The following is a 121,896-nucleotide window of genomic DNA, read 5'->3' on the forward strand; positions in this document are numbered from 1 at the left end:
CGACAGCACACAGGATGGGTTTTTGTCGCTTGCACGATTTCACTATGGTTCTAATAATAATAATAATAATAATAAAAGTCCTGTGATGGGCCGACCGACCCAATCAGAGGTTACTCAAATTGGGACGTTCAGTCAAAATCAAGCACGTCACCTTCAAACGGGATCTTTGTTTGAAGGGTTCAGGCTGTACCGGACCCTCCCGGTGATCATGCTGCACTGGGGGACCGGGAATTGTTACCTGCCACCAGAATTTTGTGATTTCCTTGCCATAAATATAAACGTTTTTACCATAAATTGGTGCCTAAAAATGTATCAGAATGCAGGAGAATGCAAGTCTTTTACCCTCAAAACTTTATGTGTTCCCCCAAAGGCCAATTCTGAGCAAGGAAAAACCCTGGAGAATAATCACAGCCATAAAAACATATTTAATTTGCAGAATTAGAGAGTTAAAACTGATGAAAAGATGGAGAACCAGACAGACAATATATACAGTGTCAACAGAGAGAAACACGGACAATCGAACAGACAGTGACAACAAAGAACAACATACTGTAGAGAATGACAGTATACAAATGGCATAAACAGGCAGTATGTGTAAAATGTGTACTGCTTATATTATTTCACCATCTGTGCACAAATGAATTAGTGTCTGTGGGTGGGGCTGCATGGGCGTGGTGATGTGGGCTGGTGTGGCTACAGTGCCAGGGCTGAATTTCTGTCCCAGTCCGCCCCTCCAGCATCGAAGTTTACAGGAGTTGTCAGATTGAGAACCCTAAACCCACCGTCACACAATGTCTTTCTGTTGGCTATGCCCGCTGAACAGAAGTAGGGGAACAATTTCTGCAGGGGGGAGATTGTCAGTACTACTACTTCCAGACCCGTTATACAGCTTGTCTATACACTGTACAGTCAGTACATTACACATTATGGTTGCATGCCCATTTGTAATAAAGTGGGAATCATACTGTCCAACATATCATAACCTTGAAGCTGGCGATGGTAACGTTAGCCACAATAACATAACATAACGTTACATACATTGCAAAGCGACCTGTAGAAAACACTGTGACCCAAAACAACTCAGGTTACGGGGTGTTTTGCAAAAGTTAAATTGCATGCAATTTAACTTTGGCAAAACACCCCGTAGCCTGAGTTGGAACCAAATTGGAAACCCATTATGAGGAAGTCAAACTTGAGGTTTCTGGCATATGTCATGGATCCTACGTTAGCAGTTAGCGTGTATTAGCATGGCGGCGTTAGCACCAGTCAGGATCACTTCACCGACTGTGTCTTAATTTTTTTGTGAGTAACTAACTGGAGTTCTCTATACAATTTAATGTGAGCACATGAATGTTGAAATGAATGAAAATGACTATCCCTACGTTAGCCGTGATATAAATGAATGAAGCTCAATGCGGAAATTAGTCAATGCGGTGTTTTAGGCTCTAAGCTGTCTCCATCTTTTAAATGCATCTCCTATATTTACCCAGGTTTTGTTACGTCTCTGGTCTTGCAACTGTTTAGAAACACTGAGGTTTTTTAGGTTGAGTAGAATCCATATCCGTTGATCCCGTTTGTTTGCTGCTTCCATGTCTGTACTACAGCTGTAGCGCGCTGGGTTTGTGTTTTTACAGGTATATCTGGCAACTAACACACAGGCCAAAACACAAACAGACATTCCGTCATGGAACGGAAATTTCAAAAGGAGAAAATACTTTGCATTGTTGTCAGAAATTGAAAGTATTTCAACTTAACATGGTTCCTTAATACCTGATGACACATTGTGGTAATTATTTGATTAAATACAGTACATATATTACATATTGCACCTTTAATAATCTGAATCTGCAGAGTAATTTACTAAAGTTAAGTCAGAGGAATGTAGTAGAGTAAAATGTAAAATATTTCCCTCTGAAATATAGTAGAGTAGAAAATAGCAGAAAATGGAAATACTCAAATAGTACTGTACTGTACTGTAAATGTATTCAGTTAAAAAAGTAAACATGGCATAACTTCTCTTTTAATCACACCGTGTACTCAATGAAAATATTAATCGATAAGAACAACAATAATATTAAGAAGAAAAAGAAGGCAATCACATACAGAACATTTTATAAATACAGGGATTTAGATTTCATGTACTCAGTCTTCACATCTCTATCAAGGTATACACACTCTCCACAACGCTGTGAGTAGTCCAAGATGATTGTGATTGGTTTAAATAAATGCAAAAAAAGTGTTTTTTCTCCTATCCAGGATGCATCTGTGGTGTAGCCAGACCTTACTCCACAGTGATGTGGAGATAGAGCTAGCAGTGTGAGACTGCTGTGATGACATCAACTGGTGAAATCGGACTCTATACCTTAGGTATCTACGGAAGGACTCACAGTAACCCCTTGCGTCAAGTATGAATCCAGTTTAAGTGATTGCAAAGTGATCTAATATTTTATCATGGCTTCAGTCTGTTCTCTACCCAGAGGAAGTATTTTCATGTGCCATTAACTGTACCACCTCCACTGGAACACCAGGTTGTTACTATATTAGATTTGGACAAAGAGGGTGTAAAGTTATAGACACAGACTTGCTTCGTAAACCATTCTGCGTGCCACAATGACAGTGAGCAGGGGAGATTTGGGGTTTTAACCATTTTTTGTCCATAACAGCTGTGTCCCCCTGCAGACCCTCAGAGTTAAAAGCTTGCAGGCGTGCGGTTGTTGAGGTTTAGCTTTCTGCTGTAACAGCACTGAGGCTTTGCCAAACGTAACACACACTATACTGAGTCATACTTGCACCATTACAGACCATTGTGGTGTATTTAACATATTTATGTTTGGTTATCTGAGTACTCAGAGGATCATAACCAGGCCAATATAATAATAAATCAACTTTAAGAAATGTCAACTATAAATCATTACAGAAAGAGAGCTAGCAGAAAGGCTCCTGTTTAATCTCATATATATATATATATATATATATATATATATATATATATATGAGATGTCAGTGTTTGACAGACCCCCAGTGTCAATGACCTGCAGTGCACAACTGCCCCTGCAGGCTACAACCTGCCTTAAGTGTCTTTTACAAATGTAATCTTTCTGTCTCCATATGACAGTAACTCTTTGCACAATACATCCAATCATTTTCTGTGATACTCTTTATAGTGAAAGTCATATATATCATATTTAGACTTGAAGTGACGGGCAAATTGATAGATAATGAATCAATGACTAGGGCATCAATAAAGAATTATTTGATTGCAGCTACTTCTTAGTTTTGAGGACTCCGGTACCTTTTAATATCTTTTAAATACTATATATATTTTTCAGATGAAATCATTTGAAGATGGCCGGAGGTTGAGGATGGCTGCAGAGCTGGTCTCACCTAGCGAGTCCTTTCAGCTGGGACAGTGAGGCTGAGACATCTAGTGGATACTACGGGTCCAGGTCTTCATTATACAGAGGCAGCAACCTCCATACTTAGTCTGAGGTCAAATCGCCACACCAGGGACATTTTAAACACACAGATTAAAGACTGACTACTGAGGAACTGGAGATGCTGCAGGAGTACACCACTGACACAGAGACTCCTGAGGAAGGGGATCTTTTATATTCATATAGGTGTGATTTCCCCCTTTAGGGTCTACAGACTGCCTCTGCTGAATTATTTTTTATCCCCGGTGGAGACAAAATGTATCCCCTCCCCCCTCAAAGTGATCAATGCTACTTCACCAATAGAACATATATTATATACCTAAAATAGAGGTATTTTAAACTGAAGCGCTGTAACATGAACAGTCTATAGTGCCATAGAACGATAAAATCTGAGCAGCAGCTGCTGGTTGTATTTAGCTGCTACAGAGCTCCGGGACGCCGGCTACCAGTGGTAGTTGTTTAGCTGCCAGATGATGGTCCTTTCAGGGGCTGTGGTAGTGGAGTTTAGCCAGAAAAAGTGAGCGTCATGTAAGTAAGTAAGTTTAGGCACCAAAACGACTCGTTAAGTTTAGGAAAAAGATCGTGGTTTGGATTAAAACACTCCTGAGGAACGAACGAGCGAAGTGAAAGAATGGGGTTTTCTGAACTCTGTTCTCTGCCTTGAAAGTTGTGTGTTTTATGTTGACACCATGTTGTGCTATTTCATTCTAAGATTATTTTCCATTGGATATTGAAGTTCATAAATAAGTGTTTTAGTGGCTCTATCTCTATGGTATTGGAAGGGGAATTTAATTCTTGCATGCTTTGTTTTGTTGCGCATGATCAAAAAACATCCCCCCCCCCCCCTTCTGCTTTTTTCACAAATCGTACCCTATATATATACTGGATATATTGGATTAGTGGTTGGAAACCAGAGCTGGTGTGAGGCCATCCACTTTTCAAAATGATTTGAAGTTTGCTAAAAACATTCATGCGAATGTGTTTCCATCCGGCTTTAAGGCCAATACAAACCTGTGTGTCACATGCTATTTTGTGGTCAAATTGGTATATTGAATAGATTTAAGACATTTTATGGTGTTTACATTCATTTTCGCACTGAATCGCCCAACATTCAAGCTAACATTTGCAAACAAAGTTTTGCTAGCCAAAATGGATTGCCCCGTCTACCTAAAACAAATGATTCATATTGCACAAGTTGTAATATTGCTTATGTGCCTGCTGATAGCGACAAATCAAGCTAACAAAAAACAACAAAACAATCAAAACATCGCAATGATGATGCAGATAAATTATGGTATTTCTTAGAGTTTTGCTATCTAAAACAGCCGTTATATTTCGCTCGAAAATCAAATTTAAAAAGTCTCTTGTCTCCTCGTTCGTCCACTGATCTGTCTTTGTTGACACCCGCTGTGTCTGCAAGGAAAACGGAAATACATGGCAGAAATGAATAAAACTTCTTCTTCTTCGTTTTATGGTGGGGTGCAACCATAAAATGCCTTAAAACATAATCACACTTCATTATTTATTCGGCAAATACCATTTCAATTTCAATTTCAATTATCACATAAGCCATTTACTGATTAAGAGAAAATCTTTGTGTCAATTCATGAAATTCAATTTTACTGTTTCCATAAGGGATTTTTCATTCAATATTACTTAATTTGCTTAAAAAACATGTGGATGGAAACATGGTTACTATTGGATCAAGTCTCAGGACCAGCTCTTTGGGGGTTCAGTTCTTGGGTTGGTAGTGACTGAAATCTCAGTGTGTCTTAGGGGCACAATTAGATTTTTTTTTTTTTAAATGTTAATAACCAGTGTGTAGCTCTCCCAACCTGTCTGCTAGGCTGACTGCTGCTGTTTCCTTAACTTCATTGTCTGTCTTACATGTAGCCCAGCGGCTCATCGTGAAGCTTAAGTCAAAAGTATAACTTCCGCTCCGACCTCTCTCAATAAAACTACACTAGGACAAAGCATAAGCTATAGGTCGAAACAAATGTTTGTGAGTAGGCTAAATGTAGATAACATTGCCCCCTCTCCCACAAAATAGGCACAAATGAATAATTAAGTGACATGTGGTGTCATTTCCTTTAATCACTGGCCCGACAGGTGAATTTAGCTCTCTGAGCTAACGTTAGTGTGTGACAAATGAAAGCATCAAACATGCATTTTAGATGATTGAGAGGAGAGTATATCCAGATGTTCCTCTTCTCCTTATCCAGCGCTGTTAGACTGTCTATGCGGGACACAGGAGGTTTCTACCCACAAGTTATTGGAAACAAACATCGTGATTGGCTCAATACGAGTTATTGACATCAGCAGGATGAATGCCAACCTCACCAGGGGGTTGTACTCTCCATTACACATTGGCTGCCCTGAGATTCACCTCTCTGGGTATTTTTTTTAATAAAGGTATTAAACTATAGCTGAATTTTAGCCCCAGAATCCCCCAAACAACAAGGTGAAATGAGGCTGGAATCAAATCATTCCTCATTTCTGGATAGAAAGAACTACAGTCCCTCCGTCACAAGTCTATATCCACGATGTTTCACTGCTGGGATTGCTCCGGTGCCATCGAAAAAAAAAAACGTTCACAGTTCCACCAAAACAAGTTCCTTCCCGAGACTATTTAGCAGAGGCACCGTTGCTCCGTCTGGCACTTAGTAACGCCCAAGACGATTGTGATTGGTTTAAAGAAATGCCAACAAACCAGAGCACGTTTTTTCTCCCATCCCAGAATGCTGTGTGGACTAGCCAGACTGGCAAAGCGAGAGTAGAGTTACTGTGATGAGCACTGATTGCTTGTTATTGTGTCAAACGATATGTGGGAATGATCGTCTGAAAAAGTAAATAAATAAGTAAATATATAACATTTCCACCCTTCCCATTTGTTGTCTATGTAAGCAGTCGGGCAATACATTCTTAGGGGCGTAGAGTTCGATCTAGGTTACTTTATGCAAATCAGGGGCATCCAGCTCGACTCCCTGCTTCTCAAAAACTCACTGAAATCTTTTAATCTGACCTGATCTATTGTCCATCTGAAATGAAGACAGATTCAGCAACTGCATACTGCAACTATTTCTCGCATAAAATGTTTTCAGAAACACATTTCGGTGAACTATTGTTACAAAATAAACTGCTAGTGGCGGGCTAGTCTATATCCTCGACCTTCCACGTCCGGGATTGCCCCGTTGTCGCCGAAAATTCCTCCATATGTCCTTATTTTCGGCTGGATTTCCTTCCTCTGTTACTTTCCTCTTTCTTTGTGTTGGCGTTCTAAACTCCGGTGGATTCATGAGGACTATGGTTAACTGCTCCTCAGATCTCTGCAGGGTAAATCCAGACAGCTATCTGTCTGTCCAATCTGAGTTTTCTGTTGCACAGCTAAAACAACTTTTGAACCTACACGTTCCACCAAAACAAGGTCCTTCCCGAGGCTATTTTGCTGCCGCACTGTTGCTCCGTGTAGCTCTTAGACAATAACGATTGATGATAGACAATTGTGATTGGTTTAAAGAAATGCCAATAAACCAGAGCATGTTTTCCTCCTATCCCGGAATTCTGTGTGGACTAGCCAGACCTTCCTCCGCAGCGCTAGTGAAGGAAGGTCTGGCAATGCGAGACTAGTGGCGGGCCCATCAAGCGTCCAATGCTGGAAAGAGGGGCCATCCCTGCCGTCAAAAAAAGGCCACAGTGGACATGTACCATAAAGTCTGATTTATGGGACTGCAGAGGCTCGAGGCAGAGATCACCCACACCGGCCCTGCTATTCTCTTGAAGAGATCGATGCACACACCAATGCACAAGTATAAACTTCAGGCCACTTACGTAGGCTACGGTGAAAGCTGGAGAGGTGCACGTCAGGCTACGGCGTAGGGTTGGTATCTCCACGTACCTACGTAGCCATGGCTTTGATTTAACACAGACTCATGAATTGGCCTTAAGGCGTTTCAGTAAAAAAATAGAGCAAAAATTAGTTTGTTTGTTGTTATTGTAGGGCTGCAGCTATCGATTATTTTAGTAATCGAGTATTCTACCGATTATTCCATTGATTAATCGAGTAATCGGATAAGAAATACTTAGTAAGAAATACTTAATAAACAGCAATAGTAAATATTTATTATTGCTGTTTACTAAAAAAAAAAGGAAACCTGTTTTTGAAAAACATTTTTTATTGCCAAATTCCAAGACCCTTAAAAAAAAGTAAATTTTTGGTGGCCCAAATTTTACACACAAATCAAACACAATCATGTTATGGATACAAAACGTTGTGACGTGTATGTTTTCTACATTCTATTGATCAAAAATCATCAGTGATGTTGAATATAGCCTACAGTGTAAAGGACCACCACAGTTTATGCATACATGTGAACCGCGGATTAATTGCAGAGTTTAACCTACATAGTGTAAAACTAAACATTACGTGAATGGGGCACAGCAGAAAGACGGAGCAGAACGACGAGCTCGGCGCCCGTCAGCAGCGGCTTCTGGCTGTGCAGCCGGTCCCCCAGAGCAGCATGATTACCGGGAGGGTCCGGTATAGCCTGGACACTGCAAACGGAGATCCCGTTTGAAGATGACGTGCTTGATTTTGACTGAACGTCCCAATTTGAGTAACCTCTGATTTGGTTGGTAGGCCCATCACGGGACCAGGCCGCCCGTTGCCGGCTGGCCAAATGCTTAATATTTATTATTAGGGGTCCAAGCCCAAGTCTGCAAGAACCGGCAGTAGCAAGGGTTCGCACAGCAGGGCTGTGGAACCCTATTGTTTTTCTACTGATTATTCATCATCATTATTCTTCTCCGCCTAAAACTCTGACTACAGCCTTAAACTGTACATGGTGGGGGGGTTGCCATTTTCAGGACTGGTCCCAAACTCCGCAAGGACCTCAGGCGCAACAATTGACCTACTTCCACCACTAGATGGCGCTATAGCAGAAAAAAACATGTTTGGTCCTATAACCCCCGGACATTCAAAAACCATACATCCACTCGTTTGCTGGATCCAACTGAATCACGTGATATAGGCCACGTCCATTTCCGCCTAGACCTTTATGCGTGAAAAATCGCAATTTATCAAAAACCTACTTTTTCGAACTCCTCCTGTGACCGATTGGCACGAAATTTTGCAGGTAGCATTTCCAGATGGGCCTGACAAAAGGTTAAAAGGAATTTTGATAGGATAAAAATTGCGCATATTACGCACAAACAAATTTGTGTAGCTAACTATGAAAACACCAACTTTGCCATATCTCAGCCAAAATAAATGCTATCAACGCCAAACTTTAGATTCTTGTTTGTCGTGACCCTCTGGAGGTCGCTCACGCGTTTTACGAATATTGGTCACTAGGGGGGCGCTACAAGTACAAAAAGTTTATATCTCATGAACCGCTCATCCGATTTTTACAAAATTTGTTGGGTACCATCTAGGACCACTCCTGAGGCCAACCCTCGAGTGGGGTATTGAGGGGTCAAAGTGAGCGTGGCCTATGGGACCCAAGTCTAGATTCACCACTTACACTACTTACACTAATGTGAACAACGTTAAATTTACAGGGTAGATAGACAATGGGTCATGGACCACACCTACCAAAAATTACACATGTGGACGACTAGGTGGCGCTATAATGTTTTTTTGCCTTTTACTTCCACATTACACATCGCACATTAGAAATCCTTACATCCACGTGTTCCTTGAATCAAGCTGAAACACATGTTATAGGCCATGCCCATTTCTGCTTAACATGTTTTTCACAATATCGCGCAATGCGCAAAACCAACTTTTTCGAACTCGTCCTAGGCCATGTGACGGATCAGCACGAAACCTGGTACGTAGCATCTCCAGATGGACGTGACCAAAAGTTACTCAAGGAATTTTGCTACGTTGCTACGGCCATTTGACGACCAAACTAATTTTCATAGCTAGCTACCACACACGTATCATATCATATCTCGGCCAAATTAAATGTTATCAGCAAAGAACTTGAGACCATTGTTCAACATCCTGCTGTGATGCTCTGTACAAAGTTTGGTGAAGATCGGCCTTAAGGGGGCGCTATAAGCAACGTTTATTTGTTTTGGCCAATAAGTCAATGCATTTTAATGGAAAATTTGCAATTGCAATATCTCTGCCACAGTAAATGCAATCAACACGAAACTTGTGATGCTAGTTTGGCATGCCGCTCTGAGGCTCGCTACCAAATTTGGTGAAGGGGCGCTATAATCAACGTAGACGAGTTTTGGCCCTTTTACTCAATGTTAATGACATATTTGCAATGGGAATGTACCACAGACCTTGCAGCTCACACTTCTCAATATTTACTGACGTTTAGTTCGGAACGTTTTGGTTTTCGCTTTTGCGTGCTCCTTTGGTTTTTTACAATAAACAAACTTCTTAAGCCACCTGACAAAGTTTTCCACAACCTTCACGGTTCACACATTTAAAAAACATGGTCAGGCCCCTCTGGCATTTGCCAGAATTGCCAGATGGCCAATCCGCCCCTGGGCCTATATGGGAATGGCTGTCTGAAAAATACAACATAATATTTGATATATTGAGAAAAAGTCACCAGATTGTCTTAGTGAACACCAAATAATAGATAAGATACAATTACTATCAATAGTATCGATTACTCTATCGGCACACCTTTTGTAGCTGGTGCTTCGAAAAAAAAAGTGGTCAGTTGTAGGCTTTTATTTTGAAGGCCAGTCCTCCGTTTTCCTGTCATGTTGCTCCTTAACGGTCCGCGACAAGCTCCCCTGACCCTCCGCACTGATCCGCTGCCATATGACCGGGCTTTCACTCACAGCGGGGCTCAGACACATGCTGCGGAACAAGTACTAGACCTTGACAGAGAGACAAAGAAAAGAGAGAGAGAGAGAGAGAGAGAGAGAGAGAGAGAGAGAGAGAGAGGGGCCAAATGAAAGAGAGTTATCAGCGGCAGAAGGAGAGGGGAGCGCAGACACAAGGGAGGGTTTTTTAAATTTTTCCCTTTTTATGGTTCTCGGATCATAAACTCTTGAGGACTTTATAAACATGCACCTACTGGGAATATCTCTTTTACTGGCATATCTTCTCTACAGCAACCTGGCCAGCGACTTCAGCCACAGCGACTACTATGATTACTACGAGCAGGAGCAGATGGACGAGCCGGTAAGTTTCTGTGTGTGTGTGTGTGTGTGTGTGTGTGTGTGTGTGTGTGTGTGTGTGTGTGTGTGTGGGTGGGTGTGGGTGTGTGTGTGTCTGGATCTCCCAGCAGCAGCAACATGTGCTGGGGTATTTCACCTGATTGTGTGAGGAAGGACCACCGCGGGGGGGGGGGGGCAGAATCACTGGAGAGATAAAAGTTGAACTGCTGAATCCCAGAGGAACACCTAATTACTATTTCAGTATTATGGTAAAGAAGGCACTAGGGCTGAGCCATTTGGGGAAAATCGGATTGCGGATTTTTTTTAAGTTTAGCTAAAGTTCAATATTCACTGTGTAACAGATAAGACACGCCATGGAGCATTATAACATGAGACACCATCAAAAGATATGAATTGCCAGCAATACCAGCAATAAGTGTTTTTCTTTTAATAAGCATGGAACATTGAACAGCCAAACACAGAACATTTAAAGTATCAACAAACATGTAAAAGTTATAATAATAATAAAAACGTTCCAATTAAAAAACATATCAGTACTTTCCTGTAAACTGAAATGTCTGATATGCCTCAGTTCAACAGCAGCATCTACATATTACACCTTCTACGATTATGTTAAATAAAATAAAAAATAAATCCACTGAAAATAGGACATTTCTGAAAACAATCTGTGATATGTAACATTATTTCAGCATGATCTTATAACATAATAATAAAAAAGGAATGAAAAATATTAATCCAAATGTTACACCAAACATTCAATTAAATATTCACATTTCATTCATTACAGTCTTCACCATTAGCTAATCGCATTCTTTCAAATCTCGATTTCAGCCCTTGGAGGGACCCTTGATGGACATATTTTATTTTTTATTTCTTACCTTAATGTCACTTTTATCTAGGGCTGCAGCTACCGATTATATTCATGGTGGATTAATCTGTTGATTATTTCCTGGATGAATGGATTAGTTGTTTGGTGAAAAATGTGGATCAGTGTTTCCCAAAGCCCAAGATGATGTCCTCGAATGTCTTGTTTTGTCCACAACTCAAAAGATATTCAGTTTACTGTCCCAGAGGAGAGAAGAAACTAGAAAATATTCACATTTAACTAGCTGACATCACACAAGTTTGACTGTTTTTCACAAAAAATGACTCAAACTGATTCATCGATTATCAAAATAGTTGGCGATTAATTTAATAGTTGATTAGTCTTTGCAGCTGTAGTTGTTAGGTAATGTTTTTAAGTAAAGAGGGAAGGAAAGAAGAAATGAAATATGTAGGGGAGAAAAGAGGAGGGATAGAAGAGAATGATGGCAGGAAAGTAAAGGAAGAATAAATAATGGAGGGTGGAAAAAGGGAAGGAAGGAAAGAAGACTGAAGAAAGGAAGTGTGTATAAAAGGAGGTAGAGAAGGAAAGAAATTCAGAGAAGGAAGGATTCAGTTTCCTGTCACAGAGGAGAGAAGAAACTAGAAAATATTCACATTTAACAAGCTGACATCACACAAGTTTGACTTTTGTTTTTCATAAAAAAGCCTCAAACTGATTAATCGATTATCAAAATAGTTGGAGATTAATCTTTGCAGCTCTACTCTTATTAGGCTAGTGGTGGTGTGCAGCTTGGGATCAATGTGCTGTCAGGGACAGGGAGATGATCCCGCTGAAGTCCATCACAGCAGAGTCAAGTAAAAAGTCAAGGTGTTGGTGACGGAGTAGTCTCGCATTGCCAGACCTTCCTCCACAGTGCTGCGGAAGAAGGTCTGGCTAGTCCACACAGCATTCTGGGACGGGAGAAAAACGTGCTCTGGTTTATTGGCATTTCTTTAAACCAATCACAACCATCTTGGGCCAGACGGAGCAATGGTGCCTCTGCAAAATAGCCTCGGGAAGGAACTTGTTTTGGTGGAACATAGACGTGCAACAGAAAACTCAGATTGGACAGATAGTCTAGCTAGCTGTCTGTATTTACCCTGCAGAGATCTGAGGAGCAGTTAACCATAGTCCTCAAAAATCCACCAGAGTTTAAAATTCAAACACTAAGAAAGAGGAAGGTAACGGGCGGTGACATCCGGCGGAATTTGTATGAAATGGAATGTCGTGGATATAGACTAGTGACGGAGGGACTGTGGCTCTTTCTATCCAGAAATGAGGAATGATTGGATTCCAGCCTCATTTCACCTTGTTGTTTGGGGGTTTCTGGGGCTAACATCCAGCAATAGTTTAATACCTTTATTAAAAACAAACCCAGAGAGGTGAATCTTAGGGCAGCCAATGTGTAATGGAGAGTACAACCACCTGCTGAGTTTGGTATTCATCCTGCTGATGCCAATTCAAAGTGTACCGTATGATTGAAATAGCATGTTACATGAGTTGACTGGTCATGAGAAGCAATTGGTTACATTACCAACAAACAGTGTATAGAAACTGGAGGTGTGGGCTTTGTGAGAAGACAGATGGGTGTAATCACAGATGCTTTTAAGTTGCATAATGGTATCAGTTTTGACCATCCTTTTTTAAAATCTTTGTGAGTCTCCCATCTTTAAAGAAGTGAAACACTTAGGGGGCTTTCACACCTGAAAGTCCAAACCAAGGTCCGGACTATGGTTCATGTTTTTGCATTTGCTCCGGTAAGATTTGGTTTCACACTGCAGTTATTCAAGCGCACTAAAGATCTATACCTGAGAAAACTATGTCGTATTGTCAATACGTGATGACAATATGTATCATATGTGGCTTCCCCGTCCTCTTGTATCCTCTCTCTGTGTCAGAGTTTTTCCAACTGACTGCTGCTCTCCCCTACTGCCGCGGCTCTTTTTGTTGCGTTGTTGAGAAGCAAGACACGGGAACTTTACTTTGGGTTTGAGGAGCTGCAGCATTTATTCAGAGACTAAATTTGGACTAAATTTCAGCTGTTCGGTCCGGGGGAGGTTATTTAGCCTTTTAAAGCCTATAATATAATAAGCCCGATAATGCAGACAAATAACCCTGTGAAAGGAAATTAACAACATGTCACCAAACTGTTCAGACATGGCCAGACAACAGTCGGTTTACTCACTCAGTTTTATCTTCAAAGTTTTATTCCCCTGGAGTGTGTGTGTCTGTGTGGTGTATGTGTGTGTGCGTGTGTGTGTGTCTGTGTGTGTGTATGTGTGTGAGTGTGTGTGTGTGTGTGTGCTCAAATGCTATGTTATTAATATGTACACTATTGTCAATGCACTATGCAAAGCCAAATAGTAATCCCTGTTTGGTCTAATGTGGAGCATGGGACACACACACACACACACACACACACACACACACACACACACACACACACACACACACACACACACACACACATTTCTGATACCTAGCAGCCCTAAGGTAATACAAATAAAAATTGCACACAAATATGCACATGTAAGACCATTTCCATATTTGTCTCAGTCATAAATCTAATTCTTTTAAAAACAAACAAAATAATTCAGTGTCTCTGAACGACCCCAGCTTACTATTGTTTCTGCTAACTCGCTCTGTTAAATCTAAAACCTAATATACCCCAAGGAAACGAGAACATTCAGGTTGTTGTGTGTGTGTGTGTGTGTGTGTGTGTGTGTGTGTGTGTGTGTGTGTGTGTGTGTGTGTGTGTTTCAGTGGAAAACAAAAGGTGTGTTAGTAACGGTCAGTGCTCATCTGTTTGAGTGTATTTTCCTAACTGATTGTAATCTTCGGTTCGGTTTGACAGGACATCAAAGGTTTACCCAGAGTTTTTTCTGCTCAGCCTCTGGATCTGAGAGTTCAGGGACAGAGAGACACACTTAACACTGAGTTTGTGTATCACATTATACGCTTTATTGTCTTACACACAGAAGGAAACACTGATACTTGCTAGCTTTCATGAAATGGTTATTATCCATCTGTCTACTTTTTATAATACAAGTTGGATTGATATTCCATTGAAACATACTTTTCTTTAATGTCATGCCAGCGCAGCAGATTTGAACTGAGCTGAACTGCTATAGAAACTGGATGAGAGAGGAAGGGAAGCAGTGAGAGAGAGCAGTGGACATTTACCAGGGGGGAGGATTAGGAAGGAGTGTTTTCAAATTATACACCGAAAAGAGCCAATGAAGGCAGGTGTCACAGGGGTCAAGTGTGTGTGTGTGTGTGTGTGTGTGTGTGTGTGTGTGTGTGTGTGTGTGTGAGGGGGGGGATAAGTGCTAAGCAGCAACATGCAGCCATTTGATCTCAGCAGACTCTTCATTGGGATGATGAGTTTTTCTCCCGGTTCCTGTCTTCCACCTTTAAAGTCCTCGCAGTGAGGAATTTAAGTAATAACTGATACCAACTTTGGAGATAATACTGTAGGAATGAGACAATCACACAACTTTCATCTGAATCACTTGTTTTATGCTTCAAATGTGTGGTTCAGTTTTTCAGTATTGGGTTTCATGCCCCCCCAAAGTTAAAGATAAAGCCCCCCCAATCCTGATGCAAAGCAGGAAAAAACAGGCTGTATTTTTCCTAATGTTGAAGTTACATGATGAGTGCACCTGTGGCACACTTGGATCAGACAGAACACATTATTAGTGCATCCCAAGGTGTGACATTAATGGTCATCGCATTCACCACTCTCACCCCCTTTAATCCCAGAGCACTGTCAGTTTGGGAATCCTGTAGAGAGTTTTCCTCAGAGGAAACTTACTGTTGTCTGGGACTTGGGATGGAAATAATTTTTTTGACTTTTTAGTTTTGAACCCAAACAATCTCTAGCACATCCTGTACAGCCACTCATCTACCTGTATTAGAATAAAAAATGTGGAGCTCCAGGACAGCTTTATTTAAAAAAGATGATGTGGTAGTCTTTCCCCTGGTTAACCTGTGTTTAGGATGCAGAAGCCAGGTGAAAGACTGACATGAGCAGCCGGTCCTGAGGGAGTTAGAAGCCAAATGACACGTTTTAAGTGACTCACAACTTTTTCGTGGAGCCGTGTGAACTGTTTTCAATGTTCGTAGCCAAAGTGAAGAAACTGTGCAGAATAATTCATTAAAACTAATAACAATTATTTTCATTGTTGATTAATCTGCTGATTATTTCCAATTAGTTGTTTGGTTTCTAAAATGTCAGAAAATTGTAAAAAATGTGGATCAGTGCAACTCAGATCAACTCCACGCCATATTGGCGCTACATTTGCCATTTTGTACCTCATATCTGCCAATTCTTAAGCTTCAAAGAGTCAGAACACTGCTGTGAAAAGCTCCCGAACGTCATTTATCAGAGTCTGGTTGTTCACCCTCTCCGCGGCAGTGTGTTCCACTTGAGCTGATCTACTGTATATTTGAAGCTAACTGCAGCTTACTAATTGCTAATAGTTGCTAATCGAGCCTTCAGTTCCCGTTCTCTCCGTAACCATACCCATCAACCGTAACATTATTTATGCACTCAAGCCCGAATAAAACCCAGCATTTTATTGTTTGCTGTAAACGTTTTAAACTACAATCCAGAGTTGTTTGAATGACAGAAATTTGTTCAGGTGAGATCTTAATGAGTGCATGAGTGTAACATTATAGTAGGCTACAAAACAGCCTGTTTAATGTTAAGGATCCCCAAAACACGGATTAAAGCACTATTCGCACAGTATTAATATCATCTGTTGACCTCGTGTAATTTAGAAATTACCCTCCCACATCTGAGTTTTGTGTTTGTGTTTTCCGTTTTTACTTGAATTTACTGACATATCTGTACCCCGAAAGTTGGCTACCCGGAGGAGGATGGCCAGGATGAGGCCACTGCACTGCACTTGGGTCAGGGTTCTGTATCGAATTGTGCTATGTCCGGTAGAGGTTACCAAAGGCGCATCCCCTATCCCTGCCGCGGCAGCACCCACACAGCATCACTGTCAGCCCTCGGACGAAGCCGCGGGGAGCACATTGACTCGGGGACGGAGGTCTCTGGTCGGGCAGTGGTCCAGACTACATTGGCCATGAAAGGTGGCGTCCGCAGCCCCCCACCAACCGTCCCATATTAATTTTTGCTAGAGGGATAAAAAGGCACATAGGAAACAAAAACCTTGAAAAATGATAAAGGACCCGCCAAATCACAGACAGGTCAATTCGCATGGGACTAATATTATCACAGGACCTAATATGGTAGGTCATTTGTGGGGGAATTTTTACTTGACAAATTACAGACATGGCCGATTCGCACCGTCGTAATTATTATAAATAAATATCACCTGGTAATACTAATCCCGTGCAAATAGGGCTTAAAACATTTTAAAAAATGAACAATGATCTATAACAAACCAAATGAACTGAAATGAAGTGTTAAGATTTATAATAACGTGTAACTTTCTGTATGGATCATAGTATAGTTTTAACGTTGAGTTGAACCATAAAATGTATTTGACAAACAACTAGATGTAATTGATAAAGCACATCATAGGCTACACTTCATCTGTATCATCTTCTAGTCTGGTTTGTTTCATATGTAAATAGTTATTTCTTTATAAATTATCTTACGTAGTCATTTGAAAAAGAAAAAGTTCATAAACCTTTGTTTGACTAGTTTATAACTGAACCCAGCCACCACACGCCGTGCCGTCACATTCTGCACCACCCACCACCAAAAGTAAATTCTCACGAAACACTAGAAACCCACACACACAAAAACACACAAACACACACACACACACACACACACACACACACACACACACACACACACACACACACACACACACACACACACACACCAAGGTTATTATAGTTTTGCATTTTTCATTAGTTTTTATTTTTATTTCGTTTTGACTTTTTGTTTTCAAATTCAGTTTAGTTTTAATTTGTTTTTAAAGCGGGTTTGCTAGTTTAGTTTAGTTTTTATTTTTTGAAAATGCTTAGTTTTAGTTTAGTTTTTATTAGTTTTAGTCTTAGTTTTAGTATTTTTTTGTAATATGGGTTATTTGTTGGGGGATTCAAAAAGATCAGAAAAAGTATTGTGTAATAATAACTCAACAAAAACATCATACAATTTTAGAAATATGTACTCACAGTGTATTCAACAATAACACCAGTACATAAAATGTAGCCTACATATGGTCATAAATATGTAAACAGTCTACACAAGACGCAGTATGTGCAAAATGTGTAAGTGACGTAGGAAAAAAACCTAAATAACCAACAGACTAAAGAAGACATGAACAGGTGTTTTCAACTTTGGTTCGAGTAAAGCGGCGAACTTTTTGAAGTCAATCGAGTCACACAGTTGTATAGACATCCCAGTATCAATCCACATATTAACCCACGCTTCCTCCCGCTTTTGGTGTTCCTGCGTATTTACTAACCAGCAGCTGTCAGGTCGCCGGTGAAAGCCCTCCTGTAGTGTTCTCTGTCCTGCTGTTGTCTCTGTCATGCTGCCTGGCCCTGTATCCATACATCCATGCCCGTAACATTACCGGGGTTAGCTTCTGTTTCGGGGAAAGTGGGTTTTGCGTTCTCCTTTACCTTGTTAAGGTAAGCTAGGTTAGCCTCCTAGCTTGTGTGCGCTTCTCAAATTCGTGGGATTTTTCCCTGTAATAAATTGACCACATATTTTACCACCCTCCACTGCCAGGACTGCCGCTTTCTTCCGACTTTCGGTACCGCTATGATGCCAGGCGAGAGGGACGGAGCCACGGACATGTTGTGTTCAATTTGACGTGGAATGTCAGAATTTCTGGATTGATTGATTGAAGGGTTGAAAATTGGTGACTTCCCCTCTTTAGTGTTTAGCTTAGTGCAGGTACATTAAAACTATTCACAACTTGCTTAGACGCATCTACCTTCCTAGCTCTGCCCTTTTGTCCAAATATTCCAAGATGGCAATGGCCAAAATGCAAACCTGAGGCTTCAAAAGAGCAGTCCACAACCCATTGGGTGACATCACCGATGCTACGTCTGTTATTTTTACAGTCTATGGTTGGGATCAAATGTGATCGGGACCTAATTTGTAGGAGACAGGATTAATCATAATGTGGTGTTTTAACCTGCAATCATTGATCTTTGGGTGACTAGGGGCAGGTAACAGGGTTGATGAGAGTGCTGAGACTGAATCAAACAGAAAGTTGCATGACGTAAAACCAAATCAATGAGTGGAAAGATGCAAAAGGCTTGATAGAACTGAGAGGAACTGTAGAGTTGAATGATAATTCTGTGTGGGTTAGTCGCTACAAGTGAGCCTTTTCACATTACATATCTGATTTATTGTTCATATGAAAACATTGTTTAGAGTAGCTTTAAGTTTCCTCTACAATGTATTAGCAAATTAAAAAGTCTTGCACATGAATATATTTCCTACTGAGCTTGTTTAAAAACCATCTTAGTGCTCATGTTTCTACACTTAGAGACACTTCACTTCACATTCATGTTGTGTGTGAGATTTTCCATCTGAGTTCAGAAATGGTTTGTGTCTCAGGGATGAATTCTTACATTTGGATTTCCCTCCAGGACCCTTTAAAGTTTACAACGTACTGGCCAAGCTGGGATGACAAAACCTTGCTCCAAGTGAAATATTACTGTTATCTTTGAAATTCAATGATGATGGGAGTGATGATGGTTTTTAACAGGGAGCTGTAGCTCGCCAGAAAGTTACAACCTTCATGTAATCTGCAGATTCACCCTTCACTCTGTAGACAGATAGATGTGGTGAAATACCCGTCACAATGCCAGCATATCTCCCTCGCTCTCAGCGGTGTTACATTGCTCCATCACTCTTGCTTCATCACAAGGAAGATGACGAGGAATAGAGCAATACCAATGCTCTTTGTCTCTTACTTTAGCCTTAGACCCAGTCACCACATAATCTCTCATTTTAGTTTCTATTTATTCTCTACCCAACTGCTTCACCCCCCTCTCTCTCTCTCTCTCTCTGTCTTTATCTCTTGACCATATTTCGCAACCCCCTGGAGTCTGCAGAAGAATGTATGTGTAATTAGCAATTATTTCGAAGGAATGTTCTGTGATTTCTCTGTGGACCGTCCAGCTCGGTCTCACTGCCCTGCCTGAGTGTTGAGATATGTGTCCATCGGCTCTAAATGCCAACCATGTCAACTATAAATATCACTCTAAAAATGTACAGTGTTTTTTCAGATTCAAAGACAAAGACACAGTATGCTTCTGTTAAGCATCTGTTTGCCTTCCTTATGCTGTGTTCACACCGCCTGTGTTTCGCGGTTTGCTCAGCGTGATTACCGTATTGGTCCGAGGTAGGCTGTTGTTTTTAACATCTTTTAAATAAAATAATATTTTCAATATGTTTTTAGATGAAAGTGTCACATTTAAATTAACGGTTTCCAAGGCCTTTAGCTGAATGACTGCTCTGGTAATGCGCATCCCATCATTCCATTTTTCAGGCACGTAATCACACACTCTCCTGTCAATCTCTTGGAAGCGGCTGCTTTGAGGACCACGATAAGATTTTCTCTGGCTGTTTGCATTTTTATGCCATCTCCATGACAACGCCTCAATGTACTTCCGTTCTAACTTCTGACTTTTAGGCTTTTTTGTAGCTGGATATATAATTTGTTGCGTCTAAATATGAACGTGGATAACGTTAGTGATAGTGAGATGCTTGCTACAGTTACACTTCTAGTGATGAATCGTCGAAAACACGTTTTATTTCGCTGATTCACTGCTTGATTCCAACGCCGCTGGGCGCTCTCTCTCTTCAGTCTCTCTCTTGATCACATAACGTTACTGTGCTTTCGGGCGGTCGTTGAAGCTCCGTCTAAAACTCTGCCATTTCAACCAGCTGTTTGTAACATTAAAATCAAATGGATTATGGCTCATTTAATTTCAGTAGTTTATAGCTGACTTTACCAGCTGACTTCTCTATTGGCTGTTGAAACAGGTGACGTCCCTTACGTTCTAAAACCAGCTTTGAATCCAGCTGAGACTTTGTTCGAGACGATCGCTGTGTCTCTCCATGTTTCAGGCCCTGGCACTAGCTAGCTGTGAGGGATGGTGATTCGCTTCAGTTAGGAGGACAACATGCATTTTACTCATTTCGTGTTGTTGACAACATCTGTTGTTGTGGTTGTATTAACATAAAAAAGTCTAGACCCCAAATATAAGATGACCCCAAAACATCTTACCAATACGTACATACAAAGTCAATGCAAAGACACAAAAAGACGCCTGGCGAAGCGAATGATGGCAATGGTGTCCATTGTGCCATTCTCGTTTCTGCTAGTTCAAATATTTCAACTGGAGTGCGACAAAAATTTTTTTTACGCGGCCGTGTGTGAACACAACATTAAAGTTTCTGGTTCAAAAGAAAATATTAGAATTTCAGCTAGCTATCCAAAAAGATGGACACGGAGATTGACAGGTGAAGGCTTTGGTGGTGGTTTGAGTATGATTTGAGTTTGATGTAAGAGTGTTGTGAATTGGTAAGGGTACAGATTCAATTATTGGCAATTTATCAAAGATGTTTTATCAATATTAATAAAGTTATGAATACGTGTATTTTTACCAAATTGACAAACAATCAAAACGGGGCACCACCATGGAATCAGGGACCAATAACTGAACTGTGAAACAGTCTCATAGGTGGTGTTTCCTTTAAAATACAGATCTTAATTAATTTGATTAATGTATCTGGTATCTTGGAAAGGAACAAAAGAAGGGTGAAATTCGAACACTGACCTGTTCAACCAGCTGTTATTACAATACAATTACAATTGCTCTTTAAAGTATTAGTATAGAATTTAACTTCCAAGTTATTAATTGTCATCAATAGTTCTTCAATCAAACCTATATACTTGTTACAAACTACAACAAAAGCAAAACAACAGACATGTAGCAGACGTGTGTGTGCGTGTGTGTGCGTGTGCGTGCGTGCGTGTGTGTGTGTGTGTGTGTGTGTGTGTGTGTGTGAGGAAGAGGGGGAGGTGAAGAGACCATGTAGGTAGCTAAGCCACGCAGTCAAGAGGCGGATGGAACATTGCGAGAATCAAGATGGCGGATGAGACACCGCGAGATTTGAGCTCTTTGTAGTTCAGTACAAAGACTACAAAAATGGCTACTCCTGGTAGCTGATTATGGCGGGGAACACTGTGATTTTTCAACACGTGTTAAAAAAGGAGATACACAAACAGGCTTTTTAACCCCAAGATGGTGGGTAGTGGAGCTGGGTTGCAGCGCCACGTGGCTATGGGCTAGCCGTTAGCTGTTTAACGCACGTGTATGCGCGTCTGTTAGGTTTGTGTTTAAAATAGGAAAGGAGAGCCCATTTTAGAGAAAGAAAAAAGAGCACTTGGAGTCTTGATTTTCGAGGTTCTGACCATAATCACTCCTTGTTTACTCAGGACTCTGGCCTGACTGACGTCATGGCAGAGGTCTGAGAGTTTGGGTCATAGGTCTAGGGGAATGTTATTTCATGCCTCTGGTGAGCTAAACAGCTGACTCTGTGCAGTGACAACAAACCGTTTGCCTACACAGGGGCACGAGGTGACTGTCTTGTCATGCCGTGGTCCCTGTGGTTGGACTGGCGAACAGAGGATTTATTCTCTCGCTTGTACAATAAATAAGCTCCGCTGCGGGAGCAGTGTAGCATTTTCGGTTTCAACACAACTTCAACAATATTGTGGTCAATGATACATTCACAGCAAAACTTGGACTCGGTGGTCCCAAATCAGATTAATAATCAAACGCGTACCAGTAGCACTTATTAATCAAATCACATTCAATGTTGTAACCAAGTTGCAGCATTAGCATTACTGACATCCAGACATGTATAAAGTACTAGAGACCCAGACTTGAGTAAAAGTACAAGTGCTCTATCACAAAAGTGCCTTGAGTAGAAGTTGAAGTGCTTTTTAAGCACCATACTTAAGTGGAAGTACTAAAGTATTCAACATTTTAATTATTAATAAAAAATAAATTAAGTATTGCATTTAAAATGTACTACTAATCATGTTGGTTATATTATTTCAAATGTTTCGCTTAAAGGACACTCACAATTCCTTTGGCTGTAGCAGCAGTACAAGGACAGGAATGTACAACACCGCGGGTAGCTAGTTAGCTAGCGCTTACTGATAGCTCAAGCTGGTGTGCCATTCGTGTATTATACTTGTAACTTACCTTGATATGTTTCTTCAAATTCAACAGTGAATTTTTGAAGGCCATTATTTTGCAATCTTTCGGGAGGAAGAGTAGGCACTTCATTCTATGTGAATTGTCTTTCACTCCGACAAATGAAAACATGGACTCTAAGTAGGGCCAGGGGTGGTCTCCTTCCTCACCCTCACCGCCAAGATCACTCGAAGTTGAAGGTGTTGAAGGTGGGTGTTTCTGGTTCTTCCATCTCAAAACATGTCTGTGAGTCTGTAGTTGCTGAGGCTCAGACATCCATGGCGCACAAGAGGTTGGACGCACGGATCCATCTCCGTAGGCTATTAAGTGAACAAGGTGTACCCGGTCCACCAAACACTGCGCCATCTTGACTGTCTTAATTCTGCACATATTTCTGTTGCTGTAGTCCTATTTACTATTTCATTACTTCATCCATGCGCACTGTCACCTGCCGTGGAGACGCTGGCCTCACTAACCTCTCCTCCTCTGAGTCGGATCTCCGTCGCGCTGGACTCCGTTTCACTGAGCGTACTAACACAACTGCTTATTGTGCGTAATTTGGACTGACAATGAGATGCATGTTGTTCTGTAACTGGTGTGCCGCTGAGACTATTCTCTTGATTTCCACTTTGACATTGGACTTTTTTTTAAATTTCTGCAATGGTTCGGTGCATTCACTGACCGGTCACCATTTGCTATTCTGGGCATTTTATTTTATTGCTTATCCAAGATGACAAACCTCCAAACAGAACATTTTTGTTCTCGCCTCTACCTCCGCGATCAGCACCTCAACCTCACAGTCGGTGACGTTTTTTTTCCGTCTGCAGCGGGATAACCCGTTGTGATTGGACGAAGAATGACGTCGGGGGCGCATTTATAGTAATTTCCATATTAATTTATGGGAGGAGGCAAGGCGGGGTCGGTGGCTCGTTCATGTGCGCTCAATTTCACGTTGATTGTGATGTATAAAGGAAAGGTGCGCAGGACATGGCGTACGTCTGGTTTTATACATGTGAATATTTCTGTGCGTAGGTACTTTTCAAGTTTTGGCCGTACGCCATCTTCTGGTATGAAAGCTGCGCAATCTTTTATACATGAGGCCCCAGGAGAGTACAGGTACAGCCTTTTAGTACTTAAGTACAGTAGTGAAGTAGTTCTACTTCGTTACTATACATCTCTGCTGACATCAAGGAACACATATTTCTCTGGAAATAAGGCTTTCATGACAACTCTGCCATAACTTCCATCTAAATAGTTAAACTATACAGATATATTTCTCCTGCATGGTGTCACACAACAAACTCCACATGTATGGCATACCCACCCACTGTTGTTGTGTTGTTTGGATCAGGAAGAGCGCGTCCGGGAGACCAGGCAGCGAAGTCTCCATCTCAGAAGGGACAAACAAGCGATTCGGGGGACACCCAACCGGGACAGTTAAATCTTCTACCTTTTACTCTACCTCCCAAGCCCCTACAACACAGGACTCCGACAGAATGTTAGTAGGAACCTCAGGAGACGGATCTGGGTCAAAAAGGCGTGACAAGGCATCGGGTTTTACATTTTTAGAGCCAGGATGGTAGGACAGGGTAAAGTTAAATCTGTTAATGAATAAGGCCCACCTCGCCTGACGTGAGTTGAGTCTCTTGGCAGGTACTCCAAATTCATGTGGTCCCTCCACACCAGAAACAGCTGCTCCGCCCCCTCAAGCCCGTGACGCCACTCCTCCAAAGCCACCTTAACTGCCAGCAGCTCCCTGTTTCCAACGTTGTAGTTCCTCTCTGCACCTTGACAGCTTGCGGGACAGGAAGGCACATGGGTGAAGCCTCTCATCCTGTGAGGCACGTTGAGACAGGATGGCCCCAACACCCACATCGGAGGTGAGTCGACCTCCACCACGAACTGACGTTGCGGGTCCGGAAGGACCAACACTGGAGCAGTAGAGAAACTTTTCTTCAGACGAGCAAAGGCTTGCTCTGCTGACGGAGACCAATTTTCATTTTCCCTTCAGTACTACGTCAGTGGCTAGCACTTCTGCCTCACAGCAAGAAGGTTCTGGGTTCGAATCCAGGTCGTTCCGGGCCTTTCTGTGTGGAGTTTGCATGTTCTCCCCGTGTTTGCGTGGGTTTCTTCCAGGTGCTCCGGTTTCTTCCCACCATAAAGACATGCATGCTAGGTAATTAGGACTACAGTTGAAAATTAGCCGACTGGCTAACACTGGCACATTTACAGAAATGTTGATTAATGTGCATTGTCCTAATCAAATAAACTTACAAACTTAAACTTAAACCAGGAAAAAACGCTGGAGTGTGAGACACACAAGGTACTACAACAATCTGGCAACTGAAAAATTGACACAAGGTGAGTATATATACACTGTGACCACGAAGACGAATACAGGGCTCACGTCTAAATGCATTTATCTCATTATTTGACACTTATTGTTTAACATGACTATACAACCATATAACAACATCTATAGGTCAGAAAAGATCTCTCCGTCGCTACTGACAGCCTCTAAGCACATGCAAATAATTGCGTGATGACGACACTAATATGCAAATGAGTGTATGACGTCATCTGCACCTAGGCGCTATAAAAAGTCAGGGAAATCCCTGCACAAATCCTGGAGGGACTGATAAATAAACATAACAATGTACTCAGTTCTGCATTTCTGCTGATTTTAGTATTCCTTTAAAATACATCAAATTGCTTGTTGAATTTAAAACAAATCACTTCTGACATTCCTTTATTGAACAAATTGAACACTGAAGGAGGTCATACAGTGGTGGGTCTCCTGCTCATTAAACCTGGACAGGAGTGTGTGTGTTCATCTCTAATCGCTGCAGATGGAAACCAGGTGGATGAGATTGCACACATGTGTTAGTTATATCCAGAAGTCACACACACATACACCCTTCTTTCTTTCTTTCTTTCTTTCTTTTGAGCTAAAAACAACAAGACTAACTCTTAGCACCTAACCTGTTATATGTTATGAAACAGTCCATGAATGATGGCAATAGTTTGGGCTGAGATAGAGGAAGAGCAAAGCCTCTATAATCATATCAATAACAGAAAGAGATTAGATTGCACAAGTGTACCTGATAAAGTGGCCAGTGAGTAAGAGGCAGATGTTTTCCCCCCTCTCTATGTAGAGATCAAAATTTGTATTAATCAAAAAATTATTTCTTGCACTATAACTTGTATTCTTGTATTTGTATCTCATTCTTTTTTATTTATTTATTCTCGTTTTATTTTCATGGCCGTTTTTAATTGCTCTTTAATGTTTCATGTAAAGCACTTTAAATTGCCTTTATGCTTTACAACCTCAGCCTGTCAGTCACCAGGGCAATAGAGAACACCTGTCTGTCTCAGAAGTTGAACAGTGCAAGACGATCTCGCTATTATATTTCATTGCAGCAAACGCTGTCTGTGTGAAGTTTTGATAAGTGTAACAACACTGTTGTCCGCTTTACCTGCAGCCTTGATCCCAACCCATCAGCTTTCATTAAGACCTGTCTACCATGCATCGCCTCGCTCATCACTACAATCATCAATTCCTCTCTCAGTTCCGGATCAGTCCCCACAACTTGCATCAGTCACCCCCATCCTTAAGAAACCTGGTCTAAACCCGGACACCATGTCCAACTTCCGACCCATATCCAACCTCCCCTTCCTATCAAAAATCATGGATCGTGTTGTCGCTGCTGAAATTAAAACTCACCTCTCCTCCAATAACCTGTTTGAACCATTTCAATCTGGATTCCGCTCACAACACAGCACTGAAATAGCCCTCCTCAAAGTCACTAATGACCTCCTCCTCTCCTCTGACTCTGGCCACCTCACCATTCTTATCATGCTTGACCTCACTGCAGCCTTCCACACCATCAACCACTCCATCCTCCTGTCCCGACTGGAAACCTACTGCAACATCAGTGGCACCGCACTCTCCTGGCTCCATTCCTATCTCAGCAACAGACAACAGTTCATACACATAAAAAAACTGCACCTCCTCCATTGCTCCTCTGTCACATGGCATCCCCCAAGGTTCGGTGCTTGGTCCTCTCCTTTTCATCCTTTACATCCTGCCACTCGGAAATATAATACGCAAACATGGTCTTCACTTCCACATGCTACGCCGATGATGTCCAGATCTACATCTCTACCAAATCCATCCCCACAGCTATATCCTCCTCCCTGACCATCCCCACACATCCGTAACCTGGGAGTCATCTTCGACAGAAACCTCACTTTTGAAAACCACATCAACCAAATAACCAGAACTGCCTTCTTTCACCTCAAAAACATTGCCCGTCTCTGCCCATCACTCACCTTCTCTGCTGCCGAAACTTTGATTCACGCCTTCATCACTTCCAGAATTGACTACTGCAACAGCATCCTCTATGGTTCACCTGCAAAAGCCTTAAATAAACTCCAATACATCTAAAACTCTGCTGCCCGTCTCCTCACCTCCACTGGCTCCCTGTTTCCCAACGCATCCAGTTTAAAGTCCTCCTCCTCACCCTCAGATCACAGATCTGCTCCACCGCCGTGTCTCACTATGACTTGAATAAACTGGAGAGACTTTCGCTCCATCTACACTGCAGCTCTGCGTATGTGTGTGTGTGTGTTTGTGTGTGTGAAACAGGCAGAGAGGACAGAGAAGTTTGTGCTTACGCACTCTCAGGTACTGACGATTGATTTAACGTGAATTGGTTATCACCAGTAATAACGTAATTCTGCACTTGTGTACTGATATCGCTACAACTTTTAACCATGACAAGAAATACTGTAATGTTTTAATCTCGCGAGATCCTCGTCACACCTCTAGAAGTTTCAAGTTATTTATCATCAAATGCACAACCATTACAAAAGCAGTCGTTGTCAATGAAAATCTTGGGTCTCAGGCTCCTTCTTACAAAAATGGATGGCTAAATGTGATTTCAGTTGGACTTTTAATGCTGGTGTGACCAGGCCTTAGGAGTCCACATTTTCAGCTAATACCATGTCCAGCAACAGTTCGGTTTGTGTAGAGGACACAATACAAATGTCCTCAGAGCATCCAGAATGAGCCAGGTCTCTGTCAGGATGAAGAGTTTTAGATAATCCCAAATTAATGTAACAATGTTCGTTTTGTAATCTAAACATCCATCACAGGACTGACACTCGGATAAAAACCTAATCTAAGCTAATGAAACCTGATAAGACATACTCCCTTTCCCTCCCTTCTCTCTGTCTTTCCCCATCCATCTCTTCTATTCTATACTCACCTCCCTCCCTCTCCTCATCTGTCTGCATCTAAAAATGTGTTTCATTTATAGTCAACCTAGCTGGACCTTAAAAAGTACAAATATATTTTCCTTGCTGAAAGCATTACATTACATTTTCTGGGGGGAGATGCATGGGATTTCCTCTTTCTGGTCTACATATCCCTGCCTCTGCTGAATTATTTTTATCCCCAGTGGGTACAACATGTATCAACCCCCTCAAAGTGATCAATGCTACTTCACCAATAGACCATATATTATATACCTAAAATAGAAGTATTTTAAACTAAGCGCTGTAACATCAACACATAGTGCCATAGAAGGATAAAATCTAAGCAGCAGTTGCTGGTTGTATTTAGCCGTTACAGAGCTCCGGGACGCCGGCTACCAGCAGCAGTTGTTTAGCCGACAATAGGTGACTGTGAGCCGGCTACAGGCATCGCCAGATGACGGTCCTTTCAGGGGCCGTGGTAGTGGAGTTTAGCCAAAAAAGTGAGCATCATGAGGCGATGACAGTTAAGTTTAGGCACCAAAATGACTCGTTAAGTTTAGGACAAGGATCGGATTTGGATTAAAACGCTCCCGAGGAACCACTGAGCGTTTCCTGGGTGCAAAGTATTTTGTTTTTGACTGCAAAGTGAACTCCGCTCTCCACCTTGATAGCGCTGTGTTTTATGTTGACACCACGTGCTATTTCATTCTGAGATTATTTTCCATTGAACATTGAAGTTCATAAATCAGTGTTTTGGTATGGCTGGCTCTATATCCATGGCATTGGAAGGGGGATTTAATTATTACATGTTTTGTTTTGTTGTGCATAGGGCTGGGCAATATGGCAAAAAATATGATCACGATAATTTTTTCATCAATATCGATATTTATCACGATATATGATATGATAATGCTGCCAGTTTGAAGAATATAATAGATAATGACTGAAGCCTGAAAAAACCAGAGGGTTCATTAGTTAAACTGTAGAATATAGTTTATTAAGATAAAAAATAGAATAACACAATGTAACATTTAACTGTGCAAACATGGCTTGGTTTAGAATATATTGTGTGATAAAAGAATATATTGAATAACATCTAAATGTAAACATTTAACTTTGCAATCATGCTTTATCTGCTTTAACAAAACAGTATAAGTTAGTACTGTAAATGCAAATAATTGTAAATAAAACTAAAAGCTGTGACTATATGACATTCACTTTTCATATGGGGCAATGGTCGCAAAAGACCACACGATTGATTGTTGTTTTTCAGCCGCGCTAGAGCTGCTAACAGCAGAATAACCACTAGGACGTTGGACCAAACTTGTAGGCAGACTAACGTTAACATGGGCCCACATTTCTCTCGCTGTGTTCGCTGGGATGGTACCTTTTCAAGTGACAGAAAAGATTGTTTGTGTTTCCCGTCTTGGTCGACACTGACCGACAGCATATTTTGCAGACCGTGCGCTTCGTCACTTTTGAGATATCCAAACCACTTCCTTATAATTGACGTCCCGTTACCTTTTTGTCAACAAGTTCCTCAGCTTTGGATAATGACGCAAGTTCACTTTCACCATCGCTTTTGTGCCCATGCCCCTCGGTTCCACTCATTTCTTCCATTTTCTTCACCGCCGGTAGCTCAAACAATGCTCTGTGTAGGAAATGGGCGTGTACTTTGACGGGCAAGACAAAAACTCTTTCTATTGACGTTTTTTGGCGGTTGGCAACCAACTTTTGGTGTGCATTACCTTCTGAAATGAAATGGCGTTTATTTCTGCTGTGTGATCTATCCAAATCAAGTAAAATAGGTCCAAAGTTAATTATTGTTATCACCTGAATTTTATCGCGATCCCATATCGAGATTGTTTTATCGCCCAGCCCTAGTTGTGCATCAACACAAACCCCCCCCCCCTGCATTTTCCACAAATTGCACACTGATTACATGTATGTACAGATTAGTCTTAAAACTACTCTTAATACCTTCTGTCTGATTCCATCCTCTGGGACTCATTTTGGCAGTCAAGTTTTAGTGCTTTTTGACTCATCTTGATGCTCTTTGAACTCAAAGAATGCGAGGGCTCATTCAGAGTGTTGTGACATCTGAGGGTGAACCTGTTGGTGATGGACTGACCTGCAGGCCTCAGCAGTTGACACACTGTTTTAGGCTGTGTAAGTCTGAATAGGAGGGGGGTGAATGGAAGCGTGAATGGGAGTGACTTGAAGGTGAAAAAGGGTCAATGAGGATAGAATGCATAATGAAGTGAGATGGTCACAGCTGAGAGGCCCAGAGGCAGTCTTTCTACTAAAACCATGCAGATTAGCAAGTTGTTCTACTGAGAACATGACGCACTATCCAGCACTGTGGATCCATTATGTCTTGTGTAGGGGTGTCAAAATGGGCGAGAATGGGGGAAATTGTTGGATCTTTGTCAATTACAGAGTGTACACTCTAAGAAATATCTGTGTATTAACAGAAGTTTGTTGCTTTGTATGATGTTTTTGACGTTTTCAAAGCTTTTTCAGACATTATTGTTATTTTTTTTCGCAGTTTTTTTCTCGCTTTTTTCAACATTTCTGAAGCATTTTCCAATGTTTTTTTTGCTTTTTTTAAACTTTTGTTGCTTTTTCCGACATTTGGAAAGTTTTCTTTAATATTTTCAGAAGTTTATAACTGAGCAGCTTTGTATGAGAGAATTTTAAATAACAGAAAATGTTCAGTATTCTAACTGTGGCTACACACATACTTTCCGTTTTTTTAAATTTCATAAGTAATGAGCTGCCAGAACGTTATATTACTGATTTATTTTTTAGAGTGTACTCTATCTTTAAAGTGTCCTGAGATAACTCCTGTTGTGATTTGACAATATAAATACAATTTAATTAAAGATTGAATTAAAACAAGCTTTTCATTTTGATCTTTGAAAGCAGGATCGGCTAATCTCCCATCATCATCATATGTCCCTTGGTGTTTTGGTGCATACATAAACTTTTTATAAAATAAAGGAAATAAAGAATAAGCAAAGTACTGCAACAGACAAGAACATAAAAAAAAGAATATAACTGTTTTAGAATAACAAAAGAAGGCTTACGGTTTTGTTGCAGGATATGTAAAAATGTTGATGACGGAATATGCTAAATGTTCAGGATATATAATATAATATGTGGTCCAGGATGTGAGTTGATAACGTAACATAACCGGAAAATCCCTTGAATGGTATTAATTTGTTGTATCATACAATTCTTGATAATTACCAGTAGGGGTGCACGATATGAGGAAAATGTGCGATATACGATAACGTTGTTGAATATTGCGATAACGATATTACTTGTGATAAATAAACAGATATTAAAGTGTACTTTAAGATAATATTAATGTACTTTTATACTCCTTTCAGTATTCTTCTAAAATACAAAAAATTGCTTGTTGAATTTAAAACAAACGAAAGGAAATAATTTTCAACATTCTTTTATTGAACAAATTGAACATTGTATTGAATATAAAAGGCAAAACAAAAAAAAGATTGACAGTTTCAATTTAAAAAACTGCTGATATTGTCTTTCTACTGTCACAGTGTGTCTTTCGCGGTGTGGTTATTGCGCCAGTTGATATTGCGATGACGATAAGCCGCCGGTGTGTCCCTGGCGTAATGCATGTGAAGTCTTTCTACTGGTTGTAAATTGAAAATTATAAAATAAATCGTTCACAAACACATGGCAGATAAACGCCCAGTCTCCCAGTCTCTCCAACACGTTGATTTCGTTGCTGGCGGTTGCGCACACATCTCCAGCCATTCTGCGCTCTATGAGCCGCTTCCCCAGCAGGCTGAGCTGGGCTCCCTGCTGACTGATTGAGCCTGTGAACATGTGTTACCGGTTGTGTTTTATAAAAAGAAATTGTAAAAAACACAGAAATTCACAAGGCCCCTTGTCCATTGTCTCTCTGGGTGTTTCTCTAACTGCACCTTGCCCTCTGACATATAACATTTTTAAAAAGTATAAAACATTTTTTTCTATTTCTGTAAGGTGTTGCAGATGTTCTCTCTCTCTCTCTCTCACTCTCTCTCTTTGTGTGTGTGTGTGTGTGTGTGTGTGTGTGTGTGTGTGTGTGTGTGTGTGTGTGTGTGTGTGTGTGTGTGCTGACATATGAACAGCTGGTTTAACACTCAGATTCTTCAACCCCAAAAAAGGTTTGAATCAATAAGCAGTTGAAATGTAACTGAGATTAAAACTGACAGTGTTGCCATGACATGCGTGTGTGTGTGTGTGTGTGCGTGCGTGCGTGCGTGCGTGCAAGTGTGTATCTACTGTAGGTCCTCTTTACTTAAACCTGCATGTGTGTGTGTGTGTGTGTGTGTGTGTAGGCACACGTGTGAACATTTGTGTGTGGATGTATTTCATCAGAGAGCTGTTGACTGTCAGAGTCCTCAGTCAGAGTCCTCTCAGGGCCAGAACTGACCAGCAAGCAGCAATTATCCTTAAATCAACTCCAGACACATTGACCCGTTAATGTCGACCCGCCACCTGACCCATATTCACATCGCCTCAGAGCTGCTGCCAGGTAGTAAGTAAGCTCTAGATCAGGGGATTTCAAAGTCTGACATTGTGGCTAGGGGTGTTGAAATGAATCATTGCATCGATGCATTGCAATGAAGAAAAGAAAAGGAAGATTCACACCCCTAATTGTGGCCCCCCTCAGACAAAAAAAATAAAAATGCACCCCGCCCAATGTAAAGCTGTTGAGGGTTGTGTATCAGAGCCTTATTTGGTCAGAACTGTTATTATTCTTTGTCTTAGTATAATTTGTTGGATAATCATGCTCTAAGTGTCGAAGCAGTTCCCATAATGCTTTTGGGGATCTAATCAGGAAGTATAATGTAGCCCTGCACTCAGTGAGTTAAGCCCAATTTATGGTTCTGCGTTAAATCCACGCCGTAGGTACATACGAAAGTACGTGATGACACAGACCCTACGCCGTAGTCTGACGTAGTATGGTAAGTAAAAGAGTTTTTCACTTTCAGGTAATTTTTGCTAGGGTATCGCGTATCATTTCCCGAGTCGATTTGATTCTGATTCACAAGGTCCCAATCTGATTACATTTCCAATTACATATCAAACAGTGTCATGTTTGTTTCTTTGTCTCAACTTTCTGTCCTGTTTTAGTGTGGGGTGGAGTGGGCAGGGAGAGCGTGATTTACATGTAATCTGGAGAAAATATCAGTCTTCTTGACCTACCGCCTGCTGCTCTGCAGCCTGGCATCACCACACAGCCAGCGTACCGTAACGTCTTCCATGAGTTCATGTGGAACTCCCAGACAGCAAAGCATGTTTAGTTAGTCTGTTTCTCTCTGCCATTGTTGCTTTTTCATAATGAGAGTATGTTTACACGTGGCCGGCTATTTTCATAAACGGACATTTCAACCTCTCCGTTTTCAAAAATAACATCGTGCACAGCTGTCAGTTTTCAGAAAAATTTTTCGTTTACACGTAATCGTGTATATATGCCGTCAATGCCGTCAAGGGCATGTCAAACCTGTAGGTGGCAGTGTAACGAGAAGCTCAAACCCACGTTACCCAATCAGAATCCCGAAAATAGCAACAACAGCAACAAATCACTTCCTCTCTCTTCTCTTCCTCACTTCCTCGGCTGCTTAAACCTCCATTTGTCTCAGTTTACATGCAAACGTGCAAACAAAGTTTTCCAAAATCTCCACTCCGGCCGGAGTTTTTAAAAAGAATCATTTTCAGAGGCGAATTCTCTGTTTGCATGTAAAGGAAGGGCACAAATGAAGGGAAATGTCTCAGTTTTTCAAAATAACCGTGTACGTGTAAACGGGGTCTTAACTGGTCTGGTTAAAGTTAACTTAAAGGGTAACTACAGTTTTTTCAACCTGGAACCTATTTTCCTATGTTTTTGTGTCTAAGTGACTGATGGTGAACAACAATCTTTGACATTGGTCCAGTATTAAGCGAGATCAGCGGCGAAAGAAGCTACAATGTAAGTTAATAGGACAAATGTCCAGCTTGTATTGACCTTCACAAAAGTGCATGTTTGGCCACTGATAGGCTCAGATTAATATTCTAAGTGTCTGACAGCATTATGGAAAGGATTTCTAAGGAGGTCGACCTTTATGTTAAAGAGTAAGATCCTTTTTTTAAACATAAAACATCCACCAGACTCCATGTAAATAAACAGTAATTTTAGCATCGTAAAATAGACTTCATTCAAAGTCGACAGAAACAAAATAAAACTATGACAAGCCGTTTTGGGTCGTTTTTCCACTTTTTCAACCATCACAACTCTATTTTGGTTGAAATAAACACATAGTTTACCGATTTACATGGGAAAATATGTTGGCTCTATACACGCTAAAAGTATTTTTTTTTAAATGGAGTCTGGTAGGTTTAGCACTAGCGACTTCAGAGCTGTTTCTGGTTAAACAGAAAGGTGTTAAAGAGGTTTTAAAGGTCTGTCTCTGTAGGATCCTTTAAATAATGTTGTCAGACACTAATCTGAGCCTGTCAGTGGCAAAAACAGGACTTTTAGTGGACCAAATTGACGATGCACATTTGCCCCACAGGGTTACATTGCAGCCCGGTGTGTGGCTGCCGTTTACGCTTAATACTGGACCAATTACAAAGACTATTGTTCCTATCAGTCACTTAGACACAAAACAAGCTAAACAAGCACTAAAGTTATCTAATGTCAGTAGCTATCGGAGCTAACGTTAGGCTGTGACAGACAACGGCAGAGAGAAACAGACATATTTTCTGTTTGCGAGCTGCAGGTGAAGTAATGAAAGCTGTTGCTGTAGATGTAATGTTACGGTAAAGCCAGAGGCTGACTGCGGTTAAAGCGAGATTATTTGTATTATATGTTTCTCTATGCTGGTCAGCTTTCTTCTTCTCCAGCATTTAGCGGCAGACTAGAACACTTGTAAGCATATATCCAGAAGGTCCGGAAGAATCGCATCCTCCAGTACCTATGGCACTGTAGAAAAACAAGTACTGTCACCTGGTACCGACTTCTTGACATCCCTAGTCCTTGACTACAGAAATTATTATTCGACACACACTCATATGATTTTAATTGATTTAATTGATAGATCTGTGCGCTCTGAGTGGTCGTTAAGACTAGATAAGCAAAATACAAATGCAGTCCATTTACTAACTGTAAAACTGAGTTTCCCCACAAAGAAATCATTCAAACACACCACTTTAAATCTTGTGTTTACCAGAGATGTGCTCATAAGTTTCTTGGAAAGAAGTCATTCAGCATAAAAAATGACTAATGGACTAAAGAAATCCTAATCGACTAAGGCCAAGAGAAAGGGTTAGTCGACTAATGGTCTCAGAGGGGGCAGATTACTGATCATCCACTGGGGACCAGGCTTATCCACACTAACTTCCCCCAAATCCAGCCAGGAGCTTTCTCGTTACGCCAGAGATGAGACACAAGAGTGAAGAACTATTCCCTGGTTCCATACTCCCTTCACACTGATAGCCTGTGTCAATGGGAGTCTCTAATTGTTTTACTGCTTTCAATATGAAGCTGTTTCGGCCTGTAAACATTTCATACAGCAGTGAACGACAGCAGTTGTTGTTCGAGATAGCATGCTGCGGTTACACATTGGCATTCCCTGTGTGTGTGTGTGTGTGTGTGTGTGTGTGTGTGTGTGTGTGTGTGTGTGTGTATAAGAGTTAAAAATTCATCATGGCTGTGTTTGCTTAACAATCAAGTGTTTGATCGTGTGTCTGCCCCTTATGTACACACGCACGCAGGCACGCACGCACGCACGCACACAAACACTATTAAATCAGTATAATACATAAGCATATCCATGAGCATCTGATCTGTTATTTGTGGGCATGAAAATGACACATTTAAAGAAACTAATAAAACTAAGCATCAGCAGGATCAAGCCAAGAACACACTCAACATTTATCAAGTTGCAATTGTATCTGTCAAACCATAAAGATTTCAAAAAGTTTTAAATGTTCTGTCACTTGACATGAATGCAAGAAGTTGTAAACTGGTGGCCTAGGAGGTTAATTAATGGTGAAGTTCAGCAGCATGGACCCACCGAGCAGAGCAGGAAGTACAGAACTGAAACTGTTCAGCATCCAGATGAGGACACGCAGAGATTCAGGAAGTCAAACTATAAACACAACATTGACATATTATCACTGTATGAAGTGAACTTGTTAGCAAACAGTGGTGTATTTACTAGGCCTGCACAATATGAGGAATACTGCCATGTACCATAACATATGTTATATGTTCGATATGACTTGCGACAAATATTATATTAAATATATATAAGTGTGCACATTAGCTATACATTTCATATGTCAGTCTGGTTGTCTTCAAATTCAGAACCGGATTAGAATTTAATATTTTAATTATTAATTAATAATTATTAATTAATAATTATTAATTAATCATTCTTTATTTATTTTATTTTAAATATAACTCCGCTAAATGTTGTTTGTGGAGTAGCATTATTAATGTTTACAACAGAAACGTCAATATAAAAACTCAATAATATCAAACTGGAAACAATCTAAAGTGTCATTAAAATAAATTGTATTCCAGACATCAAAATACTGAGTTTGAAAGGAAGAATGAAATTACAGACATTAGTCAGTATCGGTCCTTCACCCTGTCCTCTGTCCTCGTCCCTCTTCTGGGGGCTGATGATGTCATGGACGTGCATTATAATTAGCCATGTGGATTTACAGGGAGGAGAAACTGGTTCGTCTCAGCCAGCAGCTAACTTTACAAGAAATAACACTTTTTTTTTTAAGATTGTTTTTTTGGGCTTTTCTGCCTTTAATTTGACAGGACAGCTAGGTGAGAAAGGGGGAAGACATGAAGGAATTAGTCACAGGTCAGACTCGAACCCTGGACCTCTGCGTCGAGGAATAAACCTCCAAGTATATGTGCGCCTGCTCTACCAACTGAGCCAATCCGGCCACGAAATAACACATTTTAAGTTGCAATTCAAACTAAAATAGTTAAACTCCATACAGATAGCTTTTGTTTCTCGTCACAATTCGCTATTAGCCGAGCTGCAGTTTGATGATATACACTACCTTGTTAGCTCCGTGGCTCGTTTAAAAATGGGTTGCGGTACTAGTCCCTAAATGAACTTATTTTGTTATTCATCGCATTTCAGGCAGTCTTGCACTACTATTTCAACATCCAGCAGACAGAGCAACAAGATGTGTCCACCTTATGAATTAAGTCCAGTGTACTTTCTCTTTTTGCTGTGTTTGGTCTCCACCACCTTCTGAGTGAAATCTCTTTAGCTGCTAAATGCTTCAGTCTGTTCACCAGTGGGTCTCTGACTGTATCCGTGTGCTGTTAATACTGAGCGGGGATGTGCAGAGGGTTGTCTGCTGCTGCTGCTGGAAACAAGTGAGATGAGAGCAGCGTTCCAAACTAGACCAAAGAGCTTTGTGGAGTGTAGATGAACTGCAGAATTGGTGATAATTATCGGTAGGTATGTTACTTTGAGTTACCCCTTTCACATTGCTTATTGTTATTTGATCGACATTGATATTTGATCAATATCAATTAGTGCTGCTTTCACAAATTAGTAGTAGCAATTTAGTAAGCAGCAACCTCCAGTGCTGAACAATGAAGCCAATGTGGAAGTGCCAAAAAACTACAGTTCATCGAGTGGCCACTTAAGGCAGACTCCAGAGACAGTCAATCCCCATTGAGCCCCATGTTAAAATGCCCAACTTTACAGCGAAATTAAACATGTTAACAGACAAATGGTCTATGGTCTCCATAGTCTCGCATTGTCAAACCTTCCTCCACAGCGCTGCGGAGGAGGGTCTGGCTAGTCCACACAGCATTCCGGGATGGGAGAAAAACATGCTCTGTTTTATTGGCATTTCTTTAAACCAATCACAATCATCTTGGGCATCAGCGCCGGACGGAGCCACGGTGCCTCTGCAAAATAGTCTTGGGAAGGAACTTGTTTTGGTGGAACGTGTACGTTCAAAAGTTGTTTTAGTCATGCAACAGAAAACTCAGATTGGACAGATAGTATAGCTAGCTGTCTGGATTTACCCTGCAGAGATCTGAGGAGCAGTTAACCAGGGTAAACAGAGGCAGCATGTAAAATCTGCCAGTTGTTGGTAGTTGCCATAGTAACGTTACTAGCTTAGTCTCAGAGACCGAGACGTAGTGACCGATAAGACCCAATCAGGCGGCGAAATGTTGGCGTCAGTGTCGGTGTTGCCAAAGGTCTCCGTTTGCGGCCGTTGAAACTGCAACCTGCAGATTCCAAAACGGGTCAGAAGTGTTTCCAAATGTCTCCTGTTTAGGTGCTCGGAAACGCCAGTGCAGGGGGGATGAGAGGGGGAAACGTAGCAGAAGATATTCCTTTTTAAACCAAAACGTAGCAATGTAAATGGAGCCTTATTGTTGAACCCTGTGGTTGGTAGTGAATATCGCCACACAGTAGCTTTTAGGCATTTTCTGTTTGCTAGCAGACTGAACTGACAAGGAGGAAACCTTCATGCAATGCAAATCAATGGAGAGCGGAGAGCTGTCTCTATATAATGTCAAATAAACAGTCTCTTGTCCCAACTATAAAATGTGATAGTTATGTCTCAAGGAACCAAAGTTACAGTAACGCCGCAGTAGACAGAATCATACATGGCTGTGAGCTGCATATAAAACATTTGATATTTTTTATGACAGTGTCCTCGGTGGTTAATATATTAAAGCATGTTGGGTTCGCTCTGTTTGATGTGCTGTGTGTTTGAATATCTGACAGGTCTTTTCCATGTCTGCTCTGTCAGAGTATTTTACCATCTGTGTTCACTGTTCCCCTCTAGTAATGTTTTGCTGGCTCTGCTTCCTCTTAGGAAAACTCTGTTAGTTGGCTATTTGTGTTATGTCTGAAAAAAAAGAATGTTTTCTTTAAAAAATGTTTCTGCAAATGTTGCCAGTGTAGCCAATCAGAAAAAATGTTTATATGTGTGAGACGATGTCAGCTATTTTTCTTCATTGCTCAAAAATTTCTTTTTTTGTGACTATTTTAATCTAATTTTCTACAAGCAAGTGAAGAAACCTGCAAGTGTATTTGAGAAATGAGCATCATTTTCTTGATATGATACCAGTCCGACATTTTCCTTCTTGTTTTGTGATACTGTCACGTATTATTCCAGACAAATGTCAGAAACAGAAAAACTGGGGAGGAAACAATATGAGCATAAGAATTCATTCTTGATCTTGGAAATAGTAGTTTGACAAAAAACACAACTCCAGGTCCATTACGAAGTTTATAAGTTTTTCCCAGAGATTTCCATGTATGATGGACTTTATCAGCAGATGGAAATCATAACTTCCATCTGTTAGAAGCAGTTGAAAGTGCTGGAAAACGCCAGAAAGGGGATTTTCTTTATCATGTACTAAGAGACAAATAAGGTTTCTGTTCGACTCATTAAGCTTTTGAGCTGATTTTGACTTCACATGTATCTGGGTTTTTAGGACAATCTGAACACCGTAAACTTAAAAAACACTCAGCCCTAGTGTACAGTATCTCTTTGATTTTGAGCTCAGTTCTTCAGACCAAAGATTCGTGACGAGACAAAACTGTTTTAGAATGTGGCAGAGAAAAGTTTCAGCGTTCTGAACCGGCCCGTCTAAGCTCGACTCAAACAGCTGATGGTGTCACTGTAGTCACGCTTTGCCAGACCCTCCTCCAAAGCGCACTGGAGGAGAGTCTGGCTACACCACATAGCATTCGTAGATGGGAGGAAAATGTGCTCTGGTTTATTGGCATTTCTTTAAACTAATCACAATCGTCTTGGGCGGTGCTAAGCCCCGGAGAAAAGCCGTGGTGCTGCTGCAAAATAGGCTCAGAAGGAACTTGTTTTGGTGGAACTTGTGTACGTTTAAAAGTTGTTCTAGTCGTGCAACAGAAAACTCAGATTGGACAGATAGTTTAGCTAGCTGTCTGGATTTACCCTGCAGAGATCTGAGGAGCAGTTAACCATAGTCCTCATAAATCCACCAGAGTTTAAAATTACAACACAAGGCAATGGAAATCCGACCTAAATGAGTGAAATCCGGCAGATTTTCCATCTGCAACGGAGCAATCCCAGAAGTGGAACGTCAAGGATATAAACTAGTGTCGCTGTGACTCAGCTGGTCAAGTCTCCAGAGGTTAGTTTTAGAACGTAAGAGACGTCACAACAACAGCCAATAGAGAAGTCATCTTGTAAAGTCAGCTACAATAAAATGATCCATAATCCATTTTATTTCTGTTATTAACTGTTAACGGAGGCTCAACGTGCGCCGCGAGCAAGTATGGTGGAGCGAGCTAGAGAGCGATTGAAGAGAGGGAGCACCTAGGACAAAGCTGTGAATCAGAGAAATAAAATGTGTTTTCGCCAATTCATCACTAGAAATGTAACTGTAGCAAGCAGCTCACTATCACTAACGTTATCCACATTCATACTTAGACGAAACAAATGATGAATTTAGCTAAAAAAAAGCCTGGAAGTCGGAAGTTACAAAGAGTCGTTGCTATGGAGATGATGGTTGGTGTGAACTGGCAGGTTCTAAATGCTGCAGACCGACGCATTGCAAGTAGTTACAAGTTTCAGACCTTAAAAAATAAATTCGACCTCACGTTGTGTCATGTTAAAACACTGCCTCTGAAAATTTTGTCCGTCATAAATAATTCGGAACAGGTTCAGAAGGAGAATGGAAGAGGGGAAGTTGAGAGACAGACACACAAAGACAGAAAAAGGAGCGCAACAGTGTAGTGATGGAGAGTGCAACTCTTTCAGGTAGCTGCGGTGCCAAATGCAAGAAGACGCAGGCAGAGTGGACTGATAGAGAGTTAACTGTCAACAGAGAGAAGCAATGAATGAAATGAGGGAGAAGGAGAGAGAGGCAGAGCAACAGCAGCCTTTCATTTTGTATTGTTTTTTGGACTTGGTGTGAAAAGACCTCAAGTTAATACGGAGCTAGGTTATCAGCCAAGGAGGAACATGAGAAGACTGTGAGAAGAACATGAGGAGATCTGTCTTTTCAATTCAAAACCTGCAAACATCACAGGCAAAGGACCGCTAAAAGTTGGCCACAATCATATTATTCCAACGCATTCTCATGAATGGGTTTGTATGATATCGTACGCAAAGTTGTGCACACTAAATCGTAAGATATTATACGAAAACTAGGAGACCGCCGGCTGGTCATGTGACGGCAGCTACAGAGCTCCATGACGCCGAGCGGCAGTTGCTAGATGTTTAAGGACGCTACAAGGCTTTGTGACACCTTCTACAGACCTCCATCACAGCTCGGTCGTATCAGCAGTAGTTGGTGGTTCAGTTACCCGAGTGAGCATTATGCGGTGATGAAAGTTAAGTTTAGGCACCGAAACGACTAGTTAAGTCTAGAAAAAACACACAGTTTCTGGATGAAAGTCTTTTGTTTTCCCCCAGGAAGTGAACTCCGCTCCTGGTTTGAAAGTCCTGTGTTTTAACGCCCACCCATCCACCCTGATATCTTCCCTACGCCACCAGCTGCGTTCTTATAAAGCGACCGTCAATGTGGTGCATACAGCAAAAAAAACTTAGAAATCATACGAATTACAGTGTTTATCTTATCGTAGCTTTTCGAACGTATGGTTCATGATAACAGGCTGATTATTCATATCAAGTTGTTCCTGAATGGTCTTCCAGCTTTTTGTTTTTGTTCTGTGTATGTTTGCCAATATGGAGTAATATGTGAGTTAATAGAATAAAATGTCCCCTGTGCTGTCCATGGTGCTGATCGTGCACCTGTCATGGCCGCCACTGAGTGCGCTCATCATCACAGCTGTGCACGGGGAAACTCTGACTTCCCCGGCTCAATTTGTTCATGGCGGCGCTGGGGCAATCTATAATATTTTTATTTTTAAGCTCATGTCTCGTGAGGCCCCTGGTACTCAGTCGGAGGCCGGGGGCCCGAGGGAAGCCTGTGCATTAAAGCACAATTGCACATGGTTAAAACTACCAAGCTCATTTTTTATTTACTGTTATATCTTACTGGCTATAATTTATTGTGCACTGTTCAGCTTTAACAGTGCACTGTGACGAACACATCTCTTCTCTATCAGAGCCGACAGAACCTGCAATATTATACTGAGAAGAATCAGTAGACATGTATGTATGTTAAATTAATCAGTGGTGGAGGAAGTATTCAGATCCTTTACTGCAGTAAAAGTACTAATACCACACTGTTACAATACTCTGTTACAAGTAAAAGTCCTGCATTGAAAATGTAACTTCAGTAAAAGTCCGTAAGTATCATCAGGAAAATGTAGTTAAAAGTAAATAAAACTCCTCCCATTTTAGAAACTGGAAACAATCCAAACAGTTGTGTGTTTAATGGTCTAATCATTCAGCTGGACTTGTAGGACATTATATTGTTGGCTGTATTGTTGTATCATATTTTATAAACTACATGTGTTTTGTGTGCAGAAGTCTTAACGTGTAAGTAACTAATAACTAAAGCTGTCAGATGAATATAGTGGAGTAAAAAGTACAATACTTCTCTCTGAAATGTAGCGGAGTAGAAGTAGAAAGTGGCATGAAAAGAAAAGACTCAAGTAAAGTATAAGTATCTCAACATTTGGACTTAAGTACAGTACTGGAGTAAATGTACTTAATTACATTCCACCACTGGCCCACACCTACCGCAGACAGACAGACAGACAGACATAAATATAAACATCTGGCAAAGTACTCCAAACCGTCTCTGTAGTCGCTGCGCTACAGTAGGGTCTCCAGGACCACATTCAGTCTTATGCCCAAATATATTTAGTTATATTCCACTACTGAAATGATAAGATCAAAACAAACATTAAGTTGCATAAAGGCACAAATGACAGAGAAGTATAGTCATTGTAAAAAGGTTTGGAATATTATGTTGTTATGTTAATGCAAATTAAGCTATCTGTAAAGTTACTAAACACTACCACATTTGTTCCAAAAGGAATACATTATACAGGGCTTGACATTAAAAAAGTAGGTTTTATCATATTGTCATAATTGTTTTTATTGATTGAGTAGCCCTACCTATTGGTTCTGTTCCCCAGGCTCTTTGCTTTTTACTTTCTTCATGCAGTCGTTGAAAAGTATGATGCATCGTCTGGCACTTTCATGATACAGAACAGAAGTCAATAACTAGAGGTCTCTCTCTCTTTCTCCATCATATTCAAGCTCCCACTGGGTGAGAGCTTGATGTTGTGCAGGTTTTAGCTTCAGCCTGATTCCTTAACTGCAAGCACGTTGCATGTCTTTGTGCTGCTTTCATTTGCAGTCTATCAGTCTATACACTTCCTGTAAGGCTGGACAATAAAGTCACTAAATTAAGTTTGTTTTGTCCAACAACAGATGATGTGACGTCCATGTGCTGCTGTGACTGCTGCTCCTGTACCTAGAGTGTGAGAGTGTTAGAGAGGACGTGGAACACACAGGGGATTATTTCATGTTCTTGGCTGGGAAATGTGTGTGTAATTGTTGAGTAGAAAAATCCCAAGCTTTTTTTTTTAGAAAATGTATAAATATACCAGGGCTGCACGATATGAGGGAAATATCGCTATATGCAATAACATTGTGGAATATCACGATAACGATATTATGAAGGGAAATCATTTCCAACTTTCTTTTATTGAACAAATTGAACATTGAATAATTGGCTCAATTAAAAAAAAGGGCAGTGCAGTTTTCTACTGATATTTTCTGTCAACTAACAAAAAAATATGTGTGTGTTTTGCGATATGTCGCAGCCTTTTGATATCATGATGACAATCAAGAAATGATATATTGTGCATCTCTAATTAGATACATATTGTATTTCAAAATATAGATACATTTTGTATATCATCACAAAAAAGTTCTTTTTTTTGCTAACCATAGCAGGACCAAAATGGTGAATGTTGACTCCAGTTGATAAAAGTGATCTGATGTCAGTCTGGTGTGCTTTGTGAAGCAGGAAGCTGCAGTTCCTCTGTCAGGTGGCAGCGCAGTCCGTTTCACGGCCGCTCAATTCTACATTGTTTGTTTCAGCTTCTTTGACCCGATGTGACGGCAGAGAAAAGCCTTTTTCCCACGTTAAGGAAAGGTTTGTGTGTGTGTGTGTGTGTGTGTGTGTGTGTGTGTGTGTGTGTGTGTGTGTGTGTGTGTGCAGGCGAAAATACTATTTCTAGACACAAAACACACAAGCAGAAACACAGAATCAGGGGAAATGGAGACAGGACACATACTGAACGATACACACACACACACACACACACACACACACACACACACACACACACACACACACACACACACACCCAGAGGAAACCCAGACAGGACATATTTATGAAGAAAAAAGTCTGTGCAAACAGAACACATACCAGAAAACATGCATATGCATATAGAAGCACATAAATACACACACATTGTTTCCAGTAGGAAATGGAGTGTGTGTGTTATCTCTGCAGTAGCCATAAACAGACTTACAGAGGTACTAAAATACAATGGACAGCTTCACACTGTGCTTGACTGGCCTCTAATACAAAAGCCAATCAGTGTGTGTGTGTGTGTGTGTGTGTGTGTGTGTGTGTGTGTGTGTGTGTGTGTGTGTGTGTGTCTGTGATTTGTGTGTGTGTGTGTGTGTGTGTGTGTGTGTGTGTGTGTGACGGCCTTGCTTGCAGCAAACACTGATTGTTTCTGTCAGAGTAAATGTGTGGATGTTAAATGCTGTTAAACATTGAACAGTAATGCAGCTGGTAAATGTCTTCCGTCTGTCAAATGAAGTATTAATTAGCTCTGGTTCTTGAACCGGTTCTGTTCATGATTCTTGGAACCTACGATCGCAGGTCGAGGATAGAGAAAATCCTGCCAACTAAGAATGCACTAGTGCAGTACCTCAAAAGAGCAGTGTACGGAGGGGAGGTCACGTGAACAACAATCGCAATGGTCGGTCAGGGCTAGAGCTCCTCACCCACCTCCGTATTTTCATTGAAAAACCAGGGCTATTCTTTCTTCTTCGACGTCAATCATTAGGGCCCGAGCGGTGACAGTGGCGAAGGCCCTATTGGAACTGAAGGAATTATTATTAGGGCCCGAGCGCCGACAGCGGCGAAGGCCCTATTGGAACTGAAGGAATTATTAAGGCCCGAGCGCCGACAGCGGTGAAGGCCCTATTGAAACTGAAGGAATTATTATTATTATTATTATTATTATTATTATTATTATTATTATTATTATTATTTTCTGCAAGTCAATTGGCTTTTTGAGGGGCTTAACATATTCAAAAACTCACCAAAATTGGCGGGAGCATCAAGTCTGGTGAAAATTTACGTATTTTAAGGGTTTTGGGAATAGGCGCACAAAAATGGCTCGCTAGCGCCCCCTACAAAACTTTAAAAATTGAGCCCTTGCAGTGCGTTTATCGTAGACTCACGAAACTGAGTACACATATCTAGCATGTCATGTCATGTAGCACGTATACAAAACGTCATTAGAGCCATACCCTAAACCCAACAGGAAGTCCGCCATTCTGAATTCAAAGTTCGAAATTAGTGTGATTTTGGCCATTTCCACGTCGTACGTTAACGAACCCCTCTTAGAGATTTCATCCAATCAACTTCAAATTTGGTTTGTACCATCTTAAGACGTTAAAGATGAAAAGTTATTAAAAGAAAAACTTTTCGTCATAGGGCATGGCTGTGGCGGGGCGGCCATTTTGTGCGTTGCGCCGCCGAAACAGGAAGTGGGTGTACATTGTCCAACTGGCTCGAAACTTTTCATAAGACTAACTCTGAGGACATTTACTGGACAATATTTACTCAAAGTCATAGCTCCCCCTAGTGGCAACAGGAAGTAGGCCTAAAAGTCAAGGTGCTATACTTTAACGAACTCCTCCTAGAGATTTCATCCGATGGACTTCAAACTTGCTCTGTACCATCTCAACACCTTAAAGATGAAAAGTTATCAAAAGAAAAACTTTTTGTCCAACGGTGTGGGTGTGGCGTGGTGGCCATTTTGAGTGTTGAACGATGAACAAAGAAGTTGTTGTAACTTGAGTGTACGTTGTCGTATCTGCCCGAAGTTTCTCACGATTGACAAGGGTCCAGGCGCCCCCTGCTGGCAACAGGAAATGCGCCTTATATGACAAACATCATCTGATTTACATGAAACTTATAATGTGTGGTCTACATGTGACACTGAGCTGGTCCCTATACTTTAACCACGCCCCTTCCTCAGGCCACGCCCCCTATCATTGGTGATGATTTGTAGTGTCTGAGTGCCGCGCAAATGCACGGTCGCAAGGAGCGGAGTCTGCCAGTAACCCCGACATGCGCAGAGGTGCGAGGGCCCGTCCATCACTGCTTGCAGCTTTAATTTTATTTGTTGCCACAGTGACTCAATGAAATGCCTGCAGGCGCAAAAAAGCAGGTCTTTTTGTCGTCTGCCCAGACACAGAAATCTGCTAGCATGGCGGAGGCTAACAGGGCTACTGATGCTAGCGCGGACCTAAACATGGAAAGCGTTATAGCAAGGGTCTTGGAAGGGCAACAAGGTGTGCTTGAATCAGTGGTCCGCAGCGCAATGAAGGAAGCGTTAGCAGAAATTGATACCTCTGACACATCAGGACCGAGCTTGAGAGGCAGGGAGCTACGGTACATGATCTGGTGCAACAAATGGACAAGACGCAGGGGGAGAACAGGCAGATGAGAAACATGGTGAGTGCCTGTGTTGATGACCAGAAGAAATTTGAGTATAAGCTAGTCAAAATGGAAGACAGATCCCGACGCAACAATGTACGCATCATTATCACCTATCTGACTATGCTATCTGGCCGATAGGCAGCCGGGTTAGGTGGTCAGATAGGTGGGCTGCAAATGCTTTGTAGATTTAATGGGTTAAAATACAAAAGTGTCGACCTTCTGATGAATATGTTAATTTCTGCACTCAATACTTTGTTGGTGCCTGTTTTAGAACCAATTACTGTATCAGTGCGGTGTGGTACAGAGGTAATCAGCCTGTGGCATTGCTGATGTGTTCTAGAAGCCCAGGATGCTTTGATAGTGACCAACGCATTGTAAGTTTGTAGAACGGCCATTTTCCGAATACTGTCAGGCTATATTTGATGTCTGTCCCCAAAGGTATAGTAAAACAAATGCACTGGCTATGCATGTGTGAGTGCACACATTCTTGGGCTCAGATATGTTGATAAAAGGAATAAAGTTTCCCCTTTAGATGTGCTTGAGGACTTACAGGCTTATGGTCGATGACGGCCAAGCTGCATTCCTGAATGGTGTGGCGAACCACTTTCGCACCGCGGCCACGGCCAACTTTGTAAGTTGAAGGTGGAAGCAAGGCTGGCAGCTGCCTCAGGGTGACATAGGTGTCAATACGATGTGGAGTTGGATTCAATATCCAACTAAAATAAAACCCATGCTGTTACGCAGAGATGTTCACAAGTAATTTTTTGGAAGTCCAAGTCGAGTCTCAAGTCTTTGAGCTTGTGTCCAAGTCAAGTCTCAAGTCTTTGAGGGGCAAGTTCAAGTCAAGTCTCTAGTCTTTTGCCACGAGTCCAAGTCAAGTCTCAAGTCTCTGGCCATCTGATCTGTCCCTAACCGTAAAGCTGTTGGCTTACTGCCTCTGTTTACCAAGTTATTGAAAGCAAAACTAATGACAAAAGGCACAACTCCGGGAGGACTTGGTGTCGCCATAGTCAATGTATTTTTATGTGTGAGTGTGCGCACATAAGGCATAACGCATGCGTTTCGTTGCACATTATGGCAAAGGGCAGGGGACATGCAGCTCATCATATGTTTCCCTAACGTATATGCACCAATAAAAGAAAATAGAAATACATGAATACATTTAGATTTAAAAAGCAATAATTGCATGAAAACATGTTGTTGACGAGTCTCGAAGCTCGAGTCTGAAGTCTTTTGGATCGAGTCGCAAATCAAGTCTGAAGTCTTTTGGGTCGAGTCCGAGTCAAGTGCGACTCGAGTCTGAGACTCAGACCCCATCTCTGCTGTTACGTGCAGTTAATTCCCGCCCTGCAGCTGGTTAGTTTGTAGTTTAGTTAATCCTCCTATTATTGGGCCGGAAGGCAGCAGAGCTCTAAGTATTTAAAAGAGTACCGAAGTACAGTCACTGTGTTTCTGTGGCAGTAAACGTGTCACACACACCCTTAACTAACCGTGCTATATTCAGAGTTGTACAAGATATTCAAGGCTGACAATGTTAACATGACAGCAGACAGCAGAGCTGCGCACGCACACACACACACACACACACACACACACACACACACACACACACACACACACAAAAACACGCACACACACACCCCGCAACAAGGTCTGTCAGCTGCCACTCTGTCAAAGTGTTAATGAATAGCTGTCCATTGATCTGAAACAAACACAAAAAGAGCTTAAGCAAAAATACAATTGCTATTGTATTAACTATTCAGATGTCACCATGCAAAAGCAATGCAGACTAGCAGCAGAATGTAATCCAATGTGAAGATAACAGCCATTTTATTTAGCAACACAAAATATAGAGAAAACAATCCTCCCTCTCTCCCTATACAATTCATATGACAAATTGCATACATGTAAATGGTGAAGTAAAAAATGTTTTTACTTCACAAGAATATTTGTGGCTGCTCACAGCATAGCCTTCTGGGCACGACTGTCAGTATAACAGTCTACAGCAGTGGTTCCCAAACTTTTTATTATATATTTCTTAACCCTTCACTCAAGTGGCCCTTTAGTTTGCCAGGCCGCCATTTTAAATAAGAATTTGTTCTTATCTATTGTGGGTCACCACATTACTTAAATAACTGCACATAAATGCATTTAGTCATATATATCCAGTTATCTCACTGTTTTTACATACTTTAATCAGTCAAACACTGTGTTATGCCTTCACATTTCACATTAAAAGCTTCAGGAAAAACAAGTGTGTTCATTTATAGCCAGTTAAAATATTATAGTTAGCAAAGCAACTAACTGTTGGCTAGACAGCCTGTTGGCTAGTAAACTAGCTAACTTGCGAATCACCTGGCTAGCTTGAAACTAGCTGGCAAATTAGCCTGGTGAACTCAATAAACATGACCATATGCCCATGGGCATTATGAACTTGTTTCATTAATTCATTAATATAATTCAGACCAAACGGATAAGCTCAACTGCTGTACTACTTTAATAGGTAACGCAACACAGACAATGTGAATTAGACATGTACAGTCATGTGAAAAAATTAGGACACCCATGCTAAAGTTGACTAAAAAGAGGAATAAAAAAAATCATCTTTTGCAAATTGATCTTAATGCCTTAATTAAAAAAATGAGGAAAAATCCAATCTTTAAGGACACCAATTTTCTTTGTGAATGAATAATGTATTGTCAATAAATAAATGTTCTGCCTTAAAATACAGGGGGCATAAGTAAGTACACCCCTTAGTTAAATTCCCATAGAGGCAGGCAGATTTTTATTTTTAAAGGCCAGTTATTTCATGGATCCAGGATACTATGCATCCTGATAAAGTTCCCTTGGCCTTTGGAATTAAAATAGCCCCACATCATCACATACCCTTCACCATACCTAGAGATTGGCATGTGGTACTTTCCATAAAATCATCTCTCAATGCAACTCAAATCAGCTATTAGGCTAACTGAAATGAAACCAAACAAACCAAACAAAACAATCACAGACAACTGCTATTTAAAATATAGTAGAATTCATTTACTTCAAAATCATCAATGTCCGATCAATAATTCTTCATCAATTAAAACCAAGATACCCTTTTTAAACTACAACAAAAAGCAAGACCAAACAACAATGTGGGGAGACACGTCTGTATCTGTATGAGTGTGAGTGTGTGTGAGAGAGTGCGAGGAGGAGGGGGTGTCGAAATGTAGTCTAGCCCAAAGACTACAAAAATGGCTACTCCAGTGAGATGCACAAAACTATTTAGCCTCAAGAGGGTGGTGCTGGGTGCAGCGCTGTGTGGCTAGAGCCAGCTGGTTAGCTTTCAGGCTAATGTCTTCCAGACCAAAAGAACACACTAGCTACTTTGCAATGGGCTAGCGGTTTAGCTATTGACGCACATGTTTGCGTGTGTGTGTGTGTGTGTGTGTGTGTGTGTGTGTGTGTGTGTGTGCGTGAGGTTAGTGAAAGAAGAAAGGGGAAAGAAAGAGATACACTGTACACGGAGTTATCTCGAGACACACACATTGAGTAGGTCTAGACCAGTGGTTCCCAACCTTTTTTCCTTGGCGCCACCCCTACTTATGTCTAAGATAAGCTGAAACCCCCTCCGAAACCGAAGTTGAGGTAACTCGAGATACAGCCTGGAAAGCAAAGATTTAGTGGTGATTGAGGCTTTTGTTCCTTCGGTCAGCTGGTCGGACCCCTGTTTTGTCCAGTGACCATTGACCAATAGAAAATCTCAGTCCAGCAGTTTGAAACCCCATTTCCTCGTGGAGTTCTCATATAGCTGCGACATTCCAGAATGCTACTGCTACATGCAGGCCTTTCATTGTTTAAGAAAGGCACATGTTTCTCAGAGGTCAGAGAGCCTTCAGGCTGTGGCTTTTTACATGTAGCCTTATTGTTTAAGATCATAATGTTTAACTCTTACTTTCTGATGGTCCCAACATAACTATGATCCTTGTTTATGTACCTGGCCCTGACAACTATGATGACTGACAATGAACTTGCATCAGAGCGCATTTCAGAATGCTACAACAATGCTGTCTCCAGGGCATCTGATCAGCCCGTGTTTTTGCTTGGGGACTTCAACAGCTGTGACGTCACCCCATTACTCCCCCAAAGTATGTCACATCAGCAACGCGATTGGATAGGATGCTGGATTTATGTTTTGGAAACATTCCAGGTGCATATGTATCCAAGCCCCGTCCTTCCCTTGGTCTGTCAGATCATAATGTGATATTACTATTGCCTAAATACAGACTGAAATTAAAAACACAGAAGATTCAGACAAAAACCATCCAAGTCTGGAATACTGAATCTGTAGAAAGGCTGAGGGGATGCTTTGAGCTCACAGACTGGTAAATTTTCTTTGAGGCCTGCAATGGTGACTTAAACACACTTAATGAGTCCATCTGCTCTTATATATCATTTTGTGCAGACAGTGTCATTCCATATAAACAAGTCAAGCTATTTGGTAATAAGCTTTGGATTACAAAAGAGCTCAAACACTGTCTAAATTTTACGAAATTAGCTTTTGTTCAAGGAGACAAACAACCAAGTGTCCAAGATCTCAGAAAAGAGCTAAAGCATAAGATCAAGCTTGCCAAGCTTAATTACAAGAACAAAATGAATGAGAGGTTCACCAGGGGAGATGTGAGGGATGCCTGGAAGTGTCTTAACACCATGATGGGCAAGACTCAGAATGCTGGCACGATCCAATGCCCAGATCCTGCTGCCTTTGCAGAGGAACTGAATACTTTCTATGCCAGGTTCAACAATGCAGATCCTGCTGAGGGTTGAATCCCACACAACATGAGCCATTGCTCTGAATTCATCTGTGTGGAGGAAAAGAGGGTTGCCTCCATCTTTACCCGTCTCCTTTCTACCAAAGCTCCTAGCCCGGATGGACTGAAGGGACGCATCTTAAAGGAATGTGCACCTCAGCTAGCTGGTGTGATGACACAACTTTTCCAACTGTTTCTTGATGCCAGCTTTGTACCCAGGGCGTGGAATACATCATACCTGTTCCCAAACGACCCAATGTCAAAGCGATGAACGACTTCAGACCTGTGGCGCTTACCTCCATCCTCTGCAAATGCATGGAGAGAGTTGTTGCAGATGAATTCATCACCATGGTCGGAGAGAGCTTGGATCCACTACAGTTTGCTTATAAATCAAAGTGAGATGTAGAGGATGCCAGCCTGACTCTTCTGGACACTTTAACAATACACCTTGACTCTCCCAACTCCTTTGTCAGGATCTTATTTATGGATTTCTCATCTGCATTCAATACAGTGAACATCTCTCTCTCTGCACCGCCTCCAACAGCTGCAAGTTAACCCAACTCTGACACTCTGGATTGAGAAGTTTTTAAAGGATATACCACAGCATGTGAGGGTAAATGGGTTTAAGTCCACCAACATTATTTTAAACACTGGAGTGCCTCAGGGCTGTGTGTTGTCACGTGTGCTATTCTCCATCTATACAAATGAGATCACCTGCAGCAGCAACGGACTCAAGCTATTTAAGTATGCAGATGACATGGCCTTGGTGGCCACCAGTGGATGATGACTCCCTGTCCACTTACAAGCAGTATGTCAACACAATGGCATGTTGGTTCAAGAGAAGCTCACTGGAGCTTAACACCACCAAGACCAAGGAAATGTGTTGCCATAGGGGCCGACTGCTTGATTCTCCTGATCCACTATCCATACCATTGAGACTGGAAGGGCAAGTAGTGGAGCAGGTTGAAAGTTTCAAGTACCTTGGTACTTTGATTGACCGCCGTCACACCTTCACCCTGCATGTTGACACAATTTACAAAAAGGCCCAACAGCACATGTGTCTCCTCAGAAGGCTTAAAGGATTTGAAGTGAGACAGGACATTCTATCCAGAGTATACCAGTCACTGATAGAGTCTGTTATCGCTTTCAACATTACATCTTGGTACAGCAAATTGCTGGCTCTTAAATTAAAACAAAGCGAGTCCAGAGCTACTATCAACAGCATCCGCACAGACCGAGGTATCTCAACAAATCCTAAAGATATCAACGCCACTTTCTAATCCTTTTATTCAAAGTTGTATGAGTCTTCCTGCAATCGAGATCCGACACAGTGCCAGGAGTTCCTAAAAGAGCTAAATCTGCCTCTTCTTGACCCAGAGGAGGCAGAAGAACTGGGTCAACCTATAACGTTAGAGGAACTTAAATCAGCATTAAAAACAGTTAGAAAAGGGAAAACGCCAGGGTTGGATGGAATTCCATCAGAACTTCTTCTACAGTACTTTGACATATTAGGACCTATCATTTTACAAACTTTAACCTCGGCCAATAGAGATGGGTACTTTTCATTAACAAATCAACACTGCATTCATTTCCGTTATACCCAAAAAGGGCAAAGATCTTACGGAGTGCTCAAATTACAGGCCCATCAGCCTTATTGGGACCGATATCAAGCTCTATTCCAAAGTCTTGGCACTCTGCTTAGAACGCTTTATTGAGAAGCTAGTCCACCCCGACCAAATAGGTTTTGTACCAAAGCGTCACGCTGCAGACAATGTACGCAGATTATTTCATGTAATAGAAGAAGCCAAAGCCCTTCCAACAACGGCAGCAGTTTTATCAGTGGACGCGGAAAAGGCTTTTGACCGCGTAGAATGGAACTACTTGTGGCAAGTAATGGAGAGGCTTGGTTTGGGGGCCAAATTCATTGACATGGTGCGTACTTTATATGTGAATCCCACGGCCATAATCTCAACCAATGGCTTGCATTCTCAGCCATTTCCCATCAAGCGGGGCTCTTGACAGGGATGCCCGCTTTCCCCCATGCTGTTTGCAATCTCTCTTGAACCATTAGCCCAAGCCATAAGGCAAAATAAAATCTGTAATGTCCAGATTAAATCCAATAGCAGCTCAATATCATTATTTGCAGATGATATTTTGTTGTACATCTATGATTTTGAGGACTCTATACCAAAAAAAACCTTGCCTTGCAGGTGTGTGTCCAAAAAAGTGTATGCTAGCCTATGGCCCTATTATCACCAACACATTGACCAACTCTAAACAGGTGGAGGAGCAACTACGCTACACCAATAAGCAGACATGTATAAAGTACTAGAGACCCATACTTGAGTAAAAGTAGAAGTGCTCTATCACAAAAGTGACTTGAGTAGAAGTTGAAGTGCTCTTTAAGCACCATACTTAAGTGGAAGTACTAAAGTATTCAACATTTTTTGTACTTAAGTATTGTAAGTAGTTTATTTTAAAATGTACTACTCAAGTACTGAAAGTAAAAGTACAAGTATTGTGTTATGTAGGAAGCAGTCAAAAGTTTGAATATCATATATTATTTCAAATGTTTAGCCTAAAGGACACTCACAATTCCTTTGGCTGTAGCAACAAGCAAGGAATGATTCTTAACATTTTTATAATTGTAACTGTTGGGATTTTAACCCTGTGAATTCTGGATAATGTGTATTAGCTGCTCCAGGGCTCCTATCAGAGAGCACGAGTCACCAGGTGGAATTCAACTTTTTACTTGGTAGTAAAAATATATCCCAGCAATGTACAGCTTGTGACTGCCTGTAATGGCAGTCACATGCTGTACATTGCTGGATATATGAAGGAAGTTTCTGAAATAAACCCCAAAAAGGTACATTGATGTCACAGCTGTTATAACTATTATTATCTGATATAACAGTGGGCTATTAATCACTTATTAACAAATTCTAAAATAAAATGTACAATTATCACACTGTGCAAGTAAAACGAACATCCTCTCCAGCACAGTAATGATTAAAGCCTCAAAAAACGTATCACACACAAGCTAATAACGTGTGATGAACAGTGGAAAGTTAGCAAGCTAGCAAAATACAGATAATAGCAGCTTCACATTACAGGGTAAAACGGTTAACATTCAGTACTCATTGCAGACTGAAACAACTCAGGAATAGCTTAATCTGCTGCAACAATAGCTAAATAGAAAGAGTACAAACTTACATTGTCTCTGACTTCTGAACAGGCAACCGCCGTAATGAAAAGAAACATGACGCGTAATTACGTAACATACTACGTAATTACGTACGTAACTAACGTAGCCGTAACTACACACACTGTAACCTACACAGTCTTCGTAGCGTGAGGAATTCACAACAGTAATGAGTAACGATGCAGCACACAAAAAATGTGTCAAAGTAAAAGTATTAAACTCATTGAAAATATGTAATGAAGTAAAAGTAGAAGTAGGAGACAAAAATAATACTCCAGTAGAGTACAGATACAGCCTTTTAGTTCTTAAGTACAGTAGTGAAGTAGTTCTACTTCGTTACTATACATCTCTGCCAATAAGTGGCATTTGAATACCCCAATATGGCACAATGCACAGTTAATGTCTGGTAACAAACCCTACGCTTGTAAGCAGTGGAGTGACAGAGGTATTTATACTTTAGACCAGCTATTCAATGAGAAAGGTATGTTGAGTTTTGAAGACCTGAGAGCTAGTTTTAAGGTCCCCAGTACATCCTTCTACTTTTATCAGTCTTTAAGATCAGCCCTTAAATGTTATGGATTACCATGGGGAAACAGTCTTGAGGCGCACCCAGTCATTAAATAGTTTGTTGATTTTCCTGTGAGAGATTAGATTAGTGTCCAAGATTCATGCTAAACTGATGCAAGTATCCATAGGAGAACTCCCAATAGTACAACATTTTCCACTGTTTCAAAAACCCAAATCACCAGTATATCCACTTCAACATATGTCATAGGACATATTGGACTCCTCAGAAGAGATACGTCTCTAAAGTCATTCCCACTCCCTATTGTACTTTCTGTCAACCTGAACTGGAACTTTCCTGCATATGGTCTGGGAGTGTGAACAGGTGCATGAGTTTTGGAATAAAACAACATCAATAATAGCTGATGTGATAGGATGTTGAATTCCTACTGACCCGATTGTTTTGTTACTTAATGACGACTCCAAATTACACCTGCTTGGGAGACAGAGGAAAATTTGGCTAGCCGGCTCAACTGCAACCAAGAAAATGATAGCTCAGCGCTGGCTCCACCCTCACTCGCTTTGTATAAAACAGTGGTTGGTGTATTTTCTGGACAAAGTTATGCTTAAGCTCTCTACAGCAAGGATTAAAAAAGCCATATCATCAACTATCAGCGCAGCAACACAAATATCAGACTTAATGATCTCAGCCCCACAAGAAATAGAGGAGAGTGATTAGGCAAGGTGTGGTTTCTGTTTGTTTGTTTGTTTTGTTTTCCTCGAGACCGCAGAGGGTGGGGGGTGGGAGAGGGTCTTATTTCTTATTCAATGTGTGTTGTGTCAATGTTCTGTGCGCCATCTGACATTACCTGTCACACATAGTGGAATTTGTTTTGTATGTCTGAAGGCCGTTTCACATTGTACGCGGCATGTTCTGTGCGCCATCTGACATTACCTGTCACACATAGTGGAATTTGTTTTGTATGTCTGAAGGCCGTTTCACATTGTACGCGGCATGCGCTGTGCTCCCCGCTAGGTTGTCCTATTCCCAACTATATTTGTTGTGCTTGCCGCCGGGCTCAGCACAAATTTACGTCATACATGCGCCAATATTTGAATGCACGTTACATCTGTGTCCGGTGTTTACATCAGATGTGCAGTACATGCGACATTGTGGATACACAGTAGTGATTTGGTGGAGACGATGTTTCTGTCTTTGAAACAAAAGAAAGCCTTGGCACTTGCCCTGGTTGTGAGGAGAAGACGGAGGAAGGCAGCAGGAAGAAGGGTGTGGGTGCATGAGACCCTCAGGTCCAGAGAGCAGTTGGGGGAATTCCGGCTGGTGAAGGAGCTCCGCATTCACTATGACCGGTTCCAGGGGTACTTTCAGCTCAACAGGGAGCAATTTGACAGTCTGCTGACGAGAGTCGGGCCTACGATTTCCCGGATGCGAACAACATTCCGAAAGCCCATTTCTACAACGGAGCGTCTGGCTATTTGTCTCTCCCTGACGTGTGGCTCCAGACAAGACAGTATGGAAAAGTACTTCCGAGTCTGCCCCTGCACCACTTTTTTGTCTCCTCTCCTTTATGTACCTGTCCCTTAGGTTCTTTCACCTTTTCTTACACTCCTCCTCTAAATAGATGAAGACGTGTGGATTATTTTCATTTCTAAATAAAATGTTGCATTTCAACACTATGTGTCATTGCATGTTTACATACTTAAGTAAGAGGTCTGCAGTCATTGCAGTTGGGTATAATAAAGCTAAGATATGAGACCAAATTCATACATGCATCATTCATTCTCTGGAAAACACTTTGTTTAATGCATATGTGCAATTAATTCCTCCAAAACTGGAGCTTACACATTTGGAAATGGGTAGTTATTCTGTGTAAAGGCCATATACCTACCTATATACCTATATGTGAACTTCAATGAAAACGAACATGACTTGTGTCAATCAGTCCAAACATATTTTACATCATATAAACATACAAATACAATATTATTATTGTGTAATAACAACCGAGTGTAAATTGTAATTTCCCCATTGGGGATCAATAAAGAGTATAAATTATAATTTTTTTAATAAAAAATACAAATATATCCTACAAATACCTGTATGGAGCTGTATAATCAACTTGGTATTTGGTTTTCGCAGCTCACAACAGTAGGCTACAGTTCTTCTCAGTTGCTTTGGCGCATTTCTCAGATCAGAGATGACAATAATGTGTAACTTTGTCACATAGGGAATAGTGCTCCCCTTCATGTGCATTGTTCATTAGACTATACTTACAGAGTAAACTGTTAAATATGGACAACAACACAAAGCAGTTTCACTATATTGGTATAAACAATGGTGTAAGGACTTGTCAGTTTGATTCATAAATACTTGCTTTGGACACAAACAAAAGATTTCCAGCAAGATTTTTCAGGTCAGTCACTATGCGGTGCAGTTTACACCAATTGTTTTAAGAAATGCACTCACTGTTGTGCAAATGCAATTATGATTTGACAAATGCACCAAAGTAACTGAGAAAAAATGTAACATAGGATTGTATTTCAGTGGAGACATATATGTTGATTTCACATAGCTAAAACAAACCTGAATGATTTAAATGAAGAGGCTACAATAATCTACACAGCTGGCATGCCTATTATGGTGAAAATATGCTTCCACAGCATAGTTTTGCGTCCGAGGTCTCTGTATGATCTCGTACTCGAGAGGTTGAACTCGACCAAAATCAACCTCTCGTCCATGTTCCGTTTGTGGATCCACGTGTATTCTGTGTTTTTGTTGTTGTTTTTTTCAGACGCTTGAATGCACGTCACAGCGCACCGCGGCCGCTCTTGCGCGTGCCGTGGTCAAAGTTGAACCATGTTGAACTTTGACCACGGCACGCGCAAGAGCGGCCAGCCGCAAAATTCCGCTTGCGCTGCGCTTTGCTCAGCGCAGCGGCAGACCAGTCCTTGCGTGCGCAAGCCATTGACAATAATGGGTTTTATAGCGCAGCGCTGCCGTTTGCGCGTACAATGTGAAATGGCCCTGAAGGTGCTAATAAAAAATCTATCACAAATAAAAGAGCAGTGTACCAAGGAGGACACTGTTTATCAAGCACACGACCCACGAAAGCACGACTTTTTTTTACTATTGTAAAATACAATAGTTTATTTAACAAATTAAATAAACTCAGCAACAGCGTCCAGAATCTGCAGGCAAAGGGGAAAATCAAGAAAACAGGCAAAGATCAAAATCCAAGGGAATCCAAAAAACACTTAGGCAACAGGAACACAGGGAAAAACGCTCAAAAGCTGTACACATGGGTACAACGTGACGATCTTGCACTGGGGAGAGGGGAAGACAGAACTTACCAGGGGAGACAATGAGACACAGGTGCAGCACATTAGGGCGGGGACAGATAATCACACAAGCGGGAAAAACTATACAACAGGAAGTAGAACAAGAAAACACCAGGGAGAACAGATAACCTTCAAAATAAAACAGGAAGTGGAAAAACAAACTGAATAAAACTCAAAACGATAAGTTGACAAGGAACGAGGCATGACACTGTTGGGGACATAGGTGGCACCATATTTGCCGTCTTCAACAGACGGGCTGGATGGACCCAAGCCGTTAGAGACCATTGTGGTCAACTCTTCCACAGGAAAGCTAGTCTATCATTGATCTCTTAAGTAATGGCTGCAAGATCTTTGATTCTATACTCCAGTAGCACTGGGCTTTCTAATTAACCCTTGCCCATTGGTTGCACTTTTTGGTCTCTCCCCAAAAACTACTAATTTATCAAACCTTCATAGGCTAGACGGTTGAGTCTCCTTTATTGGAAATCAAGCCAACCACCTAGTCATGTAAACTGGGTACATGACTTAAAGGTCCAATGTGTAGGAATTTCTCCCATCTAGTGTTGAGATCATACTGTATATCGTAATCAACTCTCTCGCGCCACGCAATTCAAAGTACGTATTACAGCTACGGTAGCCTTCACGCTTCAAAAAGCCAGTCTCTTGCTCTTTTTAATATTTTTTTTCTTTTTCTGGGCAAAGAAGAAGACTGTTCCTGAAATTTGGATTTTGAATACGTGTGGTCCTACATATTTCCTTCTTCAAACTTGCCAGGGCTGGGAAGCGACGATACCCATTAGCAGCATTAGCAACACCTGTGAGTTTATCATGTGACAGCGAAAACGCGAAAGGCGGAGCAGTATATACTGTATGTCCCTTACCAGTTAACATATTTCAAGATGGCGCATGAATATGGAGTGTCTACCCCAGTTCATGCAAATACAAATGTAAAATTTCAACCCAATTTGTTATATTGATGGTGGTGGTAAATATTCATGAAAAAGGACAAGTTTGTGAACGGGCAACACAGATTTTGATAATGAACAACTAAACACGTTACACACTGGACCTTTAATGAGTTGCATCCATCTTGAAAATATAAGATATCTGAGAGATGGGAAGCAGGAGAAATTTAAGACGTCTTCCCATTCATTTCCTACTTCTTTTCTATCAATGACACTGGGATCACTACTATTCTGCCATCACTGTCTTACCCCTATTTTTCACCGTCTGTTTCGGAGGCGCCGTGACCCCCGCGAGCAATCGCTGCCATTCCAGTCAATGCTTAATATTCCACCAGCGTCCCAGAAGCGTGTCTGAAGCGGCTCTCCGCTCCGCTTAACATACATGTCAGGTCTATTTTCACGTGAGCTTTTTCCACGTTCAGACAGCCGGGCATGAAGTGAAACAGCGAGAGTTTCCAGTGAATTTACCAAAAGACACCCCCCCACAATATTGTATATGTCTCCTTTACAACACCACGGACAATGAGAGATTCATCTTGGAGGTGGAAAAACATAATACCACATCACGGATCTTTTTTATAAAGACCCCAGAAACAATACCAAAAACAAAACACCAGAAAAGAGAAGGCATGGAGTTTAACTGTAGTAGTGCTTGGAGTGGAAGGTAGATACTAGTTTAATAAATATGTGATGAAGTACTTGTAGAGACAATATAATCTGCGAATCGGGCAACAAGACGCTCTGCTTCTGAGATGTTCCTGGTGTTGTCCGTTATGTAGTTTTGTGCTATTTGTATTAGTTTTGTGCTATTTGTATGTCTGTCATATGTTGTCTACTAAATGTGTGATATGTTCTTCAGGTACAACAGAGTGTGTTTCTAGGTCAGCCAGTGGTTGAGTATTCCAGTAGGGCTGGAGCATATGAGGAAAATATCTAACTGCAATAACTTTGACTGATACTGCGATTGCGCGATGATTCACGATATTGAAGGGAATGATCATTTGTGCATCATTGTGTGATTGGAACACAACATGTAAATGATTATAGCGTGATTTATGCGAGGATTTGTACCAATCAAATTTTTTTATTATTTATTTAGGATCTCCATGTAACAACTATTCTTCCTGGGGTCCACACAAAAGATAAAACAAAACAAGACATTTAATGTTCCATTAATACTTCCATATTGTCAATACAATGCTATATAATAAATAATTCCACATTATGAATAAACTATATTTCTTCTCAACAAACGTTTGACGCAAGCAACCAATGGACACATTGTACCAGTGTACACTAGTGTCCGTAAGATATTTTCTTTAGTCTGTAGGATATTTGTAGGCTGGGACGTCTCTGCAGCACCACAATATTGCAATACTAAAATTCTAAATGGTTTGACAAATATTTTGCCTTTCACAAATATTGCCCTCCCCCCGCCCCCCTGCAATTTGTATATTGCACTAGTCCATATTGGGATTTTGATAAAACTAGGGATGCACCGAATCCAGGGTTTGGGTTTGGTTTCGGCCGAATATTGGGCTTTTTGACGTTGTTCGGTTTCGGCCGAACCGTAGAATTTTTTTCCACCGAACCGAACCCTATGCTTACACTGCGCGTGCTACGCTAACGTTAGCTTTCTAATTTCACCCACCCAACATGCCTTCATCATACACTGGTTAGCGAAAATTTGCCAAACTAAATTGTCACTCATCAAGATGTGCTTTCCTACAATATGAAAAGAGTGTGTGAATTCAACATTAAGTTGTTACATTTAAGGTATTTTATTGTGTAACCTCTCGATTGAAGGTTAAGAGGAAGTTACAGTAAACATAGAGCTTTTATTGTCACGGGAAAAACAGAAGTGAATAAAGTGTTGTATTTTCGGACGGTTGACTGTGTTGGGGTGAAATAAAGTGAGACGTGCAGTGCCGTCTTGGTTCCGGCATTGGAAGCCTGTGTCTTTATTTTAAAACCATACATGAGTCTAGACAATAACCCTTGGTTACACATTTGACTATTTTAGAGGCTGTGGACGTTGTTTACTTCATTAATGTGTTTACTGTGTTAATGGGCGTAGGATTCAGTTCGGTTTCGGGTTTGGCAGAATCTTAACCAGTGGATTCAGTATTCGGCTGAACCCCAAAAATCTGGATTCAGTACATCCCTAGATAAAACTGCCCAGCCCTATATTCCAGTTGTGTAATGATGAAGAGTGACGTCAGTATTCTCAGTGAAGATGTCTCCTCTCTCTTTCAGGACTCGTCACCAAAGCTATACATGGAACAGAAGTTGCGTTCAGCCTCCAGTGTGGATGAACTGATGAGTCTGATCTATCCTTCATACTGGGCCGCTCTCAAGTGCCGATCCAAACTCTCTACCGCTGCTGCCTCTTCAGCCACCAGGCTCTCTGAGCGCCCACTGCTTCGCCGCCTCAGGCCGCTGGATGATACAGAAGAGCCAACGTTCGCTGCTGCCTACCTCAACTTGGATCTCCTGAAAAGTATGTTTTCATTTTGTTTTAATATTATTTTTTCCAGACTTAAAGACCAAAAATAAAAGAAATGGGTCATCACAGCAGTGCTGCATGTGCATGTTCTTGTCCGTCTGAGGGCCCTTCATAGATGAGTGGCCTTTGAGATGATAAAGTATGCTTTGTTGCCAAAAAATGTCTTCTTTCTTCTGTTTCTGTATCAGGTAAGAGTCGGTGTAGGCAGGCTATAATTAAGCAATAGATCACGCCAGGCCGTGGTATGTTGCAATTATATCATAGCTAAAGGCCAAGTTATGCTTCTGCGTTAAAGGGCACCTACGGAGAAAGCTCTGAAACAGCTTAACACTGAAGAAAGGCACACCATAACACAAACTAACTAACTGATCGAGGCAGTGGTAGAACAGTTCAGTCGTTTTCTGTTTTTATCAAAAGAGTCTTGTTTCTTTAAAGAGAGCATAGATAACAGCTTCAGTTCCCCATTGGAAAGGGCTGTCTGACAGCAAGGTAAAGAGATGATAATATTCTAAATATAGTGTACACTTAAAAGGATACTTGGCTGATTTAAAAGCAGCTCTGTGTCATGGCAGTGTGTGTGAATGAATGGCTTTCCTCCAGCTATCAGATCTGAAGTTTCTTCTCAGACAGGAAGTGATACTTATTGTGAATTTGAATTTGAATCATATATATGTATATGGTATATGAACCAATAAGGTTGCTTGATTCAAGCTTATAATGACTGCGACGCTCAGAGCAGAATTTGCCAAATTTGCCCACTTTTAGCCTCAGAAATTCCCCAGAAGCAGAGAGTTTTCATATTCAGGCTGTGAAACAGGTTGCTGTGAGGCGGCTGTGTGGTAGCTGCTTTTAAAAACATAATCTTTGTTTTCCTTCATTTGCAAATCATGGCTAAGGGACTTTTTTGCTGACTTTTTAGGTATTTATGTTGACCAAACTATAAGAGACACGCAATAAAACAGTCAAAGATATTTGACTTTTTCGATTAAATAAAGCAGCCCTTGATGGGATTCTTATTTTCCAGTGTGGCCCTTAGAGAAGTTGAGTTTGACACTGCTGCATTAAGCGAACAATATCACTTATCGAGTAAACAATTGCCTGATAAATAGTTTGATGAATTAACTGATTACTGAAATGACCCAATAATAATAATATATCAAATTTTACTAAAGAAACACACAAAACATATTGATCCAACATATTTCTAAATGTTGAAACATGAACAAAATATTCCTTTACACTACAGAAATTATTTGAACTGTTTAAACAAAAAAAACTAAACAATGTAAACAACATTGTTTAGTTTTTGAGATGTACAAAGTTTTACAAGCAGAGTGTAAAGGCATTTTAAAAGTTTCATCTGCAATAGGAATGGTCCGCTTGCTGTTAAACACTAGACGTAACGTGATGACGTCTTCACGAGATGACGGGAAAGACTGAAGCGTTAGCTTTCTTTTGCAAAAAGAATGAATGCTCTAGCTGTTATGTTTTTTATTTTTTTATTTTAGACCGATTTAAACAGGATTATGGAACAATTAACTCCCACAGACCTCTAGCGGCTGTCAGCTGGAGTTCGGTTCTCTAAGGGTGCATCGATTAGCTGTCAACTATTAAATTAATGTCACCTATTTTGATATTCGATTTTGAAACGATTGGAGTCATTTTTTATGAAGCAAAAGTACTGTAAAACACAATGTCTTGACATTTTAGAGACCAAATAACTAATCCATTCATCCAGAAAATAATCCACTGATTAAACAGCTATGAAAATAATCATTTGCAGCCCTACTATACATGCAGGGCATTGGGTAGAGGGTACCGATAACATTGGCTCCACGTTGATGTACTGACGTTTGGTAATTACCTCAGACTTGACCCAAGTTGTACACTTGTGGGTTAAAAATATAATATTCCTGTTAAATACAGTTCTGACTTGACAACATTGGAATATACAAATGTAGAGATCACATTTCTGTGTATAAGTGTATGATATGTGGTTATTTGTGTAAAATTGGTCAATTTGATATGTACTGTATGTGCACTTTTTTGATTTTTATTATTTTATTTTGTCTCTCTTTATCGTACTTCTACGTCTTTATTCTGTTCTTATTTCAAATACCTTTCTTGTTGTAAACTTCTGGATCTTACGGAGCCCCAGACATGACATCCGAAAAAAAATAAAAGAAATTGTGACCACAATATGCTAATTTGTGGTCATGAAATGCTAATTTGTGGCAACGATGTAGCCTAACTATAATGTGGGCATGTTCTGGCTATTATGGCCTACTTCCCAGTAAGCACATTGCCTCGATGTAGGCTTATTGGCGAGGATGTTGCATATGAATCGTTTGCTCACTGGGCCAACATCCGAGACGTTGCTCTGCAGTGTTTCAGCGACATGTAGCCGCTCTTTCCACGACCTAAATTAACAACGTCATGCTGATATTTACAGTAGGCCTATACATCGTCCAGATGTTTGCTTTATGTCCTATATAAATGATATATATATATATATATATATATATCATTTATTTTGTCAATGTGCTACTGCATTTTCTCTTTTTAATTTTATTTGATTACATCACCAATAAGCCTACTTCGAGGCTTACTGGGAAGTAAGCCAAAATATCCAGAAAATGCCCACATTATAGTTAGGCTACGTCTGTAGATTGTAGAAACTGAATTGCCCTCCGGGAATAGATAAAGCTATCTGTAACTGTATCTGTATGATATATGTGTCTTTTTGCCTTTGTGCATTGCAGTCCATGTGTACAGCAGCTGAGACAAACAGACCTGTGACGTGGCTGTGGGGGCGGTCTGACTCTGTGTGTGTGCAGGTATAGAGTCGGAGTGGAGGAAGACTCAGTGCATGCCCAGGGAAGTGTGTGTCGACGTGGGTAGGGAGTTCGGGGCTCCCACCAACATCTTCTATAAACCACCCTGTGTGTCCGTCTACAGATGTGGAGGATGCTGCCACTCGGAAGACAAACAATGCAGGAATATCTCCACTGGTTACCTCAGCAAAACTGTAAGCACATGCTTATTCTTCTTCTCTTCATTTTATTATGTGCTCAACTATGGATCTACGTATATGAGATATTTAATGATTGAACATTGGAACACCCAATATGTCGAAAGAAAAGGTCAAGGCTCAAAGGTTTAGCTGTATTTCATTTTAAACCTATAATATAAAATTCTGTGGCCTGGTCATTGCCGTTTTGCAAATGAATGAATGAAAGATCCACTGTAACCAATACTAGTAATGGTGTAATATATTGCTGTAGACAAGGTTTAACCACATATCCAGCTAATTTAAACACTTACTGTGTTGGGTCAACAGTTAACTTTATTTAATATTGTATGTGGTGTTTTCTTTTGCGGGGTTCCACCACAAGTTCCTTCCCGAGAACATTTTGCAGAGCCACTGTCGCTGTGTCCGGAGCTTAGCGCCACCCAAGTTGATTGTTTAAAGAAATGCAAACAATCCAGAGCGTTTTTTTTCTCCTATCCCAGAATGCATCTGTGGTGTAGCCAGACCTTACTCCACAGCGCTGTGGAGATAGAGCTAGCAATGCAATACTACGCTTTGTGTATACATATTAAATAAATCAATAGAAATCATCATCTTTTGGGAGCAATGAGCAAGCAGCTGGGGGACCTGCCACCCAGGGCACATAAACAAAGATTTGCAGAACTATTATGAAAAGTGTAAGTCCCCCAGCAGAGCACAAACCCTTAAACAGAAGCTGTTGGCGTCTTGAAGGAAATAGCTGAGGCATGCGAGCAGTTGTTTGGTGTTGGTATCTTGGATGAGATGCTGATGTTTACTTTAGTGTACAGTAAGTGCTGTTGACCCCGAGCACTGTGTCATAAAGTCTTGGATGCTGTAGATATCAGAGCATATGTTTTCTTTAAACTAGGGCTGTCAAAATAACGCGTTCATTTCGATTAATTAATCTGAGAAAAAATAACGCGTTAAAAAAAATAACTGTGTTTCACTGTAGAGGATTCAACACCGGTATGTAACAATCTGTAGCTGCCGTCGGAGAAACAACACAGACGGTGCGTTCAATGAAACTGGTAAACTACAGCCTCGTGGTGCATTTGAAGTTATTGTAAATGTCCTTTACCATCTGGTGGTTGTTTTTGTCGTTCAACAGCAATTTACTAGTGAAATAAGTTGTTATGACATATGATTATGACATTATTATTAAACATTTAATTTTGACCATATGGCCTTAGCAATAAACAAGCCGTTCTTTAATGTCACCAACTGTTGTTTAGTACCCCTTTTTTTTTCTTCTTTTTTTACTTTCTTAAAAAGTATCGGTTCAGGCACCATTAATTATGTATGCGATTAATTTCGATTAATTAATCACAGAGTATGTAATTAATTAGATTACATTTTTTTATCGATTGACAGCCCTACTTTAAACATTTCCTGAAGATCACACAGTGACATATGATGTCTCTCTGCAGCTAGATGAGGCATGTAAACCATCAGGACATGGCTTCCAAACACTGCTATGCACACGATGAATAAGCAAAACACTGCGCCATACTTGCATTAAAAATGTCACCTGCACACAACAAAGTGTATGATTTAACTGGCTGATACAGGGTGGGACCAGAAACAATACACCATCATGCATTATAGGTGGGCTGGTTATAGGTGGACCCTCATTGTAAGGATGCCCAGATTGCATTAGGTGAGTAGAAAGCAACACGCACACAACTCGCCTTGTCTCCTCTGTGCTGCAGGGAATTCATTGCCCCGAAGATCCATTTCCAAAGAAAAAAGAAAAGTCCTGCACACTTGTTGTGCGTGCATGCGTGCATGCATGCGTATGTATTTTCCTGTGTATACACTGTGTGTGTGTGTGTGTATGAGTGTTTGTGTGTGAGTGTATGTGTATTAACAATGCATACGCAGAGAGGAGCGCTGAGTGCACATAAAACCTGCATTAATCAATAGTTGAAATCAACATTGAATTAAATTTTTCTGATCAACTATCGCAGTAAGACATTTCTATCCAACAGAATAAGCTAGCTAGCTACACAGCACCAAATGGCAGACAGACAAGGTTAGCAACTAGCTATCAAAGAGAATCAAATAGCCAGCAGCTAAATAGCTATGCTTTGCTAACACATTAACACAAGACTGTCTTTCCCGAAAAGCACCCACATAAGTCGTTTGTTGAAGCAGAAATTATGACTTATATTTTCTTTTTTTAGTGGCGGCACCCTCTAGTGGTCGTAGTATTTATGATGGGAGCAAAGCAGAAAGTAAGGTGAGGAAGTATATATATATATATATATATATATATATATATACAGCTTGCATGGTGGATGGGTCAAGCAAACAGGACTTTCACCCAGGTGACCAGGGTTTGTGTCCAATTTGAAAATAAAAGTAAATGGTGAGTTTTCTTTTTAACTTTACGGAACAAACTTTGCTTATGAGCTATGCCACGTTCTGCTTCACACGCTTAACCGGATGAGAAGTAACATCTGATTTTAACCCCAACCATGATCTTTTAAGAAACCTAACCAAGTAGTCTTTGTGCCTAAACCTAACCAAACTTCAACCGTTTCACAATGTTAACGACGTGTTTAAAACCGCGACTGTTACCTTTTCTGGTTTAGAAATGAGGACGGTAAACATGCTCCTACGGGTCATATTAGCTGCCACCGCTAGGTGACAAAAACGACCGATATCGTCGTATGGTTTGGTTTTCTTGTTGGTTAACACCCTGCACCACGTGGGATTAAGGCTGAGCCAGTCAGAGTGAGTAGTGAGTCCCAGAAGCGTGCGTGAAGCAGTTCTCCGCTCGGCTAAAGATCCACGCCAGGTCTATTTTCACACGAGCCGCAGGTTGTTCGGACAACCAGGCAGGAAGCAAAACAGCGAGAGTATCCAGTAGTATTTACCCCCAAAAAAAAAAAAAAAAGAATATTGTTTATGTCTCCTCTACAACACCATGGACAACGAGAGATTCATATTGGAGGTGGAAAAACATAACAGACACCACAAAAGAGAAGGCATTGAGTTTAACTGTAGGCATGCTTAGAGTGAAAGGTAGATATTAGCTTAATAAACGTGATTATTCTGCAAAGAAAAAAGTAGAGACAATATAATCTGCGAGCCAGGCGCAAGACGCTCCGTTACTGAGACGCTCCCGGTCTGGTATGGAGTGTGACAGAGGACGGAACAAAACTGGAACGCAGCACAGACGCACCCAGTGGAAAATCTGGGTTAGTCCTAAAAATAGGAAATAGGAAAGGAATAGGATTCTTGGTGCTGCCCTTATTGACTTTCAACACCTGAATGAAGCGGGGGTCATCTCAAAGGCTTAGACTATTGTTTGGGACCCTGAAACCTTTTACATGTTGAGTTCCAGATGCTTTCTTCAGGGCGAAGGTTTGGTCTCCCCAAAGGCAGCGCTAATAGACACAGACTGTTCTCTTTTCGCTGTTGGTTTTATAAACAAACTATAACTCCAAAAGTCATGTCATTGTGTCTTCTTTTTCCATGATTCATGGTGACAGTGTAGGAGATATGGATCGTGTGCTGTGTTGTGTATGATGTATGTATTTGTGTTGGACATACTGCAAGCCAAATCATCCCTCGGGGACATTTAAGTTTTATGAATCTTGAATGAATCTTGAATTGGTGGCCAGACATTAATGAAGCTTCACAGGTCTACTCTTGCTCATACATTTTACAATAATCGCTCTACATTATCCCACTTATAGTTTCGCATTGCCAGACCTTCCTTCACAGCACTGCGGAGGAAGGTCTGGCTAGTCCACACAGCATTCCTGGATGGAAGTAAAACATGCTGTGGTTTATTGGCATTTCTTTAAACCAATCACAATCGTCTTGGGCGGACACAATGACGGTGCCTCTGCAAAAAAGCCTTGTGCTCGTTCAAAAGTAGTTTAAGTCGTGCAATAGAAAATTCTGATTGGACAAATAGTCTAGCTAGCTGTTTGGATTTACCCTGCAGTTAACCATAGTCCTCATAAATCCACCGGAGTTCAATATGCCAACACAAAGAAAGAGGAAGCTAATGCTCTGTTTGCCAATGTTGCCATTAGCTATGTTTGCGATCACCGTTTTCTCCACCCTCTCTCTCCTGCTGTGATTGGCTGATCAGCGTTATGAGCTCCATATGAGCACAAATATTGATTTAAAAATGATTTAATTGATTTGAAGTCCATACCAACAGTCTGTTATACTTAGCAACAGTCTGTTATACAGAAATAGCAGACCATAGAATGCCATGAATGACCAATCAGAATCAAGAGTAATAATAGTTGATGTAAGGTTAATTCTAACACAAGAGTAATAGTGTGACTAACATGTGGAATGCATTGTAGGCTATTTGTATCTTTTTGCTAAGTTTGGTAGCTATATGAATGTATCAAGTGCTAGCTAACTGTCATTTGCAGTCTATCTTGTCTTTTCACTGTGAGGAAATTACTTTTAAAAAGTAGTTTTTGCTCGTTACTCGTTACTTCTTAAAAAAGTAATCCGTTACTTTACTTAGTTACCCCCTATGGAAAGTAACTTTTTACTTTACTCGTTACTTTTATGTTACTTTTAAAAGCAGGCGTCTCTGGCAGAGACTGAAGTTAATTATACAAAAACTATCTTTGACCATAAAGCCAATCTCTGGTTTATTAGTGAAGTGTCTGAACTACACTGCAGACTGGATTCGCTACTCACAGAATGACCAGCCGTTATGAATGAGTCCAGCGCAGGTTGAATGCACATCAGCAGGTCATCAAAAAACTTTGAGCCTCTTTTCTGGAAATGCTTGCGTGTCCGTGCAACCGACAAGTCCACAGCAATCTGCTGCGTGTATGTATGAGGCCATCACCACCGCATCCATCTGTGACGTTGTCTGCCTGGCTCAGAGTGCCGTCCAGCAAAAAGCCACAAAGCTTAAAACGCTGTCAAAAGGTAGCTTTGGCTGCTTCTCGCTTGCCATGATTACTCTTCTACCAGCCTCTGTCACGTTTGGAGCTTGTGAGCGCGCAGCCGAGAAGGCAGTGTCGCTGTCAAATCTGTCCCTGGAAAAGTAACGTTGTGCCGAATTGAAAAAGGAGCTACGTTTTGTTACCAAATTTTCAGTAGTACTGCGTTACACTACTTTTTACCCGAAAAAGTAGTTACGTTACTGTAACGCGTTACTTTGTACAGCGGAAGAGAGAGGGTGGAGAAAACGGTGAGGACTGAGAAGGCTGTTAGCACTGTACATTAGATCACGTTTAGATGGTTAGGGTGTTTGACTGGTACATTGGTACCTGAAAACGGTTTTGTACTGCTGGTTTACTCTCCAAAGAAAGCGCATACAATTGTTGGAAAAGCAAACATCTTCAAAAAGTCAGAAAAAACACAGACTAAAAAGTCAGTGTTGTTGGAAATTAGACAAAGGTGCTTGAATGATTCTAGGACCACAGAATAAGAAACTTGATGAAGCATGCCACCCTTAAGTTGAGGTAAGAAAAAAGGAGGCCAAGGTTAAAGCTGCAAGGCTTTGTCATGGCAGCAGGAACAAGCCTGTGGGTGCTGAGCCACGGCCTTTTTGAGGTTTCACAACACATTCTTTCACTCAGCTGCTTTTTCCTAACGGCTGTTTTTGGCTGCAATCTCAGACTACTAGCCAGAGTTTGGAGATTTACATAGGCTACATAGTACGTCATTCGAATGATGGCAGACTAGATAGACAATTTACAGTTCAACTGAATTCTAATAACTTGTTCAATGTAACTGTAAATAATTTGTCTCAAAATGGATGTATGGAACAGGGAGAAATTAAAAGTGGCTGTTTCCTGTAGAGTGTTCCGTGCTTTGTTTCGTCATCCTGAAAGTTTCATTGTGCTGATTTGCTTTGGCAGCGCCTTAAAGCAACTGGCAATCGTTGAGAGGTCTCAACACTTAGCAGGTAATAGAAGTTGTGTTAAAATGCATAATTTACAATTTGACTGACTGTAAGTATCTTTAAGCGTTTAGGTCTGTCTGGTCTCTGCATAACAGTTTAGCTCAACACCTTGTTTTTTCACTCTGCAGTGTGCCACTTTTTCTGTAACACCCAGGTTTATTCTGTCTTTCAGTCTTCTATATTATGACTAATATGTTCTGGTTTTGTCATAGTTGGCTGTGTTACCTTTAGGTTTTAAAGTACTCATATTATGCTTTTTGGCTTTTTCACTTTCCTTTATTGTGTTATATATCTTTTTTTGTGCATGTTATAGGTTTAAAAAGTGAAAAAGCCCAAAGTCCACCCCAAAGGGACTTACCATCTCCAACAGAAAACACTGTTCACAAACTGTTCCAAACTGCTCTATTGTAGTTCAGCCTTCACTTTTGTGACGAACGTGCGTCACTTTGTAACACACGTTATAATGCTTGCCTAGCTGCTAGCATGGCACGCCCTCATACTCTGCTTCTGACCGGCTAGTAGTGCTTACCAAGGTACCGCGCATGTGCAAGTCAAAAGCAATAAGGCTAGAGAAAGTAAAATTAGCATTTAGAGCGGCACACAAGGAGAGATTAATCAAAACAGTAGTTTCCTAGATATGTCACTACACATTTTTCTTGCAATTTTAGTAGATTTGATCTTTTTCAGTGAGGAAAAAACAATTTAAAGTCATTTATATTTATATATATTTATATATTTATATTATTATATATTCCTTTGTTTGGAAGGCTTAGAACATCTCCACTTACTGCAATGAATATGATATTTACCCATAAGAACAATCATATTGACTAAATCTGATACTGATGAATCTATATTATCCATATAAAAGAGGCTGTGTGGCAAGGTGAGAGTAGGGATATTATCAATCTTAAGTGACAGCCAATCACGTAGCTCGGACCAGTAGCTGTTAGACACGTGGCAAAAAAAGAACATGTGTTCCAGAGTCTCATCAGCCCTCTCACAAAAAACACATGGGTCTACATCAAATTTGAATCTTCTTCTAAGAAGAGCAGCATGCATGTCATGACTGTTGGGTCTGTTGGTTTTCTATGACTCTACAACACTTACTAAATTATTTGCCATGTAGAAATATCACTTCTACCAAAAAAAATGATTTATGAGGTTAGTGATGTTGGACTGCTGTTATTTTGAACAGAACTGTATGTGCATTTCTTTACACACTCTTGCATCCTTTGACTTATTCCAAACATCATCCCGCATCGTTCTCATCCCGAACTGAATGATGATTGCTCTCAGTGTGCTATTTGAGGTAGCGGCGTCACCTTTCCTTCCCAGCCGGTGAACGGTGTATACGGTGTCGCGCAGCCGCTCCACAGACATTGGAACAATGCTTGTCAGTATCCCGATGACAACTTCTCTCGTGTCCTCTCCATCCTTTTCAGTGAGACCAATCATCCTCAGATTCCACCTTCTTTTGTACCGGGTGTGCTCTGCACATGCTTCTTTTAACAGGCTGTTTTCTTTCTGAAGGCCTCCTATTTTTTTTCTAAAGCACGCAGATTTCTTCTCGGTTTTCTTTCACTGCGGTTGTGTTAGCTTCAATACGTCTGACAAAACTTTTCAGAAGTTCCGTCTGCTCATCCATTTTTCTGGTCAGAGCTTGTACAGCTTGTAGAATTGCAGCGCCAGTATTCGCGTCCTCACTTTCCTTTTGGTGTCTCGGTTTCTTTGGATTCGGCTGCTTAATTGGCATGTGTTCTTTGTTAATTTGGCCTTCTTTGGATGAGTGTTGCTCCATCTCTTCCTCAATGTCAAAATTGTCACATGCATCGTGGAGAGCAGCGACGTTGTAGTTATGGTTGGACATGATTCCAAAAAACGAAGAAAAACCCCCAGAATGTTGTAATAGCTTACTTTTGTCACTTAATTTTGACACTATGTTGAATAGCTGTTTAGTAGAGGGGTTGTTACACTAGTTAATCATATTTCCAGGACTAAAAATAAACTTTTTACCAGAGCCTGCAAAAGTGCTGCCGCTCACTCCGCCATCTTGAAAACCCCCCTGCTGCTTGATGAACACACTCACTCATCCCAGACGGCAGCTAGCAGCTAACAGGGTAGGTGAATTTAAACAATATCTGAGTTGAAAATGCATCTTGTTGTCATGTAAGGGCCCTGTTCATGTTGCACAGACATTTTAATTGCATTTTGTGTCTGTTAAGAGGCACAAAGGGAATCTTTATGTTATGCCCCCAAAACTGCCGTTTTAGCTAAGTGGGAGCTCTCGGCATTAGCTGCAGCAGCTCCATGTTGCTACCACCGATTCAGCTCGTTGTTTTTGCTATCGACAGTACTCACATATGTATAGCGAGATGCAGATGGTTTTGCCACTTTTGGTACCGGCACTATCAGTGAGGTTTTCCAGGCCTGTTGTGTGTCAAGAGAGATTTGAAAAAAGCTGCACAAATATAGGGCTAAGTTGTTCCCTACACTCCTTTAGAACCCTTCCTCTGATCTTATCAGGACCAACTGCCTCTTTTGGATCAATCTTTTTGAAGATTATATGCACCCCCTCAGCTGTTACAACCAGAGGAGGGCCACAATGAAGTTGTTGTCTGATAGAATTACGCTCTGAGGAGAAATCTGATGTATCAAATCTTGTATAAAAAGTATTTAGTTCATTTGCAAGGGTCAGGTCATCTCCATTTGTGTTAATGTGGCTTCTCCTCACCTCTTTCTCTATCATTGTGTACATACCTTGCCATGCCTGTTTTAAGTCATTACCCCTCATTTTCGCCTCAATCTGTAGTTTATGCTTGCACATATTGGTTAAATGCCTTATCTCCATTTGTACAACCTTCATCTGGGCCATATACCCTTGTTCAAAAGCTTCCCTTTTCCTTTTTAGTGCTACTTTGAGTTCTTTATTTACCCATGGTTTGTCGTTGGGAAATACTTTAATGTGTTTATTTGGAATTACACAGTCCACACAAAACTGATTATAATCTGTCACCACAGAGTTTAATTCCTCCAGGTCCCTGCAGGTGTCAAAGAAGGTGTCCCATATTGTACAGTCAAAACAGCCTTTAAGGCTCTCAATCGCTTCATCGCTCTACTTCTTAATTGTCTTTATCTTGGGCTTGCTAGATTTAAGCTTCTGTTTGTAATACGGAACGAGATGAATCACGTTGTGGTCGGAATCCCCCAGTGGCGGTTTTAAGTAGCCCTTATAAGCCTCTTTGATGTTCCCAAAGCATAGGTCGAGTGTTCTTTCTCCTCTCGTGGGACAGTTGACATATTGGTAGTAATTAGGCAGTACGTTTTTTTATAGAACAACCATTGAAATCTCCAAGTATAAATTTGGACGCATCATATTTTCTAACTTGGCCACTGTGTCATAAACTATGCTTGCCGCGGTCTTGGTGTTAGCACGGGGATGGATATATACAACATATATACAGTGACAAACAAGGCCTAAATGACAGGGATAAAAGTTCAATATCCTCCGAGCAATGAGAGTCTCTGAGTGTGACATTGTTACACCACTCCTGGTTAATGTAAACACACTCACACCCAATTTTTTGCCCGTCACCTGTGGATCACGGTCCAGTCTTATAGGTCGCTAAATCCCGTAATCTTGAGTATAGAATTGTCAATAGACTCCCTGAGCCACGTTTCAGTAAAGCACAGCAAACAACTTTCTCTGTACTCTGAGAGATACCTCAGAATTGTGGTGCCAGATTTGCCAGAATCACCGTGGGTAGAGGTGGCTTGTATCTGCGGGCCTGGACTCGCTGTTGCACCCCTCCACGCCATCCTCTTCTCCTCAGTGTTTTCGTTACTGTCCTGCATTCCTCAGGTAGGTCGAGTGGAAAGTTCCCGCAGTAACACTGCTCCCTCACTTGCCAGAGCTGGTCTCGGCTATAGCAGAGAATTCCATTTATTGAAGCGGTCTGCTCTGCCGCGTAGCCCCGTCAAATTTGTGAATGGATGCCGATAGGCAACAGCAGGATTGCCAGGTAGATAAAGAAAAGTCCTGTTAGACGCATCTTGCATTCAACTCATTCAACTTCTCTCCTCACTCAGCACTTTACCAATCTATGCTGGTGTTGATAACTGGGTTTGTGTAAAGAAAAGAAAGCAACATAGACATCGACAAACTACAAACAAACTAACTTTTCTGACATGCTGCAGGCACCAGTCGCCGCTGTGCAGCGCCGGAAGTGGCTAGCCTACTCTTCAGCTGGGTCTGACACAATAACTGTGTAGCCAATAAAGCCTGATAACGTAAAAACCGAAGTAGCAAAAATGTTTCTTTTAATGGCACAAATCAGCACAAATGTAGCATAAACGATTGAGACCATTTTGGTGAGATTTGGACATTGATGGGTGGCTGGGTGACGTCCTGCGTGTAACAAATAAGCCTGATAACGTAAAAACCGAAGTAGCACAAATGTTTCTTTTAACGGCACAAATCAGCACAAACATAGCACAAACGATTGAGACCATTTTGGGGAGATTTGGACAAGTATGGGGGGCTGAGTGACGTCACTGGCCAGAAAATGTTAAGTTTAATTACTTAAAACACTGACCGTTACCGTTAACAGTACCGTGTTGTTTGACCCATACCTCTTTTCGCAAATTTTTTGTGTTACATACTACTCCCGTTTCTCTTAATACTACGTCATCTTACAGCACCGCGGTCGAGCTGCTGCTGTGCCCGGTGTGTCCCATACAGACGCAAAAGGGGGATTTTTGCGTCAGTATCTCACGCTGAGGGACACTGACCAAGCGTCAGTATTTAACAAGTTGGGAGTGAGAACGGGCTGCTTTACACAGACAGATACCATTCACACACAAATTCATATACTGGTGGCGGAGGCTGCCATACAACGTGCCTCCTGCTCATCAAATTAACATTCACACACCAATGGGGCAGCATCAGGTGGGGGACACTTTAACATCGAACCACCAACCTTCCACTTGGTAGTCAACGCTCTACCACCTGAGCCACAGTCACCCACAGTAGAGTACGCTACTACTACTACGCTACAGTAGTCAGTGACAGGATGCAAGGTATGAAGAATCTTGCACGAGTTTGCAAGCCGAAACATCACCACAAATATAACAAATGTGTGCGGGTGAACTTTCATCGTGATCTCAAAGAGCTCTCCTTACGTGTTTGTGTGTGTGTTCTGTAACCATGGTGAGCTCTCTACCAGGTCAAAAAGACTGAGGTCAGCCATAATGATATCCTCGTTAGGATGAGAGCAAGGGTCTTGAATAGGAGTCATTGAGACTAATTAGTTTCTATTCATGCCATGCTCGGTGATTGAAACAATGAAGTGGCTCTCAGGGTTTCTGTTGTGTGTACAGCAGTCTTGTGTAAGTATCTTAATCAGTGCCATGTGAAAAACCAAGCCCAGCTCCTTATTACCTTATTTGTGTTCTTCAAGTGGTAATCCTTCAAATTCTCACTCATTGTTTTCAGTTTAAAATGTGCTCATTCCCCCAGTGATTCAAGTTTCAGGTTTAAAATCCAAGTTGAGGGTACCTTGTTGAAGGGTCCTTGTTCAAAGAATGTGTAAAATAATGGCTTTTTGTGATGGACTACCTTTATTGACTGAATTCGAAGTCTAGGCCAGATGAATGGGACAAAGTGGGCTGCAGGACTTTCACAAAATATATTTAATTGTGGCACATGTATGTAAAAAACAGCATAGAAATTGCATTGGATTTGTGGCCACTGACTATTAAGATTATCATCTTATCAAGTTTTTATGTCACATCTAGCTGACATGGACATTATTACATGACCAGAGTCCTGGTGAAGACAGCCATCTGGGGGACAGAGACACCATGGGGTGACAGTGTTGCTCTGTGGCTGCTGGATGTGTAATTAGGCTGTTTGATAAAAGGCAGAGATGGGAGTAAGTCACACATGGGCAAGTCACAAGCAAGTCTCAAGTCTTAACCTTCAAGTCTCAAGCAAGTCCAAGTCATTTTTTGTGACAATCAAGCAAGTCACAAGTCAACTCATACAAAAGTTTCCATTTTTAAACAAGCTAAAGACAGTGGTTAAGAACTACTGGAGATTTATTTCCATTTTTTTCCTACTCAATATTCAAAAGACATTGCATCCAAGCCACAGGGGGCGAATACCGGTAACGAGTAATGGAGGTGTAACCACGAATGGCCGCTGTTCTGACTCGGGTGCCTGGGGTCTGTTTCTCGACGGTTCAGTAAACTGCCGTTAGCATCCTTAGCACCGGAGTTAAGTGCTGACCGGGTTTGGATTGCTGCAATGATAGTGGCTGGCTGCTAGCTGGCTGGGGGCTGACTGTGGATATGTCCCCGGGCCTCGGCTATTGTCAGCTCTCATCCCAACTGAAGCCTTGTAGCGCAGAGAGAGTGAGGCAGACAGACAGGGGTGTGCTAGCTGGCTAAATTACCATTAGATTAGTCGTCTATCTATACAGTTAACATTACTGATGAATTTGTGGGTTGCCCAGAGTTGTTAACCATGGTCAAAACAATCATACTAAAATTAACTGAGTGTCTTGAACAATGTCATAATCTTACCCACCAGCACCTTTATAGTAGGCTAACCTTAAAGCAACACCAAAGCACTTTTCCTCTTCGGTCCCCCTACAGGTTGGAAGCGGAATTCACCATTACCATTACCATTATTCTTATGTCTCATTTTTGGAAACATTATTTTAAGGTACAAAAGAATCTTTGGTGTTGGAGCGATTGATACTGAAATCAATCAATATCAATAAATAAGGTCTCTGTTAGGATTTGAAGTGTCTGATGAAATTCGACGTGGTGGTGGCTGTGATGGAAATTTTTGTCCTGCAGACCTTGCAAACTGCCGTTCGTTTCTTCTTTGCCTGGTCAGATGTGTAATCCTTATAGCCAAACCTTATTATTTTTGGTGCAGAGGGATCCATGACGTTAAGTTACTAGCCATAGCCAGTCTCCTTTACTGCAGGTCTGCTGGTAATATTATCAACGGGTTCCCGTGCATGCAACAGCACCCAATCAGATCACCTAATCAGATTTTCTCATCTGTATATGGATTTTCTAAAATTTTAAAGTTAACTCCTCCTCAATATCAGAAGGGAAAAATATATATGTATTAAACAGAAAGTCAAGTCATTTCAAGTCATTTGACTCAAGTCTAAGTCAAGTCTCAAGTCATAAATATCAAGTCAAAGTCAAGTCTTTTATGAATGTTTTCAAGCAAGTCTCAAGTCATAAAATTTGCGACTCGAGTCAAGTCATGTGACTCGAGTCCCATGTCTGATAAAAGGTTAGCCATAGCAACTTGTGATTGTTATGTTTCTGCCTCATATTGGCCAGGAATCTAATAATGCAACTTTAAGGCTATCTACATTACCACGTTTTGCTTTAAAAATGAATATCTTTTGCAACGTTTACGCCTCACGTCCACACTACTGCGGCGTTTCCAAGCCCCTAAAACGGAGACATTTGGAAACAGTGCTGCCCCTGTTTTGGTTTGAAAACTCCAGGGTTGTTTTGTAGTCTTGAAGGACACAAACGGAGACTTTTGGAAACGACGACGCACATCAGTCAGTCTTATCAGTTAGGTAGCTTATATACCTTTCAGTAACAGTTCCACCTCGTCGTCGCTCCATGCTAAAATCTTTCTCCAAAGTATTTTCTGTATTTTCAACTTATACATCCATGATTTTCAAAGAGTAATGATAGACAATCTGCTTCCTGTTTACACTGACATGCATGTGCACTACACTGTCCAGTGTGTGTGAATGGTCATGTGATATGTGTTGTCAGACGTGTTGATATGGACGGAGATTAGTTCGGCTACTGGAGCTAAAACCCTTGTGTACAGAGTTTTTGTCTCAATACACCGCTGTAAAATGAAAACGTAGTAGTGTAGATGTAGCAAATATTAATAATAAGTAAATATTAGTGCCAAAGCAGCTAGTCAGTGTAAATGATCAGCTGGCTGTTACCGATGTCATTGGTCTGTAATGCTGTGGTTAATCACTTGGAACAATGTTCAGTGCCATTCAACTACATAATTATTTCATGCATGCGTTTCAAAACAGACTGCAAAAAGAACTAGCACCATGTTTGTTCTATTTTGTCTAAATGTTTGGTACAAACATTGCTGTGATCAAAAAGAACTAAATGACTGATTTGGGTTTGGCTACTTATTCACGTTGCATTGAGGCATTTTCACATCACCCTACATGTAAATGTAAATGTATCTTCTGTCTGGTGAGGAAGAAAATGGGTATTTCTGCAGCAGCTAAAATGAAATATTACCACTGCTTTTGGGAAACCCCCTTGTAGCGATCCTAGGAGGTATGACAGGTATGAGAAGAAGGCTATTGAATTTGGGATGGTGATTGTGAAGAAATTGATTTTGCGTGTGTAGAAAATGGACTCTATTCCTACATATGACCTGTGGTTGGGAGAAATGTCTAACACACTTCACTTGGAGAGACTGAGATACTACAACGAAGATAGAGGAGATGTGTTCGATAAGATGCAGATGTTATTTAGTGTCCCACTGTGCATTTATGTATATGGGTCCCTTTTTTTTTGGTCCATTTTCTTGCACTCTTCGATGTCCACTTCCTGTCCTTTTGACATGACACCCTTTTTGTTACTTAATTTTCAACCATATTTGACCAAATTCTGATGTGTTCTGTTTGTTGTGTAATTGTATTATTTTTCTATGCACTTTTTTCTAAAAGTAATAAACATAAAAAAAAGAAATATTACCACTGTGGAACTAAAGGGATCATCAAAGTCATCAACCTCCATTGTTTGTTAGTTGTTGGTTACCTCAAAGACAAACTTGGCAACAGTGTCAAGTAGTCCTATACTGCAGCTTACCATCAAAAGTGGACAAGTATGTCTTCATGTTCTGATGGTGCAGATATTTGGACATGCATTACTTCTGAAACACAAACTACTTTGTGTAGTCCAGTAACGGCCATTAAGCTGGTTTTATTTTGTAAAAAATGTGGGGTCTAGAGAGCAATTCATGTTTTGCTTGTCTGGTTCCTTTCATTATACATGATTCAACCAGTAGACAAGTCTTTATCCATACTAAAGTAACGTTTGGTTCAGATTATGTTATGTTAACTTGTTTTAATGTCTGATGTAGAAGGGTGTAACAGAAAACGAGACTTTCTTATCAAAAAGCTTCATCCTAATTAGTTGATGCTGAACTGTAGTAGTGATGGAATAATCGGGCCGGTTAATGCCATTTTGAGATAATGGGCACTGGCCAATGCCTGTGCTCACAGGGTCGATTTACAAAAAGGGTCTGCAGACACATCTGCAGGCAGCCGTGTCAGTATGGCTGCTATAGAACCAAGTAAGCATTCACCCTTGTGTCAATTTCTCCATTCTACCAGCCAGACCTCAGCGTCACAGTAGCAAGCCCTCAACCACCTTACAGGGCTCAAAAACTATTGTATAAGATCCACTTCTCCTGACGGATAAAACATCTAGCAGCTTTCAGGGTGCCCTGGTAGCTCACCTGGTAGAGTGTACCAAGGCTTAGTCCTTACCACAGTGGTCCAGGGTTCGATTCCTACCTGCGGCCCCTCTCTCTCCCAAGAATCTGATAAAGAAACATTTATGAGATTTGTCATGTGGGATGGTTGTAGGCATGGCAAACTCAATTCCTATTAAAGATTCGGGTTATTCTGATTCACTCACTAAACTGATCCGGGTTGTACGAGTCACTTGAGTCACTTCAGTCAGTATTGAGCTATAGGCGAGCTTGCAATGTTTCGGACTGTCTGCTCGACCTATTTAGTGGGAATGCTGATTCAGCAGCATTCCAACTATTGTTATTCTGTTCTTTATTATTTTTATTCCGTACATTTTTTGGCTCTCTGTAACTTCTGCATACATTCAGCTATTAAAACCATTCAACTTTTAAAATGTTCAGCTCTTTCAGCTAATGATGGGACACCTTCAACTTTATTTATACTATTTATACTTTTTAAATATTAAGCTTTTTAACACTTTTTTTTAACATTGAAGTCAATGAGAGCATGCTTCAAATCCTTCAAATCCTCTTCTGCTTCAAAATGTATCTCCTCCTACATTCTTTCACCTACAGACGTGATTCAAACTTTAAACCATTCATGAAAACTTCAGGTATTAGGCTTTTCAGTTTGATATATTTTACAGTTTTTGTGAAAAAGCTGTTTAAGTTTAGTGACCATTTCAGGATTTTTTTTGCGTTTATAATGGCTGTGTATTGCCCGAGCGAGAGTGGATGATGTCATCGCCAGAGCACAGAGCCTTAAAAAAAATATCTTTGTCCCTTCTCTATAAATTGCTCTCATACCCACAATATTTACTTGTCATGCATAATTTATTCATCAGAACGTAGGTATTTTTGTCTAGTTTCAGCCAATTTGCTTAGTTATGCGATGTGACTTATACTTTTGGCTTGGTGAGCTTCCAAATGACAAGAGTTCCACATCTTCCTCCATTCGCTGCCCTGTTTAACATTCTCGCAGAGCGAACCACATTTTTAAATCGCTGATATGCCCACATTTTTAGATTTATCAACATAAATTTTATATGGATACATTCATTACATCGTTTGACTGATACCCCTTATCGTTTTAGCAGTCTGAGCCTTTATTTGAGAGCTTGCTCTCAGTGTCTTTGAATAGCTGCAGTGTGGCACAGGTGACAGTTTCAGCAGGTGACACGGTCGTTAACTGATTAAAGATGAAAGGGATCTCATCACAGAGATCAAAGGGTGTTTGCAAACGTTACCATGACAACACTTTCACAGACAGTTGAATTAAATACTACTGGCAGTAATATGAACATTAGTCTATATCTTTTGCATTCCACTTCTTTCTGTCTGTCTGTCTCTCTCTGTCTGTCTCTGTCTCGGTCTGCCTGTCTCTGTTTGTTTGTCTGTCTCTGTCTGTCTGTCTGTGTCTGTCTGTCTGTCTGTATCTGTCTGTCTGTTTCTGTTTCTCCCTGTCTCGGTCTCTGTCTGTCTGTTTCTGTTTCTCCCTCCTTCTGTCTCTCTCTTTCTCTCGCCCTCCTTCTGTCTCTCTCTCTCTCTCTCTCCCTCCTTCGGTCTCTCTCTCTCCTCCCTCCTTCTGTCTCTCTCTCTCTCTCCCTCCCTCCTTCTGTCTCTCTCCCTCCCTCCTTCTGTCTCTCTCTCTTTCTCTCTCCCTCCCTCCTTCTGTCTCTCTCTCTTTCTCTCTCCCTCCCTCCTCTCTCTCTCTCTTTCTCTCTCCCTCCCTCCTTCTCTCTCTCTCTCTCGCTCTCTCTCTCTCCTCTCTCTCTCTCTCTCTCCCTCCCTCCCTCCTTCTGTCTCTCTCTCTCTCTCTCTCTCTTTCTCTCTGTCTCTCTTTCTCTCTGTTTGTTCTATGCAGTGGATATGGCTGATAATAATATTTATTTATTGGAACTTCCACTTTTGACAGTTTTACAGTTTAGCTTCCAGCTTTTCTAGAAATGTATTTCAGCTCTTTTTCAATTTCCTTCCTTTTTTCTCTTTTTTTCCTCTCTTTCTATTTTTCCTCTCTTTTTCCTCTCCTTCTATCTGTCCTCTTTCTCTCCTTCTCTCTTTCCTCTCTCTCTTTTTCTCTCTTCTCTCCTTCTCTCCTTTCTCTTCTCTCTTCTCTCCTGTCCTTCTCTCTTTCCTCTCTTTATTCTCTTCTCTCTCTTTCTGCTTGTTTGTTCTAATGCAATGGATATGGCTAATAATAAGTCTTTTTACTCAATTTATTTGAACTTTTGACAGTATTACAGTTTAGCTTCCAGCCAACAACTCATGAGTTGAGTCAACATCGCTTGAGTTGACTTGTGGCGTTGTTGTTGCCTATGCAATTATAAGTTATAAAGCTTTTGGCAGATAAGATGGCTAGGACTAGTAGTAGCTAATGTTGCAAGAGGGTTGTGTGTGGCGCTGTTATCATTTTAGATTTAATTGTAGTAGGACTCAATTGATCCGAGTTAATGATACTAGAGACTCGAGACTCGTGAGTTAATTTAAAGAGTCGGGTTAAAGAAACAAGTGAATCCCGACTCAAACAGGTTTAAATGGTTGTGGGACGGTAAGCAAGTGTAACTGTGAAGCCTTTTAGGAGTAGACCACACGGCAATGGAGCAGTTTCAAAACGTTGTTTTTACTTAGCGTTTTTAAAACTATGCTGCAAGTTAAAGCCTACAACTAAACAGAGACAATGCAGACAATAACAGGGTTAAATGATTTAAGTTCAGCAATTTTGTGTCTCATTTGTTATTACTGTTAAATTGTTGTATGTATGTTAGGCTTCATCCCAGCAAAGTACAGTACATCCGTTGAGTAAACTGGAACTTTACGTAACCGTGTCGATCCCTAAGAGACAAAACGTCTTCCCAGTTTGGTAGTAGGGACATCTACTTGGCCACAATCACATCTAATTGAAGGCAACCTAAAATAAATTAAATTATATATTTTCTTTACTATTACTTTCATTTCTTGTACCACACACTGGCATTCCTCACTTCGCTATCCTTGTCTTGTTCACCCTGTCTCTCTCTGACTCTTCTCTTTTTTATTCTTTCTGCAGCTGTTTGAGATCACAGTGCCGATAACCCAAGGCACCAAGCCAGTGACCATCAGTGTGGCCAACCACACCCAGTGCAGCTGTCTGTCCAAACTGGATGTCTACAAACAAGTTCACAGCATCATCAGGAGATCCCTGTCTGAGTAAGTGTTCATTGTCACTGCATCATTCTGTCTCTGTGGACCACACCACCAGGAACCATTCGTACATAAAGCTTAAAGTGCTCATATTATACTTTTTGGCTTTTTCCATTTCCTTTATTGTGTTATACAGTATATCTTTTTTGTGCACGTTATAGGTTTTTAAAGTAAAAAAGCCAAAAGTCCACCCCAAAGGGACTTACCATCTCCAACAGAAAACACTGTTCACCAACTGTTCCAAACTATTGTAGTCCAGGCTTTACTTCCGTCACTTTACTTCCGTCACTCAGTTTTTTTTGTCTTAATATGAATGTGGATAACGTTAGTGATAGTGAGCTGTTTGCTACAATTACATTTCTAGTGATGAATTCACAGCTTTGTCCGAGGCGCTCCCTCACTTCAGTCACTCTCTAGCTCGCTCCACTGTATGTGCTCGCAGGCGCACATTGAGCCTCCATTAAAAGTTTGTAACAGTGTAACAGTTTCTACCAGAAAATTACTTTGGTAGTAGATAAAGGCACTTTTTAGAATATTACAAAAGTAAAAGTCTTAAAGTATTAAAATAGGGTCAACCTCTCACTCACCCAATACAGTGTGCGCCCCATGTAGACTGAGTCCTTGGCAGCGGCGGGGGGTTCAAATACAACCCGCTGCCCTTTACTGCATGTACCCCCCCCCCCACACACACACACACACACCCCCCCCACACCTTTCCTGTCTTCAAGCTGTCCTGTCAATAAAGGCCATAAAAGCCCCAAAAAAATTACCTTAAAAAAGTATTCAAATAATCTATAAAGAAGTAGAGATACATGAAAATTGTCTTAAGTACAGTAACAAAGTATTTGTACATTACAACACTGTACACTTCATATGAATTGTGCATACGATATCATATGAACCCGTTCATGGGAATGTGTTGATCACATACACACCCAACCTGCAGACAGTTCTGTACTTGCCCACAGTATTCTAACCCAAAGGCGTCTGTTTCTTCAGAGCTGTGTGTGTGTTTGCACGTGCGCGTGCGTGCGTGCGTGCGTGTGTGTTCCTATTGGCACACAGGCCCAAAGATTGTTTGAATCTATTGTTCCAGGCGTTGCTTCCTGCGCTGTGTGTATACAGGGGGTGTCACTTTAGGAAACACTCATGTCTTGATTAACTTCACAGAGCCATGCCATGTGTGTATGTTCCTAAAGTGCATACCAAGCTGAAGCATGCTGTGACGTATGACCTCTCCATAATACCAGCTGACAGTCAGGATCCAATGAGGAAATGGTTCATGGTGTATTTTATGGAATGTGTCCTGAAAACAGAAGGATGCAAATCTCTTATATTTGGTGTGCATGTTTTAGTCCAATAATTAACAGTTATGTGTAGTTGACATTGCTGCCAACAATGGGCCCTTTTCACAGCAGCCATGTTGACATGTCATTGCAGGGCAAACACAGGTGTAATAATCACGATAATGATGGCCCTGTTCCAATTAGGTTGGCCAGGGCCGTGGTATGAGCTAGCATGCAGGCGCTGCTCACTGGGATGCCTGTGACACACTAAACAGAATGGGACCATAATTACTGGGATGGATTTCACCTGTGTTTGCCCTGCTATGACATGTCAACACGGCCTATTGGCCGCACATTATTTTCAGGACAAAAGCTGTGTTGGAAACCATTCCCTATCCAAGAAACAGTACACTATATAGTGTTCTCAGCAGTTAATTTCATTCACCATATAGTCCACTATAAAAAACCACAATGCACAGCTAATTTGAGTGTACATATGATACACCTCATCAATAGACGACATCAAACAGCTCCATTTAGGCTTCTTCTTGCACTGTTTTTGCATTTTGCACGTTTGTACGGTCAATGTTTCTTTATGTATCTTCATGTTCTTATATGTATTTTATGTCATTTGAGCCTGCCCTGTCAAAGACAAATTTCTGTCACTCGTGACAGACAACGTTTTTCTTATCTTATCTACCCTACATTTTTCTCCCATATCCCACAATGCAATGCATCGTGTTTTCCCGGAGGAGAAGCAGAAGCAGAAGCACCCGCAAAAACTGGAAAAATGGAGCAGGCTTTTCGTTTTCTATATTAAAACTATATAGGAACTAGTGAGTGAGTGTTTCCAACACAGCTAAAGAGTGTTCTCAGTAGGTGGACTCTGCTGATGCTGTCCCTTGTCTCCTGTCTTAATGGACAGAATGTGTAGCTCAGGAGGGGAGAGGATCCAGTTAGGTGACATCAGGATTGGTTCTGTGTTTCAGCCAATCATGGAGTCCTGCTGGCTTCATTGACCTTTGAACGTCAGCAGGCACCTGGGCAGTTTTGCGAATTGAAAATGTACATAAAAACCGGCAGATGGAAATACACTTATAGTGATATACATAGTTTTTATACACTATAGCTATGTCCCAATTCAGGGGCTGCAGCCTTCAGAGGCTGCCGTCGTTGACCAATTGTGTCACACCAGCGCGATGCAGGCTGTCCCATTTCATTTAATTTCAAAGTCTCCATCAAATGTGGTCCACAAATGCGGCCTCCTTTTACAGAATTTGTGGGATCCAACTGTTGCATCCTTCACAGCCCCAGGATTCCCAGCATTCATTTTGGCATTGATTCAGAGGCACAGGCAAACACAAACGGCCAACTACCAATATTTGTCTTTCTTTTTTACAATTTCCGTCTGCCATTTCATTATTTAATTCACTTCTGAGGATGTTTTAGGCGAGAAAATAACTATGTAAATGTCAATTATAGGCAGTATTACGAAAATATATGGCAAATAAAAAATTTGCTCGGAGTAAAGTAAGGTGACCAGATTTCTGAGACAAAATCCGGGGACATTTTCAGCTCAGAAGCATAAATACCTCCAAAACAGGTAATGTTTATATCTTTGTAAAACTTAAAACGGGGACACTGCCCCAGGGGCGTCACTAGACCTAGAGCTGCACTGGGGCACAAGCCCCCCTAGGGGTTCCCATGGGCATGCTCCCCTGTAAGAAAATGTTGTCTATTTTAACGTTTAAATGCATCAATCTGGTGCACTTTGAAAAGAAATTCAGAGGTTAGACTTGATTATTCTTATCTATGGATGGAAATATTTGTGCTGTAGCCTGAACTATTTTGTACTTCAGAATTTTAACCATGCACACACACACACGTTTTTTTTTCTTCATATTTTTGCATTAATGTCACTAGGAAGCATACCAGTAGAAATATATATTCATATTTGTAAGTGGGATATATATAAGTAAGTGGGATTGTCTGGAATCTGGCAATATAATAACCATTATGGTGGGATACGCTGACTAAGCAATTTACAAAAATGTCTGTGCTGACATAAATAGTTTACATGAGAATACATTATAATTTGTTGGAGACCATGTAGAAATTTTGTTGCAATTTCAAAACCTGATTACCGGGGAACCGCTTGTTGTACCGATTCATGTGTTGAGCGAAGAGTTTGTGAGATATTTCACAGAGAGTAATGGGTGTGCAGAGATTTATGCAGAATGCAAATAAGGTAACATTTCATGTAAGTTCAATGTTAATTTTCTCGCAAACCATTTGTCATAGCAACTGGCGCTAATATCATTAGAAAACTGAGATTCTGGTTGAGGTGGTTGTGCAGATTAACACTTTTACATGCGCTATATCCGCATCACATTCTCATTAGGGGCTGAGCCCCCCTAAAGGTCTGATCCTAGAATCGCCCCTGCTGCTACTTCATGCTTGTACTCCACTACACCTCAGAGGGAAATGTTGTAATGTTTACTGCACTACATTTATCTGACAACAGATTTCTGCGGGGTTAACGTTAGTTAGCTCTGTGGGGGTAGCTAGATAACTGGCCAGCCAGTCATGCTAAAAGACCGTGCTGTGAGCTGACTGGAGCTCTGGGTCTCAGCGACAAGAGATGTTTACAAGTACATGAGGGTTTATTATTTATTCTCCTCTCTCTTAAGAAAAGTTTTACCAATTGATCAAGTGTTTCAACTTGACCAAATGGTAAAATAGAAAGAACAACCCAACCCCATTTCGGTGCTGTTGTTAAGGTTTTGATCACTTATCAGCTGCAGCTGTCGAAGTTGCTAGGCGACAGGAGCGGCGCTTCGACGCAAACAGGAAATGCTCTGCATCAGACCGTCTCATTTCGGAGACCGCTTGGTTCGGCCTTTGTGGGCTTCAAAGCCTCCGAAGGCTACAGATTTACATAGCCAGACTGAAACTGGATTCGTAAGGCTCATTCCAAAATCGATATTTATAATATATCTGCAGATTTATGTCATTTTTTAGACAACATCAACTCACATTTTAGAAATATCTCCTATATTATTTTTTTAAGAATTGTTTACTGAGCAGGACATTTTACGAATAAACTCGTGGTGGACAAACTGTAAGAAACACTGTTTATAAGTCAGCATTTCTGAACTGCAGTATCTTGTATGTTGGTACTGAATTAATATCCGTCAATATATCATCTATATATATATATATATAGTTATATGTAGGAAATGTGGAGGAAATCTCCTGACGCAGAACATTGTACCTTATAGGAGAGGAATCTCCACTGCATGCTCAGCTGTTTTCCTGTTCTTTCATTCAAATCAGGTGAATGTGTGATGTGTGATGATCGACGGTCAGATCCAGCTGCAGAGCAAATCCAAGTAGATGTTGTTGAAAGAAGCCCCTGTGTGTGTGTGTGTGTGTGTGTGTGTGTGTGTGTGTGTGTGTGTGTGTGTGTGTGTCTGTGTCTGTGTTCACAAGTGATATTATTGGAATTTAAGTTGTAGGATGTTAGCTGCTGTTATATGACTGATGTTCTGTTAATGACATGGAAATCTTAAGCATTTAGACAACTTCAGACTTCCGAATGGACTCATTAAACAGATATCATGTGTATGCACTCCTAAATATCTACAGTTTCATTCTTCTCACAGAGTATGCTGGATGTTGTAGTGATTCACACAAACCACTTCATTCTGTGGAGAGTGTGTGTGTGGACCACTTGTGGCATTAGAGGAATGTTGATACGTGCTGGTATTTGACAACACACACACACACACACACACACACACACACACACACACACACACACACACACACACAGTGTCAGATTATGGCTGGAAAAGGAAACGCATCTCAGAGATTGTCACACCGACAAATCATCCAACATGTTTCACATTAGGTGAAGTGAGAGAAACACACCAGCCACACACCAGCCTTTTGTCTCAAAAAAATCTCTCTCTTTTCTTTCTCCTCACTATCTTTTTCTTTCACTCTCCTCTTTCTCCCCTCCGCGCCCCCCATCAGTGAGTATGTGTGTCTGTGTGTGTCCATGCTGCTGCAGCTCTAATTGAAATCACACTGTCTATGGCATCACCAGACTCTTTCACAATGTCAAACAATTTGTCCATCTGCAAACACAAACACCGCCTGCTGTCTCTCTCTGTGTCCAAGTTAACGGCTCCCTGAATGTTGTGTTTAATTTAAGCCAGACCATGGGGTTTTGTGTGTGTGTGTGTGTGTGTGTGTGTGTGTGTGTGTGTGTTGTGTCATATCTCTGTATTGGGCTTTACTGTAATGTTCCTCATGAGATTCAGCAGCTTGTTCCAGGTTCAGCATGTGCTGGCTGTCCTAACTCTTTATTTAGCAGCTCTTTACTCAAAATGAGAATGTGGCTGTACTTTCACCATTTTGTTATGTTTACCATAAAAACGGTATTAACCGACTTTTAATCACAATAACCAACTTTTGCCTTCTTACAGGCTATTTAGAGTCCCTTTGTTTAGATAAAACAGGCTTAAGAACTCTTATACATCTGTCTTTCTTGTTGCTGAAGCAAAATCAGTGTGCTGCCGGTTAAGATCTCATGAAATATGTTTCTTAGCCATGGCTGTTGACATGTCTTTGTTTTTGTACTATATGTGTAGGCTAATTGTTGTCTAGCTCTGTGAGTATTTTAATTTTTTATTTTGAGCGGAGCTGCTTGGGAACGCAAAATGAATTTCGATGTGAACTGATAATAAAGTTGTATCTTATCATATTTGGAGGAGACAAATGGTAAAATTGTTGCCCCTAATCTATTTATTGCAGTTTGCAGGAAGTATTTTTGATCCCTGCTTAGTTTCTGCAGTGAGAGACTATAACATTTTATTTCACCTCCACAGAAGTGGGTTAGATAAAATAAATCAAATAGAGGTTTGTTGGGGCGACCTCTAGCTCAGCCAGTAGAGTGTGCGCCCCATGTAGACTGAGTCCTTGGCAGTGGCCTGGGTTTGAATCCGATCTTTGTTGCGTGTCAGCTCCCCCCCTTCCTGTCTATCTGCTATCACTATCTAATGAAATTAAAAAGCCCAAAACAAAATAGGTTTGTTTATAACTGACCATGTGACTGCACATGTTACTGCCCCTCTTGTAAAAATGTCATCACAAATGATGGCCAATACTACGAGTTTCTAAAACATTGACATGCAAATCTGTTTCTGGAGACCATGAATACCCGACAGGCCAGGTGATATGTGCCGAATATTAAAGATGTTTAAAACTGATTGGGTACACGTTTTTAAAAATGGAGCCACCGCAAAAACGCCTCATCACTTTCCACCATTATCAAATTATGTATATTGCATCATATCTCCTGAACCAAACATGATAATACAGAATAGATGTTTTGATGATCAAGAATTACGACACCATATATAACATCATACACTGTTCATGTGAATAGGTAATGTTGAATTTAGTGACATTGAAGAAGAAAATGACGTCACTTTATAATGTCATGTCTTTTGCATGCATTTTGTGTAAACACCAAATAGAAATCAATACTACATTGCATGCTTTAATGAAAAAGTTAACATAATTTTCACATATCACCTGGACTATGAGGGATCTTTAAATGGTCGATTTGAAAGAGAATGTCACACTCACAACTGCTGATAACTGTCGAATAAGGTCTGGTGACCAGAGACTTGTAGCAAATATGTGGAGGATAATAATCATATTTGTGTGTGTGTGTGTGTGTGTGTGTGTGTGTGTGTGTGTGTGTGTGTGTGTGTGTGTGTCAGATTAGCTACATTAATTCAATTCAGATAGAGTAGGTCTAGACCACACTCTATAATTTACAAAAACCCAACAAGTTTAAAGTACATCCTATCCACTGTAGTGCTTGTTCTAAACATGTGAGACTTTTTGTAGATGAATCTGACGACTATGAAGAGAAGCAGAGAAGAGAATGGGTGCTGTGTCTGCAGCTATCAATACAATCATATTGCAGTCAATACTACAGCAACAGACGACCACTCATCTTATCCAGAGCTACACTCAGCTACATGAGGATCGTAATCCACTGATCTTGTCAGAATACATGAATTCCTGCGATCAACACACAATCATGACTAGCTGTAGGAGTTTTTAAAGCTTCAACAATGGCAACCTGTAGGGTTTTTTTAGGACATGGTGTTCCTGACATGTATAGAGAAGTCAGTGGGGAAAAAATGAGTTGAAATAAATCACTTTTAAATGAACACCCTGCAGCCAGAATCAGAATCAAGTATTTGCCCAGACCATGGTATAAGTTACGGGCCGGCTACATTGCATGCGTAACGTATGCGGAGCGGATGTTCCAACACTACACTTCCACTATAATCAATGAAACTGGTGATACTGGCCTTAGAGCAGCGTATGTCTTCTATTTATATTTTTTATGCAAGAAATAGCGTGAAATATTTACACAGAAATGAATCATAAAAGTCTCTATATTTAGTTTTAAATTAAACTACCGATATACAGGAAACGACTTAATGACCGTCAATGAGCGTATTGGCAGTTTCGTTTTGAGAGTTTGTTTTTATTTCTTGTTCCGTCACCTGCTTCCTCTGCAGCTGACAGTAGATTGATGTTTCACAGTGCTGTGCCAACTCCAAAAACTGATGAAACAACAATCCCAAAGCATGTGTCCATTATCATGACCAGAACTTCTGAAGTCCTTTAATTCCTGATAATGGACACCTCGTTGGGCATTAAAGCCTCTGAACACTTACACAGGTGATTTCAGTTATTCTGGTTGATTAAACTCTGCTCAGTTTGAAGGGGGGCCGGAGCCTAGACGTGAATTTATTAGGTCACAATTTCTTTCTACCAATAAGAATGATAAAGCTGTCATTTGTCCTGCCCTAACAGATGCAAAAACATTAACTGGAGACTCAGTAAGATATCACTCAATCAGTCTAAACACACCCACACAGTCCTGGGAAGAGGTCCGATCAGCCACATTAACTGAAAACACCTGTATGGGTGTTCAGGGCCTTTATCCCTTACATATACCATGGTCACTTTCCAAATAAATTTTTTTTTGTAAGACCATCTATTTTCATGCAATCTAAAGATTTTCTTAAACAATAACTCTGTTTCTCTAGTAACTCCTCCTCTCACTGAGGCCACTCTCACAGACATGAGGCTTTCATTTCCCCAACTACGGATCGCTTGTTTAAATAACACAACACAAATGTCCATTACCAGATTAACGGGAACCTGTGCTTATCTGCCTTTTCCAAGGTAAAAAGCTTCACAAGCGCACGCACACACACACACACACACACACACACACACACACACAACTATACACTTAGTTCAGATGTATAATATTCAATAATAAAGCATTTTATACATTTCTGAAGCTGGATACATGTAGCATTAGAAGGCCTACTACTGTATGTGAGCATTTCTGATTCCAAACACAGTGACATGAGGCAGTAGAATTCTCAGAGACATCTCATCAGAGATAATCCTCTGATACTTCCCTCTCCCTCCTGACCATCTGATTGAAGCTGACCCAGGAAATCTTTCTTTGATCAAGGTGTTTATTTGTCTAAAATCCCTCAAATGGCTTATCATGGGCAGTGGGTTAAGAGAGTTAACATTCACACGCACACAGATCTGAGGAATGCCATTTCTTGAACCAATTAAGTGACCAGTTAGAAAGATAGAAAGAGATAAGGCCTGTTTTGGTGGGGTTTTGGTGGTTTTAGGGTTATAGGATTAGACTGGATTTATTGAAGGAACTTGGATCAATTGGACCTTTGCTGCCACATTTATGAAAGGGATAAGGCCATTATCCTGCATATTTTTATTATTTATTTATTTCATTCATCAAACAAACAAACTGAATGAAAACACAAAATGGCAAGTCCTGAATGAAAAGGAGCAGAAAGAAGATTAATCTTATATAATCGGCCCCCCTTTCACAAAACATGCATTAACAAAACAAATAATTGAATAAACCACCATACCATACCAATAATCACTTGCCAAAGAATAAAAATTAAGACCATTCATTTTATATTTGAATTCATTTTGCAGTCACAATTTAAAGTCATAACTCTGTTTCTGGTAGCACCTGAGGGTTTGACTAAAACCCGAAACAATCATTACCATCTCATAAGGTTCTTATGCAATGGAAAAGTTCACTTCTCTAGTAAATAGGACGAACCTTAGATACGACCTGGCAACAGGAGACATTTCTAGTCTGCTCAGCTCATAGAACCCTTTGGCTCAGCTACGAGCCAGAAAGCTAACGTTATGGTAGCAAGATTCAAAGTCAATAAAAAAAACTTGTTAAAGCTGTAGGCTTGTTAAAGTCTTGCAATAAATAATTGGAGTAAACAGAGGCCCATTTATTTCAAACGGTGAACAGACTCAATGGAACTGCTTAGTAGGTGTCCATTAACACTTTATCAGTGTTACCAGAATCACACAGACCACAGTATAATAAAGAGTAACTTAACACATCCAGCATCAATGCTGCAAGTTAAGTTACTCTTTAAAGATACAACAAATCATTGGCGTATTAGCTTATTAATTAAACAGGTCAATGGCTAATTATGCTCAAATTGGCCAATTGGGCCAATAAAGGGTGTTTATTAGTGGCAATGGTAGCACAAGAGACTTTACTTGGAGGCATTGGATTGGCTTCATATTAAAACCTTGTTTATTAGAGCTATACATTGGATAGAACTAATAAATACTGCTGTCATGAGTTATTTTTCTTTTTCTTTTTGTCTTTTCTCTCTGTCTCCCTCTTTTAAAGGTGTCCAATAGCCAACAGGACGTGTCCTCCTGGTCAGTCTTGGAGCAGCAGGCAGTGTCGGTGTGTCAGCATGACCGCCCATGTGCACCACAACCCCCCTCCTCCACCACTGCCCCCTCCACGGCCCTCCCAACAGCACCTTGGTGAGTGTTTGCACATTAGCACACAGGCAGATTTATGTTTTCATCAGAAATCACTGTAGAGGAAATTGTGTTTGTTTATTTTTATTGCAGTAGCCTAGACAAAAAGACAAACGAGGGGGAAACCAACAATTACAGCTGCTGATAGGTATACTGTAGCTCTACTAGCTGCCAACAAAGTCAAGACTAGTAATAAGCAGAGTAGATGGCAGAGCTATTGCAAGCTGTGTGTGTGTGTGTGTGTGTGTGTGTGTGTGTGTTCATGTGAATTTGTCCTTATTTTTGTAAAACCTAAATAGATGTAATTAAAGATGTCGACAGGAAAATAGCCTTTAATGTGCTAACACTATGATGACATCAGCTGTTGTTTACACAGCACGAGCTGCATTCCTTAAATCCACCTCTCTGCTCAATGCACCACAACTAATGGAAGCCCTCATGTGGGAAATCTTTAACCAGCATGGTGGGGGAGCCAGCTTTATACATGTAGCAAAGCATCTTCTCAGTTGGCAAGTAGCCTTTCTGCAACCAAAATTATAGTTAAATCATTCCACCAACTAGTAACCATGGATTACCAGAACCATGTGGGATGCCATAAACACATGCACTGCAGCCTACACATCAGGATTGCAGTCTGGCAACATGAAAATGTATAAAGCAGCAGCCTCCAATGGGAGAAGAGCAGTAAAGGAGGCAAAACAGGACTACAGGAAGAAAATGGAACTACAATTCCAGAAGAGCAACCCCTGAAGCATGTGGCAAGGTCTAAGAACTATGATGGATTACAAGGATGACAACAACCTACTCATGAATGTCAGCAAGACTAGAGATGATAGTGGACTTTGGGAAGAAGCAGGGAAGGAACTACAGTATGCCCGCTGTATATAAACGGGTCCTCAGTGTAGGGGGTGGACAGCTACAAGTCCCTCGGTGTCCACATCAGCGTGAGACTGACCTAGGTGCTGCATACTGACTCAGTGGTGGGAAGGCAAGGCAGACATGGTTCCCCCTTTACACACCTGAGGAAATTCTGGGTATCCCCTCAAATACTAAAGGAATTTCTACTCCCACACCATCGATAGCGTCCTTACAAAGATCATCACTGCCTGGTACCGAAACAGTACCGAACAGGACCGCAAGGCCTTGCAAAGAGTGGTTAATTTGGTTAAACATCCAATAGGCGGTGCTCTAACCTGCCTAAAGGATATTTACACCAGGCGCTGCAAGAAAAAGAGAAACAATAAAGGTGAAAACCACAGCCTTTTGTCCCTGTTGAGGTTGGTAGCAGGTAGCGGATACAGCAGGCCAGCACTGAGAGGCTCAGGAGGAGCTTCTACCCTCAAAACTTTAGGATCCTAAACAAGGACACTGCCTAATGCCTAATTTATACTTCTGCATCATCTTCTGGGGGCTGGTGCAGGCGTCTCTCGCGCGCTATAGTTCTTTAGCAGATCGGGCATAGCACATGTGTTACTAGAATCCATAAATCCCACCCTGATGTCCAATCAAAGTTCTGTGTTGTCTGCGGTGCCAGGAGCATGATCAAATTCATACACACATATTCATCACTATTCCTTCATCCCTCATTATTTTTTTTTATGTACAAGAAAGGAACTGACGGGATAATATTTCACTAGAATTGTATTATTATTATTATTATTATTATTATTATTATTATTATATGATTTCATGTGACAAATAAATGATTGATTGATTGATTGATTGATTGATTGATGGTGAGAAAGGAAAAGGGCATTGGATATCGCATTGCTGTCTTTTCTAAAGAAGTGAGTCTTTTGCCCTGAAAGTTTACAAAATTCAGTCGGTGTGAGGTAAATTATCCCTCCCACAGTTGCCTTGAGTCTTCATGCATATCCCTATCCAAAGCAACTACAGTGTAACATCACCTGGAATTGTGTGATGACTATAGCTGTGACTGACAGATCCCTTTGACCATTGCCCATTTTACTCATGGACTCTTTGTTTTCTGACAGCATTGATAGCAGAGCTAGACCGATTGGCCTGGCTGATCTTATTGCAGATACATCTGTATCATGTATATGTTGGCCGGTAAGTAACAAGAAATTGCAGTACAGAAATACCAAACTAAGTTTGAGGTAATTAACAAACATATTCCGATAGCGATATCAGTCTTTGTCTGCTCATTTGTGATAACAGCTACTTTGAGCCATGCAGATAAGAGTATTTGTTGAGTCCAATTTGGAACAAGAAGGCCCGTAGCCAATCTATTCAATTCAATTAAATTGTATTTATAGTATCAATTCATAACAAGAGTTATCTTAAGACACTTTGCAGATAGAGTAGGCCTAGACCACACTCTATAATATAGACCCAACAATTCTAGTAATTCTCCGAAGAGCAAGCATTTAGTGCGACAGTGGTGAGGAAAAACTCCCTTTTAGGAAGAAACCTCGGACAGACCCAGGCTCTTGGTAGGCGGTGTCTGAAGGTGCCAGTTGGGGGTGTGATGAATAGTGGCAATAACAGTCACAATAAAAGATAATGGAACAGTGACTAGAAATAGTAGTTGTAATAGTTCATGGCATAGCAGGGCACTGCAGGGCTTTACAGGACATACCAGGACACAGCAGAGCATAGCAGGACGTAGCAGGACACTGAAGGGCACCACAGAGCGTAGCAGGATGTGCAGCAGGACCATGTCGACAGCTGCAACCATGATTTTGGTGCCATCCTAACCCAAGGAAACATGCTGGGCGAAAAAAAGAAGCAGGTGGCGGACGCTGCAACTCCTCACTCCCTAACTATAAGCTTTATCGAAGAGTAGAGTTTTAAGTTTACTCTTAAATGCGGTGATGGTGCCTGCCCCCCGAATCCAGACTGGGAGCTGGTTCCACAGGAGAGGAGCCTGATAGCTGAAGGCTCTGGCTCCCATTCTACTTTTAGAGACTCTAGGAACCACAAGTAACTCTGCATTCTGGGAGCGCAGTGCTCTAGTGGGACAATAAGGTACTATGAGCTCTTCAAGATATGATGGTGCTTGACCATTTAGAGCTTTGTAGGTCATTTTAAATTAAATCCTGGATTTTACAGGAAGCCAATGCAGAGAAGCTAATACAGAAGAAATATGATCTCTTTTCTTAGTTCTTGTCAGAACACGCGCTGCAGCATTCTGGATCAGCAGGAGAGTCTTAAGGGTTTTATTTGAGCATCCTGATAATGGGGAATTACAATAGTCCAGCCTGGAAGTAACAAATGCATGGACTAGTATTTCAGCATCGTTTTGAGACAGCATGTTCCTAATTTTGGCAATGTTTTGAAGGTGAAAAATGGCTGTTCTTGAGGTTTGTTTTTAGTGGGCGTTAAATGATATATCCTGATCAAAAAATAACTCCTAGATTTCTGACAGTAGTGCTGGAGGCCAGGGCAATACCATCCAGAGTAGCTATATCTTTGGATACTGAGGTTCGGAGGTGTTTAGGGCCCAGCACAATAACTTCAGTTTTGTCTGAGTTTAACATAAGAAAACTATAGGTCATCCATGATTTTATATCTTCGATGCATGCTTGAAGTTTGGCTAACTGACTGGTTTCGTCTGGTGTGCTATGATGCATTCTAAATCCTGACTGAAAGTCCGCAAATAAACTATTGCTATGTAGAAAGTCACATAACTGATTAGCGACTACCTTCTCAAGGATCTTGCAGAGAAAGAGGAGATTAGATATAAGTCTATAGTTGGCTAAGACCTCAGGATTGAGGGTGTTTTTTTTCAGAAGAGGTTTTATCACATCTACTTTAAATGACTGTGGTACATAACATGTTAATAACGACATATTGATCATATCTAGTAACGAAGTGTTAACCACGGGTAACGCTTATTTAAGTAGCCGCCATAGCTGTAATTCAGAATATGGACCTGGAGCTCGGTAAACAATTACAAATGGATTGGCTGTAATGTTTTCATGTTGGATGTTGAAGATTAAGAACAAGGCTTTCAAACAAGTTATAATTTAGTTTAGGTTTAGGATTAATTAACAGGCTTGAATCAAAGATGGCTGCAAATCCCCCTCCTCGACCAGAGCCTCGTGAATTTGAGTATTAATATGACTGGGAGGAGTGGATTCATTTAGACTAACATGTTCTTCATTGCACAGCCATGTTTCAGTAAGACAGAATAGATCAATTTGATTAACTGACTCGGTCAGATTTCTTGATATGAGAGCAGCTCCGTCCAAAGTGGGATGAATGCCGTCTTTCCTAATCAGACCAGGCTTTCCCCAGAACGCCCTCCAGTTATCTACATAGCCCACATCATTAGCTGGGCACCACCCCGACAACCAGCAGTGGAAGGATGACATGCAGCTATACATGTCATCACTGATCAGATTTGGCAGGGGTCCAGAGAAAACTACTGTGTCCAACATTGTCTTTGCATATGCACAAAGTGACTCAACATTAATTTTAGTATTCTCCGATTTGCGTAATCGGGTATCATTACCACCTACATGAAGTATGATCTTACTGTATTTACGGTTATTTTTAGCTAGCAGCTTTAGATAGGATTCTACATCGCCCGCTCTGGCCCCAGGGACACACACACGACCGCAGCCGCTGGAGCCACCAACTTCACGTTCTGCATAGTGCTGTCAGTTAAGCGCGTTATTAACGGTGTTAACGCAAACCCATTTTAAGGGCGTACATTTTTTTATCGCGAAATTAACGTTCTTTTTGACCTAGCAAACTTTGTAGTTTTTTTCACATGCCAAAAAAAAACAACTAGTAACGTAAAGTAAACTACAACACCACACCAGATCTAGCTAGACCGGAAACAAAACAACAGGCACGCCGCACACACTTGTTTGGGCTTGCGAGCCGGCCAAAGCGTAGTAGGCTAACGTTACGTTTTGAGTGGATGGCGAGCGCAAGACGCCGAAATGGATGCCGATAAGATTCTGAATGGAAAGTTTACTTTTAAAAAGTTGTTGAGAGGGACAGTAGTTTCACGCATACACAGCCGGTACGACACGGAGAAAGCAGCTCAACTGGAACTGCTGCAAAGTGCTGCAAACGCTGTCTCATTAACCAGTGATCACTGGACGTCAGTGAGTAATCAAAATTATTTAGAAGTTACTACACACTATATTGACATATTATATATGATATTATCAGCATACGGTTTTAGGACTGTGTTGTTTGTATCGGTTTTTTTTGACTGTTTTTGTCATTTGGGACATTATCCACCCCCTTTTCTGTCCAGGAGAATTGTTACATTCCTTATTAGAAAAACTTAAAGGTTACAAATGTCCTGCTGTGGCATCCGGTTTTTGGACCATTTTGTTTGTACTGTATAAGCACAATGTTAGTGTTACATCTCAGTTAGGTTAGGTACTTGTAGGAATTGTGCAATAATGACAGATTCACACATTTTTCTTTTGTCTACGGTAAATAAATAATAAACAACTACAAATCTTAAAGTCAAGTTCATAAAGTAACTTTTAGCATTCATTTGATTCCCAATTAAGATACTACGGTGGCTGACAGGGGCAAACGCCCTGCAACTTAAGAAAACACATACAAATAGACAAAACACAAGCAAATTAAGAAAACAACTTTTTTTTCATTAATTTGACAACACATGTGCAGCATTCAGCAAACACGCTGCAAATACACACAACACTACCAAATACATAAACGCACTGCAAATAAAAAACGATGCAAAAAGAAAAGCACGCAAACCCCGAAAAAAGAAGCGATGCAAAAAGAAAAACTGCATTAATTTGACAACACATGCGCAGCATTCAGCAAACACACTGCAAATGCACACAACCAAATACATAAACGCACTGCAAATACACACAACACAACCAAATACATAAACGTGCTTCAAATATGAAACGATGCAAAAAGAAAAGCACACAAACCCAGAAAACAAATGCAACAAAAAAAACGCAGCATCCAGATTACACAACGGAAGTTCTCCAGACCTCTGGAGGGAGCAGCTAAGTGGAACAGCTTGATTTTCGACCCCACAGGGAGAGGGAGAGAGAGAGAGAGAGAGAGAGAGAGAGAGAGAGAGAGAGAGAGAGCAACTGCATAGACTGTAAATATTAAGTCTATGTTTGAGATATGTTTTCTCTCGTTTGGTGGGTGTGCCTCGGCTCAGGTCACAGGTGATACTCAATCAGCAGAGACGTCTGTAAACTCGTGGTAATAAAACATTTAAAACTGCATCAGCGTTTAACGTTGAGGTTTGTTTAAGCCATATTACGTGAGAGGGTTTAATTTCGAGGTCCGAAAGGCGCATTACTGAAGTAGAGGCCTACTCAAGTGTAATATTGTGATTATACAACAACGGTTACCAACAAAATATGTGATCAATCTGTATTCATATTGTGGAGCAATTCGCTCTTGAAATAAAAAAAACAGACAGGATTTATAGTCCCTCCCTGTTTAGTAAACCAGCCAATTTACCGTGGGATTTATCAATCTGAATAAATCCCGCTCACACATATAAACACAAAACTGCTTTGCTAACTCCAACGTGTTGTAAGTAAGACATCTGCTGAAAAGGTTATTGTATTCATTAGCATGATTGCCGTACTGTTTAGTTCACAAACATCCAACAAAACCAAAGTACAAACACATAGCGGACCAGACGCAAGCTTTTATTTTGAAAAGCCGAAGCTCGGTGATAGCACCAGCCGGGAGGGCATGAGACGGGAGCATATACTGTATATTACTAATATATAATGTTATTAATAATAATAATAATAATATGAATTTAATATACAGTCTATGGAGTACTCCAGGCTGCAGCCATACCCGACTAATAAAAAGGCAGAGCACTCTCTCCCCGTGGGGTCGAAAATCAAGCTGTTCCACTTAGCTGCTCCCTCTAGAGGTCTGGAGAACTTCCGTTGTATAATCTGGATGCTGCGTTTTTTTGTTGCATTTGTTTTCTGGGTTTGTGTGCTTTTCTTTTCGCATCGTTTCATATTTGCAGCGCGTTTATCTATTTGGTTGTGTTGTGTGTATTTGCAGTGCATTTATGTATATGGTTGTGTTGTGTGCATTTGCAGTGCGTTTGCTGAATGCTGCGCATGTGTTGTCAAATGAATGAAGTTGTTTTCTTAATTTGCTTGTGTTTTGTCTATTTGTGTGTGTTTTCTTAAGTTGCAGGGCGTTTGCCCCTGTCGGCCACCGTAAGATACACTGGTAAGAATGGCTTTCCATTTTTAATATGTACTTAAAAACAGTTCTGAAATGCAAAATAATAGAATTTTATTCATGTGATTAAACATGCGATTAATCGTGATTAACTATAAAAATTTGGCGATTAATCGCGATTAAAAACAATGTATCGTTTGACAGCCCTAGTACGGCAGTATAGAGCTCCCAATAACCAGAGTTGGCTTCTCAGGGGGTGTATCACTGACTGGGGAGAAACTGTTAGAAAGGATGTTGGTGGTTTAGAGCGACCGCCGCCATGTGTGCTCCCCAGTTTAGAGCTAGCGCTACGCTTCCTTCGGACAGTCACCCACTCGCCCGGCTGCTCGGGGCCTGCTGGGGGACTGCTAACAGAAACTACAGTATGTCGGTTGGAGCCGTGGCTCAAACTCACTAAGCCTCGCCTCCAGAGCAGTGAATATACTACATTTATTACATATATCTTTATCACTAAAGGAGGCAGAGGAATAGCTAAACATCTGACACACAGAGCAAGAGAGAGCAGGAGAGGGAGAGGAATTTGGAGCAGCAAAGCAAAGTAGTGTCCGTGAGACGGGAGCACCGGAAATGAGATACGCTTACCGTAAACGTCAGCACGTAGAAGGAGGTGTCAGGTTGTTCATGTTGTAACCTAGTGGATTACAAAAATGTTCTGACGCCAAAAAAAACAATAGTGCAGATCAACCTAAAGATTATGGTACAGTATAAATAAGTACTGTAGCTGCCGATGGATATGGCTGATCAGTGTGGCTTGTTGCTGCCTGCTGATGAGTCCCTGCAGCACCCAAAAATATAATAACTTCCTGAAAATATGATGAAATTTGCACTTCAAATGTAACAAAACCCAATAATGTAATAACTTGACCAATAATGTCCTGACTGATATTGTAATAACATTTCTATGGATGATGTAATATATTTTAGGTGGGTTGTTTTTCCCCTAAAACTGATGGTTATAATGTTAACAGATATTGTTATGTAAAAAATAGGGCTGTTAAACGTTTACATTTTCTTAATCGCGATTAATCGTTGAATTTCTATAGTTAATCGCAATTAATCGCATGTTTTATCACATGATTAAAAGACAGAACAGAACTGTTTTTAAGTACATATTAACAATGGAAAGCAATTCTTACCAGTGTATCTTGATTGGGAATCAAATGAATGCAAAGAAAATGACTTTATGGACTTGATTTTAAGATTTGTATTTGTTTATTATATATTTAATCTAGTCACACATTTGAATCTAGAGTCAATATTAGGGTTGGGTATTGTTTGGTTTGGATACCGGTGCTTAAGCGGTACTTTTAAAATGGTACCGGTGCCTTAACGGTGCCTGAACCGATCCCTTTGAACCAAAACTTTCCTTTTTAAGAAAGTTAAAAAAAGAAGGGTACTAAACAGTTGGCGACATTAAAGAATGGCTTGTTTATTGCTAAGGCCATATCGTCAAAATTAAATGTTTAATAATAATGTAATCACTATAACAATAACTCATTTCACTAGTAAATAGCTGTTGACTGACAAAAACAACCACCAGATGGGAAAAGGGCATTTAACAACAACTTTGAAATTACCAGTTTCATTGAACGTGTTTTTCCGACAACAGCAGCTGCAGATTGTTACATCCCGGTGTTGGAATCCTCTACAGTGAAATACAGACAAACTTTACACCATTTAGTGTTAGCTGTCAGCATTGTAACCGTGTTTAATCCAGCTACTAGCTAGCGGTAGGCTAACGTTAGCTGCTGTCGAGTATAGTGTATATAGTATAGCGTCACGTGCAGCAATGTTTCTGTTGCCTGTAACATCTGTTTCAGAGCATCAGAGAGAAGTGCAGGCATATCAGTGGCACCACAATGAGGCACCGAAATCCGCGTTGCTATTCCTGCAGCAGCAGGATGTGTTACGTGGAAGTACGGCAAAATAGTAGCCTGTTAGGCACGACGCAAAGCCGACTGAAGTGAAAATAAATGAATAAATGGCGGCATGCGATTAATATGATTAAAAAAATTAACGCATTATGCTCGACCCTTAATCGCATCGCGATTAACGCGTAAATGCTGACAGCCCTAGTTTTTATTAAATGTTTTCAGAAGATTAATGCAAATGTTATTCCATTTGTACATTACATTTTCTTGAAATTATTACATTATTGGGTGCTACATGCAAGGCCTATAGTGAGCACACATACCAAGGATTGAAACAAACACTCTTAACTAGAGCCATCGTTCTCTATGTTAGTCTTTGTGACAGGAGAATGTCCATGTGTTCACTGAGGAGTATTTATGACTGCAATGTGTGTGTGTGTGTGTGTGTGTGTGTGTGTGTGTGTGTTTGGCTATGATAAAACTCTGGACTCTGTGTAAACAAATGAGAAAGCGCAGAATGTGGAGACCCCAGAGTAGCAGATTGCACAGCTACTCACACATACAATACAAATGCCAAGAGAGAGCCAAAAACAAATGATCTGGCAAAGATAGCAGGACATATGACATTTACTGCATGGATTAGTGGAAAGCAAGTAGGCTTTCATAATATAATAATAGAAATATTATGTCCCATTAACTTTATTTTAAAAGGACAGTTCATCCCAAAAATCAAAAAGACATACATTTTCTCTCACCTGTAGAACAACAGTACAACCATTTGGGTCCATTATAACTCGCAAGGTTCACAGACAAAACAATCGTCCTTTGCCAGGCTTGTTTTCCCTATATATAGACACAACGTTATTAGCATAAGCCTAATGCATTACATTGCATGAATTATCCTAGCGGAGCTAACTAACAAGCTCCAGTTGCACACAGGTTTGTTTCACCGGCAAAACTCAATTTGAATACACAAATGTATGCAGGGTGCGATTTGTGAAGAAAGCAGAGGAGGGGATGTTTTTTTTTAGTATTAAGTATTAAATCCCCCTTCCGATACCATGTAAATAGAACCACTCTGCCAGGCATGCCAAGACATATTTATGAACTTCAATATTCAATGGAAAATATCAAAATGAAATAGCACAACGTGGTGTTATAAAACACAGTGCTTTCAATCCGGAGAGCAGAGTTCACTTCCTGAATAGAAAGAAGAATAGAGTCCAACCTCTATCCAGGAGTAAGGTTCCAGAACCGAGACTGTGAGTAGAGGTAAGGTTCCAGAACCGAGACTGTGAGTAGAGGTAAGCCCCACCAGATCTAACTGGTAGCGCTCCAACTCAACAAGTTCTGGCTCCTTCCTCCACAGAGGTGGTCTGGTCCGTCTTGGCTCCTAACCTTTACTGCCATCTGTGTGGCAACACAAGTAGCAGGGAATTCACGTGAAACCGTCGCAACTCTGCCGTCCTTATGTTAAGCCTGCCCACCGAATTTGGTTTTTCCAGTTGCAAGCCAACGGAGAGTTGCTAGACTGACCCTGGCTGCAAATTACATTTGCTGCAGCTAGGGTGCGTCTAGATTTCTAGGCTACCTGGCAGGGTCATTCTTTGTCTTTCCCGTTAATAACCAGGCTTCAGACAACACAGCCCTCAGCTTCATAGGGACACACACACCTCTACACCAGGATAAAGTGATGGTTTAAGATTTAAGAGGAACATTATTCATTTGACTGAGCTATTTATCTAAAGTGTTCAAGACTGAGACTTCTCCATACATAATATTTTGTAGTGAAGATGTTCTGAGCTTGAAAACAGTAGTTCTCTGGGGAAAATAAAGTTCCATTTAAGCTCATTATGTGGTTTCGGTTAAAGTCTGTAAGCACATGCTGCTATGCTGGAGTAGAAACAGCTTGCAGTTTGTCAGCAGTAAACTATGGGTCTTTGTTATCTGTGTTTGTTCATCTGAACACACACACACACACACACACACACACAGCATGTGTGTTCGGACCAGTCTGGACCTCCATTTGCCAGACCTTCCTTTTCTCTCTATTTCCGTCTCCCCCTGTGTTCAGCTAAAAGATGATTTACCAGTATTGAAAGAGAACCATCTGTGTTATCCTTGAGGAAAGAGAGAACATTGCTTGCTTTCAAATGTAAACATCAAAGAAAACATTAAGCACAAGTTGGAAAAAGTAGGAAAAATTAACTTTAGCTATGATCCACACCACTTAAACACCAGCTGAGATCCCAGCCTCACTGATGTTCTCTGCCAAGAATCTTGCTAACTAATGTATAAGTTCTGAATAATAAACTGGATAATCTCCGTGTTTACGGGATATCAGGAACTGTAATGTCCTATGTTTTATCAAAACTTGGCATAATCCTGGAATAAATCATTCTCTGAATTAATCCAGTCAATCAGGTGCATATTTTTCTACATACCATTGTGACAGAACACAAGACTTCGTAAAGAAAAAGGGATATGTGTGCTTTACGGTGAATATGGACTGGTGCAACAGCAGGAATATTAACATTTTATCCCGTTTCTGCTCATCTGATCTTCAGTTACAGTCAATCAAATGTAGGCCACACTTTCTACCAAGGGAATTTACATCGGTCATTAACGCAGCAGTGTACATCCAACCACAGTCGAGTACAGAGACTACCCTGCCGGATCTTTGCAAAGACCTGAACTGCCCACAGAATGATAAACCTGATGCTGCTCTCATTGTGGCTGGAGACTTAAATCAGGCATAACTGACTTCCATCAACATATTAACTGTGCCACAAGGGGAATAAACACTCTGGATCAACGCTATACTGCATTCAAAAATGGCTATCCGCTACTCAAAATCGCTACCCGCATTTGGGAAGAGCGACCATGTGGCCATCTTGCTGAGGTCAAAGTATGTAAGCAAACTACGGCGTATGCCCTCTGTGACGTGTGAGGTCAGGAAAGGGTCAAGCCAATCAGAATCCACACTACAGTCTTCACTACACATTGCAGTCTGTCTGGAGCATGTTCCAAGACACCACCATCAACGTTACTGATGACATCAATGGATTCACTGATTCTGTGGTAGATTAATGTATGAAACAAAAGCAACTGTACCTAAAACTACTGTTAAACCATTCCACAACCAGAAACCATGGATTACCAAAACCGTCTGGGAGGCCATAAACAGACACACTCGGCCTTCAAAATAAGTAATGAGGTCTGGAAGCATGGACAAGCAGCAGCCTCCAATGGGAGAAGAGCAGTAAAGGAGTCAAGAAGGGACTATGGGAAGAAAGACGAACTACAATTCCAGGAGGGCAACCCTAGAAGCATGTGGCAAGGTCTAAGAACTATGACAGATTATTGAGATCATTTCTAGTGGATTTAATTACATACCATTAACTCACTTAACACATTCACTCAAAGACACTCTTTATGTCCATTCATTTAAGGCCACGCTCATTGGGCAGCACCATGGCCCAATAGTTAGCACTGAGGCCTCACAGCGAGAAGGTACCGGGTTCAAAACCCTGGTTGTCCCAGGGCTTTCTGTGTGGAGTTTGCATGTTCTTCCAGTGTATGCGTGAGTTTTCTCCTGGTGCTCCGGTTTCCCCCACCACTGAAAGCATGTTCCCCTGTGTGGTGAGCGTCTGCCGTTGTAAGGCTGCTGTGCATCACCCAGGTGGGTGCGACACTTTGGTGGTGTTAGAGAGTAGTCTACCCCCCCCCAAGGCGCTTTGATTGTCTATGATAAAGCGCTATATAAATGTACTGAGTTATTCCTATTAAACCCCCATCCCTGTGTCGCCCTCTCCTATCTCTACAGACATATTCTCAGCAGATGTGTGTGGCCTAGATAAGGAACTGGACGTGGAAACCTGTCAGTGTGTGTGTCGGCGCGCAGATCAAACTCAAGACTGCGGCCCTAACCGACACCTTGACCGCAACACCTGCCAGTGTGTTTGCAACATCCCATCTGCTCCCTCCTGCCCACACAACCACGTCTTCAATAAGGAGACCTGTCAGTGCACATGTAGCAGGACGTGTCCAAGGCACCAGCCCCTCAACAAAACAAAGTGTTCCTGCGAATGTAACGAGTCACCCAACAAGTGTTTCCTAAAAGGAAGGAGGTTTCACCAAGCCACATGCAGGTAAGGAGGGATGTGGAGGGTTCAGTATCATCTGCTGCCACTTTTAGTCAAGTCACCTTTATTTATATAGCACATTTAAAACAGCATAAGCTGACCCAAAGTGCTTTACAACCAGGGCAGATGGGGTGACGTATGCCTCGATACATACTAGATAAACAACAGCAGGCTACATACATTAAATAAAAAAGTACATAACACTACATCACAAAACAACTTGCATGGTTAAACCAACGTCAAAAAAGATGAAAGTTAGAAAAGTGAATTAAATCAGCAATAGCTTAAAAAGCAGTATAGGGAATAAAAAGACAGATCAGGAGGTGGCTTGACAGAAGCCAGGCAGCCTCAGACGTCGCTTAACCCTTCTGTTGTCCTCGGGTTAAATTTGACCAAATTACCCAAAAAAACATGGATGGTTCCATAAAATGCTCTTTGCAACGGAAATTAAGGAGCAGATCACTACTTTCACTGGTTTTGGGTGTTTTATTTAATTTTATAGCATTATCCTGACTAAACTAGCCATCAACATACATTCCTCTGATCTTAAATATTAGTCAAAATGATTCATTATTTCAGCTTTTTCTACCACAATAATTAGATAATTTCATATAAATGAGGTTTATTGACCATGAATTCCAAAACTAAGTGTAAAACTAGTGTTAATAAGTTGGTGTTAGTTGTGTATGTACTGGTGGTAATGGAAAGAAAGTGCAGAAAACGTGAAAATAAGCAACAAAAAAGTAAAAAATGTAAAAAAATAAATAAAAATAAAAAAAATTTTTTTAAAAAAAGTGTTAATTTTGACCCAGGAGGACAACACAAGGGTTAAAGCAAGTGAAAAAAAAGGTCTTTACAACTGGAGCCACATTTGCAAAACTCTAACTAGAGGCTGCACAGCAGCAGTTCATGTGAACCAATCTCTAGTTCATTTTCCATTACTAGAACACAGTTCTCAAAACTCTACACACTTATCCCATGACTTTAACCACAACCTGCACAAAACTGTGGATTTACAGCACTTTGTTCAAATACTAACACACTGCTGTCAAAACTGTTAACCACACATTCAAAACAGGATTTCAGTCTGATGAATTTCAAACACTGTTGATTGCAATTTCAGCTGAAAGCCTAAGCAGGTGTCTTGTTTTAGACTTCTTAGCGAACATATACACATATATATATATATATATATGTATGTATGTATGTATATATATATATATATATATATATATCGAAAGCTCATAAAGACTCTGAAACTCCAAGTAAGAATGAAACAGTTATACATTGTACTGTTCGAGAGAAACAGTAAACAGGTAAAAGAACAAAGATAACAATATGTCCAGGTTAAATGCCTGAGGTTACATATACAGCTATAAAAATTTGAAAAACACTTCCTTTGCTACAGTAAAACTGCACTTTCAGAAAGTCATTGAGGTGGAAGCAATGGAAACACTACATTACATTTGTTTGTATTTAGAGATGAAGCAGGTGCATGGCAAGAGAAGACATCCAATGTGATGATGATGAAAACGTGTGGCCTGATGCTGGAGAGGGGCAGGATTAGCCCCACAATGCTTTGTTACCATTAACACTGACGGAGCTCCAGCCAGCTCACAGCGGGGTCTGTGAAGGTGGACAGGCCGACCGGCAAGGCAGCAACCCAGGCAGGCACCGGCCGGCTGTCACGTCAGACTGTGGATCTTCTGAAGTCTGACACAGTCAGACCAAATTTGCAATTAGCAATAATTTTTCGTAAAACGGTCCATATTTGAGCTCTACATAGTTGATTTCTCACATAAAATAGTCTCAGAAGTGAATTTCATTGAGGTGGAAGCAATGGAAACACTACATTACATTTGTTTGTATTTAGAGATGAAGCAGGTGCATGGCAAGAGAAGACATCCAATGTGATGATGATGAAAACGTGTGGCCTGATGCTGGAGAGGGGCAGGATTAGCCCCACAATGCTTTGTTACCATTAACACTGACGGAGCTCCAGCCAGCCTCAGACGTCGCTTAACCCTTCTGTTGTCCTCGGGTTAAATTTGACCAAATTACCCAAAAAAACATGGATGGTTCCATAAAATGCTCTTTGCAACGGAAATTAAGGAGCAGATCACTACTTTCACTGGTTTTGGGTGTTTTATTTAATTTTATAGCATTATCCTGACTAAACTAGCCATCAACATACATTCCTCTGATCTTAAATATTAGTCAAAATGATTCATTATTTCAGCTTTTTCTACCACAATAATTAGATAATTTCATATAAATGAGGTTTATTGACCATGAATTCCAAAACTAAGTGTAAAACTAGTGTTAATAAGTTGGTGTTAGTTGTGTATGTACTGGTGGTAATGGAAAGAAAGTGCAGAAAACGTGAAAATAAGCAACAAAAAAGTAAAAAATGTAAAAAAATAAATAAAATTAAAAAAATTTTTTTAAAAAAGTGTTAATTTTGACCCAGGAGGACAACACAAGGGTTAAAGCAAGTGAAAAAAAAAGGTCTTTACAACTGGAGCCACATTTGCAAAACTCTAACTAGAGGCTGCACAGCAGCAGTTCATGTGAACCAATCTCTAGTTCATTTTCCATTACTAGAACACAGTTCTCAAAACTCTACACACTTATCCCATGACTTTAACCACAACCTGCACAAAACTGTGGATTTACAGCACTTTGTTCAAATGCTAACACACTGCTGTCAAAACTGTTAACCACACATTCAAAACAGGATTTCAGTCTGATGAATTTCAAACACTGTTGATTGCAATTTCAGCTGAAAGCCTAAGCAGGTGTCTTGTTTTAGACTTCTTAGCGAACATATACACATATATATATATATATATATGTATGTATGTATGTATATATATATATATATATATATATATCGAAAGCTCATAAAGACTCTGAAACTCCAAGTAAGAATGAAACAGTTATACATTGTACTGTTCGAGAGAAACAGTAAACAGGTAAAAGAACAAAGATAACAATATGTCCAGGTTAAATGCCTGAGGTTACATATACAGCTATAAAAATTTGAAAAACACTTCCTTTGCTACAGTAAAACTGCACTTTCAGAAAGTCATTGAGGTGGAAGCAATGGAAACACTACATTACATTTGTTTGTATTTAGAGATGAAGCAGGTGCATGGCAAGAGAAGACATCCAATGTGATGATGATGAAAACGTGTGGCCTGATGCTGGAGAGGGGCAGGATTAGCCCCACAATGCTTTGTTACCATTAACACTGACGGAGCTCCAGCCAGCTCACAGCGGGGTCTGTGAAGGTGGACAGGCCGACCGGCAAGGCAGCAACCCAGGCAGGCACCGGCCGGCTGTCACGTCAGACTGTGGATCTTCTGAAGTCTGACACAGTCAGACCAAATTTGCAATTAGCAATAATTTTTCGTAAAACGGTCCATATTTGAGCTCTACATAGTTGATTTCTCACATAAAATAGTCTCAGAAGTGAATTTCATTGAGGTGGAAGCAATGGAAACACTACATTACATTTGTTTGTATTTAGAGATGAAGCAGGTGCATGGCAAGAGAAGACATCCAATGTGATGATGATGAAAACGTGTGGCCTGATGCTGGAGAGGGGCAGGATTAGCCCCACAATGCTTTGTTACCATTAACACTGACGGAGCTCCAGCCAGCTCACAGCGGGGTCTGTGAAGGTGGACAGGCCGACCGGCAAGGCAGCAACGGCAGGCACCGGCCAGCTGTCACGTCAGTCTGTGGAGCTTCTGAAGTGCTGACACAGTCAGACCAAATTTGCAATTAGCAATAATTTTTCGTAAAACGGTCCATATTTGAGCTCTACATAGTTGATTTCTCACATAAAATAGTCTCAGAAGTGAATTTAGTGATGAAATAGCAGACGAACAATATATAAAAGTTCTGAGATCTGCGCGACCTAGATTCAGAAGACCAACTGGCCTCAGATCAGTGGTTTGTATGTACATTTTGGGGCATGACAAAGGTACAGACTAGAGCCAAATAAGGTACAGCCACCGAGTTGACACCAACTATGAGCTTCGTTGAGATTTGCCCGTTTTCAGCTGCAGTTTCAAATTGTGAGATTTGCATAGGAAACAGGTGTCAATGGGACTTTGAGGTTCTATGTATGCCTATTTTACCCACCGAACTGTCGTAATTCAACTATGACAAGGTAACTCGGTTTTGCATTCTATCACCCCTTTAATATTGGACTGGAGGCTGTTCCAAAGCCTGGGAGCAGACACGGAGAAAGCACGGTCCCCTTTAGTTTTTTAGCGTGAGTGAGGGACAAGGAGGAGCTGTTGTGCAGACCTGAGTGATCTGGGGGCAGAATATGGAGTTAGCAGGTCTGCGATATATTGAGGAGCAATATATTTTAGCGGTAGAGTATTTTGCCTTAAGCTGGGGACAGACCAGTCGAGCTTAAACCTGCAAAGACTGGACAAAACGGTCCAGATTTTAGATTGAATGTGCCCCCGGCCGGAATGGCCCTTTTCAACTTCAACAAATAGTGAGATAAAGTGAAGTGTATTTGTTGGCACAAAAGAAGGGATGTTCTGCAGTTCTTGAATTTATTGCATCATAAAAGCATCTAATTAAAATGGAAGGAGTCTCTGTCTGTCCTTCGGTTTTCTTAACCACTGTTCATCTAATCGACTTCACACTGGGCGGGGGTATTGCCGAGGACCAAAGGAAGTGCAGTGTTGAGTGCAAGCTCTTGAGATCTGCAGGACATAATTTTTAATAATGCGTTAAGTTTATGCTGTGTAGTGTATTGAGAGGTACAGCTGGCTCTCCGACGCTCGCTACAGTACATTGAAGAACACATGAAGAAAGATAGACCAGATGATACAATGTAAAAAAACTCTTAACATCAGCAAGGTAACTTTCGGAATGACGGGAATAGCGTGGTTCCAAATAGCTAGCAGTTAGCAAATGACGCATTCCTGTGTCCCCATAGCATTGCTAGGGGACACAACTAGTCATGGCAGGGGTATTGCTCAGGGACCCAAGGAAGCAAAGTGTCGAGTGTGAAGTTGTTTGGATGAGCGGTTCTCAAGAAAGCAGCAAGAAATCGGCCTATTCTGAACAGGCACGATTGGAACGGGCACTGCACTAGTTGATCATAAAGACAGAAGGATATGACTACATGTGCAGTGCAAGAAGGAAGTGTATAGTATGTGAAAATGTGCCCTTTTTTCAACTGTATTATCTTTTAATGTCTTCTTTATCTTAAAATCTGTAATTATTGCCATCTCAAAATGCTTACAAACCTCATTGTTGGCACATGGGCCCATGACTGTTTGCGAGTTCCATATTTTTTTAAAATTTGAATGATCATGTGGTTGTTTGACTGTGGTTATGGATGAATACTAGGGGTGGGGGAAAAAAATCGATACAGCATAGTATCGATTTTTTCCATGACAATACTGTATCGATACACAGACGCCAAGTATGGAGCTGTTATTATATATGTGTTGGTCAGTTTGTCTGCTTGACAATCCCGTTTTGCCGCAATAAAATTTAAGTGAGATGAACAAATCAAAACAAACTAAATGTATCTTTAAAACAGTAGATAAAACAGATGTTGACAAAGTTTCCTTTTGGGGACATAATTTGAAATTGGGAAAAATTTGAAGTTGGAAAAAAGGTAATAAATTGCAATATATCACAGAATATTGCAATATGTTTAAAATCGCAATCATATCGTATCGTTACATAAGTATCGCAATGATATTGTATCGTGAGGCCTCTGGTGATTCCCACCCTAATGAATACTCTGTGATATTTTCAAAATGCTTTTAGAGCACTGAAAAACTCACAACATATTGTGCAGATCCTGTGACACACAAACCCATACATCTATTAATATATTCATTGATCCATCTATCCATCCATTTCACTGTTCATTTAATGTCATTGTATAACACAGGGTTGCACAACAAAATGCCGTTGTTGTCCCTTATCGTATCTACACAGGATAAAAGAAAGTATCTAAATAGACAGGGTTATTATCTCTGTAATTAGGCTTGTATTATTATTGCTAATTATATTATTACACATTTAATTTACCCTGACAGCCAAGATCCATTACTATTTTATTTGGTTACTAGAGTATATGTATTACCCCAGACAGTAACAGATATACAATATGTAGTTTGATAAAGCCTATATGCCTATGATGTTGTCACGCCTCTTTTGGATTATTATATAGTATTACAGCAGATATTGATTACAAGAATTGTTTCATGGCCATTTCATCTACAGAAAACGAAACTCCTACTTCCTACACATGATATTAAATTATTCTAGTCTACATTGCTGTATGTAAGTGTGATGGCATAGAATTATTTGCTTAATTATGTACCAGAGCGTTTAATGAATGTCCTCATTAGCATAACTTGTTTCTATATCACTATGATCATGGCGAGGCATTTGGCAGCCAAGGTCCGTGTTATATTTCAGTGGTTCATTGGTTGCATCATCCTAGAGTAGAGTCAACCCCCGCTTTAACACACACACGAAAAGCAATGGTCCGGCAGTGGTAAGTGGTTATTGCAGTGAACCCGGTGTGTAATACAAGACCTCAGTCTGCTAATGACTTCTCCTAGCTGTCACTTAACCATTTCCTCTCCCCACACAGAAGGAAACACACACACACACAGTCCAGTCCTGACCCTTTGTGACCTTGTTTGAGAGTGATTTATGAGTATAACATGCGGTAGGAATCTAGTGTCTGGCCGTGGCGTGAATGTGTCTTCTTTGTATTTCATCATGGGTTCATAGATCTCCTTAAGTAACCATGACTATTCTTGACACACCGTGCAGCCAGTAAAGCAGTGGCAAATACACACCAGTCCCAGAAACCTTTGTTGTGTTGATGAAGTGAGTAAGTGCAATGTAAAACAGGACTCCATCCCTCCAATGCTTTATCCACTCCTTGTGTAATCATTTGATGGTAGGCCTTGACTCTGGGCTGGGGTTATCCCGATCTGAGCTTTTGCAGGCTATATACTAATACTAATTTTTTGGGCTTCAAACTCTTGTTTTGTTGTACTTAGTCACAGTTACTTAATTTTATTCTTGGTAGGTTAAAATCCTCTGAAACAGGATTTAGACCAAGCTGTCTCATGATGCCAAAGAACAATAACTGCATCAGAAGTGAAACTATTAAACAGTTTGACACCCTGTTCTGGTGAAAGCTCTAGTGGTTCAGGCATGGGCTGTAAATCACAGTAGTTCTGAGGCTTTCATTTTCACTGCTATGAAATCTAAACCTTAGTTGTAACCTCTGACCTTTAGAACACACAAGAAAGTAGTTTGTGTTTGTAAGTCAGCAGTGTTTGGCTGCACTGAAAACCTGCAGGCTCCTGGGAAACAGGATCATGGATGTAATGGACTGTTTTTATATAGCGCTTTTTCTAGTCTTAACGACTACTCTTAACTACTCAAAGCGCTTTTACATAGTACCATTCACACACATTCATACAGCCGAGGCTGCCGTCACCTGCTCATCAGATAAACATTCACACACATTTACACTCCGATGCACAGCATCAGGGGCAATTTGGGGTTCAGTGTCTTGCCCAAGGACACTTCGACATGGGACTGCAGGGCCAGAGATTGAACCACCAACCTTCCGATTTGCAGGCGACCGCTCTACCACTGAGCCACACAGCTGCCCCATCATATCTATAAGTGACCAATTAATTTAGTCTTAAAGGCTTAATAAGTCTTTAGTTTTCATTCACACTGGTGAGCAATCAGATCTCAACAATACTTTAGAATCAGGTTTAAAGTTGACTGCTTTCTATTATTAAACCATTGCAATCGATTTCTCTACAATAAAATGCGGAATCAAATTCCATCATATGATTGGTGGATCACCATATGATGGATTTTAATCATAAGGATAACCATCCTCCATTCCGGAACAGCACAATTTGTAATTTGTGATGAAAAAGTATAAAAGTAAGGCTTGTATGCAAGTCAGGCCAATGACAGCAGTGATTGACAGGTATTTAATTAGTTCAGGCTAAAACTGTCCATTATTCCATCCATTTTCTGAAATGCTTTTCATGTTAAATGTAGAGGCTAGAGTCTATCCCAGCACAATTTGGCAAAGAGTTAAACAGGCCTATATTTTCAAATATGATCAGCTTGGAAACACATGAAAGGGTCAGCATACCTTTAACTGACTTCAACGTGGTTTACGTGTGTTTTTTATTGAAATGTTTCAACAACTAATGGATGAATTACTAAGAAATGTGTTGGCTATTTCCCTCAGGATTAACTGTAGGACTTGCCATGAGGTCAAAATTTCAATTTCTCCAATACTAATGGGTTTACTTATGATCATATCTGTAAAGAATGACATTCCCAGTGCCATCATCAAGTCATATTGTTAACCAAGAAATATCTGAATCAAATTAGCTGATTGCAACTTAATGTATTGAGCACATCCATGCTCTCCAGAAGATAATCTCTTTTTTCAACATTCCATGAGCTTTTCCGTTAGTGCGGCCCTAAGGTCACCATTTCCCACTTTTGGCAAAATAATATAACAATGTTGTTGGTTCCACTCAGCAATGTCAAAATTGTAGGTTTTCAATTTTAATTTAGTTCAATTTAATTTATAGTGTCAAATCAAAAAAAGAAGTTATCTAGGTCTCGACCTCACTCTATAATTTGCAACAATCCAACAATCCCCCCAAGAGCAAGCTTTTAGTGCGAAGCCGGCAAGGAAAATCTTTTTTACAGGCAGAAAAGTTAAACTATAATTGTAATAGAACTATAACTAATATTAATTATTGCAGTGGGTATACGAGTATTATTACAGTGTGTATAATAGAGCGATATGAACAGTAGCAATGATAATAGCAATCATTACAGTAATGATAATAGTACTATTCCTAATAATAATAATAATTATTAGTAGTAGCAGTTGGCGTCAAGCAGGGGTGACCATGATCCAGGTACAACTGCAATCCATGGAAATCTGCGAGATGAGAAAGCACAGGGCCTCTGGGGAAGAAGCTAAGTTAGTAACATGCATTAATGGGACACTACAGATCAAAGATAATTCAGATTCCTTACGTGGGTGTTGGAGGCCAGTGCAATGCCATCCAGAATAGTTATGTCTTTAGATAATGACCTTCAGAGGTCTTTGGGGCCAAGCACAATAACTTTAGTTTTGTCTTATCAGGAAATTGTAGGTCATCCAGGATTTTATGTCCTTAATGTCTGAAGTTGCTGATTGGTTACTTCTAGCTCGATTGACAGATATAATTGGGTATCATCTGCATAACAATGAAAGTTTAAAAGGCATTTTCTAATAGCATTGCCTAGAGGAAGCTTATATAAAAAGGTGAACATAATTGGTCCTAGCACAGAGCCTTGTAGAACACCATTGTTACTGCCTGCTAAAGTTAGCAAACTTAGATCAATCTGATAAAAAGGCCTTAAACCAGCTTAGTGTGGTTCCCTTAATGCCAATTGAATGTTCCAGTCTCTGTATTAGGATGTCATAGTCAACAGTGTAGAATGCAGCACTAAGATCTAATAAGACAAATACAGATTCCTTTGTCAAAGCAAATAGAAGGTAATTTGTAATTTTCACCAGTGCCATCTCTGTGCTATGATGATATGAACCCTAAATCCTGAATGAAAAATCCTCAGATAAACTAGTGTTCTAGAGAAAGTCACACAACTGATTAGTGACTACTTTCTCAAGGATCTTAGAGAGAAAAGGAAGATTAGATAGTTCTATCGTTGGCAAAACCCCTGGATCGAGAGTAGGCTTTAAGAAGAGGTTTTATCACATCTACTTCAAGTGAGTGGTAAGTAGCCTGTTAAGATATAGGTGCAAAGACGTGCTAACTAAAACTTCTTTAAGTAGCCCAGTTATGATGAGGTCTTAGAGACAACATTAACTATTTTCTATAGCCATCTACCAGCTATAGAAAATAGTTAGTTGGTGATTGTCGATAGAAGAAAATAATTTGCGACCGTGCATCTGCGCGGCACTCAGACAGTGCAAATTGTCAATGAAAAGGGAACTCCCTGCTCAGTTCAATGATACCTCACAAGACTACGTCATACAGTTCATTAGTTGTGAAAGGGGGCGTGACCTGTTATGCAGATGATACCCAATTATATCTGTCAATCGAGCTAGAAGTAACCATCACTAATGAATAAGGAACTATCTGCTGAGTTCAAGGATACCTCACACAAGGGTCTACATCAAACAGGTCATAAGTTATAAAAAGGGGTGTGGCTACATCATAGGGGGCGGGTCAAACCATCACCAATCAAAAAGAAACTGCTGAGTTCAATGATACCTCACATAAGACTCTACCTTAAATGGGTCACCAGTTATGAAGGGGGGGTAGTTTAAGCATAGGGGGCAGCCCAAACCATCAATGAAGGAACTCTCTGCTGAGTTCAACACAAGGGTCTACCTTAAAGGGTTCAAATGTTATGAAAGGGGGCGCGGCCTGAGTAAGTGAGCATGATTAAAGTATAGGTGGCAGCTCAGTATCACATGTAGACCACACAAGTTTCATGGAAATCGGATGATGTTTGTCATATAAGGCGGATTTCTTGTTGCCAGTGGGGCGCTATGACCAAAAGTCAATATTGGCCTGTATATGTCCTCAGGCCTGGGCTCTAGTTGATTGTGTAAAATTTCAAACAAATATGTCAATGGACACTGTAGCTACAGCCACTTCCTCGTTCATTGCTAAACACTCAAAATGGCCACTACGCCATGCCCACACCGTTTGACGAAATGTTTCTTTTAATAACTTTTCATCTTTAAGGTGTTGAGATGGTACCGACCTAATTTGAAGTCCATCGGATGAAATCTCTAGGAGGAGGAGTTCAAGTATAGCAACTTGACTTTTAGGCCTACTTCCTGTTGCCACAGGGGGCATGACTTTGAGCCAATATCGGCCTGTACATGTCCTCAGGGTTGGACTCTTATGAATCCTGAAAAGTTTCGAGCCAATTGGACAATGTACACTCAAGTTACACCCACTTCCTGTTTTGAACGCATAAAATGGCCGCCCCGCCACGGCCATGCCCTACGACAAAGTTTCTTTTAATACATTTTCATCATCTTTAAATTTGAAGGAGGAGGAGGAGTTAAAGTATGAATGTGGAAAGGGCCAAAATCACACCAATTTTGAACTTTCAATTCAAAATGGCGGACTTTGTTGGGTTTAGGGTATGGCTCCAATGACGTTTTTTGTACATCTTGACATGCTACATATGTGTACCAAGTTTCGTTACGTAAACGTACTGCAGGGGCTCAGTTTTTTTTTTTTTACTTTGTAGGGGGCGCTAGCGAGCCATCTTGCATTGTGCGCCTATTCCCAAAACCCTTAAAATTCATACATTTTCACCAGACTTTATGCGACTGCCAATTTTGGTGAGTTTTTGAATATGTTAGCCCCTCAAAAAGGCAATTAATTTGCCGGACGAAGGACTAATAATTCCTTCAGTTTCAATAGGGCCTTCGCTGCTGTCGGCACTCGGGCCCTAAAAACAAAATAAATATATATAAGCTTCTTTAAATGATACAATTTTAATTATTAGAGATACAATTTATCCCCTCCTGCCCTTAACAGTACTGATTTATCTTCAAACAATGGTACCCTAAACAGCTTTTTTTATATATAAAAAAAAAGGGCAGGAGGGGATAAATTGTATCTCTAATAATTAAAATTGTATCATTAAAGAAGCTCATGAAGTCATTACTACTGAGGGTTATAGGGATACATAGCTCAATGTCAGCCTTGATTTAGTCTATGTCCATGACCTTCCACTTCGGGATTGCTCGGTTGCAGCCGGAAATTATGCCGGATGTCCTTTTCGGCCGGATGTCCGTTACCTTAGGCCTTCTTTGTGTTGGTGTTCTAAACTCTGGATTTACCCTGCAGAAATCTGAGAAGCAATTAACCATAGTCCTCATAAATCCACCAAACATCTAGCTAGACAACTAAAACAACTTTTGAACGTACACGTTCCACCAAAACAAGTTCCTTCCAGAGGCTATTTTGCAGCGGCACAGGGGCTCTGTGCCCTCCAGGAATGCTGTGTGGACTAGCCAGACCCTCCTCCGTAGTGCTGTGCAGGAAGGTCTGGCAATGCGAGACTAGCCTTGATACAGTGCTGAATATGCCAGAACAAGGTTGAGGGTGTGGATAAAACATTGAGTGGGTTTATGTACTCTGACTGAAACCAATCAATTCTAATAGTGAGATAAGCACAATACTAAGGCTGTTATTGCCAACATCCACATGCATATTAAAATCACCTACAATATTTTCTATCTGATTTATGGACTATAAACTTGATAAAAACTGAGAATTCAGACAGAACTACTGTTCTGAGCATTACAGCCACCACTTTTTCATTCACCATGTAAAAGTGTCTCATGTGTAAGTTATGGTGTTTATTATATTGCTGAAAGTTGCAAGACTGTTTTTTTACTTACCTAAGCTGACCTACTCTAGACATGTTGCTATGGTATTAGTTTTGAAGCTCAATCCTGTTTTCTTTTATTTTTTCATTGCAGTTGTGTCAGGCCTCCCTGTGAGGTAAGGAGGCGAAGGTGTGAACAAGGTTTCTCCTTCAGAGAGGAAGTGTGTCGCTGTGTACCGGCCCACTGGAGAAGACTGGACTAATTGCCGGCTAACAACATGCTAACAAGATGCTAAGGAGCAGATAAACTTAGTACAATGCATCACTCATCCCTGCTGCTGGTCACGAGTATCCCCATCAGCTGTGAAGTGCTCGGACCCTGATGAAAGTGGGGGAACCTTAGTGACTGGAATGCAGATATGGGAAGCTCCGGTAATTTGAAGGTAGGATATGCACTGACTCAGCTTATGAGGAGGTTTTCATGGGAGAGCGGCTGATCGCAGCCCAGAGAAGGAAGTAAAAACTGAAAGAGTCAACACTCGACATTTGTTTTAAAATACTGTCTGTATATTTTTTTTTATATATATTTGGGGGGTTTTGTATTAATTATGTCTTAGTATTCCTATGTCAGATATTGAATATATAATTTATTAAATGTTATTTTTCAACCTCTTATTGCAATTTAAATCTATTTCCATGAAAATACACTGTGATCAATATTTTTGTATGTATAGTATGTGTAAAATAAAGTATACTGGATGGTGTATATAGTAAGCTTAGTTCGTCTGTTGTGGTGCATATTATACTGATGGAGTTTTGCTTTTAACACTAGAACCACCACAGACCATGCCATTTAATGTTGTGATTAAAAAAAGGAATTGTTCTGTCATTGTTTGTTACCCTTCTATCTTGACTTTTCCTAAATACTTATTCTGCATATTCCCACATTGTCACAATGATAGAACGTTTAGAAAACAAATGGGTTTTTTTGGCGTTTTTCACAAAAACACCCCTTTATTTCACCAAGAATAGCACTGATTAACATTGGTAGGCCGTACAGCCCATTGAGACAATGAAGTGGACATAGAAACTAATTTGCATGCCAATATTAGCTCCCATGCACTTATAATCACATGTTATCACACTAAGGTATGTAGGCCCACAGTATTCATCCTGTCATATTTGTAAAATATCAGAAATGAAAACGAAACTAATCTCACTTTCTGTCGGAGTATAAAAAAGTTGTTACCCAACAGGAGTCCTGTGTTTGCCATATGCTATAAAAGATCAGGGATGTTATTTATGTGACTCATTCGAACAAAACACTACCGTTGCTAAATTATATTATTTGTATTAGTTGGTGTGGATGTGTGCGATCAGAAGGCAGGTTGTGTGTTGACTGTTGAACTGGAAGACGCACTGCACAGATGGAGAGACAAATAGAAATGCTAAGAAGAAAATGTGATCATCTGCACTGTGATTATATTTACCATTTAGTTTACTTTGCAAAATAAAAATGCTGAAATTGATTACTATGTTTCAGCATTTGTTTCCAGCCTTAGGTTTTACGCTGCATGTTATACAACTCAGAACAAAATCCGATAGAACCAAATAGATATAGAAATGTTTTTTTAATGGAAAACAATTTAATTGCGGGAGTTTGTCACAAACACTTCAGAGATTTTGTTGACTAAATTGAACAACAATAACGGCATCGGGTATCAAAATAGCACATTTTACACTGCTAAGAATACACAGGTTGTGTGGGTTCAAGCAGTTAGATACGATATCTGGCTGTGTATGGTGTGTCGGGGCTGCGTGTGTCCTTGCTGCTATAGAAATTGAAACTCTGCGCTATAGAGCTGGAGAGTGATGATCATAGACAGTATATAAACTGGACCAACAGATCCCGTTGCTCTGGACGGAGACCAGTGAAGGATATTAGAAGCACTTTTCCGGTGATGGCTGAGCGTTACTACGCAGCTTCCAACTGAGCTCGAAGACGTAAATGTGACGTGAGCAACCTGGCTGAAAGTTGTAAGTCTTCTGGTAGCTGTGCCAAGAGAAATCTCAATCATTCCCAATCTTACAGAGACGCAGAGCGTAGGTATATGTAAGGAGATAACATAAGCACAGGCTAATTATTGTATTAAGAGACGACTACTCCAGGGGTGGAGAAAACGGGTCACACCGGCCACTCAAAGCATGCACAATCTGGCTCAGCTTACCAAGGAAGGCTTGATTGAAGGCAGTTTGAGCATTTAATCAACCTTCCCTTCTCAAGGCCGCTTTCAGCTACCCTCCTAACAGCATC

General features: G+C 40.7%; 1 protein-coding gene across 1 annotated transcript; it reads left to right on the forward strand.

Annotated features, from left to right (window-relative positions):
* Positions 1-10,173: 10,173 nt before the first annotated feature.
* On the forward strand, positions 10,174-121,099 carry vegfc (vascular endothelial growth factor c). The gene is made up of 7 exons (XM_078266960.1): positions 10,174-10,587; positions 61,742-61,985; positions 64,829-65,019; positions 83,551-83,690; positions 93,786-93,928; positions 106,829-107,153; positions 119,737-121,099. Exons 1-7 carry the CDS (start codon positions 10,471-10,473, stop codon positions 119,843-119,845), a joined length of 1,269 nt encoding a protein of 422 aa, XP_078123086.1. The 5' UTR covers positions 10,174-10,470; the 3' UTR covers positions 119,846-121,099.
* Positions 121,100-121,896: the final 797 nt, after the last annotated feature.

The sequence above is a fragment of the Sander vitreus genome, chromosome 2, assembly GCF_031162955.1.
Source record: "Sander vitreus isolate 19-12246 chromosome 2, sanVit1, whole genome shotgun sequence".
In the NCBI taxonomy this organism is placed as follows: Eukaryota; Metazoa; Chordata; class Actinopteri; order Perciformes; family Percidae; genus Sander; species Sander vitreus.

Bases quoted from the DNA above. Each gene is read 5' to 3' on its own strand.
- vegfc (XM_078266960.1), top strand. From the start codon at position 10,471: ATGCACCTACTGGGAATATCTCTTTTACTGGCATATCTTCTCTACAGC. The intron at 65,020-83,550 runs GTAAGCACATGC...TTCTTTCTGCAG, and splicing joins CTGGTTACCTCAGCAAAACT to CTGTTTGAGATCACAGTGCC. The intron at 93,929-106,828 runs GTGAGTGTTTGC...CTATCTCTACAG, and splicing joins GCCCTCCCAACAGCACCTTG to ACATATTCTCAGCAGATGTG.